This window comes from Culex pipiens, chromosome 3, assembly GCF_016801865.2.
Source record: "Culex pipiens pallens isolate TS chromosome 3, TS_CPP_V2, whole genome shotgun sequence".
Taxonomy (NCBI): Eukaryota; Metazoa; Arthropoda; class Insecta; order Diptera; family Culicidae; genus Culex; species Culex pipiens.
This window is the reverse complement of record NC_068939.1, coordinates 71,534,659-71,660,026: the sequence shown is the minus strand read 5'-3', so window position 1 is coordinate 71,660,026 and position 125,368 is coordinate 71,534,659. Positions and strand designations below refer to the sequence as shown.

At 36.9% G+C, this 125,368-nt stretch overlaps 4 protein-coding genes and 1 long non-coding RNA gene across 8 annotated transcripts in view; 3 read left to right on the top strand and 2 right to left on the bottom strand.

Moving 5' to 3' along the window:
* Positions 1-6,189: 6,189 nt before the first annotated feature.
* LOC120419514 (late histone H2B.L4-like) lies at positions 6,190-8,870 on the bottom strand. The gene has a single exon (XM_039582214.2). The coding sequence runs from the start codon at positions 8,867-8,869 to the stop codon at positions 8,477-8,479; it is 393 nt and encodes a 130-aa protein (XP_039438148.1). The 5' UTR covers position 8,870; the 3' UTR covers positions 6,190-8,476.
* Positions 8,871-9,045: 175 nt separating this feature from the next.
* Positions 9,046-10,302, top strand: LOC120419524 (histone H2A-like). Its single transcript, XM_052710215.1, has one exon. It carries the CDS (start codon positions 9,046-9,048, stop codon positions 9,454-9,456), a length of 411 nt encoding a protein of 136 aa, XP_052566175.1. The 3' UTR covers positions 9,457-10,302.
* Positions 10,303-14,579: 4,277 nt separating this feature from the next.
* On the top strand, positions 14,580-18,403 carry LOC128093476 (uncharacterized). The gene is made up of 3 exons (XR_008212517.1): positions 14,580-15,160; positions 15,220-17,876; positions 17,937-18,403. It is a non-coding gene; the product is annotated as an uncharacterized LOC128093476 (long non-coding RNA).
* A 2,301-nt stretch (positions 18,404-20,704) lies between these two features.
* Positions 20,705-118,688, bottom strand: LOC120419542 (tyrosine-protein kinase Abl). 3 transcript variants are annotated; one of them, XM_039582253.2, is made up of 8 exons: positions 117,539-118,688; positions 34,670-35,608; positions 26,985-27,571; positions 26,786-26,918; positions 26,595-26,715; positions 26,385-26,533; positions 21,921-24,564; positions 20,705-21,160 (listed from the first exon to the last, which is right to left on the bottom strand). In XM_039582253.2, the coding sequence occupies exons 1-8, from the start codon at positions 117,744-117,746 to the stop codon at positions 21,118-21,120; spliced, it is 4,824 nt and encodes a 1,607-aa protein (XP_039438187.1). In that variant the 5' UTR covers positions 117,747-118,688; the 3' UTR covers positions 20,705-21,117. The 3 variants fall into 3 exon arrangements, with proteins under 3 accessions (XP_039438187.1, XP_039438186.1, XP_039438188.1); XM_039582252.2 differs by having other exon boundaries at positions 34,670-35,611; positions 117,539-118,687; XM_039582254.2 differs by having other exon boundaries at positions 26,448-26,533; positions 34,670-35,611; positions 117,539-118,687.
* A 3,630-nt stretch (positions 118,689-122,318) lies between these two features.
* The window catches only part of LOC120419525 (endothelial differentiation-related factor 1 homolog), an 11,683-nt gene continuing 8,633 nt past the window's right edge, over positions 122,319-125,368 (top strand). For both annotated transcript variants that reach the window (XM_039582237.2, XM_039582236.2), the window contains exons 1-2: positions 122,319-122,712; positions 122,918-123,078. In XM_039582237.2, coding sequence (XP_039438171.1) covers positions 122,583-122,712; positions 122,918-123,078 — 291 coding nt within the window. In that variant the 5' untranslated portion in view covers positions 122,319-122,582. The remainder of the gene's footprint in view (positions 122,713-122,917; positions 123,079-125,368) is intronic.

Sequence of the window (125,368 nt, the reverse complement as noted above, 5' to 3'; positions counted from 1 at the left end):
ATCTGCAGGAAAGTAGCTTTTATTTTACTATTCAAAGTTCAATGTTTTTTTTTTTATTTTATTTGAATGTCCCCCCACAACACTTTTTTTTTATCGATTCTTTACTGTGTTTCGTTCCCTCAGTATTTCTTCTACGACATAAAGTTTCCATCATTACTAAATATTTTTTTAATGATGTAGAAATTCTCAATTATATAAATACATCGATTCAAAAATACAAAAAAAAAACAAAAAATTACAGATACGAATATACAATTAAACAAAAACACTAAACAATTATTAATTTAATATTCTCGATTGCAATAAAAAATATAAAAAACATAGATTAAAAAATCAACAAAAATAAAAAAAAAATTACAGAAGTTCAAAAATACAAAAATAAAAATTAGCAACATCATTTTTTTTTTACAGCATAAAAACAGGAAACCATTTGTTAAGAAATTTCAACTAAACTTAACTAAATTTTAATTGAACATAAACAAATAACCAAAATTTTGATAATTTAACTGATTAATGTTACTAAAAAATTAAGTAAATTTCTTTAACTTTTGCAATTTTGAGTAATTCTTACTATAATTTACGAAAATTAACAAACTGAAACTTTTTCAGGTAATGATTTTAAATTATTTTACTTAATTTAATCTAAAGTTGACATAATTGAATTAAATTTAAATAAATTTAACTAGAAATAACTAAATTCTAACAAATTAAAAATATTTTAATCAATTTAACTAAATCAGAATAAATTTAACTAAATTAAAAATCCATTTAACTAAATCTAAATCTAATTCAAGTAAATTTAAAGCAGCTCAACGAAATTTTGATAATTTTTAATAAATTTAATTATATCATATTTAATCGAACATTTAATGTTACTAAATTGAACCAGATTTAACTAAATTTAACTACATTTAACAAAATTTGAATAAAAGTAACTTAATTTAAATCAAATTAACTAAATGTTAACAAAATTAACCAGCGTTTAAATTTATTTTACAAATTTAAACATTATTTCACCAAATTAAACAAAATTTTCAAAATTCAACTGAATTTTACAAAATTTAAAATTTTGTTAAATTTTGATTAATTAATGTAATTTAAGTTAAATTCTGCAAAATTAAGTAAAAATTAGTTTGATTATGTTATATTAAGTTAAATTTAGGTAAATTAAGTGAAATTTAGTTGAAGTTAAAAAAAGTTAAACTAGGTTAAATGAAGTTAAGTTAATTTAAATTTAAAAAAAATAGTAAAATTAAGGTAAATTTAGTTAAATTTAGGTAAATAAAATTAAGTTAACTTATATTAAGTTAAATTAACTTAAATTTAGTTGAAATAAGTTTAATTAAGTAAAATTTAGTTAAATTTATGTAAATTAAGTTAAATTTAGTTTGAATTTGTTAAATTGAGTTAAATTTAAATAAACAAAGAAAAAAATTAGTAGAAACAAGTATATTAAGTTTAATTAGGTAAAATTTAGTAAAAATTTAAAAAAAATAAACTAGGTTCACGTAAGTTAAACTAGGTAAAAAGTAGTAAAATTTAGTAAACTAAAGCTAAATTCAGCTAAATATGTAAAATTTAGTTAAATTTAGAAAAAAACAAATAGGTGAAATCTACTAAATTTAGTTCAATTTAATTAAAATGGTTAAATTTAGTAAAATGTTGCTGAATTAAGAAAAATTTTGTTAAATTTAGTAAAATCTGCAAAACTTAGTTAAATTTAGTTATATAAAGTTAAATGAAGTTTAGTTTAGTGAAATTAAGTTAAATTTAATGAAATTAAATTAAATTTAGTGCAATTTGGCTAAAATAAGTTAAATTAGGTAAAATTAAGTTGAATTTAGTAAAATTAAGTTAAGTAAAGTTAAATTGGGCTAAACTTATCTAAATGAAGTAAAATGAAGTAAAATTATGTTAATTTTTTTTAATTTGATGTCAATGTAGCCAATTGATTCAAATTTAGTTATTTGTTTTAATTTAGTTAAATTTTTATTTAGTTTAGTTTATTTCAATTTAAGTTAACTTTTGTTAGAGTTAGTTAAATTTAGAAATTAATGATTAAAATTTTGCACAATTGATTTTATTTGAATGTAGTTAATTTTAGTAAAATATATGTGAAATTTTGTAGAAGTAAATTGATTTATGCTTAATAAGATTCAGTTTAATTGATCTAATATTAGCTTAATTTATTTAAAATTAGTTTATTTGATTTAAAATTAGTTTAAATGATTAAAACGTAGTTAAATTGATTCATATTTAGTCAAATTGATTTTAATTTATTTTGATTTCAATTTCTAGTGAAATGTCATTTAATTTTGCAAAACGTTTTTTTTTTATTTCGTTACAGTTATTTACACTAAGTTCAATTTAGTTACAATGAGTAAAATTTAGTTACAATGAGTCAAAAGTAAATAAATTCAGTTATTTTTTGTAAAATTTAGTTAAATTTCATAAAATTTATTAAAATTTAGTAAAATTTTACTAAAATTAACTAAATATTTTTATATTTTACAAATTTTACAAAATATAACTAAATTTAACTGAAATAAAAGCAATTGTAAACAAATTTAATCATTAATTTCTAAATTTAACTAACTCTAACTAAAGTAAACTATATTAAACAAAATTTATTTAACTTATTAAAAAAAATGAACTAAATCAAAACAAATAACGAAATTGACATCAATTTTACTTAATTTTACAAAATTTAACATTTTTTTCAAACTTGATATAAATTAAACTATTTGTTACTATTTTTTTACTAAATTTCAATAAATTTTACATAAATAAAATAAAATTGACAAAACTGAACATAATTTTACTTAATTTTACTCATTTTTACTCAAATAAAGATAAATTTTACTTAACTTTATTAAACTTTATTATACTTAATTTATAGTTAAATTCAACTAAAATAAATTTAAATTTTACTTAATTTCACTAAATTTTTATTTAATTTTACTAAATTCAACTTAATTTCACTACATTTAACTTAACTAAACGAAAATTTACTCAATATGACTAAATGTAACTTAATTTTACAGATTAAACAAAATTTCAACAATTTTCAATCAAATTTAACTAAATTTTGTGAAATTTGGCTTTTTAATTTTTCTAATTTAAAATAAATTTAACTTTATTTAGCTGGATTCAAGTAAATGTTACCGAAATAATTCATTCAACTTAATATAAACTAATTTAACTTAAATTAACGTAATTTAACTCAGTTTACCAAAATTTTACTAAATTTAGCAATATTTAACACAATTTTACTTTATTTATTTTTATTTAACTGTATATTACTATTTTTAAGCTTATTTAAGTTTATTTAACCTTATTTAACTCAATCTTACCTTAATTTAACATAATTTATTTGAATATATATTCATTTAACTAAATTCACTATATTTAACTATACTAAGCAAACCCAATTTAACTTTATTTAATTTAATTTGGTGATATTTAACTTAATTTATCTAAATTTAACTAAGTTTAACTGAATTTAACTTAATTTAAAGTCAATCTTAAAATCATATCTTAATTTAACTTAATTTAACTAAATTCACTTTATTCAACTTTACTTAGCAAACCCAATTTAACTTTATTTATTTTAATTTAGTGAAATTTAATTTAATTTATCCAAATTTAACTTAGTTTATCTGAATTTCACTAAATTTAAAGTCAACTGATTCTTACTAAATTGTAAGTCAACTGATTCTTACTAAATAGAACTAAATTTAACTGAAATACACTATATATTAATAAATTAAACTAAATGTAACTGATATTAACTAAGTTTAACTAAATTTTACTAGATTTCACTTAATTTAACTTAAATTTACTTGGTTTAACTTTATTTAACTAAATTTTGCTGAATTTAACTTATTGTAACTAAATTTAATTTAGTTTTATTTTATTTAACTAAATTTTACTGAATTCAACTGAATTGAACCAAATTTTACTAAATATAATAGAATTTATCTTAGTTTAACTGAATTAAACTTATTTTAACTGATCTTAACTCAAATCAATTTAATTTAATCTACCAAAATTTAACTGAACTGAACTATTGAACTAAATTTAACTTAATTTAGCTAAATTTCACTAAATACAAATTTTACTAAATTTTACTAAACTTAACAAAATTTTACTAGATTTACTAAATTTTACCAAATTTTACCAAATTTTACCAAATTTTACTAAATTTTACTATTTTTTTCTAAATTTAACTAAATTTTACTAAATTTTACTAATTTTAACTAAATTTAACTAAATTTTACTAAATTTAACTAAATTTAACTATATTTAACTAAATTTAACTAAATTTATCTAAAGTTTGCTAAATTTAACAAAATTTTAATAAATTTAACTTAATTTAAGTAAAGTCTGCTCAATTTTACTAAATTTTTCTAAATGTTACTAACTTTTACTAAACGTAACTAAATTTAACTTATATTTATTAAATTTTACTAGATTAACTAAATTTATCAAATTTTATCAATTTTTTCTAAATTTTGCTAAATTTTTCTAAATTTAACTAAATTTAACTAAATTTAACTAAATTTAACTATATTAAACTAAATTTAACTAAATTTATCTAAAGTTTGCTAAATTAAACTAAATTTAACAAAATTTTAATAAATTTAACTAAATTTAAGTAAAGTCTGCTCAATTTTACTAAATTTTAATAAATGTTACTAACTTTTACTAAACGTAACAAAATTTAACTTAATCTTACTTATATTTATTAAATTTTACTATTTTAACTAAATTTTACCAAATTTTACCAAATTTTACTAAATATTACTAAATTTTTCTACATTTAAATAAATTTTACTAAATTTTGCTAAATTCTACTAAATTTTACTAAATTTTACTTAATTTTACCAAATTTTACTAAATTTTTCATAATTTTACTAAATTTTACTAAATTTTACTAAATTTTACTAAATTTTACTAAATTTTACTGAATTTTACTGAATTTTACTAAATTTTACTGAATTTTACTTAATTTTACTAAACTTGACTAAATTGAACTAAATTTTAATAAATTTAACCTAATTTAACTTAATTTTACTAAATTTAACTAAACTAAACTAAATTTTACTAAACTTTACTAAATTTAACTAAATTTAACTAGATTTTATTAAATTTAACTTAATTTAACTAAATTTAACTAAATTTCACTAAATTAAACTAAATTTAACTAAATTTAACTACATTTAACTATATTTAACTAAATTTAACTAAATTTGTCTAAAGTTTGCTAAATTTAACTAAATTTAAAAAATAATAATAAATTTAACTAAATTTAAATAAAGTCTGCTAATTTTTAACTAAATTTTACTAAATGTTACTAACTTTTACTAAACGTAACTAAATTAAACTTAATTTAACTTATATTTATAAAATTTTACTAGATTAACTAAATTTTACCAAATTTTACTATTTTTTTCTAAATTTTACTATTTTTTTTCTAAATTTTACAAAATGTTTCTAAATCTTACTAAATTTTACTAAATTTTACTAAATTTTGCTAAATTTTACTAAATTTTGCTAAATTATGCTAAATTTTACTAAATTTTACTAAACTTTGCTAAATTTTGCTTAATTTTACTAAATTTTACTAAATTTTACTAAATTAAATTTTAATAAATTTTACTAAATTTTACGAAATTTTACTGAATTTTTCTAAATTGTACTAAATTTTAATAAATTTTACTAAATTTTACGTTACTTAACAAATTTTAAACGAAACAAAACTAAATTTTAATAAATGTATTTTTTTTCTAAATTTTACTAAATTTAACTTATTTTTACTTATATACGAATTCATCTGAATTTCTTCAACTTAATTTAACTTCATTTAACTTAAATTAACTTGATTTAACTTAATTTAAATTTATTTAACTTAATTAACTAAATTAATCTAAACTTGACATTTAACTCAATTATTCTAAATTAACCTTAATTTAACAAATTTTACCTATATTCAACTAAATTTTAATAATTACTACTAATTTAAAGTTATTTAAACTATTTTGGTTAGTTTAGTAGAATAATTTTATCAAATTCAGTTATTTAAACCAATAGGACCATTTTAAATTAAGTTGAACATATTAATTCAACTTTTATTTATATAGGCTAGTTTTAAATAGGTTAAGTGGCTTTTATTGTAATTTTAGAAACTCTTTGAATAAACATTTTAATCTGTTTTGTTTTTTTGTCACCCTAATTGTATTGATCACCCTAACCGCTCTAAACTGGATCCGGAAATACTAAAGAAGAAGAAGAAGCACCCCCCAAAATGCGCCCCGTTCCGCCATCGCTTTTTTGCCCGTTATCGTGGTCAAAATGTGCCCAGAAGCGTGCCACAGACGGGCGTAACAGCTCGGCCAAAATGCGTAACGCCCGCCTAAATGTTGCATTCTGGCACGCAATGGGCCACAACGAGGGGAAAAAGCGTGCTGAAAATCGGGCCCGCTTTTAGGCAAAACGTCCCCGCTTTCTGGCCGTTTTCCGCCCATTTTTCTATGTGGGTAGTAGGCGTCGACGGATCTGTCAATGCGTTCCCGCTTAAAAAGTTACGCGGAAGTTTTTTTTTAAAGTGGCCTCAAAAGGCTTTCGCTCTCGAAGTGGCACCGTGCAAATTCCGCGAGGTTTTTGAGGTGCTGTTCCGCGCGTTCGGTGGTGGTGACGTTGTGGCGATTCCGCGTTGCGCGTTTTGGTGGTGGTTGCTATTCGCCAAGTCGGAAGCAGTTCACGAGGTCGGTCGGGAGTGGCGACGCGGGTTTTTGTTAAAACTGTCCGCGTACCACGCGGAAAGACTATCCAAAGAACAATGATGCCACTTGAAGTTCTGCTGTTTCCTGCATCGACTGTTGACAGCTGAACTGCCACGAGTGAGCCCAGCGGTGTTGCTACGATGCCGTTGGTGAATAGGGTGATCCATTCGTTCCCAACAGCAATTTTCATTATCAGTACCAAAAACCATGAATTTTGATACCAATATTGCCCAAAATCATATGGTTCGGTAAATGTCCCCCCGGGGGAACCGGGGGGTGAGGCAACTCCGAAGAGTTGCGCAGTCCTCACCCCCACACGGTTGCTGTTCCGTCTGTCTCCCGGTTCTGCTCGGTCTCTCTCCCGCTGTAGCTCTGTCTCTCTCTCCCGCTGCAGTTATGTCTCTCTCCCGGTACGGCTCTGTCTCTCTCCCGGCACGGCTGTCTCTCTCCCGACACGGCTCTGTCTCTATCACGGTGCTGCTTTGGTCTATTATCGGTGCTGCTCTGGTCTCTCTGCTGCTGCTGCTGCTGGTGGTGTTGCCGGTCCGACGTCTGAGACGTGAGTGATGGTTTGAAAACTGGGGCAAATTAATTTATAGTTTCGCGGCCCCTCTACTTCCCCTCCTTTATCGCGCCCGACACCGATCGCGTTGCTCAGTTGATTTTCCCCTCAAAATAGGTACTTGACCTTCCCGTCCGTGCAAATTGCTGAATAAATTTCGAATCGAATGGTGCCAAAATCGTGCCATTTCGAATTGTCTGAGAGGAGATATAAGCGTTCAAAATCTTACAAGTTAACTTTTGGCCTGCGGCCCGGGTTTTTTGGAATGGCACCCCAGTACCTTCGAGAAAGACGTAGTTTACGTCAAAATTACTCATTTTAATTGCATGTTTTAAATGTTTTAACTATGTTTAGTCAAACTTATTTTGTAGTAAAACGATAGAGTAAGTCTTCCCCTTTCGATTGGTGGTTAAATCTTCTGGATTAATCGATAGGGAAAAAAGATATAAGCGTTGGAAATTTCGAAGCATCGGAAGAGGGCTTTGGTCTCGGAACACGGGTCAATCCGAGGATTGTACCCTTGAGTGAGTGTGGTTGGATGTCTGAGAGTGTGTGGGATCGAGTGTTTTTACTGTAGTTAGGTAGGATTTATTTATAATTTTAAAAGTCAGCAATCTTAAATTGCGCATTGTACACTATAAATACCAAAACTCCACCAGTTCATGTTGAACATTTTAACTTTAAAGTTAGAAAAGCAATTATGCTGAGTCTCTTAACATGTAAAAATCCCCGGACAAACCGACAAAATAAAAAAAATGTGATGTATTGAAAAAAAAAGAAGTATTTTCGCACGCGTGTAACGCTTTGAATCGAATTTCTGAACTGGCCCCCAGTATAGTAAGTAAAGACATAGTTCTATGTCAAAACAATACTCTTTAACTGACAGTCACGATGGAGTTCTAGAATAAGAAGGCCATGTTTTTGAAATGTTACGAGGGATTGGGTCCAAAAATATAAAATTTTGCGTTACGTGATAAAAGACGCTCCCTTATATTTCAGCTGACGAAATGTTTTTACAGGTCGAATCCCCCCAGACTTTTCAAGAAATAATAATTTGAGTTAACTCTTTCGTGAGATTTAGTGGCTCTTAAAAGGGCCGTTTGTTTAGATAAGTCGCAGCAACAGGTGTTTACTTCGAAGAGGTGTACTTGGTCACGGCCTTCGTCCCCTCGGACATGGCATGCTTGGCCAACTCTCCGGGCTCTGGGTTCACAATGAATGTCATGATGTTCATGGCTTTGGACGAGGTTCCCGTTTCCAGGTGTACTTGCTTCAAAACCTTGTACAAGAACGTTCCAAAGTGCTCCTTGCGGCGAGGTTTCCGCTTCTTCGGCTTGTCCGCTCCTCCTCTTACGATGGCCGAGGCGCTGCTCTTGCACCTTACCGATCTTTTTGTCCAGAAAGGCCGAGACGGCAGCAGACATTTCCACAACAAACTTGATCCGACGTGTCTTGCTTGGAGGTCCAACGAGAAATGATGCAAATTATGACAGAGGGCACTGGTTTTGTGCGCAAAGCGCATCAACGCATGCTCCGCCCCTTTTGATCGCTTTGCCGTTTCTACGACATTCGCCACCACGATCTCTTCTCTGCACGAAATGTCAAAGTATAAAAAAGACGTATTTCGTAAATAGCGCCCATTTCACGTTTGACAGTCAACGAAGTATCATATCTCTTCAACCAACCAACCAACCCAAGATGTCTGGACGCGGCACAGGAGGAAAGCTGAAGGTGAAGAAGCAGACGCGGTCGTCGCGAGCTGGGCTGCAGTTCCCCGTCGGACGGATCAACCGATACCTACGGAAAGGCAACTATGCCGATCGCATCAGTGCCGGTGCCCCGGTCTATCTGGCTGCCGTGCTGGAATATCTGACTGCAGAAGTTCTCGAGCTGGGTGGAAACGCTTCACGGGACAACAAGAAGACTCGGATCACCCCACGCCATCTGCAGCTGGCCATCCGGATTGACGAGGAGTTGAACCGGCTTATGCTCGGGGTCACGATTTCGAAGGGCGGCGTTTTGCCAAACATTCATGCCGTCCTGCTGCCGAAGAAAACCCAGGAAAAGCGGAACCAGGGGAATCATTGGCGAAAGCGAATTAAATTCTGACTGCGTCGTTAACAAACCAAACCGTCCTTTTCAGGACGAACAACATTTTCACGAAAGAGTTACTCTACAATCAGTTCCTTTTATATCAGCAAATTCCGTAGCCAATTTATCCCCTTGTGGCCAATTCGCAGCCCTGCCCTGCCCCAGTTGATAAATGCTTTTGCGCCCGTTCAAATTTTGCGAATTGCGAATGGAATTGCGTTTAAACTCGCGGAATTGCAACCACAGTGGCCACTTCGCCACCACCACAAAAAAACCCGCTTCACACTCCCGACCGACCTGGCGGAACTGCTTCCTTCGAAAAGCAACCACCACTAAAACGCGCAACGTGGAATTGCCACAACGTCACCACCACCGAACGCGCGGAACCGCACCTCAAAAACCTCGCGGAGAGCGAAAGCTTTTTGAGGCAACTTAAAAAAAAACTTCCGCGTAACTTTTTAAGCGGGAACGCATTGACAGATCCGCCGACGCCTACTAGATGCAGATGCAATTATCTGTACATCCAAAATTTGGTTTTCGAACCTACAGACATTGCGGTTGTTGCGACGCATCCTGGTGGCGAGTAGAAACATTACTACGGCATGCGTGAGCGTTTGTTTATTACGTAACTCATTTAACATTTCTAGAAACCAAGCATTAGAAGCAAATAGCAAGCGAGTACTTCACGCAGTAACAATGGCCTATCTACAATCACTTAGCTTAGAATAGTTAAGTAAAGTAAAACGGCCGTCATCTACAATCAACTTAGAAAATTTGCTGGGCTGATATACGTTGCTATGCAATTGTTGCAAAATATGGTAAAATAGCAATATTTGTCAAACGGCGGGTACTTTGTTTACAATTCGCCCACTCGAAAATATTTTTCTGATGTTGGTTAGTATGTGAACTAACTCCATGCGAAATTTGAGCAAGATTCTGTGTGGCCAAAATTTCTGAAAAATCGTCAAAGTTGGCAACTTTGCCAAAATATGGGAAAATAGCAATATTTGTCAAACGGCGGGTACTTTGTTTACAATTCGCCCACTCGAAAATATTTTTCTGATGTTGGTTAGTATGTGTACTAACTCCATGCGAAATTTGAGCAAGATTCTGTGTGGCCAAAAATTCTGAAAAATCGTCAAAGTTGGCAACTTTGCCAAAATATGGTAAAATAGCAATATTTGTCAAACGGCGGGTACTTTGTTTACAATTCGCCCACTCGAAAATATTTTTCTGATGTTGGTTAGTATGTGTACTAACCCCATGCAAAATTTGAGCAAGATTCTGTGTGGCCAAAAATTCTGAAAAATCGTCAAAGTTGGCAACTTTGCCAAAATATGGGAAAATAGTAATATTTGTCAAACGGCGGGTACTTTGTTTACAATTCGCCCACTCGAAAATATTTTTCTGATGTTGGTTAGTATGTGTACTAACTCCATGCGAAATTTGAGCAAGATTCTATGTGGCCAAAAATTCTGAAAAATCGTCAAAGTTGGCAATTTTGCCAAAATATGGGAAAATCGTAATATTTGTCAAACGGCTGGTACTTTGTTTACAATTCGCCCACTCGAAAATATTTTTCTGATGTTGGTTAGTATGTGTACTAACTCCATGCGAAATTTGAGCAAGATTCTGTGTGTCCAAAAATTCTGAAAAATCGTCAAAGTTGGCAACTTTGCCAAAATATGGTAAAATAGTAATATTTGTCAAACGCCGGGTACTTTGTTTACAATTCGCCCACTCGAAAATATTTTTCTGATGTTGGTTAGTATGTGTACTAACCCCATGCGAAATTTGAGCAAGATTCTGTGTGGCCAAAAATTCTGAAAAATCGTCAAAGTTGGCAACTTTGCCAAAATATGGGAAAATAGCAATATTTGTCAAACGCCGGGTACTTTGTTTACAATTCGCCCACTCGAAAATATTTTTCTGATGTTGGTTAGTATGTGTACAAACTCCATGCGAAATTTGAGCAAGATTCTGTGTGGCCAAAAATTCTGAAAAATCGTCAAAGTTGGCAACTTTGCCAAAATATGGGAAAATAGTAATATTTGTCAAACGCTGGGTACTTTGTTTAAAATTCGCCCACTCGAAAATATTTTTCTGATGTTGGTTAGTATGTGTACAAACTCCATGCGAAATTTGAGCAAGATTCTGTGTGGCCAAAAATTCTGAAAAATCGTCAAAGTTGGCAACTTTGCCAAAATATGGGAAAATAGTAATATTTGTCAAACGGCGGGTACTTTGTTTACAATTCGCCCACTCGAAAATATTTTTCTGATGTTGGTTAGTATGTGTACTAACCCCATGCAAAATTTGAGCAAGATTCTGTGTGGCCAAAAATTCTGAAAAATCGTCAAAGTTGGCAACTTTGCCAAAATATGGGAAAATAGTAATATTTGTCAAACGGCGGGTACTTTGTTTACAATTCGCCCACTCGAAAATATTTTTCTGATGTTGGTTAGTATGTGTACTAACCCCATGCAAAATTTGAGCAAGATTCTGTGTGGCCAAAAATTCTGAAAAATCGTCAAAGTTGGCAACTTTGCCAAAATATGGGAAAATAGTAATATTTGTCAAACGGCGGGTACTTTGTTTACAATTCGCCCACTCGAAAATATTTTTCTGATGTTGGTTAGTATGTGTACTAACTCCATGCGAAATTTGAGCAAGATTCTATGTGGCCAAAAATTCTGAAAAATCGTCAAAGTTGGCAATTTTGCCAAAATATGGGAAAATCGTAATATTTGTCAAACGGCTGGTACTTTGTTTACAATTCGCCCACTCGAAAATATTTTTCTGATGTTGGTTAGTATGTGTACTAACTCCATGCGAAATTTGAGCAAGATTCTGTGTGTCCAAAAATTCTGAAAAATCGTCAAAGTTGGCAACTTTGCCAAAATATGGTAAAATAGTAATATTTGTCAAACGCCGGGTACTTTGTTTACAATTCGCCCACTCGAAAATATTTTTCTGATGTTGGTTAGTATGTGTACTAACCCCATGCGAAATTTGAGCAAGATTCTGTGTGGCCAAAAATTCTGAAAAATCGTCAAAGTTGGCAACTTTGCCAAAATATGGGAAAATAGCAATATTTGTCAAACGCCGGGTACTTTGTTTACAATTCGCCCACTCGAAAATATTTTTCTGATGTTGGTTAGTATGTGTACAAACTCCATGCGAAATTTGAGCAAGATTCTGTGTGGCCAAAAATTCTGAAAAATCGTCAAAGTTGGCAACTTTGCCAAAATATGGGAAAATAGTAATATTTGTCAAACGCCGGGTACTTTGTTTACAATTCGCCCACTCGAAAATATTTTTCTGATGTTGGTTAGTATGTGTACAAACTCCATGCGAAATTTGAGCAAGATTCTGTGTGGCCAAAAATTCTGAAAAATCGTCAAAGTTGGCAACTTTGCCAAAATATGGGAAAATAGTAATATTTGTCAAACGGCGGGTACTTTGTTTACAATTCGCCCACTCGAAAATATTTTTCTGATGTTGGTTAGTATGTGTACTAACTCCATGCGAAATTTGAGCAAGATTCTGTGTGGCCAAAAATTCTGAAAAATCGTCAAAGTTGGCAACTTTGCCAAAATATGGGAAAATAGCAATATTTGTCAAACGGCGGGTACTTTGTTTACAATTCGCCCACTCGAAAATATTTTTCTGATGTTGGTTAGTATGTGAACTAACTCCATGCGATATTTGAGCAAGATTCTGTGTGGCCAAAAATTCTGAAAAATCGTCAAAGTTGGCAACTTTGCCAAAATATGGGAAAATAGTAATATATGTCAAACGGCGGGTACTTTGTTTACAATTCGCCCACTCGAAAATATTTTTCTGATGTTGGTTAGTATGTGTACTAACTCCATGCGAAATTTGAGCAAGATTCTGTGTGGCCAAAAATTCTGAAAAATCGTCAAAGTTGGCAACTTTGCCAAAATATGGGAAAATAGTAATATTTGTCAAACAACGGGTCCTTTGTTTACAATTCGCCCACTCGAAAATATTTTTCTGATGTTGGTTAGTATGTGTACTAACTCCATGCGAAATTTGAGCAAGATTCTGTGGCAACTTTGCCAAAATATGGTAAAATAGTTATATTTCTTAAACGCAGGTAGGTTATTTGTTTTCGAACCTTCCGGTCAAACTTAATTTTATCATTTTGCTTCGATGGATTGACGTTTTAATCAGATTTGAGCGTTTACATTGTCGCATGGGTTATTTCAGCACTTTGACCATCAATTACAGCTCATAAAAAGCGTTTTCAACTGAAGTCAAGTGATAAATAGCTCAATAGAAAGTGAGCAAGCAATTTTCTATCATGATTTATAAGTTGTTTAAATAGTACAAACAAGCAAATTGGATGGAATTAGGAGCAAGTACTTAATCTGCCAAACATAGGAGAATTTCCCTTAGCTTCTCAAATAATAACGAGTGATCATTTATTTTCTTTTAAAACGTAAAAGATACTGAATTTAATTCAAGGGATCGAAATTGCACAAATTGGGTCCTAAAATGTAGCTTAGATTGCTGATATTATTGTTTACAGCGATAAAGCTTATTTTTCTGAGTACAATGACCCTTTGTACGAGCACAAAGAGTTTAAAATGGATTTTTAAATCAATTTTGAAAAATTAACCTCGCGGTCCTTCTTGACAGAAAAGCTCCTACTTGACAGCTCGTTCCAAGGGGACCATAGTTGATCCATCGAAAAAATGTTGTCTTGTCAAAAAAAAATTTTGCATTAAAATGAAAAAAAGTGATCAGAAATGGTTTTAAATCGTGTTTTTTACCGTTGTACATAAAAATTGAGATAGGGCTTTAGTACCCAATTGTTCATTTATTTGCTTCCACTTGGATGGAAATTCTATATCCGTTAGTTCCGCTATTCACCACTAGGGTCAGTGGCGCTGGTGGCAGTTTAGAGAAAAACGGCGCATCCCCAAAACGGCGGAATTCAGCGCGGTCAGTAAACAATTACAATACAAACGTCGACTTCATCTTGGTCGACGAAATCGTCAATGTAGCTAAAAAGAATAACAGTCGGAAAAGCAAATTTTTGAAGTAAACGAAACGAACAATAACATTACAAATTTGAAGTGTGGACCGTTAAAACAAAATTAATTTTAGAGTTTTTTTTATTAGGTCGTATAAACATATGAAACACAAAAGCTTATAGGACCTTTAAAAAAAAAAAAAAAAAACTGGAATTTTATCGTTTTTGAAACGATGCAATTTTTTTTTCCAAACCTGAAATTGCTACACACAAAAAAAATTCACCCTAATGACAAAAGTAACTTACTTTAGAATTAAAAAGTTGTTAAAATTTGCTACATTAAAAGCTTTTTTCTTGTTTTGAAAATGAAAACTTTTACTGCTACAGTTTTTGAAAATCTCATTGCTCACTGATTTAAAAGTTTTCACTTTTAATTCGACTGTAAAATTTCTTTCATTTTGTCGTTCTCGTGTAACCGTGTTCGCCTAAGTCCAAAATGTAAACAAACGTTTTGGTGATTCCGGTGAGTGGAGGTCCACAACGACTAGCAAAACCGAACGCTGCCAGGACTTGGACGCGAAAACCTTCGAAAGTGGATGGTGCGGGCTCGGGTGCGGGTGCGGAACAAGGTTGGAAGATTAGGGGAAAGTTGGTTTTCAAAAGGATAAGGCTATGGCTGCAGCTTCCTGCAGGACTTGCAGCTGTTTCACGACTTAAATGGTTAAAAATGAAGCTTGGGTGTTTGGTGGCGTTTGAGATTTTTTTGTTTGTTTTTGTAGGAAGCCGTTTATGTGGTTGCCGAAGATCGGAGGTCGGGATGTGGATTTGCACCGGTTGTATTCGGTGGTGGTGGCCCGGGGTGGGTAGACGAGATTGACGTTGAAGCAGATTTACATCCGCTTTTTGAACAAGTACGAAAAAGTTAATTTTCACGGTGAGGAGAAGGATCCGACGGAAGAGAGAAACGACGAGTAGCGGCATAATCGGAGGTGGTCAGCGCAGATGTTGCACTCGGTGCCAGCGGTTTACGACCATCAGCAGCATTATGTGCCAGAAGTGATGACGGGACAGTGTGGGATGTCCCGAGGGTCCGCAGTAGCCTGTCCCATTTTGAGGTCATGTCGAGGAATTTCAGGTGCTCACTTCTTAAATGATAGATTATGATGTTAGGAACAATGTTTTCTTAGACAAGAAAAAATAATAAAATACTTTCTCGCACCCCCTAGTCGATTTACTGAAAAAAGTAACTTTTTTGAACAAATTTTCTAAAATCGCTTGGAATCAATACAAAAACTGTTTAGATCAGGTGTGTATTATCTTCAAACGATAGGTTTTTGTCTATAGATTAAGATGCACTATCAATATTGGACGAAAATTTAAGTTTTTGGACTCTCCCAGGCGGATTTGTGTCGAAAAAATCGTATTTTTTCGAAACTTTTTTCAGAAATGTTCATTTAATTTAGGGTAGCCTATTTTTCCCAGTGAAACCAATACGTGCAGCTTGTAGGAAATTTCATGGCGAACATTTTTCCCTCTGAGAAAATGCAATTTCGACACTCCAGAGCCGAGATATTTGAGTTTTAGTGAGGAAAAAAGTGCCAATTTTCAAAATTTCTCAGAATTCAGAAGCAAGGCCTACTAATTACACGATGTAGCAAGCATATGTCTCAAAGGTCAGGGTATGCTTTTTTATAGTAATTTTGGCCGCTGAATCCGAATCTGAAATCAAATTTCGTGCAAACAGTGATGTTTTGGAGCTACACCCTTTTGGAATGTTATTTGCGTGTTTAAGAGGCAGTTTTTGTAAATATTGCTCGGTTTGTTCTAGAGGTCGTATCGAGGTGCTCCGATTTGGATGAAACTGTCAGCGTTTGTTTGTCTATACATGAGATGAACTCATGCCAAATATGAGCCCTCTAAGACAAAGGGAAGTGGGGTAAAACGGGCATTGAAGATTGAGGTCCAAAAAACATAAAAAATCTTAAAATTGCTCGCATTTAAGTAAAACTTCATCAATTCCAACTATCTTAGATGCATTTGAATGGTCTTTTGAAGCACTTCAAAATGAGCCATAGACATCCAAGATTGGTTTAACTTTTTCTCATAGCTTTTGCAAATTACTGTTAAAAATTGTTTTTTTTTTAAACCTCAATATATTTTTGCAACAGCCTCCAACACCCATACTCTTTTAGTTCAAGTTAGGGAATTTCATGGACTATAAGCCTACGGTAATAACTTTTTTGGCCAATCGCAGTTTTTCTCATAGTTTTTCGATTTTTCTATAACAAACATTTTACAACGTTAGTTATTGTCCTGTAGGCATCCATAGTGGCACTTTTTAGTCTCACTTTTGTCATATTCGAAATCCTCGGAAAATTCAAACTTCAATGCCCGTTTTACCCCACTTCCCTTTGTCTTAGAGGGCTCATATTTGGCATGAGTTCATCTCATGTATAGACAAACAAACGCTGACAGTTTCATCCAAATCGGAGCACCTCGATACGACCTCTAGAACAAACCGAGCAATATTTACAAAAACTGCCTCTTAAACACGCAAATAACATTCCAAAAGGGTGTAGCTCCAAAACATCACTGTTTGCACGAAATTTGATTTCAGATTCGGATTCAGCGGCTAAAATTACCATAAAAAGCATACCCTGACCTTTGAGACATATGCTTGCTACATCGTGTAATTAGTAGGCCTTGCTTCTGAATTCTGAGAAATTTTGAAAATTGGCACTTTTTTCCTCACTAAAACTCAAATATCTCGGCTCTGGAGTGTCGAAATTGCATTTTCTCAGAGGGAAAAATGTTCGCCATGAAATTTCCTACAAGCTGCACGTATTGGTTTTACTGGGAAAAATAGGCTACCCTAAATTAAATGAACATTTCTGAAAAAAGTTTCGAAAAAATACGATTTTTTCGACACAAATCCGCCTGGAAGAGTCCAAAAACTTAAATTTTCGTCCAATATTGATAGTGCATCTTAATCTATAGACAAAAACCTATCGTTTGAAGATAATACACACCTGATCTAAACAGTTTTTGTATTGATTCCAAGCGATTTTAGAAAATTTGTTCAAAAAAGTTACTTTTTTCAGTAAATCGACTAGGGGGTGCGAGAAAGTATTTTATTATTTTTTCTTGTCTAAGAAAACATTGTTCCTAAAATCATAATCTATCATTTAAGAAGTGAGCACCTGAAATTCCTCGACATGACCTCAAAATGGGACAGGCTAGTCCGCAGTCCATTTCTCGTTGCGGGACGAGTATTACCTAAACATCCGGAAGAACAGTTTGCACTAGTTCTGGAAGAACCGTCTGTACGAAAGCCGCAGGTCCTGGAGCTGTCGTACTCAGATTATTTCCAGAGGTTGGAGCGAGATCCGACGAACCTGACCAAAAACATCTACCTGGAATACCGAAGAAGTTACAGGTGAGTATTGAGAATGTGTTGAGTGTCTAGCCAATTTCATTTACTTTAGAACTCTTTCAGCTTTCGGCCGGATGAACTTTGACGGCGAGTTGGCAATATCTGTATCATTCTCGAACTAGGACGAAGTGATCGTGAACTATCCGTTCATGCGCTTCACTTCCTAGCCGGAAAACGTCGACTTCCCTTCCCAAATCAACAACCAATGGCCAACTCCTCCAAGCCTGTCCTGATGATGGCCGGCAACGAGACCACCCTGTTCTCTACATCGCTGTCGCGCTCCAAAATAAAGGCCGCGATGTTGCTCCTCAACGAAACATCCATTCGTAACCTGCACAGCCTGGGGCCTTCGAACGTGACCGGTGGCGTACCGTAAGAATCGGTATAGCTTGGACGCGGAAGTTGGCCAACCATAAGCAGATCCATTAAATACAAAAAAATAATCGAAAACATACTGTTTTAATATTAAAATATTGAAATAAAATCCATCACATGTTTCGAAAATCATCACTGTAATGTTAAATGTTATTTATTCTTGCCTAAAAAGATTTTTTCTTACATTAAAAGTAAAAAACTTTTACCTATACAACGATTTTGTTCCAGAAATGCATGGTAGTATCAACAACTTTTTAACTTTTAAATGAAAAAGTTTGAACTTTCTACGAATATTCACCAACGCGAACTTTTAATCCAACGAACGATCTTTTTAAATTTAGAGTATTTTTTCTTTGTGTGTAGCAAATAATAAAATCGATTAACATTATTTTTTCGTTGTTTAACAAAATGCAGGGCTATGGAATCGAAGCCAGTGAAATCGGGTCTTTTTGAGGACCCGTAACATTGTGCTTTGTTTGCGAGTTTGGAAAACTGTCAAACACAAAAAGTGCGAGTTTGTTTGTTTGGCATAGTCTAACACCTGCTTTAGTTTAGACTTTTTACCAGGGCAAAGATAGGTAATTTAAAATGTTAACAAAAATGTAATAAGGCTTTCTAACCAAACATCTAATAACCCAATAAATGTAAACAGTAACTTTAAAAATTGCACGATTTAATTTTTGCTGCACGATATCAATTAGACTTTCAGTCAAGTCGGGTCACTTGAGTGCTATCTTAGGAAACGCTAAAAGGATTATTTCGGATTTCGGAAACTCTAAAAGTAATCGCACGTTGTTATTGTTTTCAGTATAGTTTTTATTAATATTTCACTGCACTGTTGCACGTTTTTTCACATTACAGCTGGTCTATTATTTCGTCGGCAACCTTACCTTTTGCTCTCGTTTTTTTCTTCTCTTCTCTTTCGTGTACAGAGTGTATGTGTGTGTGTAGTGTAGTGTAGTGTCAGTTATTATATGTTTTACTTTACTTGTATCAATGTGGGGGGGTTGTTTAATTTTATCGTTTATTTTCTTCTCTTTTTTTATATCACGCATTTTCACTTGGTTTTTTACGTTCCTTACTAGCTGATAATATGCTCACATACTTAGATAGTGTCACTACTACATCTATGCCAGTTTATTCAATGAGTAATAATATTCTCGCTTATTATCATTCATACTCGGACTCGGATGCGAATCGTAGTCACGTGTCCGTTCGATTTTTGTTTTGATTTATTCTTTTGCATTTTGTTTAATCATAATAATATCTTTACGTAAGCTTGCGTTTATGTACGAATGTATGAATGTTACGAAGATGGATGCTTATGAATGCTATTTTACCGGTTTTTCTAAAAATATATAGTAGACTCATAATCAATTTCGTTTGATTTTGCCATCATTTGATTATTTTGGTAAATTCCTAGAGAGACGTATTGTAAAGCCTAGGGATGTTGATTTCGCCGATTCTGATGGTTGGGCGTCGATTGATTGTGTGGATGTGTGTGTGTGCAACTTGCATAACGCATTGCATATATGTATCGCTTTTAGCAAACTGTTCATCCCGTGCCGGAAATTACTTTCCGTTTAGTTGTATGATCCTTGTCCATTACTACTGATAATATATAAATGTTTACGACTAGCATTTTACTGTGTTACCGTTTAGAGATAGATTTTAAATAATTTATGATTTACGCACGAATGAGTTGGATGCATTTTACTTGCGCACAACACGACACACCTTGATTTTTTTTATTCTCCCTTATAAACCTCTGTTCATTGCCATTTGAGAAGATATTTGCATATAATCTGAAGAAGGTACCTTACCGAATAACGAAAAGTCTCACGCAGGTTTCTTTTAGTGAAAGTAAGAAAAAGTCTTAAGCTCTTTGGCTTAAATGTAGCTTAGTCCGTGGCCTTTCAGTAGCAGCGATCCTTGAAACTGTCCGAAGCCAAGATAAAATTAAAATTGAATAGCTTTTAAAACAACCAATGACGGTAATTCAAATGTTATTAAAAGTTTCGAATTAAAAACATCGTTCCTTTAAAACGTCAGTCCTGATGTTATTACCTTCCTTGTCTGCATACCAACAGTTTAAAATCTATTATACCCATTAGTTAAAATCAATTAAAATTAGTCCACTTTATATTTGGCAATTTCATTGAGCGTTGGTTTCTATTGTTTTCATTCTTTTTTTACATTTATTTCCTCCTTCTTTTTTTTAGCGATGGGAATAGTCAAATAATGGCCTCGTTTCAGAATAGTCGATCCTTTCCAGTAAGCGAATTTGTTCCGCTCGGAGGAGATTTAGCATTAGCGGACCTCACGGAAGAACCAACCAAGAATGGTGTCAGACAGGATGATTTGCTTCACCTGTAATTTTCGGATGGCTTGACAAAGCAAAAGAATTTTGGTATGGCACATCATGCCGTGGACATTCTTGGTTGGTAGGTTGTTTGTTTGTTGAAGGAGACATCGGGGTAAATTTCGAGTATAAAATCGATTAGATAGCATGCATTCATAGGTAGTTTGGATTATAATACAATAGCTAGTTGTATAATTTTTTGTTGTTTAATACATATGTCGGCATCGGTTAGCAAGCCTGGAGGAGATGCGCGCTCTGTTACACATTGTGGAAACTCGATCAGCAGCAAAATAATACACAGTTCTTGCTTCAATCCTTCCACAAGTTCATGCTTCTAGCCAAGAAAACAACTAATACCTGTATTTCACTGATAATGATTGTAGGTTGTGGGTGTGTGTGGGTGTCTGTGTAAATATGTGTGTATATTTGTTTTTCATAGTTGTCGTCTCCGATGTGCGGCCAATCACTGTGCCCGTTCGAACGCACGCACGCACACGAATTCTCTCGTTAGCTAAACGTCAAAATGGGCAGCTGAGCGATTCTAGTGTCCCTGGTTGGTTGTTTTTTTATTTGATGAAATAAAGTTTTTTTTTTGAAAAGAAAGAAGTGTAGAAAAAAAGAAAATAAATTATAAAGCACTGGTTGCACTGGTGCGGTAATTTCAAGTGTCGATGTGGATCCAAAAACGTCCAAAATTGTGTGCAATCTATCGGTGTAATCTATGTTTAGCGTATTTCGAGTGAGATGTTTTACCCCATCTGTTTAAAAGCTTTAAGTTTGCGAAGAAAAACAAAACAAGCTTTGCTCAAAGTCTTTGTCGACTCATTTGCATAACTGTCGAGCAGATTGGTCGGGTGTTTTTTTTACTGGGTGACTCTGTTAAAACCCAGTGTGGAAAAAAAATCGAGGCAAAGTCGACTCAACTGACGGCAAGTTACCATGATATTTCTCACTGGGAAAATTTGTGAGCTGGCGATTCCCAGTAGGAAATCTGGCCGATCAAAAATCTACCAGTTTTGATGTAATGAAAGGTCGGCATTAAACTTGAAAAAACGCAGTTTAGCAATTTAGGAATATTTTCTTAGTTAGAATCTTGACATTTTTAATTAAATGTATAAGGAAAAATACTTAAAAATGTTTTTTTTTTTTTAATTTCAAGTAACTTTTACACAGAGAAGTTAAAACCTTCACTCAACAAAACCGAAATAAATAAACTCAAAACAAACAATAAAACAACGAAAGAAACCCATTCCCCAACGCCCCGGTTCTAAAACTGTTCCTCGAAATTAACCACGGTGACTTGAAATTACCTGTGCAGCGCGTTCGAAATTTGCTTCAGCGATTGACCGACTTCGAGCACGAGCTTTTCGTTGTCCTGGGCCGAGGTGTTCTTGCTGCTGGCGGCGGCCGACCGCAGCGAGCGGGACTGCGCGTCGACGCGGTTGACCAGCTCGCGGAAGTGGAACTTGGTGTGCGGGGGCAGGGCTTCGTTGTCCGCGAACGTGACGCAGCTCGACTGGAGCGAGTGGAGCCGTTCGCTGAGCTGGAGCCACTGGGAGGCGGAAACAGCGGAGCTGGCGGGAAGTTTGTGAAGGGATCCCTCGAGCAGGGTGACCAGTTCGAGGATTCCTTCGCGGCTCGCGGAAGAGGAGGAAGGGGCGGACGAGGAAGAGGCGGTGGATTTCTCCGAGAGTAGCGAACTGTTGCTGTCGTTGGACTTGGACGTGGTGGTGGTGGTTGGGGCGGGGGCTTGGGTTTGAGTTGGAGCTTGGATTTGGACTGGCGTGGCGTAGATTGACGAGAATTTGGAGGGTTTCAGCGGGACGGCGGGCTTTTTCGCTAGCTGCGGTGCCTGCTGCAGCTGTTCGTCGTGTTGGCTGGAATTGTTGCTATTCGTTGTAGGGTTGCTGCTCTCGGACGCCTCCTCGGAGTTGTTGTTCAGCTTGAGATTCGCGGCGCTCTTCACGCCCAGCTTGGGACTGAGCTGGGCGCCGCCCTGGTGATCGTTTGGGGATTCTTTGGCCTCCCACAGCTTTTTCAAGCTGCTGATGCTGCCGGTGCTTTTCCGCTTGTCCCCTTCGTCTCCAGTGCTGCCAGTGGACAGATTATCACCGCCGGTGCCACCACCAGCATTCGTATCCAGGACTTCGCGCTTCTTGTCCTCCTGGGTAAGTTCAATCTTGATTTCAGTCTTTTTCAGCTCGATAATCTTGTTGCTATCGATCGGGGCGACACTCGTAACGACTGGCTGCGCCGGCGAAGCCTTCTTCAGCTTCAACGAGTTCAACTCATTGTTTTCAAGCAGCAACTTGGCCGAAGAGTCCCCACCGCCGCCGTTCTTGCTCGTCCCGTTGCGCAGAATTTCGCTCTTCTTCGCCTTGGGTTCACCATCGCTCGAGTGATCACTCGACTGGTTGTTGTTCAGGATGTTGCTGTTATTGTTGTTGTTGCTCACACCGTTGTTCGTGTGGTGCTTGTTGTTGTTGTCCGAGCTGGAGTCGCTGCTTCCGCCGGCCATCGAAGCATCACCGTTTGCGGTCGATTCACTGCCGCTGCCACTCTCAACCTTGCGCAGTCGCGACTTGAAGTCGATGATGCTGTTTGCTTCCTCTTTCTTGGGAATCGGGTTGGGCATCCGCTTGGGCTCGACCTTCTTCAGCTGGGCCTTGAACGAAGCTGGCTGCTCGACGATGGCGGCAACCGGTTTGTTGACGCCCGGTTTGCGCAGTGAACTCACGTCCGACGACTTGTAGTGCTGCGCCACATCGCTCGGCGGAAGCGGCGGTGGAGGTTTCGGTAGATTCATGGTCTCCGCCAGTTCACTGACTAACTGTGAAGCGGGATCTACTACTTTATGATTGCTGCTGCTGTTCTCTATCGCTGACTTTGGCACGTTTGCTGCTTTCTGTTTAATTTCGACCGCCAGTTTCATCTCGAGCTTGTCCTTGAGGCTCGGCGGCGGCGGAATCGGTATCGACGACGACAAAGACGGTTCGATGCTACTGTGGACCATGGCGTCCGCCGGGCTGCCCAGCGAGCTGCACGAATCCGTGGACGGTTCTCGCCGGCGAAGGCTTACGCCGAAGCGCGAGCTGGCCTCCTCGACGCTCGGTTCCGTGTTGGACACGTCGTTAGACGGCTTCATTAGCTTCTCCATCGGCGGTTGCGGATGCCCCTCGAACTCCTCAGGCGGGGGTGGCAAATCGGCTGGCGGCGGTGGGAACTCCAGATCCGCCAGCGTAGGCGGCATAGACCGTTTCGGACTGTTGTTGCTGCCCACGGTGCCACCCCGGAACGACGAGAACGTCATCATCGAACCGTCCGTGGTGGTTCGGTGGCGTTGCAGTTTGGAAAGACTAGCGGTTGCTGAGTTGGCCATCGTAACTCCACTCGACGAGTTGCTACGAATCATCTGAGGTTGCTGCTGCTGCTGCTGAAGTGGTTGAGCTCCCTTCATAGCTGCACGCTGCGCAGCAAGCAGACTATTCGAAATGACGTTCGCCGCTGCCATCGGTGGTGGCGGATCCGGAGGGGTCGCCGTCTGACCACCCTGCGGCGCCGGACTTCCATCACTCTGCCTGAGCGACTCAAGATACGCACCAATCCGAGCACCCTTCGGCAGCGTCCCGTACCGGTTGATGGCCTTCTTCACGTTCTGAACCTCCAGCGCGCCGACAACGGCCGCTGCGGCCGCAACCGGCGGAATGCCCGTCGGAGGTGGCCCACTCGGAGCTCGGGGCGTCCCTTGCGGAAGGCGCTTGCTGCCGCGTGTTTCCAACCCCCGATTACCCATGATCGGGACGCGCTTGAAGGAACTTTGCTGGGAGGACGATTTCTGGAAGGTTCCGCCCGGTGGCTCCTGACTGTCGGTGTCCGTGTCCGGGGTGATTTCCGTTTGCTCGTTTTCCGAGTCGGTCGTGCGGTTGACCAGGTTGGCGAGATCGCGGGAGAAACCTTCGTGCGAGAAGAGAGTGTGAGTTAGGAAGTGATTTATTTTAGTTTGCATAGTTCAGAAGTTAGTCTTATGGATAATCTTAGTTTCGAGGTTAAGATTGTTAGCATTTGAGACCACAAAAAAACATTAATTTGGTGAAATATAAATTTAATAGGACAACTAAATCCATGTCGGTCATCAGTCGATCAAAACAATGTCGACAGTTTGTTAAGTGTTCGGCCGACATGAGGTTAATTGTTGACCAATGTCGGAACCTGTGAATTAAATTTTTACGTCGACTAGATTTGAACGTTAGAGTAACCTACAATTTTTATAGGGACAAGACCATGAAAACAATGCGGTCGAGTTTTCAAATGACGTAACGTTATAAAACCATTTTGTTGGACAGACATCTGGCTGCTCATAAGGCTGAAAAGTCAATGTTTGTCGAGCAAATATAATATTTGTTTCGGCGCGGTGCCTGTTTTAATTTGTTTTGCTGATTTAGAACAAAGTGGAAAACGTTTTAAAAATTTAGTAAACGTTACTTTGGTAAAATGAAAACACACCTCAGGGCTTTTGTTAATTTGATTTGGTTAACCGCGGTGGATTTTTTTGAAATAATTCCAAATGTCAAAAATCCACCAAAGCATCTACCACAGTGATCGCACAAAAAACTGTGGTAGAAATTTATCCACCGGTAGATGCTTTGGTGGATTTTTGACAGTTCGAATTATTTCAAGAAAATCCACCGCGGTTTACCAAATCAAATTAACAAAAGCCCTCTTGTCTTTCTTTGAAGTAGAAAGAATTATTTTTGATCAGCTTACAGAAGTCGACTTCTACGCCTTAAAATATCTACAACTTCGATCTTTCGATAACAAAATTCAGAATTATCGTAAGACAACAAATACCACAAAATGAGTTAAACAAACTGTTCTGAACTTTCAACTTTTGAAAATTTGATTTTTAAATTTTAAGTATTTTTTTTAAGATATCTTTTTCAAAGTTAGTATATTATGATTTTTCAATTTCTGATTTCTAAAATTAAATAATTTCAACTTTAAAGAATAAAAACATAAAGATAAGAAGTAAACAAAGGAATAAAAAGTGGACGCATTAAGAACTAAACAATTAAAGAATAATAGAATTACATAAAGAATTAAACTTTTAAGAATCTAAGGTTTTATAAATTTAAGAATTTAGCAGTCAAAAAAATAAGAATTAGGGAATTTACGAATTTAAAAATTCGAGAACATAGATCTAGGGTTTTTTTGTCAAAATGTATTTTCCCTAAAAGAGCACGCAGCTAGCAACATCTAAACGTAGAAATATGTACCCTCCCTGTAAAGGCTTATGAATTGATCTCAGTTGAAAGGTTCTCCAAATCTCTGAATTGCAAATGTAACATCCTGGAGCAGAACTGTTAAATTCTAATAAAAACACAATTGAATTGAATTGAAAAATTTGAGAATAAAAAAAATTAATAATTAAAAAAATTAAGAATTTAAGATTTTAAGAATTACAGAAATCCAAAAACCTAAGAATTGCAGAGTTCAAAAATTGAAGCGTTTAGGATGTTTTTTTGGGCACCGCACAAATCGCCAACTTGTATATTCAAAAATGCCGATTATTATTTTCAATAATAGTTTATGGTAAATTTGTTGGTTTAGTAAATACAAAGCGAATTATTTGCACTGGGACCGCAACAAGAAGCATTATTTTTTGCGTTAGTTGTTATTTAGTCTCCTCTGGAAGCCCCACAACAATTCCAAAAGCAGACACAAACACACACAAATCACACCAAACCAGAACAACTTCCTGTGCGTAACAACAATACCTCGAAACAGCTTATCGATAAGGAAACTACTGCAAGAGGTTGACTTAGTGATGGGGATAATACCGTTCGTGTTCTGCTGGTCACCGCAACCATCGCCCGGTTTGCCGTCCTCGTCCCGGTACGTCGAGTCCCGGCTCGATGACAGCAGGCTGAAATTGGGCGAGGAATCAGAAAAAAAGATTGATAACAACTTCACTCCTCGGTACCAACCTGGTCCGCTTGGGTGGGGCCGGAGCCTGTTTGCCTCGCTTGTTCGTGGTCCGCCGCATTTGCACGCCCGCCGTCGACGGTTTGTTGGAGAAGGTGCTCAACTTCGAGCTGGAACCGGTGTCTAAAAAAATAAGATCGAGTGAGTAAAGGGAGCGTTCAGCGTTGTTGAGGCAAGCGCCTGGGGGTCCTACCGGATATTGGCGTGATTGCCGGCTCATGCTGCACGGTGCCCATCTGCGGCTTCTTGACCATCTGGGGCGTGAGTTGAACCGGCTGGCCAACGCCCTGCAGCTGTTTCTCTACCGCCTCCGTGATGGACGATTCCTGTCAACAAAAAATCTATGCGGATAAGAAAAATTAGCACTTGGGAGACACCTTTCTCGCAATTACCTGAAACATGTGCTCTAGGTCGTGGTGTATGCTCTTGAAGGTCGGCCGGTCCTGGGCGTTCCACTGCCAGCACTTTCGCATCAGCTCGTACACTTCCGGCGGGCAGCCCGGCGGTCTCTCCATCCGATAGCCGGACTCGAGCCGGTGGAACACCTCGGTCAGATCGATCCCCGGGTACGGCGACATGCCGTACGTGGCAATCTCCCACAGCAGCACGCCGAACGCCCACACGTCCGACTTGGTGCTGAATTTGTTATAGGCTAAGCCCTCCGGGGCGGTCCACTTGATCGGGAACTTGGCGCCGGCGTGGGCCGTATAAGTGTCGTCTCGCATCAATCGGGCCAGCCCGAAGTCGGCCACCTTGACCAGGTTGTTGTCGCCGACGAGACAGTTTCGCGCCGCCAGATCGCGATGAATAAAGTTGCGGCTCTCCAGGTAGCTCATGCCGGACGCGATCTGGGTGGCCATGTACAGCAGCGCTACGGCGTCCAGCGTTTCTCGGCCGGCCGAGCGCAGGAAGTCGAGCAGGTTGCCGTGGCTCATGAACTCGGTGATGATGTAGAACGGGGGCTCGCGCGTGCACACACCTGGAAGGGGGAGAAAAAATACAGCTTGTTATAAACGGTGCAGTGCTCTTACTACAGGGTATCACAAATAAGGAACACAAATGAGCAAATTGCGATGGAAACTGTACAGCGAAGAACCGTGGCTGTGCCGCAAAAAAGCCTACCTCGCAGGCTCATTCAAAAAATGAGCTTTAAGGGATTCCATAAATCAGACAGAAATATTGTTATATCACAAAAATGTTTACAACTAATCGGAAGGGTTAACGGTTTAGAAAATCAATTTCTTGTAGGAGACGATATCGTTAACAGGCATTCCAGGTTTAAAGTGTTATATTTTTTACTAAAATACTATTTTTATAGATGTCCAGACTTCATGTTCAGTTTACTGTCGTTCTACGCATAATTGTCCCATGTTCAAAAAAGAGCAACTGAGAAAAACGCGATTGAAATGTTTCGACCGATTTATATGTTTCTACCCATAATTGTCCCAGTTTGCAGTTTATCACTCTGATTTGTGATCCTCTTGCTATTCAATAGGTAAACACGACATAATGCTTCGTAAAACTATTGATTCCGGGAAAGAAAATACTTGGTGGGACAATTATGCGTAGAAGTATAACGATGGGACAAACAGACTCGGTATTGTTTTGGATAAGTTTACGAACAAAGTACTAAATTTTATGGGTTTTTCAAAAAGTATACCTCTAACTAAACATAAAAATGCTAAAAGTCAGAATCGTCCAAAAATGACATGGGACAATTGTGCGTAGAACGGCAACTCGGAACACTTTTGTAGTAATTTGTCAATAGGATGAAAAATGCAACTTTTCACACGACCTTACTTTTGCAAGGACCTTTATTTGAACATTCTTTTGCTATTTCACTAGTAAAAGTAGTTCTTGTAAAACAAAAAACTGCACCTCAAGACTTATCTAACAAGAGAAAAACAAACATTGCCTTCAAATCGCCAGTTCCATGATTGTGGGATGTTAGTGTGTCTCCCACAATTCTGGAACACCTGAATTTAACTGATATTTTCTCAAAAAAAACATTCATAAAGCATTACTAAGAATGCGTTCTATTGGTTTCAGTGTGAAGTCATTAATTGGTTCAAAATATGTACTCCTGGAGAGAAAAAGGCTTGTTAGTGTTCCGAATTTGTGGATTTCAAGGGTCAATTTTTTTTAAAAGTTTTCACATGAAGGTAAAAGCGAATCATTATGTTCAATTATCAATTTTCTATGATTTTTTGAGCATCGGCCAATTTGTAAACTGTTCTGAATACCATTAATACCTTTGTCATGTTTTGACAGTCACTTTTTGAAATTTTCAGGAAAAGTAAGAAGCAACACAATGGAGTTCCAAATAGTAGTTTATGCAACAAGTTGCAAAAAGAGGATTTTTTCAGCACGAGTCGTACATTTATCTAACGAGGTTCACCGAGTTAGATAAATACGACGAGTGATGAAAAATCAAGTTTTGCAACGAGTTCCATCATACAACGATTTTTGCAATTCCGAAAAACACCATTTGGACAGAATTATAGGACAAATCTCGGATGAGTTTTCAAAAAGCCGTAAGTGCCATTGGTAAATGAAGCCCTTTTTGCATCGGTATTCAACCTTCTTACGAAAAACCAATTTCAAAAATGCTTGAGATTGTTCAAATACACGAAAAATTAAGGAAATTTTGTTTCCATTTGAAGAAAAACAAAAATTAGTATCGGAGGTCACGGTGGCTCTTACGGCTTTTTGAAAACTCATCCGAGAAATGTCCATGCATTGAGTCAATGAATCGTTCAAATCAAAAAAATGTTGAAAAGTATAACTATTCCTAACAAGTGCAGAAAAGTTCAACTTTTCAGCACCCATTTCAGTGCTGAAAAGTAGAACTTTTCAGCATTTATTTTGAAAAGTGTTGCTATTCGATTCTGTTATTTTTGGTACAGAAAAGTAGGCTATTTCGTCGTTCAAGAATGACAGGAAAAGTAAGTAGTTTCACGACGGAATTGCAAAAAGAGGATTTTCAGCACGAGTCGTACATTTATCTAACAAGGTTCACCGAGTTAGATAAATACGACGAGTGATGAAAAATCAAGTTTTGCAACGAGTTCCATACAACGTTTTTTTGCAATTCCGAAAAACACCCTTTGGACAGAATTATAGGACAAATGTCCATGCATTGAGTCAAGAATCGTTCAAATAAAAAAAAATGTTGAAAAGTATAACTATTCCTAACAAGTGCTGAAAAGTTCAACTTTTCAGCATCCATTTCAGTGCTGAAAAGTAGAACTTTTCAGCATTTGTTTTGAAAAGTGTTGCTATTCGATTCTGTTATTTTTGGTACAGAAAAGTAGGCTGTTTCGTCGTTCAAGAATGACAGGAAAAGTAAGTAGTTTAACGACGGAATTGCAAAAAAGTACTTTTCAGCATCCATTTGATATCGATTTTGTTTTGGAGTTGGACACAAATTTCACGAGGCAAGGAAATTATGAAAAAAAAAAGATATCTAAAATGTATTGATTTCTTTCATATTTTATCAAATTCATATTAGGATTTACTTTTTTGTTTAAAATGAACCGTTTTCATGTTATGTGCAAAATATTGAAAAAAATCTGCTAAAAGTGTTAAGCAACAGTTCAGAAAAATTGTAGCAGCCCCAAGAAATCGCTTCCTCACTTTTGATCTGTTTCTTGAAGCCATTCCTTGGGATGTGCGTACTGTGCCAAAAATAAGAACATGTTTGCCCAGTTTTTTCCATTAATCAGTTTTCAAAAAAGTGCGTAAATTTCTTGGAATTTTCTTTTATTACACTTTTGAAATTCGGACAAGTGTTGCGATTCAACACTCAAATTCGAAAAAAAAACCTGTGATGATTAGAATTAAGAAAAATGAATTTGAAATAATCCTTAATTTTAAATAGACGATATCTCGGCAATATGGCAACCATTCATTCGATTTTAATTTAGCTAAATTTAAAAATGAAACTGTTAAGGAATTTCTAATAAATTTAGTTAAATTTAAAAACTTGAATAAATATATTTTGGGTAGAATACATCCAACAAATGTCAAACTATGTATTGCTAAACTCGCGAATCAAATGCGAAAACTGCGATGGCAACCAGTCATCAAACTGACCTAACATTTGTTTAAAAAACTAACGTAATCCACCAGGGTGGCAGGGATGGGCCAAATGGTTACGCTGAGTGCTTTGTAAGCGGATGATTCTGGGTTCGATTCCCATCTGTTCCAACCTTCCATCGGAAGAGGATGTAAAGGTCGTCAGTTCGAGCCCACGGGTGGAAGGTTCCTTGTAGTAGAAAGAGGTTTGGGTGCTCTCCCCATTCAAGCCTTTGGACTCCAAGGTTCGAACAAACGACACAAAGACAGCAAATTTTTGATTGATACATTCAAGATTTAAATTATTTTCTAAATCAAACATAAAAAGTAAGTAGTAAATCTTTCCCAGTTCCTGAGGGGAACACTGTTCGGGAGTAGCCCTTCGACACCCTCAGGACTACATCCCTGGTTATTACCACTTCTTCGCTCGCTGACGGTCAGCTCGTCCACGGTTGGGACAAAGGACGGACTCGAGCACGGATGACCGTAGGAGGGAGCGAGGAGACTGATAAGGGCTGACATCGCGATCATCATCGTCGTATCATCGTGGTCATCGACGGAGATCGGGGGAGCGGACGTCTACTCCGATTCTCTCTGAGAGGATCGGAGTAGAGGTCATCGCACGACCCGTTTTCTCAGGTCACTTGGGTTCAAGATGACCCACTTAAATTACTTAACTCTAGTCAATCTCTGCCAGCCAGAGCGTCAAGGTAGACCAAGGGACGCGCACGGTGCGCGCTCCCTGGCAAGATTATTTCTAAGTCCTGTAAATATACGGTTATACGGAATAAATGTTCTTTTACTGTTCGGTGTTAATTTGTGTGGTGGTAAATTATTTATACGGTCGAATGAGGCCGGAAGGTCGTCAGGAGAACGGCCTGGAGAATTCACCCGGCGTTGGCCAAGGATTACCAGCGTAAGCCAGCCCATCTACAACCTCCCCCCCCCCCCATCCGGTGTTGGGACCTGCCGCCTGACCACCCCGCTATCGAAGGCATCTTGGTGGAAGGCGCGGTCTCCAACATTTTGGTCCTTCGAACCTGATGAGGGGACCACGGACCACGGAAGGACATCGGCGGATCGGCACAGGGTCGATCTTGCACGGCTTGGCTACGCTGACGGACGCCATTGCTCTCGCGATTACCTGGAGGTAACAATACGACCTCGCGGGACAATTGGATGTCGGCCATCGCGAACTCTCCAATTAATCGGTTTCGCGCCACAACGGCCTGGCAACTCAACTGGAGGATTGCGTGCATCTGGGGCCAACGGACTGGCCATCAATCAATGACCTCACGTCGTCACCTACCTCGGAACGGACAGACGGATGGAACACCCGACTAGATTGCTGCGGATACTAGCTGTCCAGGTAAATATACACGACCGCGTATATGTCTAGTCGAGGTTTTGGAACTGCATGCGCTAACACCACTTTTCTACGTTCTACACACCACGAACACCTCGGCCCCGGAGCGCCGATCAACCAACAAGGATCGTTTGGTTACGTCATCACGACGTCACACGCCTCATCGGACTGGCTACGTCATCGGCTTTACGTCATCAACCGCTGCCCACGGTCTGGCTCAACGCGGTCGGGAGGACGTACGGACTTCTACTACGAAGCGGACTACCAATACCAACAGCGCGCTGCAGTGGTCGCGGCGATCGCTAGCGTTCGGGAGTGATGCGGATCATCACTCAACCCAAGGGTCATCATCTGGGACCACAACTACCACCAAAGGGGACTACTACTACGCGTCGTGGCACGGCTACCACGGCAACCATGGCACTGCTGAACGGTTCGGCAGCTTTCGGGATCTGGACATCGCAGCAAAGAGGAAGCACATCTAACGTGTCGGTCAGGTTAGTGAAGAACGGTTATATGTCGGCCGAGGCTAGACATTGGATACCACACACCTTAATCAAATACATCCTCTTTGACTGACCACCACCACACACACAACCTACCACCACCACTGAGGGATCTATACACGAGCTTGGTGAGCTGACCAGCTCATCAGCTGTTTTTGACGTCACAGTCTGTGGCAGACTGGGATCTTCGGTTGCAACTTTTAATCAATCTACGGCATCGCTGTATGGAAGCAACGCTGAAGATCGGTCCAGGTAAAGCTGCAGTATATGTCTGCCGGAGTTTCTCATTGGGATACTACATCTGGTTTCACTCTCCTCCACAACACATCTCATATCCTGTTGGTACTGTTGGTACGTTCTTGTTACAATTCGTGTAGTTTACGATAATTCGCGTGTTTTATTTAATGCGGTGACCACGAAACCGTCACCCGGAAGCCCGGGGAGTCGTTCCCGCGGACTAATTGGACCTCTTCAACCAGTGTGTGTGTGCGCAGATGGATCTGCGCCCAATCTACCATCGGTCTATGTTGGGACCTACCAACGGAACCACGGACCACTTATCGAAGGCAATCAGGTCCCCAACAAACACCCTTGAAGAGTATCGGGGCCGGCATTTACAAAGCGGATTCAGTGGCAGTTTCATTCTCAACTTAATGTTAACATGTTAAGGTTAATGTTAACATTCCATAGGTCGCCTCCCTAAGGTGTCGTGATAAGGTCCAGTTTGTGACGATACACTACCTTCCCTTTACTAAGCAATCGATTCCAGAAGGGAAAAGATCACCAGTTGTGTTGGTCCGAGCCGGGATTTGAACTCCGATCTACCGCTTACGAGGCGGAAGCGTTACCACTGGGCTACGTGGCTCGGCTAAATCAAACATGGCCGACCCGAAAAGATACCTATCAGAGACTTAAAGCTGTTTTTTGACACCATTCCTTGGGAGGTGCGTACTGCGCCAAATATAAGAAAATGTAAAAATGGTGTCCAAATTTTTCCATCCCTGAATTTTCCGAAAAAGTATGAAAACTGCACTGCCGCTCTAATCTAGTCCGTCCCATATGTAAAAAGTGAGTGCTGAGATATCGCCTTGAGAAGCCCAAAAAATGTTCCACCATATTTTACATTTCTAATCAAAAATTTTAAAATATTTTGTTCATCAATTATCTAAATATTAGTTCAAAAAATATCCCAACCCTAAATTTGATTCAAAAAAATTAAAATTAGAAGGTTAATTTGGTAATTTTCCGTGAAGAGACCGACATGACTTGATTTGTTCATCAATAAAGGCAAGTCTGTTTTGTTATCAAGGTAGGCTTGAGCATTTACAACAGAAATTTACCTGTCAATGCTTGGTTTGTTTTGGTAGTTTTTCAAGTAATTTTAATTAAATGATCTAACATTTTGTTTGTTGCAGGTTAATTGAATTTGACGAATCATTCAAGAAAATGAATTAGCTATGAAAATGTAACCAGCAACGAGACAAGCAATTTCTTTTGCTTCAACTAATGGAGTGCATGTTTTAAGAATTGGGCCCGTGAAATTGAGTAATCCACAATCTATGAAAACGGAAGTGGAACCTATTCCAGAACCATGACAGAGGCTATTCATTCAAGAAGGAAAAGAACTGATTTTATGGAATACTAGGCACAGTGGTATATATTTTTTACCACGGTTGTCTCTTGCATGAGGCAAAAAGGCAGATTATGTTTTCGACTATGACGCTTCAGAATTCAAAATGTATCTTCAATATGAACAACTTAAGATGTTTTTGTTCTTTTTGTGTGTTTTAGGAGTTCTTAGAGACATAGTTTGTGTAATTTATATATTTCAACAATTATTTAACCGAGTTGTGAGACATTTGAATACAAAGAACTGACTTGCCTTTATTTTGCATATGGGACAGCACAAAAGTGATTTTTATTTTGAAATTCGTAGAACAAACATTACTTTTTTATTTAGTAGGTATAAAGTAGACGTAAAACAAGACTTTTGTTGGGTTTATCTCAAAATCAACCAAAATACATATGGGACGGACTAGATTAGAGCGGCAGTAGCAGACTAATCGAACTATTAATACCAATTAAAAACAACGATATTGAGCATTGATCAAAAAATTGCCAGACTCACCTATCAGCTGCACCAGGTTGGGATGCTTCATCTCCTTCATGATGGCGGCCTCCTCGAGGAAGTCCTTCAGTGCCATCGTGTCCTCCTTGAGCGTCTTCACTGCCACGGTGTTGCCGTACCGTTTCCACACCGCTTCGTACACCTCGCCGTACTGTCCGCCGCCCAGCTTGTGCTTCATCACGATGTCCGTCCGGCAGATCTCCCACTCGTCCGGCTCGGGACTCAGCGGGAAGACCGTGGGTTTGTTTTGCTTTGGCGCCGGGTAGAGCAGCGGCGTGATGAGACCGTGACCCTCGTGCAGGACGCTGTGGTGGTGGACGAGCTCGGCGAGCGTGTTGAATTTTGCCTCTGCCGTGACGTACACCTTGCCGTCCGAGTCTTCGGATATTCGGTAGTGGTAGACGCGTCCGTCGTACCGCAGGCTGATGCTGCGCTGGCCGGGTGAGCTTTCGCTTTCGCGCACCAGGAAGCTTCCGTTGATGCCCGAGCTGAGCAGGTATTCGGCGGCGTTGCGGGAGATGGGGCCGTGGTACCAGGAGTGCTTTTCGAGCGAGTTTAGCGGGGTGACGTAGTTCGAGGGGACCCAGCCGACGTGGCCCGAGTCGGAGTGGGCTTCGCACCATTCGCCGGACTTGTTGTAGGACAGTATCCGGACCTGTTCGCCCTTGCGCAGGCTGAGCTGGTTCTCGCCGCCGGCCTTGAAGTCGTATAGGGCTACGAAGAGCTGCGGGTCGTCCTCTTCGGGGCCCGGCGCTAGCAGGTTCTCCTTCGAGGTCCACCGGTGGGCGTTCTCGAAGCTTGACTGGGCCGTGTTGGAGCTGCCCTGGGAGTGCAGCGTCCCGGTGTGGTTCTCCGAGCCTTCCTGGCTGCTCAGCAGATCCGTTGGCAGGAGCGTGCCGGGCGGTGGGATGTGTGGCAGGGGCCGAGATTGCAGCAGTGCTTCTGTTTGCGAATTGGAAGAAGAAAGACACAAAGACGAATAATAAGATTAATTAGTAATTTGCATTATACGATGGGGGAGTTCGGAACGAGCTCTTCTCAATTGATGAGTGGATGATGCATTTGCGTCTGTGTTTGATCTCTTTTCCACTTGGAACTCGGCAAAGTGGATGGATAGCAGTAGCAGCAGCAGTATTATAAATTGATCCGAATGGCACCATTATAGCGATGTTGGTAATTGAATCGCAACCGCACCGAGCTCGCAACTCTAAAATGCCAAAATCAAAAGTGAACCAATTAGAAGATAGTGCAAATGCCAGCTCGCTTGGAAAAAGAAAAAAAAAATACGCTATATTTAACTTCACATTTAAACTATTTGGAAAGGGTGCGCGCTGTGCATTAAGACGATTTTTAATTGATGGACTGCAAAATATTATCTGCGCGCTTAAAGTGCACACAGAAGAAAAAAAAAAGCACGCGCAGAAGCATTGGAAGCAACCCCTCAAGCTTCTGCTTATTGTAAAAAGAGAGAGTCTGTAGAATTTTCAACAGCTTAACAATTAAGGCAAATTAACAGGAAAATTGCACCCAAACAATGCAACCGACGGCAAACGTAAAACACAACAAAAAAAAACATCAATAGACCAAGCAAAAAACGAACGAAACTTGCTCGGAAAAGAAGGGAAATGGAAAAAACGACACATGTGAAGCCGAATATGCAAAAGGCGCTTGGCAACTTCTGAATGGATGGAGCGAGGAGAGGCACTGTAAGGAAGAAGTTCACACAAAAAAAAGGTTTGGGAAAAATGCTTGCAATTTTCTCCATTCACTTAGGCTTCTTGCGACGTGAGCTTCGCGTGAGTGAGTTTCGCTCATTGTTGGAATTTGAATGCATCACTCAGGGGACACAGGGGGACAACGAAGGGAGGGGTGTGGGGGTGGCTGGGCGTTGTCTGTCTTCTTGTTTGATGATTTGTTTTTCTTATTGTTGGTGGTGAACAGAAACTTCAAAGTACCTTCTAAATTTTAGTATAGACTATCAGGGTTGTTACGGGAGAGTCGAAAAAAAAATCCGCGCCAAATCCGCGCCGACCTAAAATCCGAAACCGCGTGAAATCCACGCCATATAAAAGATATCGCGATTTTTTAATGAAGAAAAACTAATTCAGAAAGTATTTGATTAAAAAAACTCGTTTAATGTTTAAAGGCTCCAAAAGGATGAAAGCAATAAATCCATTTAAAAAAAATCCTCAAGAGGTCAAGGCAAGGGTCATGAAAAAAAAATCTTAAAAATAGAAAATACAATATTTAAAAACCTAAAAATTTAACTTCAAAAATATAACCTCAAAATTAAATCAAAATCTAAAATTATAATATGATAAAACTTAAAATTTCGAAAATCTAAATATTCAAAATCTAAGAATTTTTATACAGTTTCTAATCCAAAATCCTCGCTAAAATTTCACTCCGAAAGAAATTTAATTTCCGATATTTAAAATAATGTCTTCTCATAGTTACAAAATCTCTTACATAAAATAGGACTTCAAAAATTGAGGAATTCAAGAATTTAAGAATTTAAGAACTAAGAAATTAAAAACCAAAAACATTTAAGAATTTACGAATTTAAGAATTTAAGAATTTAAGAATTTAAGAATTTAAGAATTCAAGAATTTAAGAATTCAAGAATTTAAGAATTTAAGAATTTAAGAATTTAAGAATTTAAGAATTTAAGAATTTAAGAATATAAGAATTTAAGAATTTAAGAATTTAAGAATTTAAGAATTTAAGAATTTAAGAATTTAAGAATTTAAGAATTTAAGAATTTAAGAATTTAAGAATTTAAGAATTTAAGAATTTAAGAATTTAAGAATTTAAGAATTTAAGAATTTAAGAATTTAAGAATTTAAGAATTTAAGAATTTAAGAATTTAAGAATTTAAGAATTTATAAGCATGAGAATACTAAAATTATTTTAGATTTGAGATTTTTTTCTATATTGTTTTGAATTTGATATTTCTTAGTTTTTAAATTTTGAGTTTTTAATTTTGATTTTTTTAAATCTTCAAATTTTTGATTACCCAAATATTTGGTATTTTGAATTTCAGATTGCTATAATTTGGAATTTCGAAATTTCAAATTTTTAAATAACGATTTTAGAAATTTAGAAAAAAAATTAATATGTATTTTGATTTTTTTTTTTCTTATAATAAAAACTATCAAAATAATTTCTTTTTCGAATTTTTGAATTTCTGAAGCTTTGAATTTGGATTTTCGCCAAGAATGTTTAAATTTAGAAAAAAAATATTTCTACCGATTAAATTCCATTCAAAAATTCGAAAGTCGAGGCCAGCTTCTGTTACGTCCAATCAAGCTCATATTTGGCGCCCACCAGAACAAGCCCCAATAATAGTTTTTGTTACACATTCTAATATCTATATCTTCGGGAAAAATTTGTAATATTTGATTTACAAAATTAAAAATTGAATAAATCCAGTATAAAATTAAAAATAAATAAGGTTAAAAATCATTACTCAAAACTCAAAAGAAATAAAATATTCAGAGCCGGAGATGTTAAGAAATTACAAAAAAAAAACATATAAAAAATAATTTCGGCATAATCTTCATCTTCATTTTTCGACGTTTCGTACTAAGAAAATACAAACAAACATTTTCAGAAGAAAATTCAATTAATAAAAATTATGAAATTCTTGCACTCAAAGGAAAAAACAAATTTTCGTTATTCCTTATAATATTTTTCTCATAGCTTGAAAGTAATTCTATCTCTCTCAATTAATTTATAATAAATTATTTAAATTATTTACTTATCAAAATTGCCATCCGCGCCGTCCGTAATAACCCTGGACTATTGAAAATCAGCATAACTAGTTCAAAGCTATCAAAGCAAATTAAAGTGAAATAATATTTTGACGTATTTTTTAGTTGAACAATTTTTCTCTCCTTTCTCAATTCATAGAACAGCATATACCAGAATGAACCGCAATACATTTTTTTTTTCAAAATTTCTCCGTGGTTTTGATTTAGTGTGATAAGTTCATCGTAAATATTCTATGCAATTTCTAACTTTTTGCCATTTTTTTTATTGCAGAAAAAGTAGCTTTCTTATCACTTCGATTAAAACTTTTAGTTTTATAACTTTTTGGAACATTTTCGTCAAATCAAAATCATGTACACTTTTTCACTATAGCTCGTTAGAAGTCATTCACATTTTACTTTAACTCATTGCACAAATAAAAATGCACGCGTCGAGTTCATTGGCGCTGCAATTCCCCTTTTGCATAAGATTTGGACATCATTAATTAATTTGGCGTTCGCGTGAGCACATGGATGCACCACACAATGGTCAATTTGCATAACAATATTTATCATTTGTTTTCGTTGTACCCGAATGCTTCTTTTTCGCATCTCCCAGTTATTGTTTCACCCACTGTCGACGTTTCGCATTTCTGTATCAATCACTCAATTAATATTGATGACTGCAAGTCAAGCGTTTCTCTCTGTTTTTGGAGATGGGAGATTTCCGTTTCTGTTTCTGTTTTTTTTTATGTTAATTGACACTGGGCAAGGTTCGTTCCAGTGATTGCCACTAAACGGTCGTTTACGGACCAACTTTAGCCCTGGTCGCGCAATGTGTCATCGTTACTGCGGCGGCACCAAAAGTGCACTAGCTCATAATTACTCCGCAGCTATAGTTAGTCTGTATCTAGGACACAGCAGAAAAGTGTTAAGAATGAAGTTATAATCAGCTTTTTCACAGTGCAGCAAAGTAGTGAGCTGAAACTGAAAGCTAATCCTCTCTCTCTCCTGCTGAATGCAACCTGTAATGGTTTTAATGATATAGAAGTTGGCACCTGCCGCCAACGGAAGGTGGCTCGAGTAACACACGATAAAGTTGATATGATAATGAATTTGTGGGTACCCGTCATCGCACGGTAAAAGTTTCTCTACCACCAGTCATAATAGTTCGGACCGGAGTTGTGGGGCCGCCTCTCCGTTGACTCATTAACATATGGGGTAATTGGACTTTAAGTATCGCACATTTATTACGGCGCATCAACACACAGGTGATAAAAGGATGATTAACGATGTTGTGTAAACTTGACCGCATTGAGTTTGTTTAAATCAATTCTGGGCTCAACGTCTTCATTTGCTTCGCTTGGGTATAAAGTAAAAAGATTTGAAAGACTGGTAGTGCTCTACTTGTAATGGGACAAGGGAAATTCTCCATATATTTTTGGGGTGTGCAAACCCTGATTTTTTTCTTCCGTACATGCTTTTGCATGTGATTTCACAAAGATTTGTTTTACTGTGCATGTAATCAGAAGTACAATATCTGGATTTTTTTTCAAAACAGCCTAATAAACAATATATTTTTTGCTTTTGAGCAACTCTCTACGAAATCGGTCCATGTTTTTATTTTTTTTTTGTATTTTTTAATCCGACTGAAACTTTTTTTGTGCCTTCGGTATGCCCAAAGAAGCCATTTTGCATCATTTAGCAAATGCCCATACAAAAATGATGTATGAAAATTCAAAAATCTGTAGCTTTTGAAAGAATTTTTTGATTGATTTGGTGTCTTTGGCAAAGTTGTAAGGACTACACTGAAAAAATGATACACGGTATTTTTTTGTGATTTTTAATTTTACTTTTTGTAACTTAAGCTTGATTTGCCAAAAACAGAGTTCATAATTGGCAAAGGGAGCGCGTGCACTATGGGCCATCTCCATACAAACAGGCGGCCAAATTATTTATTTGCTTTTGAAATGTTTTTTCATACAAATTTGGGTAATTGTATGGTATTGGAATGATATACGTCGATTTTTATGACTTTTCATGTTTTTCAATAGTTGATTGTTTATAATAAATAGTCTTTTCATACATTTGCAAGTGCAACAGAATTGCGTATATATTGTATTGCAAGTTTATATTATTAAATTATGGATAAGCTAATACATCCCCACTTTAAGGACACAACCCCTCCCTCCTGTTTCTTTCTCCCCCCCTCCCTCTCCTCCCCTCCAACAAAATTTTGTTAAGCGTAATAAATTCATTTTAAGTCAAATATTTATTATTTACTGCTGTGTGTTTCTTTTTGTGAGTCCATGCCATATAACTTGAGACCCCCCCCCCCCCCCTACCCTAACAGAAAAAATAATTTTATTCAAAATATTAACTATGAAGTAAAACGATAAAAATAGAGTTTGTGACAGCTTCAGGATATGTTAAAGGTATTTTTTATGATGTTTTATACTAACCAACATAGAACTTAAATGTGAATCAGTTTCATGGATTGATCGCAGAAATTCATCATGCTAAATCAACATTTTGCTGAATACTTTTTCCGGTATCAAACTGAGATTCTCCAGTTTCGCTTGAGAAACTTCGGTACGAATACTTTATTTTGACTAAGGTACTCAATGTAGGCAACAGAAAATTCCAATAAAGTCATTTCGAACTTCTTGAAACCAGGTATTGATTTTTGAAGCGACGATGCCCGCGAAGTAGGTAGCAAAGCAAGTGAAATAAACGGGCGCATATGTAGATTGCAGCAAATTTTGATAAAACGTAAATGTTCAAAATGGCATATCTCCGAAAACGCAAAAAATCGCAGGCTGGAAATTTCAGCAATGTTAGATTATAATCCAATCTTTCAAGTGATCTTAGTTTCATGTTTAGATCGGTTAGCAAAAAAAGTACTCGATTAACAAACAAAAAAAAATGATTTGTCAAAAAATGCTCCAGTTATTCGATGAAAACTTCAGTTTTTGGTTTAGAAACTACATTTTATCTATTAATAGTTTCAAAGCTTATCTCATTACCTTTCCAACGATGTATATTTGTCCTAGTAAAACATTTAAAATGGTTGAGCTATGTTAAAATTAAACAATCAGCCTTTTTTACGAAAAACGCTAGTTTTTTACTCCATTTTTTGACTTTCAGCTTGCGTATCTCCGTAACGAATAAACTTAGAGCTTTGAAAATTTGGATTTTTCTAAGTTAGAATGTTTACTTTCGAGAAAAAAATACCAAAAAATATTTGGAGAAGGTAACTTTTTTGAAACTTGGCCACCCAATGTACCATAGTGGCGTGGTCGTAAAAAAATATTCGGAGTGAAAAGTGATTTTTGTTTCGCATTTTTGTCATGAATTGTGATATAGTTTCCGATAAAAACGATCCGAGTTCGTTAGGTTTATCGCGTAACAAAATTATTTTGATTCATCAAGAACGTCGTGTGGTGCGCGAGTCTTTTTTGTGTTGAAAAGACCTTCCCATAGCTCCGTAGCTCGGAGGGCTCAACGTCGGTTGTTTGTGTGTTAAGCCCTCTCCATAACATCGTAGCTCGAGAGGCAACGAAAATCAATACCTTATCTAGCTAACAGAAAGAAGATCGGAAGGCACTTGATGATTGAGTTCGTCGCGTCTATTCCGTAACAAATTCATGAACTAAATGATTATATAATTAAAAATTAGACTACGCTATCATTTAACACCTCATTCTATAAATAAGCACTATTTGGCTTTATCTTTCCACAGCCGGCTGTCTAAGATTAAACCATTTTAAAAGTTAACAGTCGATAAACGGGAAATGTCTCATCCGCAGCATCCGATTGTTTGCCTTGAGAATAAAATATAATACATTTCAACAAACACTACGATTTTGGCTCGCATCATCATCTTCTTTGATGAATCCTGACCAAACACCCTATCCTACTAACCAATTTTCAGGTTCCTGGCGCTTGTGGGGTGTAAGCACAGAGTAAATCAGCTGCCCTAGTAGCAACCTGCGCTAACTAACATTCCCGTCCCTTAAAATCGAGATCTACAAACTGACATGGCGGGCGCCGTTGGTGGCCAATGACTGTTACCTATTCGCAACTGATCTTGTTCTGGAAATCATGGTGTTTTATCTTTTCAGCGCATTCATACATGCTGTTGATAAGGGAAATACCACTTGATAGTCGAAACCTAAGATCAGTAGTGCTGAAAAGATATTACGGTTCTGTTCAGCAACGGAGAAGGACAACCATGGGTGGTCTCTCATGCTCATGCTTAAGCTTGATTTGCCAAAAACACTATTTTTATTTTTTTTTATTTTCTGAAATCTTTTAGAGGACATCAAATGTCAACTTTTCTGAAATTTCCATAATGGGCATTAAATCTTTGACCATGTTATGAATTTTTTAATCAATACTGATTTAAAAAAATCGAAACATTGGTCGCAAAAATTTTTCAGCTTCATTTTTCGATGTAAAATTGAATTTGGAATCAAAAGTACTATAGTGAAATTTTGATAAAGTGGACCGTTTTTATGTTATAGCCATTTTCAGGTAACTTTTTTGAAAATAATTGCAATTGTTCATTTTTTTTTAAAATTAGTGCTAATTTTTGCCCACTTTTGAAAAAAATATTTTTGAACGATGAGAAAATTCTCTGTATTTTGCTTTTTTAAACTTTGTTGATACAACCCTTAGTTGCTGTGATATTGCCATGCAAAAGTTAAAAAATAGGAAAATTTATGTTTTCTAAGTCTCACCTACACAACCCACCATTTTCTAATGTCGATATCTCAGCAACTAATGGTCCGATTCACAATATTAAAATATGAAACATTCGTGAAATTTTCCGATCTTTTCGAAAACATATTTTATTTTTTTAAATCAAGACTAAAATTTCAAAAGGGCGTAATATTGAATATTTGGCCCTTTGGAAAGGTTAGTCTTGATTTAAAACAATTGAAAATACTGTTTTCGAAAAGATCGGAAAATTTCACGAATGTTTCATAATTTAACATTAAAAATCGGAGCTTTAGTTGCTGAGATATCGACATTAGAAAATGGTGGGTTGTTTGAGTGAGACTTAAAAAACATCAATTTTCCTGTTTTCAAATCTTTGTATGGCAATATCTCAGCAACTAAGGGTCGTATCAACTAAGTTTCTAAAAAGCAAAAAATAGAGAATTTTCTCATCTTTTCAAAAATGTTTTTTTAAAGTGGGAAAAAATGGGCACTAATTCAAAAAAATGAAAAACCGTGAGTATTTTCAAAAAAGCTACCGAAAAATGTCTGCAACTTGAAAACGGGGCACTTTGTCAAAATTTCACTAAAGTACATCTTGATTTCGAATTGGATTTTACATCAAAAAATGCAGATGAAAAATGTATGCGGCCGATGCCATTTTGTGCAGCCCACAATGCCTCACCTTTTGGCCTTCACAGATCCCAAAAATACGATTTCAATCCCGAGATATTCAACGAAATCCGAAAAAACTCCGTGCATTTTTGTCACTTTTCATATGAAAGTAGTTTCAATCTTGTCGTGCTATCTTGTCACTCCCTGAAAATTGATGTAAGTGCGACAACTGGCCAAAGGGATTGCAGGTCAGAACGCGTTTGACGCACGTACGAGTTAGACTACCGTAAACATTTGTAATTATAACTCGGGACTCCAGCAACCAACTTCAACCAAACTTCGGGGCAACGCACATAATGGTCAGCCAAATAAAACGCGTTTGATTTTGTTTGTATTGCGTGCTTTCTTTTTTGTTTATTCAAGGTCAAACATTAAAACGCGTTTTTCTCGGAACGTCGAAATGGCGGGTGCGACAAGATAGCACGACGACGTCGATTGATTCAAAAAATCATAACTCGGTTAAAGATTTTTTGCCCATTCTGGAAATTTCTGAAAAGTTGGCATTTGATGTCCGCGGAAAATAAAAAAAAATAAAAATAGTGTTTTTATTCAAATCAAGTTTTAGTGTCAAAAAGTGAAATTAAAAATCATCAAACATTTTTTTACCATGTATCATTTTTTTTCAGTGTAGTCGTTACCCATACCTTCAACTTTGCCGAAGACACCAAATCGATCAAAAAATTCCTTCAAAAGATACAGATTTTTGAATTTTCATATATAATTTTTGTATGGGCATTTGCCAAATTTGTATGGAAAATTATATGGACAAATTTCTTATGCAAAATGTCTTCTTTGGGAATACTAAAAGCACCAAAAAAGTTTCAGCCGGATTAAAAAATACAAAAAAAAAACGAATGACGAATGAATCCCAGAAAATTGCTCTTTTTGGATGAATTAACGTGAAGATTTCCATCATTGCCATGATTTTTCGTTCAAAGATATAAATTTTGCGTCGCTTTCAATATTTTGAAAAAAATCCTTCAACAAGTTGTTTAGAATAGTGCCCTACACATGCTGATTCCTTTTGGTAACGATTATCCCATTCCTAGTAAAGTTATGGAAATCGTCATTAATCAATGATTGCCAACTAGGACGTCAATCACTGTGCCACAAAATTATATAAATTTTGAAGCACATTTGATTTTGATCAAAAATTCTTTCAGTGGCTTCAAGAAGGCAACAACCGGCACATGCTGATTCCTTTTGGTACTGAAATTCGTTAAATTGAATTTAATACAGAATATTTCATAGTGATGATCAGTTTTCTTCGAAAATGATCAACGGCTTCACCTTAATAAAATTTTGCTTATTGGACTTTAAAAAAACTCCAGATTTAAAATATTAAAACTACACGGATAGAAATCCTGTAAGCAGATCCGGTAACTCTGTGTTGTGAATTTGACAACATTGCAATCTGGATTTTTTTTTTTAAAGTTCCAATTAACCAAATTTTCAGTTTTTGCTTTTTGGGTGTTTTTTAATACCCCCGACTCAAGGCGGTTTCAAAAACACCCAAAAAGCAAAAACTGGAAATTTGGTTCACAGTAAAAATAATGTAAATTTGGAAGCTTTAATTTTGGAAGGTTGAAAATTACCTCTTTTATAATGTAATTTTGCCTCAATTTAGACTGAAAAAGTGGCATTACACCAGAAAAGTGGTAAAATTACACATTTCTAGAGGTAAAATTACACCTTTTTTCTGACATAAAAGATGTACTCCTTCCCAGATGTAATATTACCATGATTTTTTTTCTGTGTTTATTGGACCTTTAAAAAAAACTCCAGAAATGTTTCCAAAATCTTATACTTTTTATTCGACTTTAAAGAAACAATGTTTTCGATTTTGAAAACATTTGCAACGAAATCAAAAAAAATGTTGACGATTTTGACGATGTTGTCAAATTCAACAACACAGAGTTACCGGATTTGCTTACAGGATTTCTATCCGTGTAATAAAAACAGAACACAAATTTCAAGTAACGCTAATTAAAAGAAAGGGCAAGCTTTGGTGATGGTAAATTTAATTTACAAGCTATCACCACCAGCCATTTTACTAAATGCTTTCATTAACCCTCTACTGCCCACATTTTTTTCGAAAATTTTTATTTTTCCCTTGTTCAGGAGGTCATTTTGAGCAACTTTTGTTCTACGAAAAACTGTACTTCTCTTGTTTTATGTTTTTTTTGTTTTATTTTTAGTATTTTAATTTGCATTTTTCTTGTTTCGTTTATGTTTGTTTTCGGTAGTATTTGGCCTATTCTACCACCTCCTATCATTACATATTCAGGGTTGTTACGGGAGAGTCGAAAAAAAATCCGCGCCAAATCCGCGCCGACCTATAATCCGAAACCGCGCGAAATCCGTGACATATAGAAAAATATCGCGACCAACATTTAAGAAATTTTATTTTTTAATGAAGAAAAACTAATTCAGAAAGTATTTGATAAAAATCTCGTTTTATGTTTTATGAAAACAATAAATCCATTTAAAAAAATACTTCAAGAGACGGCCAAGGCAAGGGTCATGAAAAAAAATCTTCAAAAAAGAAAATACAATACTTGAAAACCTAAAATTTAACTTCAAAAATATAAGCTCAAACATAAATCAAAATCTAAAATTTTAATATGATAAAAAAATTATTTTCGAAAGCCAAAAAATTCAAAATCTAGGAATTTTTATACAGTTTTAAATCCAAAATCCTCGCTTAAATTTCACTCCGAAAGAAATTTAATTTCCGATAAATATTTAAAATGTTTTTTTTTTCTCATAATTTCAAAATCCTAACATAAAATATGACTTCAAAAATTGTGGCATTCAAGAATTTAAAAATTTAAGAATTGAAGAATTTAAGAATTTTGGAATTTCAGAATTGAAGAATTGAAGAATTTAAGAATTTAAGAATTTAAGAATTTAAGAATTTAAGAATTTAAGAATTTAAGAATTTAAGAATTTAAGAATTTAAGAATTTAAGAATTTAAGAATTTAAGAATTGAAGAATTTAAGAATTTAAGAATTTAAGAATTTAAGAATTTAAGAATTTAAGAATTTAAGAATTTAAGAATTTAAGAATTTAAGAATTTAAGAATTTAAGAATTTAGGAATTTAATAATTTAGGAATTTAAGAATTTTAAAATTTTAGAATTTAATAATTTAAAGGCTTAAGAATACTAAAATTATTTCAGATTTGAGAAATATTTTTTGTTTTTTTTTTCTATATTGTTTTGAATTTGATATTTTTTAGTTTTTAAACTATGACTTTTTTATTTTGATTTTTTCTAAATCTTCAAATTTTTGATTACTAAAGCTTTTGGTATTTTAAATTTCAGATTTCAAAAATTTTGAATTTAGAAATTTCAGATTTTTTAAATTACAATTTTAGAAATTTCGAAAATAAATTAGTAGGTACATATTTTGTTTTTTTTTTGTTAATAAAAACTATTAAAACAAAAAAAAAAGTTTCGAATTTTTTAATTTCTGAAGCTTTGAATTTGGAATGTTCGGATTTTTTTTATTTTCGCGAATGTTTAAATTTAGGAAAAAAATGTTTCTACCGATTAAGTTCCATCTAAAATTCGAAAGTGGAGGCCAGCTTCTGTTACGTCCTATCAAGCTCATATTTGGCGCCCACCAGAACAAGCTCCAATAATAGTTTTTGTTACACATTCTAATGTCTATATCTACGGGAAAAGTTTGTAATATTTGATTTACCACATTAAAAATTTAATAAATCCAGTATAAAATTAAAAATAAATAAGGTTAAAAATCATTACTCAAAACTCAAATGAAATTAAATATTCAGAGAAATGACAAGAAACATATAAAAAATAATTTCTACATAATCTTCATCTTCATTTTTCGACGTTTTGTACTAAAACAATACAAACACTGTTTTTCAGAAGAAAATTCAATTAATAAAAAATATGAAATTCATGCACCCAAAGGAAAAAACAAGTTTTCGTAATTCCTGATAATATTTTTCTTAATAACTTGAAAGTAATTCTTTTTCTCTCAATTAACTTATTTATCAAAATTGCCATCCGCGCGAAATCCGCGCCTGAGCAAAATTAGCCAGCAAATCCGCGCCAGATCCGCGCTATCCGCGCGAAACGCGCCATCCGCGCGATCCGCGCCGTCCGTAACAACCCTGCATATTGGCTATCTATTTTTTATGTTTTTACAATCACTTTTTCAATATTTTGCTTATTTTTCACATTTTCTGCTATAAAATGGCACCATTATCATTTAAGTTGTAAAAAATGCGTAGATGCATAGTCTGGGGCACTAGAAAAATTACTGCATACTCCTTTTTACTTAAAATTTAGGAAATGTTAGTAGAAAACACAGCCAAAGGTGACCCCTAAAAAAATTACATTTTTTAAAACAATGCTTTTTAAAGATCAAAAATTGGTTGAAAAATGGATTTTTGGCGATTTTTTAAATCGAAGCCCGTCCAAAGGCGGGGTTGGGTTGTAGAGGGTTAAAAAAAGAAATAAGAGTCCACTTTGTGGACATCCCCGTACGGTAGTGACAGGTTCCCTCGTCCCCGTCTTAAACCCTCCCTCCATCCACCGGAGTGAAATTGCAGACACACTGCAGAGTGCAATCATGCTGATGGCCTGCTGGCTGCTGGTGATGCATCTAATTATGCAGCCGGCGAATTACGCGAACGACGAACAGTATGCGCATCAACAGCAGCAGCAGGTCAATGCCGGAGTCACATTTAATCTTCTTGGCTGGACGGTTCCTGGGAGGGAAAATTAAAACATCAACCGAAATGTCGCTTCTGGTGAATTTTTATTCACCAGGCATGCACCGCCAACGGAGGACAAATTTGAATAAGATATTTCCTTTCATTTCATACGTCAATCATGGCCAAATCTGGTGAGCTCTTCGACGGAAGAAACTCTAGTCAAGAGTTGGTTGGATGCTGGCTGGCATCTGTTGCGTGGGTAAAAAGCATACACAATGGCCGCCACCAACTCCCAGAGCAATTTTTCATCCATCCATTCGTCCGCAGGTTGATGACTTTGGACGGAACGTGACGTACGACGACGACGACGACGGGGAAGGTACTGAACTCTCCGGCAAAGCGATATCTGTCAATGCCATTTGAGGAATGTGAAATTTTGCATAATTTTTCGCCGATGGCCACGGCCAGGACCACTTTGACAAATTGTCATCTCCATAACCGGTCCAATTCCGAAAGCAAATTCACAGCTGAGATGACTCAACCGGAGTCGTGCCGCGCGAAGACTTCCGTGTCTAATCTGTCAAATCTGCCATGCCGGATAGCGCGAGCGTGTGTGTGTGTATCGGTTGCGCACGACCTTGATTATCGGAAACAGGTTGCCACTACAAGGTGGAGGAGTGGAGTGGACGGCCGGGGGTAGGAACCTGTCGTGTGCAGACTGCTTCATCCTGCAGCAGTTCTTCGCATCCATAGTTACGTATAGCACACGAGAGAGAGCTTGACGCAAGGCAAACCCAACAAGCTGTTTTGGAACGGTTCCAGCCAAATCTAGGACTGCTTGTTCTGCCGATGTTGGTTTTTCGTGCATAACAGCAAACAGGAACCCATTTTTAAGTAGAATTTATGCTTCCTGGCTGGGAAAACCCGACCCGATAGGACCGACCGACCGTCCGGGTACATGGTGCTTTACAGTTTTTGCCTTCTGCTGGCTGCTGTTAGGAATTTTTCGACACTGACCTTGGTATTGATGCATCGTGCAGGCCGAAATCAATCAAATATGCATCCTACATTTTTTGCAATTGACAAGGAAGGAAAAGTTTCTGGTCAGAAATGGCAACGTAGCACGAGAGCAAAAATCTACTTAATTAGCCGATTTAGTGGCTTTTTATGTTTTTTTATTTGGTTCAAGTTTTGTGGGGTACAACTTCAAAAGGGCGTAATATTGAATGTTTGGCCCTTTTAAAATGTTTTTCTTGATTCAAGAAATTTCAAAATATTGTTTTCGAAAAGATCGGAAAATTTCACGAATGTTTCATGTTTCAACATTGAAAATCGGACCATTAGTTATACTGAGATATCGACATTAGAAAATTTTGGGTTGTTTGAAAACATCAATTTTAATGTTTCTTTTTCTTTAAGCAGGTGTATCTCAGCAACCAGAGGTCCAATCTTCAATGTCTCTTAGACAATTTCCTAGCAAATTTTCCGAACTTTAAAAAAGGTATTTTTAGAAATGGTCACTCATGGTCACTATTTTTAAAAATCAGGAAGACTGCAAATATTTCGTTAAAATCAAACTTTTCATCAAATTTAAATCAAATTTTTCAGTTTTCTTTTTTTTCAATCAAGATGGCGGTCAATCATATTCAATCAGAGCACGCGTTTAGCGCCATATTTATGCACTGCTATTTGGCTGCGATAAATGCTCTTTTAGGTGCTTATGGTTTTATGTGAGCTTTATGCATGCCTGATGGCACTTGACAGCTACAACACCCTTGGTTTTAACGAAGCATGCGATAAAACCGTTTGGCATGGCATTGTCATCTGGTTTGAAAGCCAGTCGGCTTTTATTTCCACCCGGTTTTATGTCCGAGGCATAAAACCCTGTTAGAACCTATTGATTAGCTCTTGCTTGTTGGTTGCGGTGAATGCCTAAATAAAACTATTAAGCAATCAAGATGTTACAATAAAACCTTAATAAAACTTGGTGGCTAGTTGGTTCAAAAATGTTACTTGGGTTTTGCTTAAGATTTCTTCAAAATGTTGGAAGGGGGATCAAGTTACCCCTAACATTTTGAAAATGCCGGTTTAATTTTTTTTAATACGCTTGGCATGCTTCGAAGAGTTCATCTGATGAAATACCAAACATAATTGAATGTTTAAGCTTTCAATTGATGCAAAAAGTTCAAAGTTTTGTGAGAAATTGACAGAATTATGGGCGATACCAAAAAGGGGATCAAGTCTCCCCACTCCCCCCTACAAATTATTTGGATAAGAAAAATATCTTTAACTTGTATTTTTACTTAACCTTTTTTCTACAAATTGACGATTTTCTAAAAAACTTTTTTTCTTTTAATCATAACTTTGCAAATACTTGAAGCAAAAGACTTTCTACAGGTTGCATTTTATAGAAAATTATCCAAGAAATTCAATAAAAATAAAATTTTAACCCTTAAATGCCCACTAATATTATATTTTAACGTTTTAAGGGGTTACATACATCTAATCTAATCTAATCTAATGAGCATGAGCATGAGCATGAGCATGGTTGACTGCCAATGAGCTGCTGCTCCGTTATTGACAGATCAGCTGAAGTTAAACAATGAATCAAAAATGATCAGTGGGAGCCAACCATCCGTTCACTGTTTAACCCCTGAAGACCCCGACTTTATTAGTCAATACCGGCGCCCTCCCAAGAAGCCTGCAGTTCAACAAAAGGGAGGAATGTTAGTCCGATAGTTGAAGTTGCAGACTCATCAAGCACATAGTTTTTCGCTATATACTTGTTGATACCGCTTGAGACCGTTGAATCCACAGCATCTCCTTCAAGCATCACGTGATTATTTTTTTTTGGGTTAGTAGGATAAGGTATTGGCTTTTCGATGCCTCCCGAGCTACGATGCTATGGGGAGGACTTTCATAACAAACCCGTCGGCGAGCCTTCCGAGCAACGATGCTATGGGAAGGTCTTTCTAATTAGCACACCAAAACACTCGCGTACAGGTATTTAAATACAGAATAAATGTAATTTTTCATCACGATTACCCAGACGACATTGATGATATAAAAAGAACTTTTTTACAGTCATTTACAGTAATACTTAAACTTATTTTAATGCAACAATTCACACGACGTCGTGCCTCCCGATCAACGATGATGTAGGAAGGACTTGAGCAAGCCAATCAGGATGAAACACGAAACAAAATTCTTTTCTTTTCACACACAATGCCACATAATTGACCGCGCGTCACCACCCAACTAATTGAACTGATTTTTTTCTGCTTGTGGGCAAGCCAACCAGGATGAAACACGAAATAAAATTCTTTTCTTTTCACACACAATGCCACATAATTGACCGCGCGTCACCACCCAACTAATTGAACTGATTTTTTTTCTGCTTGTGGGCAAGCCAACCAGGATGAAACACGAAATAAAATTCTTTTCTTTTCACACACAATGCCACATAATTGACCGCGCGTCACCACCCAACTAATTGAACTGATTTTTTTTTCTGCTTGTGGGCAAGCCAACCAGGATGAAACACGAAACAAAATTCTTTTCTTTTCACACACAATGCCACATAATTGACCGCGCGTCAGCACCCAACTAATTGAACTGATTTTTTTCTGCTTGTGGGCAAGCCAACCAGGATGAAACACGAAACAAAATTCTTTTCTTTTCACACACAATGCCACATAATTGACCGCGCGTCAGCACCCAACTAATTGAACTGATTTTTTTCTGCTTGTGGGCAAGCCAACCAGGATGAAACACGAAATAAAATTCTTTTCTTTTCACACACAATGCCACATAATTGACCGCGCGTCACCACCCAACTAATTGAACTGATTTTTTTTCTGCTTGTGGGCAAGCCAACCAGGATGAAACACGAAATAAAATTCTCTTCTTTTCACACACAATGCCACATAATTGACCGCGCGTCACCACCCAACTAATTGAACTGATTTTTTTTTCTGCTTGTGGGCAAGCCAACCAGGATGAAACACGAAACAAAATTCTTTTCTTTTCACACACAATGCCACATAATTGACCGCGCGTCACCACCCAACTAATTGAACTGATTTTCTTCTGCTTGTGGGCAAGCCAACCAGGATGAAACACGAAATAAAATTCTTTTCTTTTCACACACAATGCCACATAATTGACCGCGCGTCAGCACCCAACTAATTGAACTGATTTTTTTCTGCTTGTGGGCAAGCCAACCAGGATGAAACACGAAACAAAATTCTTTTCTTTTCACACACAATGCCACATAATTGACCGCGCGTCAGCACCCAACTAATTGAACTGATTTTTTTCTGCTTGTGGGCAAGCCAACCAGGATGAAACACGAAATAAAATTCTTTTCTTTTCACACACAATGCCACATAATTGACCGCGCGTCACCACCCAACTAATTGAACTGATTTTTTTTCTGCTTGTGGGCAAGCCAACCAGGATGAAACACGAAATAAAATTCTTTTCTTTTCACACACAATGCCACATAATTGACCGCGCGTCACCACCCAACTAATTGAACTGATTTTTTTTCTGCTTGTGGGCAAGCCAACCAGGATGAAACACGAAACAAAATTCTTTTCTTTTCACACACAATGCCACATAATTGACCGCGCGTCAGCACCCAACTAATTGAACTGATTTTTTTCTGCTTGTGGGCAAGCCAACCAGGATGAAACACGAAACAAAATTCTTTTCTTTTCACACACAATGCCACATAATTGACCGCGCGTCAGCACCCAACTAATTGAACTGATTTTTTTCTGCTTGTGGGCAAGCCAACCAGGATGAAACACGAAATAAAATTCTTTTCTTTTCACACACAATGCCACATAATTGACCGCGCGTCACCACCCAACTAATTGAACTGATTTTTTTCTGCTTGTGGGCAAGCCAACCAGGATGAAACACGAAATAAAATTCTTTTCTTTTCACACACAATGCCACATAATTGACCGCGCGTCACCACCCAACTAATTGAACTGATTTTTTTTTCTGCTTGTGGGCAAGCCAACCAGGATGAAACACGAAACAAAATTCTTTTCTTTTCACACACAATGCCACATAATTGACCGCGCGTCACCACCCAACTAATTGAACTGATTTTCTTCTGCTTGTGGGCAAGCCAACCAGGATGAAACACGAAATAAAATTCTCTTCTTTTCACACACAATGCCACATAATTGACCGCGCGTCACCACCCAACTAATTGAACTGATTTTTTTTCTGCTTGTGGGCAAGCCAACCAGGATGAAACACGAAATAAAATTCTTTTCTTTTCACACACAATGCCACATAATTGACCGCGCGTCACCACCCAACTAATTGAACTGGTTTTTTTTCTGCTTGTGGGCAAGCCAACCAGGATGAAACACGAAATAAAATTCTTTTCTTTTCACACACAATGCCACATAATTGACCGCGCGTCACCACCCAACTAATTGAACTGATTTTTTTCTGCTTGTGGGCAAGCCAACCAGGATGAAACACGAAATAAAATTCTTTTCTTTTCACACACAATGCCACATAATTGACCGCGCGTCACCACCCAACTAATTGAACTGATTTTCTTCTGCTTGTGGGCAAGCCAACCAGGATGAAACACGAAATAAAATTCTTTTCTTTTCACACACAATGCCACATAATTGACCGCGCGTCACCACCCAACTAATTGAACTGATTTTCTTCTGCTTGTGGGCAAGCCAACCAGGATGAAACACGAAATAAAATTCTCTTCTTTTCACACACAATGCCACATAATTGACCGCGCGTCACCACCCAACTAATTGAACTGATTTTTTTTCTGCTTGTGGGCAAGCCAACCAGGATGAAACACGAAATAAAATTCTTTTCTTTTCACACACAATGCCACATAATTGACCGCGCGTCACCACCCAACTAATTGAACTGGTTTTTTTTCTGCTTGTGGGCAAGCCAACCAGGATGAAACACGAAATAAAATTCTTTTCTTTTCACACACAATGCCACATAATTGACCGCGCGTCACCACCCAACTAATTGAACTGATTTTTTTCTGCTTGTGGGCAAGCCAACCAGGATGAAACACGAAATAAAATTCTTTTCTTTTCACACACAATGCCACATAATTGACCGCGCGTCACCACCCAACTAATTGAACTGATTTTCTTCTGCTTGTGGGCAAGCCAACCAGGATGAAACACGAAATAAAATTCTTTTCTTTTCACACACAATGCCACATAATTGACCGCGCGTCACCACCCAACTAATTGAACTGATTTTTTTCTGCTTGTGGGCAAGCCAACCAGGATGAAACACGAAATAAAATTCTTTTCTTTTCACACACAATGCCACATAATTGACCGCGCGTCACCACCCAACTAATTGAACTGATTTTTTTTCTGCTTGTGGGCAAGCCAACCAGGATGAAACACGAAATAAAATTCTTTTCTTTTCACACACAATGCCACATAATTGACCGCGCGTCACCACCCAACTAATTGAACTGATTTTTTTTTCTGCTTGTGGGCAAGCCAACCAGGATGAAACACGAAACAAAATTCTTTTCTTTTCACACACAATGCCACATAATTGACCGCGCGTCACCACCCAGCTAATTGAACTGATTTTTTTCTGCTTGTGGGCAAGCCAACCAGGATGAAACACGAAATAAAATTCTTTTCTTTTCACACACAATGCCACATAATTGACCGCGCGTCACCACCCAACTAATTGAACTGATTTTTTTTCTGCTTGTGGGCAAGCCAACCAGGATGAAACACGAAATAAAATTCTTTTCTTTTCACACACAATGCCACATAATTGACCGCGCGTCACCACCCAACTAATTGAACTGATTTTTTTTTTCTGCTTGTGGGCAAGCCAACCAGGATGAAACACGAAACAAAATTCTTTTCTTTTCACACACAATGCCACATAATTGACCGCGCGTCACCACCCAGCTAATTGAACTGATTTTTTTCTGCTTGTGGGCAAGCCAACCAGGATGAAACACGAAATAAAATTCTTTTCTTTTCACACACAATGCCACATAATTGACCGCGCGTCACCACCCAACTAATTGAACTGATTTTCTTCTGCTTGTGGGCAAGCCAACCAGGATGAAACACGAAATAAAATTCTTTTCTTTTCACACACAATGCCACATAATTGACCGCGCGTCACCACCCAACTAATTGAACTGATTTTTTTCTGCTTGTGGGCAAGCCAACCAGGATGAAACACGAAATAAAATTCTTTTCTTTTCACACACAATGCCACATAATTGACCGCGCGTCACCACCCAACTCCTAATCTAATCTAATCTAATCTAACACAAACGCAGCCAGTCCGATGAAAGCATGCTGGAAAGTCTTGTGATTAGATTACGCCCCAAGCACTTTTCTTGTCAATATTAATAATTGCAGTACATCGAGAACACCCGAAAATGTATTACAAAAATTAAAGCGGCCAGCCCTACTGCGTTGTGTTTACCGCAGAGAGGATTCTGAGAACGGATCACATTTCACAGAATCTACAGGGGAGGAAGGATGCGTGGACATACCGTACCAAACGCTCCGAATCAGTTAGGTGTGGTGTGTTAGTGTAAATTTGGCAGATAATTATATTTTTAGGGAGGAAGTGGAACTGGTTAAATGGGAATTGGGGAATGGGAAAGAAGGTGAGGGGAAGGAAGGTTATTTAATTTATAGTATAACAATATAGGGGAATATAATCATCTAGTAAATAATTATTGAAAGCTCTCACCAAGAAACAGCAAATCTTCAAAAGGCACAACCGGATGGTTTACCAACCGTCAGCTCCTAGGTTTTTCTCAAGAGACAAGCCGATAGAAATACGTTGAAGTGTTCCTTTTACTATGATCTTTCCTATGTTTATAGGATCCTTTTTAACCAAAAAAAATCTCTGGATATATAAGAAATGAAGTTTATGAAAGCGAATGCCTAAAAAACAGAAAACAATTATCACCATTTTTGTCAAAAATAATTGTTTAAAAAAAACGAAGGTAGCCATGAAAACAAAAACCGTTTGCTGGTCTTTGCAAATGTCAAACATTTAAATTTCAAATAATGAAAAGAAACCTTGATTTTTTCTCAAAATGGAATTCTCTCACCGGGATTTGGGTACACGGTTATTATCAACGACCGCAACGAAGATTTCCCAAGATTTTCTTGCCATTTGCGCGATTGTGGCTCCAACACAGCTTAGCGACGACTTTCCGTAAAAGCAGCAGATCAGCAACGTCACCTGGATCTGCCAAATCCACACAAGGAATCGAAACCCGGATATATCCACCATCTCCACCTTTTCCACTGCCACTCACAAGATCCTCCAGAACTAGCCGATAAGACTTTGATAGAAATCCTCAGAAGACGACAAAAAAACCGTTTTAAGGGGTTACATACATGTAGAAAATCACAAAATTTTATATTACAGAATATTTGATAAATCCACTCACAAGATGATTATTAATCACTCCTGAAAGTTTTATGAAGATATTTCATGATTAAACTGAGTAAGAGACGATTTAAGTTCAAAATTTTGCCATGCGCAAAGCGGGCTATCAAACTTTGTTGGCGTTTTTCTCTAAACCCCGAGTTGATTTGCGGGTGCCACGATATCTCGAGATGGGATGAACCAAATTGGCTGAAATTTAAGGTATATCCCGTGTGCATGACGAAGCCCAATTTTTATAATTAGCTTTTTTAAAAAATAAAAAATTAGAAACTAATGGTTTTTTATATGAAAAACAAAAAAATATTTTTATCTTTTTTTAAAGTAAACTTTTTGAAAATCGTGCTTCGTCATGCACACGGAGTCGGTTTAACGAGCCTTCACCAAAATTTTGAGCCGATTTGGTCTAGACAATGTTGAGATATCGTGGCACCCGTTTTTTGAAACTGCTCACTTGAAATTGCTATATCTCGGCAGCGATGCAACCAAATATCTTCAAATTTGTTTTGAAAGTAGGTGAAAATGTATATTTTAATGCCATGAAAAAAGAATTAAAAATAAGTTGATGTGTTAGCTTATACTAACCTCTGACTTTTTTGCCGATTTACAAGTATATAACCCCTTAAGTATTGAGATTCAATTTCGACCAGTTCCTTATATTTTTATTTGATTCATTTTGTCACCATCGTGTTCCCCGGACAATTTTACATAATAATCAATGTAGACCTCAAACTAAAATGAACTATTGGCGAGATACAGCGATTTTACTGAAAAAAGTATGATTTTGCGCATCATAATCAAAGCAAAACGATGTAAATGGGAAAGGTGGATTGGTAAACTAAGAGATCATCCTGACGTGACGTGACACATACTTTAAATAAAATGTGTACCAGCTTTATCTAAAATAATAAAAAAAAAATTTTTGCTAAGCTTATGTGACAAATTTCTCGTCAATCTTAGATACCCGATGGATTCACATATAATATTCTGTTCCCCTGATGGGAAGTTGGACGAGCTATCCAGTCCAGCTAACATATTTTTGAGAATGCAAATAAAATATTACATGAAAAATGGTTGTAAATTGATCGTCAATTGGTATATGAAAATGTTGAACTTCACTGTTGTAAAAGTTGTAAACTTAGACATTTTCAGAGATAAAATTACACATTTTTTTCTGAAATTAAAGATGTACCCCTTCCCAGATGTAATATTACCATGATTTTTTTTACTGTGTTGAGATCCCTTAAAAAAATTCCGTTTTTTTCTAGTCCAAGATATTTCAGTTTAACTGCATAGCCAATTGAATGTAGGTTTAACCTCAATAAATATTACAATTTTAATAGGTTCAAATACATCGAAAGTATTTTTTCCTAATGCAATGAGTATTTTACTGCCTTGTTTCTCCCAACATCATAAAGATAACATTATACTTTGTACTACCCAAATGGTTTCATTCATCATAACATTCGTTATCTCAGCACTTCGTCAAATTTCCCCCGAGGGGCCTTTGTTTACCTGTTAGTTGTAGTTACCATAAAAAAAAGAGAGACCCCAAAGCAAAGTGTCGTTTGTTCAGCATGCAGTGGGGTAGAGTCAGCTTTATGGATCTCCACCCAGTTAAGCCGAGGGGTCGCCACCGCCAGAGAGTCAGTCAAGTTTTGCGCTACGGTAACAAAAGAATGTGAAAATCGACCCGGTACTCTCTCAGAGGCCTCCCTGAGACGCAAATGCAAGCTCGTTCCAAATTACCGGTTGTGCAATAGCGACCCGCTGACTATGACAGTTTCGTTGATTACCAAATCATGACAGATCGTCCTTACCTGGAATGGGAGAGAACAAAAAAAGAAAAAAATACATTAGCCATTGTTCAACGCTGAACCGTTTGGGGGAGATATTAATGGTTTGTATTGGGGCAACAGAGGACAATCGCAGCTTCGCAATTTGGTTGACAATCGTTGAGGTAGGTGGAGAATTTCACACGCACTTGTTCATTGAACAAGATCTACCCCCGCAAAGTACTTTGTCGGCGCAACAACCATTCAAAGACATGGTAACGAGGTCTGTGAGATCAACAACTTTAGAGGGGAGATCGTTAGAGCGCAGACTGGACGTCGTACGCGCTTGTATAAACAAACAATTTGCGGGAAGGTAAATTGCACCTCAATTATTTGGATAAACAGGAGAGGAGTATAACGAGATGATGACGATTCCGCTGATGATGGTGATGATGGCGCGCGGACAGTATAACGTAACAGCTGATCTCCGCGTGGGAGAGAAATTGGGACGATGACTTTGTTTGGTCCATGTTGCCGAGTTAATTGCAAACGTGATTGGTGACGATCACAGCAGAATAAGCCATAATACCTATCGTGAAGAAGACATCGTTAAATACTCTTAGGAAAATTTAGTAAAATTTGAATACTGTTCTGTGGTTAATTCCGTTACTTTTACAATATCAATCTTAGTACCTATTATTAGAAGTTCCCTTTATACTAATTTACTGAACGTAAGCTACACAGAATAGCCCAAGTCGTTCTAAAAAGACGAGTCATTTAGATTCAGAGTAGAGTGGGCGACACTGATCGAAAGATGATCGCTATAGATATAGGCATAAGATCTCCCAGCCAAAGACCAGTGTAGATGATTCCGAGGGCCCAATGGCAACAGATCTTCAAGCTGGGGCTCCCGGGGTGGTGTAGATTAGGGAAACGATCGTGCCACTTTGCGCGATCGCTACAACTTTGTGTAGCGTTGAAACTGCCCAGCTGTTGTGGTTGTTGATGTTCCTCTCTCTCTCCCCGATCGTGGTAGTAGTAGTAGTGGTGGTCGACTCGAGCCGGGTTGTTTGTTTTGTGCGCCGTTAGTTGGAAGGAAGTGTTTTATTATGATGCCGTTTTTCATTCACGTTTAAATTACGACCTATGTAAATGTGTAAACAAAAACAGCAGCACCAGCTCTCTCAGTACTAGAGACGACGCGAAGGAAAGCGATAAAACTTTCTCGAGAAGTTGTGTTACGCTTGAATCGCGGCGTTTGAATTAGTGAAATTTGCCCTCGCAAAATTAAAGAAAAATCGGCAAACGTGCTCCGCTCTGTGCCAATTTGTCCAACATTGACGCGCTGGTCGACCCCTTAAGATCACACTGAATAATCACGTCCGTTCAGTTGTTGGTGCAACTGTCTTAACTTTTAAAAATCAGCTTAAAATTTCATGGATTCCGCCGTTGCGGAATGACCCCAAGCGAAGCAAAAACGTAAACAAAACGTTATCACAAATCTGATGTAATTTAACGATAATGTACAAGCAAGTGTGTGTGTGGCATTCCCTTGGGCACGCAAAATCATCAAACTGTGACTGCGCCAATCTGATAAAAGTGCGGAACAATCAAAACAAGTCGTGGTCATTGCGCAGCTCCGGCAACAAACTGACAGACTGGCTGACCGAACCTCAAGCTGGACGCAGTTTTGTTGCACCACACTTACTGACATGAGCTTTAATGATATGGTCAGAGCAAGGATTGAAATTGCGATTACGAAATATCATATGCTGAACGCATTATCGTCGTGCAGTTTACACTCGGATTTGAGCGGAAGTTTGCGTTTCTCAGCCGTTGTCATTCAGTTATTTCGATGAACAAATGTAAAATTTGATGTGAAATAAAAATGAAAACATTCTGCAAGAGAAGTTAAGACTACACTTAAGAACACAGTAAAAAATAAAGGTAAAATTTCATCTAAAAATGAGTACATCTTTTATGTCAGAAAAAAGCTTTAATTTTAACTCTAATAATGTGTAAATTTACATCTGGCAGACGCTAGGAAAAAATATATGTAATCCCAAAAAAATATCAAACCGGCGATAGTTATATCTAGCTTACTAAGTCCGCGCCTCATCCCTCACGGCCATCTCGCCGCTGTGAAAACTGGACTATCAAAGCCAATGTGTAGAATAATTGGATTTTAAATCCAGGGCAGACGCCACCGAGACTTTGAAAGTTAAACTTAGGCTTCTAGTATGGTAAAAAAAATAAAATTCTTGAAAAAAAACGCTCAAACATAAACAGTTATTGAGAATAAAAAAAACATTGAAATATTGTTTGAATGTTTTGAAATTTTTTATATTTCTATGTCAAACAAGAGCAGTGTAAGGGGAACAGCATCTAATTCCAGCGTGCCTCTGATGTTGCCATTTCAGCACTTTGACATTCGATTACAGTTCATTTAAAGCGTTTTCAACTGAAATCGAGTGATAAACAGCTCAATAAGAAGTGAGCAAGCAAGTTTTTATCAAAAGTAGTGCAAAATTAGTTGTTTAAATATGGAAAATCAGCAAATTGGATGGAGTTAGGAGCGAGTGCTTAACCTGCCCAACATACGAGAATTTCCCCTAGTATACCCAACATCCTGAAAAATGTTTTTCTTAAAAAAAAAAAACAACCAAAGAGCAATTCCAGCTCAAATCGGGAATTTTTCTGGTACTTTTGTACCCGACCGATTTCAACGAAACTTAGTACACATGTTATTCTAGGCCTATATAAGCCAGTTTTGTGTATATGGAGCCAATTGTACCCGCAAATAACATTTGAGAAGGGCGTACGTTATTTAAATATTTTTGTATTTTGTAATTAAAAATTACTGTATCTCGAAGCCGTTGCATCGTATCAAAAAGTGATCAAAGACAAACTTGTAGGAAATTGGACGAGCTTTCTGAAAAAAATACACGCCACTTCTATGAGATTTTTTGATTTTTATGCTTAAAAGTTAAATTTTAAGGTGATGTCACGATGTTTTTTCGTTCAAATTTTTTGAGGAAATAGCCTAAGATGTTACAAAAAGACTCACGAAAAATGCAAGATGGCATGTCTCTCCTAAAAAAAATACAAAAATCATTTACTAAAACTGTTTTTTTTGAAAAGTTGTCAAACGTCAAAATTTTTAAACCCCGATAATGGAAATCGGAAATAGAAATTCCTCAGACAATTTTACATAAAAGTCTCCATATTGACCATTGTCTTATATTTAATCCTTGTAAAGATACAGCGGATTTAAAAATAAAAATGTTGAAAAAATAGTTTTTTTTGTGCTTTTTGCCAATTTCTATATGACAGACTTGATTTTTCAGTCTCGTAAATATTTTTAATGTAAAGCTCGTCCAATCTATATATATAAAAAATTTCGATGGTTTTGTTCGAACGCGAATCAGTTCAATACGGAGCGTCGGATCGAGGTGCTATTTGTTGCGTTGGGTTCGTATAAGTCCAAGGAAGGTTCTTACGCCTAAAAGTTACAACTTTGGCCACTCTGAAACCGATTCCGGAGCATCGGCAAATTGTATGGAGAAAGTTACGCAAAATCATATTTTGATCACAGGAGGCTGAATAAGCAAAAAATCAAAAAAAAAAAAACGTCAACAAACGAAAAAAAGGCAGAACGAAGTTTGTCGGGTAAGGCTTGTTTTTTTATAAATTTGCCTTTAGAAGTCGAACTTTTTTTATCTGCATATTTAAAGTAATGGAAAAACTGAAAAAGGTATCACAACAAACGAATGGACGAATGGAAGAACTAAAAAAAATATTACGACAATCAAGAATGGGCTGTTTAAAAAAAAATAAAAATACTAGTAAGTATGACTTTTTTAAAGAAAGAAACCTTTTGTTCATTTTCGACCATTCGACTTTTTGGACTCTGACGTTTTGTCCATTCGACTTCCTTCGACCTTTATGTCACACATCCTTTTAGAAGTGCTAATTGTTGAATTAAAAAAAAATAGAGAAAACTGAGAAAGTTTCATAAAAACAATATTCGGTTGGTACACAAATATTGAAAATGACAGTTTCAAAGAGTCTATCGAGACAAACTTATGGGAAATAGATAAAGTACGTACTTCCTAAAACCGGGAATGTGCCTCGGTATTCCAGTAATTAAAAAAAATAATAATATTATTTTCTTCAATTGCAATTTTTGGATTGTTTGTAACCGAACCGCTCTAGTTCTACACAGAAAAAAAATGTGAATTTACTCGACACGGGAAAAATGAAAATCCGGGAAAAGTTGCACTGGACCCCCTGACGAAATATTTCGATTCCCTTCTTTCACGGTACACAGTAAAAAAAATGGTGATATTACATCTGTGTAATTTTATCTCTGAAAATGTACTTGTGTAACGTAACTTTTTCAGTCTGAACTGAGGTAAAATTACATCATAAAAGAGATAATATTCAACCTTCCAAAATTACACCTTCAAAGTTTTCAAAAAAAATTACTGTGTAGCAAATAACATATATAACGATTTTTTTAATAATTTTAAAATGCCCGAGGAAATACACCGAGCTTTTATCTCAAGAAAAAAAAATATGAGAACAGATTGCAAGCCGAATTCGATATATTTTCATATAGATTTGCTTGAGAATGATCTTTTGAATCAGATGCACTTTGCAAATTTCCAATTTGCATTCTATAGAATATCTTTAAATTGTTACAATACCCCGCGTGAGTCCCGTTTCCCATGGTCTTCAAATGGGCGGCACTTACCGTTGTTGTACTTGTACGCGCCACCTTGCTGACCTACCTAATTCACCACGAATTCACACGATGGTGGTCGGTCAGTGTATGAACACCAACCGGACCAAAGCCGGACCCCGGCTGTCCAAACATGGCGCCGCGCATCACATAATGGGTGCATAACGGGGTGAGTATTTTCTGACGGTTGTTTTTGTGGAACGATCGCTAGTTACGTTACACCGAATTTCGCACCACGCAGTGTGATTAATCGTCGGAAAATCAAAACAAAATTTGTGAATAAAACAAAACGACTCGGCTTCAAGATGGTGGGAAAGTTGGCGCTGGTGGTGGTGGTCAAGTGGCCCCCCAGCTATTTAGATGGTGCAAATTAATTTAATGTTGAAACGTCGTCTTCGCCGTCATCGCAGTATTATGAAACGTTGCAGCATACCACGTCCGTTGAGTCACAAGACCATGTGGCTTAAAGTTTTCGCACAGATTTAAGTGCGCCTTTTTGCGCTGTGTTCCAAAGCTAACGCGTGAAGACTTTGGGGCGGTCTCGTACAGGAAGTCAGAGGAAGAAGGCATTTTGTGCAAATCATATCGACTCTGGGGATCTCTCGTGGTTTCGGTTAGCTCACAGACATCGGAGCCAGGCTCCAAGCTGTTGATCCCCTCAAGTCAGAGGCCAGTAGCCGCAGCTCGTCGTAATTATAATAGCAGGCGATAATGAAAACCTCTCACGTACACATAATGATTTTCTCACGCAGACATCGAACCCTTTCTCACTGATCTGGGGCTATGCTTGGCTACCATGCCAAGTTGCGTTGCGTGTCTGTGTGTCTGTTCAATGTTTGCGGTAATTACCCGCCAAGTCGAGACTGATACCCTGACTCTTGGACCAACCCAACCAACCCATCCGTCTGGTCTGGTCTAGCTAACTCGCGCGCGTTCCTCTGCGATTATAAAATGTGCGCTCTTATATTTAAAACATACAGTGACGAGCAGCAGCGCGGCGGCGGTAATGAATGCAACAGACTCGAGGAGAAAATTTCACTTTCACTGCTGCGCGCTGATGATGATCTGTTCTCATCCGTACTTGAGCTTGGAGGTAAAGACTGCTTGAGATAAAAATTGAACAAATTTTCTCTTTTTTGAAATTTTGTGACAAGAAACACCAAAATTGGAATGGCAAGGTTAAAACCAGTCATGCAATTTGAACGGAACCCGTTCTGCGTTCGTTCTCTTTCTTCAAAATGAACTAAACCCACAGCGCAGGAGCCATTGTTTTTCGTTCCAAAAACAGAACTTCACTTTTTCGTGCCGTTCTCTTCAAAGTTTGGAACGCGTTCTGTGGACCGCCTGTAGCCAGAGGTTTCTCTATGGCAACTGTTTAACTTAAATAATCATTCAGTAGAACGATTTGTACAGAGCTTAGTTAGCTTGGTGGTAACATGCAAATACAGTATTCAAAGGAAGTGAGTTCGAATCTCAAGTATTTGAAATATTTTTTTTTTGTGTGGTTGGGTACAAACTTTTTGACGACGATTGAAATTATTTTTTATTCAACTCAAGAGAACCATAAACTGGGGTCAATCGGGACACATGGGGCGAATTGGGACAGCAGTTTTAACTATGTTGGAGCACAATATTTTCATTTTTCTGGTTGGTTTCGGTTAGAACAGACATCCAGGTTGGTTTCGGTTACAATATACATCCATTTCCAAATTAAAAGCTTTAAGTGCTCTAAAAACTGCTGTCCCTATTCAGACTGTAGTCCCGATTCGTCCCAGATAACGGAAACTCCAGCTGGGTGGCTAGGGAGACTAAATGAAACGGTTCAAAAGCAAAAAGCACCCCCAACTAAAATGGAGACGAAATCTTATTGCCACCGTGATTTAAAAAAAAAAAATCCATGCTTTTCAAATTCAGGAATAAAGAGATTCGAACTCACTACCTCTGATTACTAAACCTATTTGTTACCACTAAGCTAGCAGTACAGACATGTAAACGGATGATTCAAAGTCAATGAACTTTAGCTAGTCTACTGAGGTCTTATCAAAGGAAAATGTTGAAGTTCTGAACTAGGTTCTCGGTTCGTTTCAAAAAGGCCTACTGAACGAACGTTTCTTAGAGACGAGCGTTCGTTCTCAGAGCTGTTATTTTTCTGTTGCTTGGTGAACTTGAACGAACGGAGAACCCGTTCAAAAGCATGACTGGTTAAAACCTCAGAATCTGTAAAGTTCTAAGCTCGTTTTTCATTTTCAAAAAGTTACTGAAAAACATATTTTTTACACTAAAAATAAAATCAGTAGGGTATCCAACTGCAGTTTCAGCATAAATTTTGTCTGAAACCATTTTTTTTGCTAGATTAGCTAAAATTTTGCTGTTTTAGTCAAAATCCCATCTGAGGAATTTGAATAGTTTCTGGTACGTTTTGGCAAGATTTTTTCGTTTAAACATTGAGATACATTTTTTTTATTGGCTTTAACCGTAAATCGGCAAGCATTTAGTAGCAAATGGAGAAAAGTATAAGAAATTTTCCGACCTCTTTGTTTTTGAGATGAGAGGATGGTCATGACTTCTACTCGTCAAAAATTACATTTTTTTTGCGTACTAACAAGTGATTTTTTCACCTACCAAGTACTATCAATTGTTGGAAAATTGCTCTTGAGTTATTTTGAATTTCAAATTACTTCTCAAGTTTGTAAAAAAATATATACATTTTTTTTCATGATCTTCACGAAAAACATAAATTTCAATACAGTGCCTTTTAGGCAAATCGACTTTTCCCATTTTTTTTCAGCATGCACAAAAGCAACGGCAATTTTGAAATTGTTCATTTTTATGTGAAGACATAGGCCGGTTTCCAATCAACAATCTATAACAATGTTGTTGAAGAATGCGCAATTTTCAAACAAAAATTAAGGCATGTTTTAAACTGTGCACATTGGATGTAATTGCTATTGTTTCGGGTGCATTTTAAGAATATTTAATATTTGGGTAATCAAAGTATATTTTACCGCAAAAACTTAGGTTACTAGAAAAATAGATTAAATTGAAAACTAAGGTTTGTATTTTTCATAGGACTTTTTCTAAAAGAATTTAAAAAAAACAGCTATAAAAGTTCACAAAGATCCTTCAGCAGTACTGTACAGAATTTTACCATTCATTTAACTAATATTCTTAAAAAAAATAAACTTAAAAAGGTGCCGAAAAATGTTTGTTTTTATTAAAATGTTGAAGGTTTTTGAAAAAACTAATTTGATGACTGCCAGATTTTTTGAGGACTCAGTGAAGAGGTTCACATAATTCGAAAAATATTTGCAGCGGCAATATTATAATTAAAAAAAAAAAAAACGTTTTCAACGAAGAAATTAATTGGAGATCTGGCTAAATACATATTGTGAGTACATAAGAGGAGTTCTTACTTTTTGGAGGAAAACGAATTGTTTTATTTCAATTAGTTATGAAGATATCTGAAAGAACATTTAGAGTTCATAATTATTCAAGGTTGTAGAACCCTTTTCCTCTCAACCAGCGATGGAAGAATTATCATCAAAAGAATTCTCTTGACGCTCATCAAGAGAAATCAAAAGGGCTCTCCTCTCTCGCGCACGAAAGATCGGTAAAAGGAATCTGAAAAATCATCATCTCGATTTTTTTTAGATATACAATGTATGCCGACAAAACGAAATATACACAACGAGATTCGCAACAATGAGTTTCACAAAAAAAAATCTTCAACTGATTGATTTTCTTCGAGAAGTTCGGGTGCGATTTTCTTTTACGTGTTTCACTCTGCTATCTTTTGCGAGTGAAGATTGTTCGCAAGTGAAAAAGATTTTTGGAATTGTTGCATTAGAGCAATTCTCTACGAAACCGGCCGATTTCGACCATTTTTATTTTGTTGTATTTTTTAATTTGGCTCAAACTTTGTGGGGGCCTTCTCTATAACCAAAAAAGCTATTTTGTGTAATTGGTTCACCAATACTAGTCTCCATACAATTTTGGCAGCTCTCCATACAAAATTGATACGTAGATATTCAAAAAGCTGTAACTTTTGAGCGAATTGTATGATCAATTTGGTGTCTTCGGCAAAGTTGTATGAAAAAAATATGTAAATTTACACAGTACGTAATCACTATTTCTTTTGTAAACTTACTCAATGTAATGTTGAAATATGATGTGAAGGGTAAAAAGTCATGGAAATTACTCCAATGTAAATCTAAATCCAATGTATATCATGAATCTAATGGAAACGTTGAGCATGGAAACTCAAATCTGATGAATTTCTACCCGTGTTCGGCTTCCTGTAAATTCCTATTTAATGTAAATCATAAATCCAATGTATTTCTGCCAAACGTTGACTTCAAAACTACCCGAACTAAAAATAGTTATATTTGATTCTCTTTCTATCGCTCTCATATTTCGCTGGCCCACTGCCTGAGCCTCGACCTGAACAAGTTGATGCTTTAGTCGCTCGTTTATAAAATGGCAGCGGGTAGCAGCAGTAACACCGAACATCCTACCCGTCGTCCGTTCGATTCCAGTCCAGCGTTATTCCACTTGGCCGTCGAAAACAAGAAAGCGTCCCCTACTTGTGAAACAACTTTTTAAAACCCGAATTTACTTTTGCTGCCCGCATAAATCATTTTAAAATAGAACATAGGCCACACAGAGAAGTATGGTAAAAAAATCTGCCGCCGAGCTATACATTTTTGAAAAATAGTGATTTTTGTAAAAAGTCGAAATTCAAAAAAAAAAAATTTTACTAATTTTTTTATGTGAAATTGAATTTGCAATCGAAAACTATTCAACAGATTTTTTGATAAAGGGCTCCGGAAATATTTGCAGTTTTTCGATTTTTTAAAATAGTGCCATGAGTGACCATTTATAAAAATATATTTTTTTTGAAAAGTTCAGAAAATTTGCTATACAATTGTCTAAGAGACATTGATGATTGGACCTCTGGTTGCTGATATACAGCGGCTGAAAGTAAAAGAAACAGGAAAATTGATGTTTTCTAAGTCTCACCCAGACAACCCACCATTTTCTAATGTCGATATCTCAGCTACTAATGGTCCGATTTTCAATGTAAATGCATGAAACATTCGTGAAATTTTCCGATCTTTTTGAAAACAATATTTTGATATTTTTTTTGAAACAAGACTGACATTTCAAAAGAGCCAAACATGTAAGAACACTCCCTTTTTAAATGTAAGTCTTGTTTTAAAAAAATTAAAAATTTTGTTTTCAAAAAGATCGGAAAATTTCACGAATGTTTCATGTATTTACATTGAAAATCGGACCATTAGTTGCTGAGATATCGACATTTTACTTTCGAGACATTGATCAGAAAATTCGTTCAAAAGTTACAGCTTTTTGAATATTTACGTACCAGTTTTGTATGGACAGCTGCCAAAATTGTATGGAGACTTGTATGGGTGAACCAATGACACAAAATAGCTTCTTTGGTCATAGGAAGACCCCCACAAAGTTAAAGCCAAATAAAAAAATTACAAATAAAATCCATTTCCGGTTTTGGTAGAGAACTGCTCATTTACCTTAAATAAAACGATGTTAAAATAAGAGGTTTAAGCTCTTTATTGTATGGAGCTTGTATAGATAAAAACTAACGATGCAAAATGGCTTCTTTTTCACATAGGGAAAGCATGGACAAAGTTTCAAAGTAGAGAATTACTCCTGTCCAACTTTCGCCGGTCACAGTCTTTAGGTAGCGGTGTTTTTGCTCACCATTTACACGCCTTATTACGAAAGCCCCAACCCCCTTCTCTTGGGAGGGGAAAACTGGGCATATTTCCAAAGGTCATCCCGCACATGTGTGCTTTGCGAGGAGGGAGGCAAGGAGGGGGAGGGACTAAAGAGGCGACGCATGGCTGAGTTGCGTTAATTTTTATAACGTGACCGCGACCTCCAACGTTCTCGGGCCGCTGATGTGTTCCCTCGGCAAGTTGTGGTGGTTCCACTTGAAGTGCTTTTGGCACCGGCAGCAGACCCGCGCGGGGGGACCGTAACTGTTGATCTTGGTATCATCGTGGCTGGTGTGTATGGGAGGTACATGGGGGGAGGGGTAAAAATGTTAATGGCACGTTTGGCGAAAATTCATTAAAAAGAGCTTTGCTTAGGTCAAGGTTAGGTTTTTTGCTGATTATGGTTTGAACAAGGTTGACAAAAAATATGACGGCAAAGGGTCGTTAACATGACAAGTTATTAAGAGACTTGAGCTTCAAACTTGGTCTATAGTTACACAAGATTTAGATTATATCACGATTCTACAAAGAGGAAAGACAATCATCACCAACTTGTCTTCTAGTCTTATCTCCTGGTCAAAAAGTTCTCCCCTTCTCTGCATACCTTCTTCAATGTCAAACGGACTGTTAATTTTGTCTTTTTTGCCATCTCGCAAATATCTCTGAGAGGTTATCTCCCTCCCAAAAGGGGACGACTTTTTGGGGTGTGCGTCAGCGATTCCGGGAACAATTTCAACTTCCAGAGTTTAACTAGAGCAAAAGAGATTCGGACCGTCCGATAGTGGTGACAAAATGCCGCAAAACTTCCCCCCTCCAGCAGCTGCCGTACAAGATGGGGTCCCCGTTGATATGGGTCGTCGTGAAAGGCGACACGACCATCAACAGTTGCGGGAAAGTTGCCCTCGTGGAATCCGAGACGGACTTTTTTCCTACCTTCTCGCGACCGGCTGGGCATGTTTCAACCAAGCTCCAGTTATGGCAGGCCCGGGTTGTTGTTAGTTGTTTTATGGCTATCCGAGTTCCTGTTCATTGACTTTGTGGCTCGCTCGATGTGTGATTTGATTCGACGCAGCTTTGAAGTGGAGGAGGTGATAATTGCTGGCGGAAAAGTTTCGGTCCCGTCGTCGTTGACGTTGTGTGGCCAAAAATATACTTCGAATTAAGCAATAATCGGACAACCTTCCAATGGATCGATCGAGTCAGGGTTTTGGAGAAAATAAACGCAGGTGATTAGTATCTAATGAGAGTTGTATAAGGAGTTACGAGCACGCGTGCCCGCGGAGTTAACTTTCGGAATGGATTTCACGAATCAGTGATTTGTTGATACGGATTGGGACTACCGCCCTCTCGATAATTCCACTGAAGGTGCGTCATTAAATATGATCAAAACGCTTGTCACTCTTTTCTACTTTGCCGTTGTTGGATCTTGTATTCATTTCGTGTGGAATAGCGTTGATTTCATCAATTCTAAAATTATTACTTATGATCGGCTGAAAAAAAAAACAACTGCCAATACTGGTACACATCTATAACGAAACAAAACGAAGATGGCACCAAAGAATATCCCCTTTCAACAGCTCTCTCTCAATTCCGCGCTGTCAGAAGCAATTTATAGAAGAAAATTGATACGAATGAACTGAAACACGCACACCACCGCGAGAGCCCATATTCGACAACTGAACTGACAGACTAAAGTCAAACATTAGATCCAGTCAGACAGTGTGGACTAAAAATGAAATAAAAACGGATGTACACAATTGATTTGTAGAAGCCGGCGATGATAATGGTAGATTTTGGTGCTTTTTTTCGGGGTCAGGTTCTCTTCTTCGTTCGGATGCTACATATACTTTCTCATTATTGTGTGCTCTATTCTTCCCTTCCGTTCTGTCTGCGCTGTGGGATGTTATTTATTGTTGTTGCCGAGCCTCTAGATTCTTTAGTATTTGTGCTTGATTCTAACCAAACAAAAATGAAAAGCAGTTTAAAAAATTTTAAGCGATTTTTTATTTTGAAAATCTTTTCATATTCATGTCTAAAATTGTTTTTTTTTTCATAAAATTATTTTTATTAGGTCCTTTTCGGTACTGGGACCTGGTTAGGACCGAGTCGGCTTTTGTAATTACATTTGGCTTAATAATTACAGAGGATCTTGTGTGTAAATGTTAGTGGGAGGGGAGCCGATTACCCGCGGCCTACTCGGGGTTAGTAGGGAAGGGATTGATGTTAAAGACAAGGCGTGGGAAGGGAAGGGGGATTGTGTAGGGGTCTTGGTTCGCTCTGCTGGCCTTTACGTTTTGTCCTCAGCCGCAACTCGGTGTCCAGCTGCTGGGGCGTTCTTGCTTTGCTTCCGGTGCAATCCAGAAACGACGGCTTTGTGCGAAGGCGAGTTATACTAACAGAAGGAAAACTAACTGAAGGAAAACTAACTGGAAGAAAACTAAATGGATATTTTGGAATTTGAGAGGAACTGATAGATCGGATAGAGAACATCAAGGTCATGTTGAGATAACGCGTCTCGCATCGGGATTTCTGGTGGTCTTCCTCGGGCCCTGAGGGTATCTTTCAACTTAATTCTGTGAGCCTGGTGATCTGGACACGCCCATACGAGATGGTCGATGTCCTGATAACCCTGCCCACAGTCACAAAGGTTCGTATCACTCATGTTGATACGGTAAAGATGAGCCTTGGACGAGTAATGGTTCGACATAAGGCGGGACATCGTTCTGATGAATCCACGCGTCAAGTCCATTCCCTTGAACCAGGCTTTTCTTTGCACCTTAGGTCGTATGGAATACATCCAACGTCCCTTGGTGTCGCCGTCCCATTGTGTTTGCCAATCCAGAAGCGCACGCTGCCTCGGAAAACCGTAGCATTCTTGTAGGCTAATTGGCCTTTCAAAAATGTCTCCACTCTCAGCACCCTTCTTGGCGAGCAAGTCCGCTTTCTCATTACCCGGAATCGAGCAATGAGCGCGGACCCATACCACCGTGATGCTGAAGGACTGAACCGCCAGGTTGTTTAAAGTCTTGCGTATTTCCGTGAGGAAAAACGTAGACTCCCTGGTCGGCTTCAGAGACCGGATAGCCTCAACAGTGCTAAAGCTATCGGTGAAGATGAAGTAGTGGTCAGGTGGCATGGTCTCGATGATTCGCAGTGCGCAGTAAACCGCGGCTAACTCTGCGACATAAACCGAACTCGGGTCCTTCAGCTTAAAGAACAGCTGATAAGATTCATGATAAACACCGAAGCCCGTACAGCCGTCGAGCTTGGAGCCATCGGTGAAGAATCTGTTGTTTGGAGGAACATGGTTGTACTTTGATGCGAAGATCGACGGTACAACTCCCCCCAGAAGATGGTTTGGGATACCGCGAGTATCGGCTTTCATGGACGTGTCGAAGCCAATCAGGGTGCTGCTGGTTAACGGAGGCGTGCGCTGTACCGTTGTGCTCGGGCTCCGCTCCCACGATGACATAAAGTCATAATATAGAAGCATGCGCCGAGACTCAACGTGAAGGTTCAGCAACGTTTCAAAGTTGTCAATTACCAGTTTATTCCTGTAATCACACCGGATCAGGAACCGGTAAGACAGTTCGTAGTAACGAGTTCGCAGAGGTAACACTCCCGCCAAGACCTCGAGGGTCATGTTGTGAGTTGAGTGCATGCATCCCAAGACAATGCGAAGACTTCGGTACTGTATCCGCTGGAGAACCAACAAGCGTGATTTCGCAGCTGACTGGAAGCAGAAACTGCCATATTCCAGCACCGAGAGTATCGTTGTCTTGTACAGTCGAAGCAGGTCAGAAGGATGAGCACCCCACCGGTTGCCAGAGACGCTGCGCAGAAAATTAGTTCTTTGCAGGCACTTTTGCTTCAGGTAGTTAATGTGCTTCCCCCATGTTCCCTTTTGATCGAAGATGGTACCCATGTACATGAAGTGGTCCGACTGCTCGATAGTCTTTCCCGAGAGAGAAAGATTGAGCTGCGGCGGTTCATGCTTCCCCGTAAAAACGACCAGTTCCGTCTTCTCCGGAGAGAATTCAATACCCTTTCCAACTGCCCAATGGGCCAAGTTGTTCAGGGTATCTTGCAAGGGTTCTAGCAGATCGACTTCTTTCTTGGCAGCGATTGAAACCACTGCGTCATCTGCGTACTGTATAAGGGTGCAGTCTCCGGTCAAGCAATCATCGATATCGCTGACGTAGAAGTTCGAGGCGGTCGAGGATCATCTTCTCCAGCAACTTGCGTAGACACGACAGCAAGCTGATTGGACGATACGAGTTGTGGTCGGACGCCGGCTTACCGGGCTTTTGAATGGCAACCACCCGGACCTGTCGCCATTCGTGTGGAATTATGTTCTGCTCCACGAACGTGTTGAACAGTTTCAACAGACGCTGCTTGGCGACGTCCGGAAGATTCTTCAGCAAGCTGAACTTGATCTTGTCCGGACCAGGAGCAGTGTTGTTGCCCGTCAATAGTGCTATGGAGAGCTCTACCATCGAGAAGGGAGGATTAGAATCGCTCCCATCAACAACGTCGAATGATGGTTGTGTTGGCACCGAGTCCGGGCACACCTTCTTGGCGAAATCCAATATCCACTTGTCCGATTTTTCCACACTCTCGTTCGGAACGGAACCTCTACGCATGGCCCTCGCAACGCGCCACAGAGTGCTATGTCTAAAATTGCTATTAAATCACATGTTCTGCGTAGCATGAAACAAATATTTGGCTTATAATCAAAGAATGAAATACCTGAGCAAAAACAAAGTTTGATCCACGAAAACAAAAATTACGAAAGTCCATACATTTTTGGCAGGTTGCTCAAACGAAACCATAACAACGTTTTTACCTAGGTAATTTAAAACGTGGGTTTTCTAGAAAACCTAGATGTCTGGGTATCAAAAGATCGGAAGTGTTATGCCCTTTCCGATGCCATATAGGTTGACTTGTGAATCGTGGACAGGTTCGGATGCCGGCGGATTTTCCGACGACGTAATTCCGGGTTGGTACGAAATTCCAACGAAAAATCCATTCTATCGTTACAAAGACCCCCAAACGGTGTTATACCCACTCCAAAATGTTTATTTAGCAATTCTATGGTAATATATTGACATTTAGTTGAATTAAAAGTTTGCAAAATTAAGTTTAGATAAGTTTTATATAAAATTTCCAGAGTTATATAAACTTTTATACTAAGTAGTTAGTAAACTTTATATTCAATCCCAATTATTGGGAGACTGGATTTATGGTGATTTGTCAACAAATAACTTTATTTATGTTAATTTTTCGAAAGCTGTACAAACTTTTTTTGCACCTTTTTTGATTTTTGTAATAGTACTTGTTATATAACTTTTTATAGAAATCATTTTTTCATGAGCTTTTTGTAGCAAAATGTTTGGCATGAGTTTCTGAACAAAACGTTGTACTAGGTTTCTGTCAAATTTTAAATTGTTTACAAGTTTCATCACAAAATGTGCATAGTGCCCAAGGGGTGTAAATACTTTTTTTACATACTGTATATCTTGAAAATGGAGCCATATATAAAAAAAATTTAAAGTACTTTTCGATTCCAAATTCAATTTACATAAAATAATGAGGTAAATTTTTTTTGTATGTAATTTCGATTTTTTCCAAAAATCATGACTTGGTGGCAGAGATTTTGGCAATACTTTTCTTTGACTCAAAAGTTGCGGGTTTTTGTCCCCTAAAACATATAAAAAAAATCGAAAATAAAAAACAAATACGTATTATGGGAAATTGATTTTTTTGTGAAAAAAAGTTAATAAAAAAATCGGCATTTTTTCCTTGTATCTATTTTTTTCTGAATATTCCTCAACAATACCAACTACTTTGCCGAAGACACCAAACTGATTAGATTTTTTTTTCAAAAGTAACAGAATTTCGAATATTTACGTATGGACAGCTGCCAAAATTGTATGGAGACTTGTATGGGTGAACCAATGACACAAAATAGCTTCTTTGGTCATAGGAAAGGTCCCCATAAAGTTTGAGCCAAATAAAAAAAAAATGGTTAAAATCGGCCGATCTCGTAGAGAATTGCTTTTGGTTGTGTTGTTTGATTTGGTTGTTTTGAAAATTTTCTCTAGAAATATGAGCAATTCAATTATTGTTGCTTCTTTTTTTCTCAAGGATTTTTTTTTTATTTACCAACTTCATAAAAATATTGTTCCTCTTTTAAAATTGACCCAATTATCAGCACAAACTGCATTAAAAATTAAAAATGAAACATCAATGTTTTATATCAAACAAAAAAGTACCGTCAGTGGGGTGACTATGGGTCAAACAACGATACACCACTGGGACCATCCACAAACCACGTGGACATACTTTTTTGGAAATCTCAACCCCCACCCCCTCGTGGACAATTGTCCATACAAAAAAAACTTTTTTGTATGGAGCGTGGACAATCGCCATAACGATATGATAAAAACAAGTCATCCAACAGTGTTTCTTGTTCGAGGGAATCGTATTGTCATGCTACAATGTTTGAAGTTAAGATTTTCAAACATTTGGATAGTTTTCGAGCAATTCCAACAAAAATATTAGAAAAATGATTTTTCGAGAGGTCATTTTTAGCCAAAAACGTACCTCAAAGCTACCAAAATGACAGATTTGTTGTATGAACGAGATTTTTCAGCTAAGTCATCTTATGATGTCCCCTACACAACCATTTAAACAGAATTTAATTTCATTGAGAAGAACCTGAGAAATTATCAAATCCGTAAAAAATCACTTAGACCCAATCTTACCCCCTAGACCCAATGTCACCCCAACAATGACGGTGTTTAAAAAATATAGAGATAAAAAAAATTGTGTTTTAAATAAAAAAAAAACAAAAACATAGATACGAAGCTATTTTCAGCACAAAAAAAGTCGGCTAAAGGGGTAAATTTAACCCGTGTTACGCCTTAACGCAACGTCAAAATCGTGACAGACGGTTTCCCGGCGCGTGGTCCATTTGCATCCATCACAATCAGAACAAACAACAACAAGAAAACAAAACAATCCCCCTCGGAGTACGCCTCACGTCAGACGTCCTTTTTATATCGCTAATTCTAGGATGCACTTTCAGCCAGCAGCACTCTCGCCGTTCAATCTCTCACAGGATTCTTCACTCTCTCTCGCGTTCTCTTTCCCTCTCACGCGTTTTCTTCCGGCACGAGTCCAGCCTCAACATGGGAAAAGACACACTACCAAAGTCCATATAAGGATAAACTGGAAAACGCTCTCTGCTGCGCTGAATTGTTTTGGGGGAGGGAGGGGGAGGGAGCAAAACACAACCGGGAATGGATGAATGAAATTCAAACACCCCGAGGGTGAATGGGGAAGGAGAGGGGTTGAGTTGAAATAAAGTGCCGGCAAAGGCATCATCCCGTCGGCGGCGGCCGAAACAAAGAAACGCGCCACGCAACCCGAAATGCAAGAAGAGGAAAACATAAAAATCAATATTTAAGCATTAACGAACGATAAACTGGCCGTGCTGCGTTTTGGTGCTGTTGTTATGATTTCATTGGTGTTGGTGTGTCGTGGGAGGGAGGAACCTCAATCTAAGGGTTGTTGTCGCGGCATGGTGTCACCTTAGGATATTGATCGTAAAAAATATGTTTCTACCAATTATGTAGTACAAGTCTTAACAGTTAAAATATTTGCAATCAATTAATTTACGAAAAAAAAACGTTACTTAAACCACCTCAGTGATTGCTGCCTTCCTCCTAAAATTAATTGAAAAAACTTTCTGTTTGTATTCAATTGCGCTTGAATATGTGCAAACAAAATGCCATAAAATCATTACTTGTTTCTGCCATAAAAGCCATAACATGACAAAGGTAAGGCTAACGAGCTTAGTGCTGCCACCTTTTGGAATCTCGATAAATTATCTCAAAATGCACTGTGCTGAAAGATCAGGTATACATCCTCAGTCGGATCTTTTGCAATTTTCACTCTTTTTCGTATTCGTCAAAACACAGAAAAAGAAATGATGGTAATATTCATTAGGAAATGGTGACAGATTTTGTGACTAATGTCTAATATTACATCAGGAATTGGTGAATTTTCATCAGTTTCTGATAAATATTCATTCACATTTTTTGAGTAATATTACTCAAAAAATGAGAAATATTCAAACAAACAAATTTTCAACATTTCAAAATTCAACTTTTTTTTGCTGTGAAATTGTGTTGTATCAAAGTGCTAACAACTTTTAATAGCGTTCTTAAGTATTTTGGGCTCGTTAGAAAGGTCGTTGATGTGATAACCAATAGACCAACCATGTAGTGTGTTAACCAAAAGAATAACAGAAAAAAAGTTGAATTTTGGAATGTTGAAAATTTGGTAGGTTGAATATTACCTCTTTTTTTGAGTAATATTACATAAAAAATGTGTAAAAATCTGATAAATATTCATCATTTTCTGGGATAAAATTAATCTTTTTTTTTTGACACAAAATCTGTCACCATTTCCTGATGCATATCATGATTCCATAATTTTTTTTTCTGTGTGGCTCAAACTTAATCGGAACATCTTCAAAATTACTGCCGCATGAAGGGTCAAAAGGATTGGTTGGACCCGTACAAGCATAATCACTCACGGTGTCCTCAGGGAAAGAAAAGCTCCTTCCGACAGTAACCTCCAATAATTCCGAAAAAAAAATCTGGCGAAGCTGACGAAGTTATCCACATCCAGTCTCCGCTATTACAGCATACTGTACACTGCCCTGATGCTCACTGTCCAATCCCCGGCTTTAATTTCAACTACTATTACAAAAAAAATCAAATATGAGAAAAGGTCAATGCGGATGGATAGCAAATCAAGTTCAAAGATTGGTAGCAAGTGTAGAAAAAACAATGAAGCAAAATAAGAACAGACAATCATTCATAAGAAATAGTCAATGCAGATGAAGAGCAAGATGGGTGCAGCATCCCCTCACAAAGACTGGTAGAAAAAGAGCTGAACGTCAGAAAAAGTCAATGCGGATGGGGAGCAAAATTTACTCTCCCCTTACAAAGACATCAGAAATATTAAAAAGCCTTTATTTGATTTAAAATGCTTTAAAGCTGTGAAAGGTATCATTCCTGGTCGGGCATTTGGCGGCCATGTTTGTTTTAGAAAAACAGTCAAATTTTGATCCAGAATGTATCAATCAAAAAATGGGGTTCTTTGTGTTGTTTGTAGAAGAGCAATTCTCTGAGATTTCGGTCATTCGATTTTTTCTGTATTTTTTAATCCGGCTGAAACTTTTTTGGTGCCTTCGGTATGCCCAAAGAAGCCATTTTGCATCATTAGTTTGTCCATATAATTTTCCATACAAATTTGGCAGCTGTCCATACAAAAATGATATGTGAAAATTCAAAAATCTGTATCTTTTGAAGGAATTTTTTGATCGATTTGGTGTCTTCGGCAAAGTTGTAGGTATGGATATGGACTACACTGAAAAAAAATGGTACACGGTAAAAAAAAATTTGGTGATTTTTTATTTAACTTTTTGTCACTAAAACTTGATTTGCAAAAAAACACTATTTTTAATTTTTTTTATTTTTTGATATGTTTTAGAGGACATAAAATGCCAACTTTTCAGAAATTTCCAGAATGGGCAAAAAATCTTTGACCGAGTTATGATTTTTTGAATCAATACAGATTTTTTCAAAAAATCGAAATATTGGTCGCAAAAATTTTTCAACTTCATTTTTCGATGTAAAATCGAATTTGCAATCAAAAAGTACTTTAGTGATTTTTTGATAAAGTGCACCGTTTTCAAGTTATAACCAATTTTAGGTAACTTTTTTGAAAATAGTCGCAGCTTTTCATTTTTTTAAATTAGTGCCCATGTTTGTCCATCTTTGAAAAAAATATTTTTGAAAAGCTGAGAAAATTCTCTATATTTTGCTTTATTGAACTTTGTCGATACGACCCATAGTTGCTGAGATATTGCCATGCAAAGGTTAAAAAACAGGATTCTTCACTCTCTCTCGCGTTCTCTTTCCCTCTCACGCGTTTTCTTCCGGCACGAGTCCAGCCTCAACATGGGAAAAGACACACTACCAAAGTCCATATAAGGATAAACTGGAAAACGCTCTCTGCTGCGCTGAATTGTTTTGGGGGAGGGAGGGGGAGGGAGCAAAACACAACCGGGAATGGATGAATGAAATTCAAACACCCCGAGGGTGAATGGGGAAGGAGAGGGGTTGAGTTGAAATAAAGTGCCGGCAAAGGCGTAATATTGAATGTTTAGCCCGTTTGAAATGTTAGTCTTGATTTTAAATTTTTGAAAATATTTTTTTCGAAAAGATCGGAAAATTTCACGAATGTTTCATGTTTTAACATTGTAAATCGGACCTATAGTTGCTGAGATATCGACATTAGAAAATGGTGGGTTATTTGGGTGAGACTTAGAAAACATCAATTTTCCTGTTTTTTAACCTTTGCATGGCAATATCTCAGCAACTATGGGTCGTATCGACAAAGTTCAATAAAGCAAAATATAGAGAATTTTTTCAGCTTTTCAAAAATATTTTTTTCAAAGATGGGCAAACATGGGCACTAATTTAAAAAAATTAAAAACTGCGACTATTTTCAAAAAAGTTACCTAAAATTGGTTATAACTTGAAAACGGTGCACTTTATCAAAAAATCACTAAAGTATTTTTTGATTGCAAATTCGATTTTACATCGAAAAATGAAGTTGAAAATTTTTTGCGACTAATATTTCGTTTTTTTGAAAAAAATTGTATTGATTCAAAAAATCATAACTCAGTCAAAGATTTTTTGCCCATTCTGGAAATTTCTGAAAAGTTGGCATTTTATGTCCTCTAAAACATATCAAAAAATAAAAAAAATTAAAAATAGTGTTTTTTTGCAAATCAAGTTTTAGTGACAAAAAGTTAAATAAAAAATCACCAAATTTTTTTTTACCGTGTATCATTTTTTTTCAGTGTAGTCCATATCCATACCTACAACTTTGCCGAAGACACCAAATCGATCAAAAAATTCTTTCAAAAGATACAGATTTTTGAATTTTCACATATCATTTTTGTATGGACAGCTGCCAAATTTGTATGGAAAATTATATGGACAAACTAATGATGCAAAATGGCTTCTTTGGGCATACCAAAGGCACCAAAAAAGTTTCAGCTGGATAAAAAATACAAAAATTAAAATTAAAGAAAAAAGACCGATTCCGTAGAGAACTGCTCAGAAGTATTTTAAATATCGTGATTATTAATTTTTCATTTCAATTTATTATTTCTGGATCCTGAATTCAGAACCATCATTGACAGTCATTGCTCTAAGAGGGAATGACACCATCTACGACCGATCCGATGTCGCATGCAAAAGCATGTAATATTACATGAAATTTCATAACATAAATAAATTTTTTGACGTACTTTATGGATGAATCAATATGTCAGAAAAATGTGTATTTTTTTTTGTGGTAAAATTACACGATAAAAAAAAGGTAATAAATATTACGCATTGAAATTTTACTTCTTAAGAATTTACAAAAAAAAAATACTGTGTTTTCATCATTTTTTGTAATTGTCTACTCTACAAAAACTTTGTTCCGCCACCATGCCGAATCGAATTAGTCCGGCTGACTAGCGCTCTCTAACCCGACAAGGAAAGCGCACCCAACCAGCCAACCCAACCTAGCCCGGCGCTTTTCCGCGAGGGTAACATTTCATTTGTGTTTATGGTCAAACAATGTAGTCGAAGGGAAAATAACGGACTCGCTGACTGCGCTCCACCCCCGGGGATCGACTTTCTTTCTTTTAATTAAAAATTTCGCAAATTATAAATTACGGGTGTGTTTGCAGTGCAATTTTCCCGGAGTGGGAGGACTACGGCTGGAAAATTGATCTGTTTATGGCCGGGTAAACATTACCGGAGTTTTTACGGGAGGTTTACGGTGGTGCGTTTTCTTTGTTTTTATTTCCGTTCTGGAGGGGGACCTCTTTTATGTGTCATTCAGTTCAACGCATTTTGCACCGGTAATGAAAAGTCATACCGGCTTTTATTGAGACATTACGCGCGTGGGTGATGTTACGCGGTAATGTATGTAAAATTTCGCACATGTTCTCCCTCTTCGAGACTTGTTTAACGACCAAATTTGCCATCATGGGGCGCATGATTTGGTTAAAAAGTTTCGGAAAACTCATAAGCTGCCTCCCCGCAAGGGGCCACGTTGACCAAAATAACCCGCAAGTGTGGGTCACGTGCTTGTTCATTTCACCCGCTGCTGCTGAATTATTCATAAACTTTCGTCGGAAACTGTCGTCGTGGCGGCCTCCGGCGACTTCCCAAAACTGAGCAATCTTTCCGCCGTTTGTCGATGCTCCACTTAATGTGTATGCCACTGTTTTATAAGCAATTGTCAACGTCGTAACGTCAACGTCTGCCGCGGCTATATGAGCGACAATCTGACTCATTTGGGATTCGAAGCCAGAGGGGGCGATTCTTGGTTGGTGGATTATTATGTGACACGTGGGGTTTTCTTCAACTCCACAACAACAGACACACACACGTTAACCACTTTTGCAGGGCATCATTTTCCATTACTGGCTATGAATACGAAATCGATTTTTCTCTTTTCGCCGCAAATCCTGGAAGCCCAGGGTCGAGCTTATCTCGGATCTGCTGCCGAAAAATACGGATCACCTACACAGCTAAAAAAGTAGTAATCCAGCTACGTGTAAAAGGCCTGGGTGTAAAATAAATATTGCATTATTTTATGCAATTTTATGTAATTTTACACCCTGAAATATGTAGCCCATCAGTTTGGGAAACCTACTTGACTGAAATGTCAAGCCGATATATGCGTTTATCCTTTCAGATTTACATCGGTCTGATGGCCGAGTGGGCTAAGGCGCCAGTCCTTACTGTTGGTGCTGGGTTTGAATCCCGTCGGTTGCAACTTTTTTTTGTGTTTGTAAAAATTGTACATGCAGTGTTTATTTTGAAGAAGGTGATGTGCATGCTTTTGCATGCGATTTACTATCGGATTTTTTGCTGTGTAGCTGCTGCTGCGGCAGAGGTAATTGAGAATCGAAAGCAATTCGGAGGAAAAGGCCAAAGCTATTGAATCTCGGCGGTATTCCGAGGGGTTTGAGGTTAGATTCGAAATATAGGAAATATTTTGATTATGGTGTGCATCGTAGCGTAGGTAGCCGTACCGGTACCTATGCTGAAATAACGAGTTAATCTAAAAGAGGTAGATGGAGTTCGAAGATTTTTAGAAAAAAAAGGAGGAGAACCCCTTTACTTTGTAAAACGGCTTGCAAGCACCATTATTAAATGTCCGTGTAGTGCGTAATATATTTTTGAAAATTTGTAAGATGATGGTTGTAACGGAGAAGTTGAAAAAAATCCATGCCAAATCCGCGCCGCCCCAAATACCAATCCGCGCGAATTCCGTGCCTTATACACATTATATGTCAGACATCTCTCACATCTCTTTTTTCAGTCTAAGTTGAGGTAAAATTACATCAAAAAGAGGTAATATTCAACCTTCCAAAATTACACCATCCAAATTTACACAATTTTTCACTGTGTAAAGAAAAATAATTTCGCGACAAAAATACAGGAAAGTTTCATAATAATTTCTTTTTTTTATGAAAAAAAAGAAAGTATTCAAGAACAAAAGTTAAACTCGTTTTAAGAAAAAAATGGTTTAAATAGAGTTGTATTCAATAAATACAATTTTGAATCCGGAATCCTCATGAGGCCGAATCTCAGAACGCAGAATTTTGAAACGCCGAAAATTGTATGGACAAATTTATTTTGTGCTAATATGCAGTAAACCAGAGGAAAAAACCATAACAATAATTTTGGCAAAAAAAGAGATCCAAAATATACTTAAAACATTCAGAAATTTAATTAATCGAAATAAAATTTATTCAAAAATTTAAACAAATTAAAAATTTATAATTATTCATAAATCTAGAGATTCAATAACTAAAATACAGTTCGTACTCGATGATACTCACCAAAGAGTCACTCAGAAAAATCGAAACACGAAATTTGAATTATTTTCTTCTCAAAATGTCTCTAACCTAAAATATGACTAATAAGAAAATAATAAATGAAGATATAAAGAATTCAATATTTTTAAAATTAAAAGGTTTGAGATTTTAGGAATTTAACAGTTTAGCAATATGTATAACAATTGAACAATTTAGCAATTTAACAATTTAGCAATTTAGCAATTTAGCAATTTAGCAATTTAACAATTTAAAAATTGAAAAATTTAAAAATTTAACAATTAAGCAATTCAACAATTTAATAATTTAACAATTTAACAATTTAACAATTTAACAATTTAACAATTTAACAATTTAACAATTAAACAATTTAATAATTTAACAATTTAACAATTTAACAATTTAACAATTTAACAATTTAACAATTTAACAATTTAACGATTTAACAATTTAATAATTTAACAATTAAAACATTTGAAAAATTAAATTTTTGTTCTCTTAATTGTTATTTTTTTCTTGAATTTTTAAATTTTGACTTTTTAAATTCTAATCTAATCTAATCTAATCAGACCCTAGCGCAGCCAATCTTTCGAAGGGATCCTGGAGAGTGCCTTAGGTTAGATGACGCCTAGCACTCTTCTTGTCATTTATTAACACTTGTAGTGCGCCATTGCATTAGAATGCATTGAAACATCACAAGCGTTAAAGCGGCCAGGCCTACTGCGTAAAGCCGTATCGCAGAGATGACTCGTAATTGGGTTGAGTTTGAGCACAGAGTGTTCGAACAACAACACAATTCTGAATCGACAGGGGAGGAAGAAGCGTGGGGACACACCAACATACGCTCCGAGATTTTGGTTGTATTCGTTGGGAGCACCATGCTAAGAAGGTTTGGTACTCCGGGACCCTCTGGGATGGGACATTGTATTTCCACTAATGCCCTGGACACTATTTGCCGTGGTTATAGCGCCACAACTCGCTCTCTGTAACAGTAGTCCTAATTCCAGTCCAAGCTTACCAAGTCGTCATGGCCTAGTGGTTAGCATTTTTGCTTACCAATCCAAAGGACGGGGGATCGAACCCCGCCTCGAGCGACTTTGATTTTTCGTTCATATTCATCATTTCAAATTTATGTGTTCTTAACTTTCTCGTTGGGAGCAGATGGGAATCGAACCCAGAACCATTCGCTTACAAAGCGAACACCGTAACCAGTCAGCCACGGCCGCTCCCAAATTTTGACTTTTTAAATTCTTGAATTTAATAAAAAAAATAATTCCTATATTTTTGGAGTTTTCAATATTAGATTTTTATATTTTGTATTTAGAAATGTCGGACTTTTTAAATTTTAGAATCTGAGTTTTCAATTTTTGGATTTAAAAACCTATAAAACTCAAAAAAAGGTTTGGATTTTTTAATTTCAAGAGCAGAACAGAACAGATGTTAAAAAATTATTTGGATGTAGTAATAAATTTATTTAAGAAATCCTCAGAAATACATATTGAAAAACAAGCTCTTTATGAAAATTATTTCAACGTTTCTTATTAAGAAAATACAAACATTTTCGGAAAACAATTCAATTTTGTTGCAGTAACAACACTTCTAAGAAATCAAAATTTGTGCACTAATCGAAAAAAAAACTAATTATTCTAATTTCAAATAATATTTTTCTCTATAACTTGAAAGCATTGGATTTATTAAAATTATCTATAAATCCAGCAAAATCAATATAAATTTGAGTCATCGATCACCGAAGAAAAAACATGTTTACCGTCATCAGTGGTGACATTGGGTCTGGGGGTGAGAGTGGGTCATACAAAAATGTATGATGTAAATTTGTATAACCCAATCTCAACCCCTGGTCTAATGTCACCCCTGATGACGGTACATACAAATAAAAACTAGAGTGTTATTTAAAAAGGTCCTCAGTCCCGCTCGTGTGGATCAATCGGACGGCGCACTGGACTCACAATCCAGAGGTCACTGGTTCGAATCCCGCGGCGGGCGCTCTAAAATTCTTTGTGTTAAGATGGGTATTCGGCGCCGTCGCTCCTTGCCATACTTTCACACAATTAGGAGCCCTGGGCGGCGAAGTCCTTGTAGATAAAAAAAGGAAGACACTAGTGGTTGGTACTAGCAATGGTGGCCGACAGATATAAAGTCAACTTCGTCGTTTTCCTTAAAACATAGGAAATCTCAAAATTTGGAATTTTATTCTAGAGTAAAAAAAAGATGTAAATTTACCTTTAAAAATATGTAAATTTTCATTACTGGAGAGTCACGCTTTTCCCTGCATAGTCCCTTAAGATAACTACAACAGCGAATATCAGAGTTTGATTGTATCAATAAATTGAATCAAAAACTGAAATTTACTCCGTTTTTTTCTGTGTACTTCCTAAGCCCACAACAAATCACATTTGCTCGCACTCCATATGGACACTCACTTTAAAAGGGGGGTCGTCGCCTCTGGGGAGTACTCCGAGCTAGTACTGTTGAATAACTAATAGTTTTAATGCCACGAGCGTTCGTGCATGTGTGTTTACTTTCGAATGGGATATTGAAAATGTGGAGCAACCGTGAATCAAACTGATGGAACTATAAATAGCGCACTTGAACCGCGCCGGTTGTGCCGAGTTGGAAGTTGGCTCCCGCAACAAATGGAATCGTGTGTTATTTTTTAAATGCCGCGGCTGGTATAGATCGCACCACGTGATATATCAGGTGATAATGTAACGAAATTTATTTCCCCTCGACACGTTTTTCTTTTTCAGCGATCAACATTCCGATCGCTTGTTCCAACGAGAGTTTCATGCCCAATTTAAGGTCTAACTTGGGGGTTTGCGTTACTTTGGGTTGTGATTATGAGAATGTTTGTTTGGATGTGTTTCCGTTGAACTTTTGTTCGGAAAATGTGTGTGGTGTGCTTCCACTGGTTCCGATGAAACAATGGCCTCATAATGACCCTCGGCGACCGGCGCCGTACACGGGCGGGGAAAGCTCCTACAATTGTTGCATTATTTACAGTTTGTTGCATTGGAAAGCGCTGATGAGGATTTACTTATCCAAAAAGGGCTTCGGGTTGGATCATTGCGTAAGCTGGGTTGATGATATGTACTCAGAAGTTTTAAATTACTACATCAATTGTCAATCTGAGCAATCTGAATTAGGTGAAAATGGAGCCCTAACCTTAAATAATGTCGTGATATGCCAAAAATTGGTCCCACTACCCTACAAAGTGTAACATTCCCGTGACAATTATCGTGTTCTAATTCCAGCACGCGTCATCATCTCCACGCCGAAGCATCCTGAACGTGACATTTGATGCCGAAAGGTGCGACGCAGATACCACACGTGTTGTGCGGTAATTAGCTTTGATCCTGCTGTCGGTTAATGACGTATGCACCTCAAGCCACTAATGACTAGGGGTTTTTTTCCAGCTCACTACACTACTCCATAGTGATCCTGTGGCATAATGTAGGCATGCTCTCTCTCGGTTAGAGGAAGTAGAGTAATTCCCCCTTGTGCTTGACCTCGTTCTCCTCGAAAGGTCGTCCCGTTGTAGGTCTTCTCGTGCCAAAAGATACGACGAGATGACAGCTGTCAACTGGAGGGTGGCGGACGACGACGGGGAGGACGAAGCTATTATGTAGTGTACCTTCTCCATCATTGATGGCTTTGAAGCGCGTCCATTCTAGGGAGAGGACCATATTGCTAGCGAACTCTTCTTCCTGTGGCCGGCTGCTGCAATTACGGGATGGTTCTGTTCCGTGTGTGTGTTTGTGTACTTAAAGCCGATGAATGCATACACGAGGGTATAAGCACATTCTATGCGGTGGATAAACAGAGAGTGTGCAAACACAAATAAACAAACAGCTAATAAGAAGGATTCCGTACAATCTGAACTCGACCCCTTTAGATGGGTTGTATCCCCACAGATTTGAGGCTTGGATCGATATTTGGTTGAGGTATCAACAGCGCTCGATGTCGAATGAATCATCGTGAAGACCGATCAATTTACCTTTAACTGCTGAGGTTGGAACAATCTGAGTCCCAAGAAATACTTTGAACATTTCTACAACTCATTCAACCGACCAAACTGTTACAAGTTACGTGGCTCAAAACATGACTTCCTCAAATTGCTTGTTGTTTGTTCCGTTTATGTATTGTGTACCTTCACTAAAAAGGAAGTGTAAAATCAAACAACCATGCTGCTGCAGGCCTAAATGTCCGCTGCAGCGGAAGTAATATTTTCGAATGTCATCATGCGCCGACCGGGTAATTTTTATTTATGGATACACTTTCCCTCGAGGTTTCTTGGTGTTCGTCCAGTTAGGGATGTTAGCAGTAGTGTGCAGCAAGGATGACATTTTTTAATATTGGGTTTTGCTGTTTTGGCAGCTCGTGAGAGGTGATAATTCATCGTTAAGAGATATACTGATGCACTGGTGGACAGGTATTTCAGTAGGTGGCAGGTTGTTGATATAAATAGTTTAGATTTGAAGATGACTTTTTTCCACAAATGTCAGGGTTTATCTTATACTCATATTGCAATGTAAAAAATTTCGAAATAAAAACAAATCAAAAATGTTCCTATTAATCAAATTTATTTTTTTGGCATGCATCCTTCAAGATGTACACCATGTAGTTAATACCACGGACACATCCAAAGGAAAATGTGTCTAAATTGTGTCTAGACACCAATTACTACCTGCATTTCACTTCCATTACTTACATTAGACTCATTTGAAATGTTTGAATTCGTAGTAAATTTTAGTAAACAAGCAGCTCATCACACTCAACGTAAACTGTCACTAGAGCAAGTGTTAAAGACTGTTTGTTTTGTTTTCATCCACACGGTAAATACGGTTATATCACGTAGGGAAAAATATTGACAGATTTTGTGTCAGAAAAAATGTGTAATATTACCTCTTAAAGTGTGTAAATTTACATGTTGAATGTTTCAAAAACATAACCTCCGACAATGCAAAATGTTCGTATGGTTCTCCCTAACAAGTAGTGCCTAACAGCTAGTGTACTTTGTGCACCGTTTGTAAAGACGTTTGTAAGGGAGGCCGAAAAACGCGACTTCCGAAAGGTTAAGGTAGAGTTCATTCAATTCCACCATATCTTGAGAAAATGTTGGTAAACTATCCAAGAATAATAAAAATGGATATTTAGAAATTACTATAGGTATATCGTTTTTTGGCCCATAGTCGGATCTAGTTCCTTTTGTCGAATGTCGTTTCGCCGAATGGTACGTTTCGCCGAAAGTCATTTCGCCGATAAGACGCTTTGCCGAAAAATAAACTTTTTTGTATAATTTATGGTATTTCTTCGCTGCAGTGATATTTTTGGCACTCGCTCGTGCAATCTTGTAGACAGAGTGGCAAGATAATAATAAAACAATATGAAAAGTATAGTACTTTTTGCATTTGAAAGAATGCAAAAACTCACAGAAATAATTCAAATAATTGGCATTAATGCAAATTGCAAAAAAAAATGTCAGAAATTAACCCAAATTTCATGCTGAAAATGAAAACAATTGCTCAAGTTTTAAAGAATGCAAAATCTCATAGGAAATGTGTTTTTTTTTCGTTTGAAAAACGATCAAAAATAAAAAATCTAAACCTCACCTCACCCTAAACTTAAACCTCACAGAATTGATTCAAAATTATATGCTAAAATAAAGATCTGCTAATGTTTGAAAGGATGCAAAAACTCACGGAAATTAAATAGATAATATGCTCAAATAAAACAAAGAATGCAAAAACTAACAGAAAATAATTAAAATTATATGCAGAAAATTGAAAGAATTGCTCAAAAACTCAGAAATAATACAACAAATATGCTATAAAAATAGAAATAATGCTATAACTAATATAGAGAATGCAAAAACTCACAGAAATAATTCAAGTAATCTGCTTAAACATAACAAAAAAGCAAAAACTATCAGAAATAAACCAAAATTAAATGCTAACATTGAAATAATTGCTCAAGCTTTAAAGAATGCAAAGAAAACAATTTTTTTTTAAAGTAAAAAAGACTACACAAAAAATTACAGAAATTAATTCAAAATGATATGCTAAACATAAAGAACTGCTAATGTTTGTAAGATTGCAAAAACTTACAGAAATGATTTAAAATTGTATGCTAAAATTAAATAACTGACATGTTTGAAAGAATGCAAAAAATCACAGAAAATGTTATTTTTAAACTCGATTTTTTAAAAAAAATTTTATGTATGTAATAATCTGTAAACTTATGAAAGTAGCAAACAAAAAATTACCCAGGTTTTCAAAAATACAAAAACTCCCTAAAAGGTTTTAACATTATTATTTTTGGAAAATACCTTTAATACAATTTGTGTCCTTCCCAAGTAATATTTTAGGCTTTATTTTAGCTGTTACAGCCACTATAACACGTATCAGCCAAAACCAACATTAAAACCACTTAGTCGTAACAGACTCCCCAGAACCCCGATAAACCCTTCTTAAAACCAAAAAGGACCTCCGCAAAAGGTTGTCACGGCCTATTTATAAAACCTACATTTGACCCACATCAAGGCTTTACAACTGAATCCTAACAACAAGCCTTCATAAAACCTTTGTTAAAACCTAGTCAGGAGTTATGGAGAAATGGCATTTCAGACGTCTTCAAACGTCTTATGCCAAATAGGTTTTATTCTGGCAAAAAATGAGTTTTCGTCTTGCCAAATGATATTATGGAGATGGCTTGCAAAAATGGCGAAGATAAATAATAGATATTGGAGGTAATTAAAAACATAATTTGAGAGCTTATTTCTCGCAATTGGTGGCTCAAATTCAGCTGCGGTTGAAATTGTTTGATAAATGTAGGGGAGATAGAGCCAAAAAAATCAACTCGCTTCATCAAAAATAATTCTTTTTGTCATAATAGTTTCCAACGTAAAAAAATATTTTAATGCAATTCTTTGTAAAACATTTTCGAATTATTTTTTAACTTCTATCGCTATATTAAGTATATCAGAAATTCTGCATAAATGTGTGTTTTATCAAATTTATTACTTTTCTATTTTTTCAATAAAGATGGCGGTCAATCAAATTCATTCAGAACACGCGCCATATTTATGCATTGCTAATTGGCAGCATTAAATGCCTTTTAGGAGCTTATTGTTTTAAGTAAGCTTTTTACATGCCTAATGGCACTTGACCAGTGCTGAAAATTTCACGGGTCATGACGCGAAAATCGGCGACGCTGGCACGAATTTTTGAGATCCATTCAATGAACAGCAAACCCGTGACATAAACAAACCCGGCGCAGTCGTGAGTGCCCTAGCTTATTGAGCAGCTGAATGCGAGGCAGTAGTCGACCAACGCTCATTCGACGTTGCACGCACACACATAAAGAAACAAGTTTTTAAACAAAAAGTTCGTATTTATGCATGGATATGTAATTTTGAATATAAGTTATGGTTGTTTTAAGTGTTTTGCACAGTCTACAACCATTCAACTGTTTGAAAATAGTCAAAATAGTGTTTAATGAGGATTTTGCGAGTCAGTCATATGGCACGAATTGAGTGAGTGTAGCTCATTTTTTCACGTCTCTCATTCTCCAGCAGCCGACCGGCACGAGTCAGGCGGCAGTGGTTGAATAGACACAGTAAGCTTGCAGTCACATGCTAGCAGTGAACTGACATTTTGGTTTGCTTCATGTGTACGCTGGGTTGGAAACTTTTTGCAGGCCTGCACTTGACAGCTAAAACACCCTTGGTTTTAAAGAAGCATTCGATAAAACCGTTTGGCTTAACATTGCCGTAGGGTCTCTCAAAACTCTCATAAAACCTTGTTAGAACCTACTAAACTCAAAATACTACCATAAAATCTCAATAATACTAGGTGGTGGCTAGTTGGTTTAAAAATCTTAATTGGGTTTTTATATGGTTTTTTTTTACGACTTTTTGTCAATTCGGCGAAACGTCTCAAGCGGCGAAATGTCCCGCACCCATTCAACCAAGGGCGTAAAGTTAGTCTTAATCGATTTTTTGCAACAGAAAATGAAATAAAAATTTGAGAATTTATTTTTCCGTGTCTTCACTTGTTGACGGATCAATAAGGAGTACGTTCAAGTTGTTGAATTGTACCGGCAGCAATTCTTTTCCATGTTTTCTACACTTTCAACCAGCAACTTGAAAACTCTCCACAACAAGGACTCATTTGGCCCGTTGTTCTCTCACACAGAAGAAGGAATGAAGGATTAATAAACGAACTTCGGTTGGTCGTTAGCCCTGTTATGACCAAAGTCGGGGAGTGGAGTGGCACCGGAAATTAAACGTGAAGTTGTGTTGTTCCATTTGTTCTCAATGCGCGCCCTCCTCGATGATAAGTATATTTACAACCGGTTGTTCTTGATGGACTCTCATCGACGACGCGGCACGGATTATTATCAAAAAGTGAGTGTGAATGACTCTCGGAAAAAGCGAGGCTCGCGGCGAAGTGGAATGTTTACGTCGAAAGAATTGACGACCTCTTGTTCTTTCAAGTTCTCGAGCGATAAGATTGAGGTGAGAGATTTGACGCCATCGAACGTTACTTTCTCGGCAGGGAGATTCTCGTTATCTGAGGATGCTTTCCCTGCCTCAACGCGGTAATTCATTCCTTTTTAGTGCTCCGATAGGGAAGCTACACAACTTGCTCGCAACACCCAGAAATCGATTTTTCATGGCATATGGTCGAAAACGTGTGCCCCTAATCCCCGGGGCAAGTTTCGTTCGGACGACCGAAATCTGCACTCCAGCAGTATCTACGTCATTTCTTGGTATACATTTTGCAGTCAGGGTTGGGGTAGGAAAAGTGAAGCCAAAGTACTGCGCGCGCCCGTCGTGACCCCTGGCTTCGCTGCTGCTGGAGAAACCCTCCGCGAGGCCGGCAAAAATTTCGCCAAGTAGATATTGACAGCCGGTCAGGACATGTGCTCTGATGCGCACAGTCTATGCGACAAAAGGTGTATCGATGATGGGGTTCCTCTTTTGCAGGAATTCTGCGGGAGTTTGGAAATTAATCGATAATTTTGCCTTTTTGGTTCTTCTACACACAGTAAAAAAATCATGGTAATATTACATCTGGGAAGGGGTAGATCTTTTAAGTCAGACAAAATATGTAATTTTACCTATGAAAATATGTAATTTTACCACTTTTCTGCTGTAATATCACTTTAAAAGTCTAAATTGAGATAAAATTACATCATAAAAGAAGTAATATTCAACCTTCCAAATTTACAAAAAAAAAAAAAATACTTTGCAGAACTTTTCAATTTTGAGCAGAGACTTTGGAGAATAGAACTCGAATACTTCACGAAACCTCCTCCCGGACAAGTAATTTTCACAGAGAATTGCTGAACAAGAATTTAAACATCGCGTGGTCGGGTGCAGTGCATCGTGACTGACTCAGAGTGCTTTGCCATGCAGCAGCAGGTTCGTTCACGCTCGAAACCGGTCAACTCGATTGATTTTCCAACACAACCAGTGCAAAGGTTAAAACGGTAATCGCACACTCCTCTGAAGTCTGAGCATAACAGAAGGTGGTGTATGACTTGTTGTTAGATATGTCGGATCCATCGACACACCGTCAGTCAGGTTTTCGATAGATTTGCCCTTGGCATTGTGTTCCTGATCGTCTAATTTGTTTTCCAGCTTGTTCGACAAGACCGGAGCTCGTCGGGCACGGTCAATCACACTGAGGTAATTGGGTTTGAAATTTGTAGAAAGAACATTGTGTTCTTTTAGCTTGCTTGTTAGACATTTGTTTCTGGTTTCAAAGTTTTGGTAGATGATTTGAAAATTATAACACCAAGTGATATCAAGTTAGACCCTAATCTAATCTAATCGAAAACAATCGCGCAAGCCCAAAGAAAGCATCCTTTCTCGTCGCTTCATACCCTTAGTAACGTGATGGGAGCAAGGGCGTCTATGCGAAGTTTCCCTGAAAAGAATTGGTTTAAAAAGTCAAATTTCGCATTTTAAATTGAAAAAAAAGAATTTCTAAAATATTATCGGTGTGAAAAACTACGATAATTACATTAATATCGTCTTTTTGGCTTTTTTTTTAAATAAATTAAAAATGATTGGAGAGAATGTTGTCTGGTAAAAAAAAAAAAACTTAAAAAGGACAAAATCATTGTACTGCATCCTAAGAAAGACATCTATGTAGACTCTTTTTCAACCAAATAGACAACTCTGCGATCCATACCATATTGCAGTTGTTAGTCACACATCCAGCACCCAAACGTTCGCTGTTGGAGATGTCCATGAAACGAAGGTCGATCCGACACTCACCTAGAACGAAAAGCAAAGAGAAGGAGAAAATAACATTAATTAGTAATGATTGAAACGACAGAGGGGAAGGCTAACGCGCGCTACGAGAAATTTAATGTCGCCACAAAACGAAAACATCGCTCCAGCAGTATAACTTCTTCGCTGGAATCCAAAAATAGCCCCCGTCAATAAACGCACCCCGAAACTGCAAATTAATCAATAAACTTGCCGCGATCATCATGAATAACCAACCAGCGCACTGACGGTTTGCCCCAGAAATGAACTCGGTTGGAAACAAAGAAGAAGAAAACATAATCAGGTGTAATGAATCGGAACGGAGGCCACGCCAAAAAGGTGCCCCAAAAGAGCAACAATTCACCGATCAGAAGTTGGCCCTACATAGCACTATAGTGCTAGATGTACGGCCTCTCATGCAAAAAAAAAAAAAAACTCCCAGCAATGGCAATGGCAATCATAATAAAACACGAGAGTCGCGTGTGTGTGAGAGAGCGGAGAGCGTTTTGCCGATGTGACCTTGATCCATCTGGTGTTTGTGTCGATGTGATTGTAGCATGCATGATGGGTGTTGTTGTGGATTCTGACGAAGAGACCTCCGCGATGGTGCACTTGCCGGTGTGAGATTTTTTATGTTTGCTGGTTTTTAGCAGCTTCTGTGCAAAGTTTTGCGCACACTTGTATGGGAACGGAGAACCAACGGAACGTCACACATTGGGGTGTGGTGTGAGCGGCAGCAGCGTTTAGAAACGGATATTCCATGTATGGAAGTCGAATTCGAGTTGTGAGCCTATAAAACATGGGTAGTTAGGCGAGCGATAGATTACTTCTTATTGAACCTGTGAGACTTGGGATGGATGGAATGTAGAATTATAGTCTGGTTGAATATACTTAACAGAAAGCTACATAAAAATGCTAAAAATGCTCGAAGAGCCATGGCGACAAAAAAAAACAAAAAAAAACTTCATGCTGTAACATAATATGAAAAGAAGTGCAAGGATTTGAAAACTATAATTCAATGTATATCGAAATCAACGTGTTGATTCGATCTTTCATTCATAGTATCGGTTGAATGCCGAATTTTACACTTTACAAAAAAATGTTTGAAAAAAATCATTGCCCTTAACACTGTCTTTTACAGATGAAAAAAACTTTGATTTTCTTCAAAAATGCATATTTCCAACAAAATATTGTCAAACGTTAAATCTAAATGAGTTTAAGCTGCAATAAAGTTTCATAAATTTAGGAGTTATGAATTAGTCAATGTGAAATTATCGAAAATTAAAACATTCGGACCTTAAAAAGAAGTACAGAATTAGACCAAGTTCCAATGAAATTCAGTATCTATATATACAATATATCTCAAAATTAAGTCAGAAAATACGATTATGTCTCCAAAATAAAACCTTAACTTGAGCAGTTCTCACGAATTTCGTAAAAAAAAACTGTTTAATTTTCTGTCCATAGAAAATCCATTATTCAAAAATCTGTATCTTAATAAGGGATTTTCTGATCAATTTGGTGTCACACACACAAATACCCATTTTTGATTTTTCAATTTATTTTATCACAAAAACTCGATTTTGACAAGCTTTACACCCGTCGAACTTTCTATTTTTCATATGTTTTAGTGGACAAAAAGTGCCAAGTATTGGGCTACAACCTAATACAATAACAGGGTGGCTACTCAAATTCGAATTTTGAGTTCCCGACTTTTTCCGATATATTTTTCAAAGATTGCGATCGTCAAAAGGAGTTTATAAAAAGGAATATTGTCTACAAATGAAAATATCCTAATAAACAACTGGAAAATAAAAATCAAATTTCAATTTAAATTTTTTTTTTATTTATTTTTTTTTTAGTTTTTTTTTTTTTTTTTTTTTTTTGGGAGGGTGATCCAGCCGCACATCGTTGATGTTGAAACCTCTAAACTGGGCCCTCGTCCTGTCACGTCCGTCAGTAGTCTTGTCGTACACTACAACTAGAATCAGATCTGCCAATGAATTAGTACACTTCGACCAAATAAACACTGACGCTGTATGGATCTGACTCTAGAATAAATGCACAGTTGTGTGTTATTCATAAGTCCAACTTATTCAATTATTCATTTAAGTCCAAATATTCATTTGCTTACTACTTTGGATTGAAAATCTAAATTTTAATCTAAAATCCTCTAAACTTAATGTTCAAAAGTAAACGTTCCTTTAACTGTTGTAGTACTTCTTCTATCAAAAAAGTAGTATAAAGTAGGATAGAAATCGCGATTTGAAAAAGAAATGACCATTTACGTCAAAAGATCCGTAGTTCCTCGATTCGCAACAATGGTCGATACAACCATAATCCGAAAACAGTTAGTTCAACAGATCAACGAATTTTGTCCGATATCATTACATTATTGATTGATCGAGACTCTATGGACAATTTGACATTAAAGAATGCCTAGTATTCTACATCAATCAAAGTTTATTGACAGCATTACTCTAACTTAACAATTGCAACTAAATTTATCATCAAATAGATTTGGAAAGCATACAGATTGATTTTAAATGCTAATGCTAAGCAACAAATCAATTGTACTATCCTAAAGTCCCACCTAAATCCCACATTGTGATAGTGAAAAAGTCACAGAAGCAGCGGTGTCTTGTGTAATTGTGATATTTTCACTATCGGAGAACCTCCTAGTTCACGAAGACAGCTTAACGGTCAACGCTTAAGCCCTGGGGCTGCGACAAAGCGAGTTCTCGTAGCATGAGGTGGTGTCCATAGTGCTTATTAAAAAGGATGTATACCCAAATTTTAACTAATGCACTAGGATCAAATCATGCCCCTTGACTTTACAAGGCCCAGGGAAAAATCAAATTTCAATTTAAATTAAAACTATATCAAAATAAATTCGAAAAAAAAAATAAAACATAACAAACATCATCATCTAATGTTAAATCTCATAAAATTTCGAAAAAAAATTCATGACATTTCACAAGCATTAATTATAAAAACACACTTGAGACATAAATAAAGTTGTTAAAATGTTAAAAAGTAAATTCACTCGCTTTTTGAAATGTTTTTGTTCCTTGGCTTTGACTAATATAGAAAGGTGAGTGGAAAAACATTACTTAAATTTTATTTAGATTTTTAGAGTCTTTTCCTTATTATAATAAAAAATATCATAATATTGAATCGAAGCGCGTTTATGGCTGAAAGGCTCGTTAATTGAGACAACTAACTAAAAAATAGCTACAATAACATAACAAAACAATAATAATAAAATAAAATTAAAAAAAATGTTTACAATTCAAATATAAAAAAAAATCGTGTAAAAAGTTTTTTTTTTATTTGATGGCCGTTGCAAATATTTTTCAAAGTTTATGTCAACTGATGCGCGTTTGAACAAAACCGTCGAAATTTTTTATGTATATAGAAGATATATGTTTGCCGTCATAATCAGGATTTTTAATTACTCAAGTATAATAGTGAAAAGAACCCATAATTAAAATAAAGTGCTGTGATGAAATGTTTAAAGAAAAGTTTTATAAAATGTTCCAAATAAAAAAAAGGCTCTAGAAAATATTTTTCAATCAAGTACACATTGGATAGCCGAGTTTTCCAGACTTTTTGAAGCAAAATTACAAATTTCTGATTTTTCTTGACGTGCAAATATCGTTTTCCGACTTTTTTTTTCGACTATCCCAATTTACCGACTTGAGTGGCCACTCTGACTTAAGGTATGACGGATGTTTTGTTTTTCACCAAGCTATGAATATTGTTTGAATAGTAATTTTTATAAAGTGTCGAAAATCTCTCCGATAAAGCTTCGGATCGATTAGGTTATGTAAACTATTCATCCGATTTTTAAAGTTACATAGTGAAACTCGTGAGAAATTTTCTCAACCTTTTGAACAACATATTTTCAGATTTTTTAAATTATGACTTAGGTACAATTCAAAAATTCAATATTCTATGTAAGCCCTTTTGAAATGTATATGTATTGTAGAAGTTCCGGTAGAGAAAGTTTTACGTTTCACTGCTTCACATTAAAAATCGGATCAATAGTTTCGAAGATATCATCGGTTGAAAATACCCTAGTAACATTTTTAAACTTACAGGTTTTATCATGGTTCTCGAAACCCTCATACGGCCTAAATGGGCTTTTATGGCCTACTTAAAACCTAAAATGTTACTAGGGTAGAGCTTAACTGCTCTAAAGTGGTTTAGAATTTTTAAATCCAACATGGCGGCCAAAATGGCGGTGATGAAATATGATTTTTTTAATTTAATATGCAATCAACCACTCAAATTCAACTAAAATGGGGTTGCAGAAATCGAATTTGATGGCAATAGTAAGAAAATAAAAAATACAGATCTTTTTTTGTTCTTGGTTTGATTATCCGTAGTCCCATACAAACCTTCGGATAATCGAAATTCGAATGATCGAAACCTCGGATAATGAAGGCTTATAATAATCGAGTCTGGACTTAATCACAAAATGAAAAAAAATGACTTTATTTGATAAAAAGTTAATGGAAATTTTTCCATGCTCCTATTTTCCCGAATAGTCATAATTGAAATCCACAACTTTTCCGAAGACACCACATCGTTAAGAAAATCCTTTCTAAACTGCGGAAAACTAGAAAAAAAGATTGAGTTGGTGTGAACAATTTAATACATTGGTACTGATAGCATATGAAATTATCATTCCCAATAAAAAAAAAAAAGATTGTAAATTGATTTTATTCAGAGTGTTGTGTTCTAGTATCAATCCATGTTTTTAATTGTGAATTTTAAGATCATCAAATCGATGTTTCAATTAACGTAACGTGTTTGGATGACAGCCTCCATACGTGTTACATCAACCAAAAGAAACTCTGCACAGAAAAAAAAAACTATTCTCTCCTCAAAATTATCTAATCACCCTCCCCCCTTAAATAGCACTTCCCACATTCCAGAGAAAGTAAGCATCGCTCCCCCAAATTCGGTGTCTCTCTGTGTCCAAATGAAGTGTTTCTGCTGCTGTTACCCTGCGCCACATTCCTTGCCGTTATATGGTTATGATCCCCACAGCATGGCGGTGGCCACTTCACACAGTCGTTGGTCTCGGTTTGTTTGGTGCGGAGCCGGCCCAAGCAAACAAACACGATGTTCTTCCGTCCCACACGACGCGCGGATGCTCTAACGCTGGTTGGGTGGTGTGGAATTGCAGTAACGTCATTCAGTGGTATCTCGTTGGCGGTGTGGCCTGTTGTCACAATGGAATTACCATACTAACGAAGTCAATTTATCAAAAGAATTCTTGAGAACATAAGGTAGCTCACTCCCAGCATCCTTTTTTTCAGTGGTCAGCCCCACTGCGTGAAGTTAACCGCCAAGATGATTCGTTGGAACAGCTCAACAAGCGTTAACACGTGAGCAACTCTCTACGAAATCGGCCGATTTCGACCATTTTTATTTTTTTTATTTTTTGATTTGGCTCAAACTTTGTGGGGGCCTTCCCTATGACCAAATAAGCTTTTTTGCGTCATTATTTCACCCATACAAGTCCCCATACAATTTTGGCAGCTGTCCATACAAAAATGGTATGTAAATATTCAAACAGCTGTAACTTTTGAGTGAATTTTCTGATCAATTTGGTGTCTTGGGCAAAGTTGTAGGTATTGATGAGGACTTTTGAGAAAAAATAGGTACACGGAAATTTTTTTTGCTGATTTTTTAATCAACTTTTATTTCACTAAAACTCAATTTCCCAAAATAGGTATTTTTTTGATTTTCGAGATTTTTTGATATGTTTTAGGGGACAAAAATCCGCAACTTTTGAGCCATAGAGAAACATGGTCAAAAAATGAAAAAATTTCAAAATATTTTTTTGGAAAAGATCGGAAAATTTCACGAATGTTTCAATGTTGCTGAGATATCGTCATTAGAAAATGGTGAGTTGTTTTGGTGAGATTCAGAAAACTTCAATTATCGTGTTTCTTTTTCTTAAAGCGACTCTATCTCAGCAACCCGAGGTCCAATCTTCAATGTCTCTTAGACAATTTTATAGCAAATTTATTTTTAGAAATGGCAAAATATTTTTAGAAATGGTCACTCATGGTCACTATTTTTAAAAATCGAAAAACTGCAAATATCTCGCTAAAATCAAACTTTTGGTGGCTATATCTTGAAAACGGAGCCCTTTATCAAAAAATCTGTAAAGTACTTTTCGATTGCAAATTCAATTTTGCATTAAAAAATAATGTCAAACTTGTTTTTGCATGAAACTTCGATTTTTTCCAAAAATCACAATTTTTTCAAAAATTCATAACTCGGCGGCAGATTTTTTGACCATGTTTCTCTATGGCTCAAAAGTTGCGGATTTTTGTCCCCTAAAACATATCAAAAAATCTCGAAAATCAAAAAATACATATTTTGGGAAATTGAGTTTTAGTGAAAAAAAAGTTGATTAAAAAATCTGCAAATTTCTTTTTCGTGTACCTATTTTTTTCTCAAAAGTCCTCAACAATACCCACAACTTTGCCGAAGACACCAAATTGATCAGAAAATTCACTCAAAAGTTACAGCTATTTGAATATGTACGTACCATTGTTGTATGGATAGCTGCCAAAATTGTATGGAGACTTGTATGGGTGAACCAATGACACAAAACAGCTTATTTGGTCATAGGGAAGGCCCCCACAAAGTTTGAGCCAAATAAAAAAATACAAATAAAATCCATTTCCGGTTTTGGTAATTGCTCACGTGATTTGTTTACTTTTTTTTTGTTTATTGGATAAGGATGAGACAAGCTCGTACAACCGCGACGCTCAGAGGTCAGGTTGACCTCCTCCACCTCCCCACGCAGTGTGCACAGCAGTTAGTGTCCGCGGTGGCTGAGAACGACCGGACATTAGAGGTCGTTTCATTGTCTCTCTCTCTCGCAAACAAAATTCCCCAGCGGAGTAGCTACAGTTAAGGTGCGTCCCCAAGTCTCCAAGAATTGCCCGGTCTTGCGTGAGAGGAAGGAATTTTAATGAATTTGGAGGGAAGAAATTAGCATTATCTCACACAGTATCTCTTGGGGTCCAGAGCGGACTATGCGTGATGTTTGTGATTCTGGGAATCCCAGAACAACACGACAATAATAGTGCGAGGCGAGCATAGAGTGAGCACTTTTATGTCCGGACGGCAATGCTTGTCGTCGGCGACGGTAGGGTTAGGCCGATGTTGTGTTTGTTTGTTGATGGAATTAATTAGGAAGGTCATAACGTGGCCATGGGACGGGTAAAATAAGCAAACATCAACGGCACTGGCAGCTGCTTTGAGTAGGTAGAGGGCGACATTCCTTATGAAAACGGAATCGACGTAACACCTTATAATGTGGCCCTCTTAAACCTTGCGGTTTCGTCTACGGTTCCACAGGCGTGTATCGTTCTTTTTGCGACAAGACTCCGCCTCCCGGGTCTCCTAAGTGTGAAGGTATGGGCACGGGGAGAGGGCACCGAATACCTATATTTTACACTTAGAATTTTTTGCGTCCGCCTCGGGATTCGAACCGGCGACCTCTGGATTGTGAGTCCAGTGCGCGGTCCGATTGATCCACAAAGGCAGACCATTCCTTATAGCTGCGTACATGACTAATCGAGAAAGTAAGCTAGTCAGATGAAATTCTTGGATTTACATAATAACCCTAGTGTATGTTTCCGTATTGAGGACCACATGCGCTTGCTTGGCAAGGTCTGGAACTCTTTGATGACTGTTAGTGAAGGATTATGATTTTCCAAGAATGTTTATATTAGTCAATATCGGCTGAGCATCTTCAAAGAGATATCTTCTATTCACAAATTCTTTGAACTTACCCTATATTGAATGCGTGCGGATTAAAGCTTCTTTGAAGTTGCATAATCTCCAAGACGGTCAAGTTCAATCCAACTCTTCCCGTAATCTCCCTTCCCACTGCATTCTTGCGGCCGTAAATCAACTCAATAGATTCCGCCAAGATCACCTCGAGTTGGTCACACTTGTGCAAAATTACCCTCGCGGGCGCGGGCGCAGTCAAATCATTTCTATGTCTTAAACGAAGTGATTTATAACCTCACATTAAGTCCGGGCGTGAAAGTCGCCGCGGCCACCAGCTGGCAGCAACGTGTGCGTGCTTATGTCAACTGTCTTCAAACAACAACAACAACCATTTGTACACCGTTTCGGGTTTCACCGTGGTCGTTTGTTCCTTTTGACAGCGGCGGCGCAAAACTGCAATGTCGCGAGTTTTCGCTGAAAGAGAGTCATGTGCTGCCATCAATGAATGGGTTAAGACGGGACAGCTCAATGACGGGAGCCGTGCAAGAAGGGTTTCAGAAGCGGGTTGTACATTTCGCGTGACTAATCATGGCGCCATTGAGCGGAGGAGACGAGAAATAATGTCATGGGAATGGAGTTTGCTGGGGAAGTTTTGCTCAAGAAGCGATTTTGGTTCGATAAATTATAGAGTTCTTAAAAATCATCACTTGTGAAACGCATAGCTACTCAAGCTGAAACAAGTTTCACAGGGTGTCCTGTTCTACCTACGTTCTGACAAGGCGGGCGCCGTTAATGTCCACGATGGTCACCTGTGTGTCTACATTCAGGTTCCGTCATCAGGGGTGACATTAAGTGTGGCGTTGAGATTGGAGCCGTGTTGTTAAGCATGCAATTTTGGTGGATTTTTTGGAAACATTTCATCGCACAAATTTGATGGCACATGTCAAGCTGACGTTTGGCAAAGAAACAATACAACTTCACGGAGAGACTGTGCCCAGAAATTTTTACAATCAAAATTGTTGATTTTACTTTCCGAAATTTTAACAAAAACGTAACCTGTTTGTTGAAAATGCTAGAGGCGAAAAGCTAACAGATTTCCCGAACTCGAATGAACGTGCTCGACTGTTAGCTTTGAATAAAATTAACAATTGGTTAAATATTTAAAAAATGAACTTGGTTTTGTTTACGTCTGTCATTTGAAGTCAGGATTCGAACAAGAGCGGTCGATTTGTTGAGTTTGTGTTGTAAATTGTGGAGTGAGCGGATGTGAAAGGTGAAAATCACACTATTTGGCTAATGCTGGAGTGGCATATCGAAGTGAACACTGTTGCAACTGTGGAGGTGCAATTTGTGAGTAAGTTTGTTGATGATTTCTTTGCAGGTGATTAATTATGAAGAGCAAGACGAGGACATTCGTCATGAGGACCTCTGATGCGAGGGGACTTCATGACAATGTTTGAAGGAAAGGGAAGGGCAGTGGAAGGAAGAGGCGGGCGAACTCTTGCACGAAAATACTTGCACGGGCAAATTTAACAAAATGTTGGTTAATCTAAGTAAGTATGGGTTTATTTTTAACAACAATTTATCTATTGTGATTTTAATTAGAAAACTTAACCATCAAAAAAATGTGTTTATGCGTTTTAACAGTAATTTAATAACTTCATGCAAAAAAAAGCAAATTAGTGCAAAAAAAATTAATTTTTTTATATTCGCATTTAAAAAACACCCAGCATTAATTTGTGAGGCATTATTATAAAATTAACTGCAAATTCAATAAAAATATTGCTAACCACAGCTAATTATTGACTACATGTACGAATATTTTTCTGTATTCAAGTAAGAAATTAGTTAAAAATATTGCTTGAAATTCGGCCCAACCTGTATCGTTAGATAATAAAAGAAAATATATATCGACACTAACATAAACTATATCTAATTAAGAAATGTTTTGTTATAAACCACTAATAATTTGCTGCCTGCAAAAATATTACTGTTGATACAACGAAAAATATTGTTGAAAAATAGTTGAAAAATATGGCCCAGCCAGTTTTTCACAGAATATTCCACAATATTTTAGCTGAAAACAACAAATTTTAATTTAATTTTCTGAAAAAAATATTCTAGCAGTCGACTGCTAGAATTTTTTTTAGCCATTTAACCAAAAAAAATGGCAATTCCAACTATTTTTTTAGTTACTTTTAGTTACTGGTGGTCAGCAATTTCGAGTTAACAAAATCAACAATCGATTGTTGAAAAAAAGCTGTGTAAAAAATTAACCCATACTAAGTTAAATTAACCAAGAATTTCTCAGATTTGCCCCGGCCGGTCTCCCCGTGTTGAGTCATACAAAAATGCTCAAATTTATATGAGCAATTCTGTGAGATTTCCATCATTCGATTTTTTTGTATTTTTTAATCCGGCAGAAACTTGTGCTTTCGGTATGCCCAAAGAAGCCATTTTGCATCATTAGTTTGTCTATATAATTTTCCATACAAATTTGGCAGCTGTCCATGCAATGAAAATGAAAATTCAAAAATCTGTAACTTTTGAAGGAATTTTTCGATCGATTCAGTGTCTTCGGCAAAGTTGTTTGTATTGATAAGGACTACACTGACAAAAATGATACACGGTAAAAAAAATGGTGATTTTTAATTTCACCTTTTGTCACTAAAACTTGATTTGCAAAAAAAAACACTAGTTGGATCTTTAAAAAAAAAAAAATGTTATAGAGGACATCAAATGCCAACTTTTCAGATCTTTCCAGATTTAGTAAAATAAATCTTTGACCGAGTTATAAATTTTTGAATCAATACCGATTTATTCAAAAAATCGAAATATTAGTTGCAAAAATTTTTCAACTTCATGTTTCGATGTAAAATCAAATTTGCAATCAAAAAGTACTTTAATGAAAAGACGTAATATTAAATGTTTGGCCCTTTTGAAATGTTATTCTTGATTTAAAAATAGTGTTTTCGTAAAGATCGACTTCTTTAGGCATACGGCTTCTTTAGAATTTTTCATAAAGATCGGCTTCTTTAGGCACACCAAAAGCACCAAAAAAGTTTCAGCTGGATAAAAAAATAAAAAATAGAAAATATTCGAAAATCTGTACCTTTTGAAGGAATTTACTGATCGGTTTGGTGACTCCGGAAAAATTTTACAGGTATTGAGGACTATTCATAAAAAAATTGCAGGCGAAAATGTTTTTTTTTTTCGATTTTTTAATTAGAAAACGAAGTTGACTTTATAGCTGTCGGCCACCATTGCTAGTACCAACCACTAGTGTCTTCCTTTTTATCTACAAGGACTTCGCCGCCCTGGGCTCCTTAGTGTATGAAAGTATGGCAGGGAGCGACGGCGCCGAATACCCATATTTACACAAAGAATTTTAGAGCGCCCGCCGCGGGATTCGAACCAGCGACCTCTGGATTGTGAGTCAAGAGTCCATCGGACCATTGATCCACACGGGCGAGATTTTTTTATTAGGCCGTTGCAAATATTTTTCAAAATTGGTCTTGTTTAAAAATGTTATGATTTTTTATGAAATTAGGGGGCACGTCCCCCCCATCCTAAAGGTGTCCTCGTGGTTTATGGATGGCCCCTATACCAAATTTGCATATTGTTCCATTTTCAACGAGATCTTTCAAAAATGTTCAATTTTTTTTATGTAACTTCCAAGTTTTGTCAATCCACAACAATCATGCGGACTATGAGGAAGAACATCGATACAACCTGCGTAGGTCAACGCTGTTTGAACAGTGATACGGGACGGTCAGCTGCCGCCACATCGCACCCAGCACCGAAGTCTGTGTGTTGAAGAGCAACATTACGCGGAGTTGGAAAGTTTATTCACACCGCTCCGAATTTCAGGGGAAAAATGGTTCATGACTTGGGGAAGACGACGTCGAGCGACGACGACGTCGGTGATGAAAACGACCAAAGATATATGGCCTCTCTTTAGTTAATTGTTTACACGTTGTTGTTTCTCGTGGAATGTTCCCCACTTTTCCTCGAGGAGATTTTCTTCAATTTGAAAATGAGTCCGGACGGTCAGTATAGCTCGTAGATTTACTGATTTTCACGGATCGTTGCGACACACGGAGTGGCCATCAGTAGCGGGTGACAAGGGTTCGCAGAGTTCAGGTATTTACTTTGTATACAACACACTCCGGGTAAAGTGCCGTGAGAAGTGGAGCTCTCCGAAACGTGCCACTAGTGACGTGACTTCAGAAGCACGTTCTGTGTTACTTCGGGGGGAGAAAAATGAGGGGCTTTATGTTTCCAAAACGGTGCTCTCTTATCTCCGGTATGGGATTCGTTTGAACACCTTTCGAGGCATCTTCGTGACATATGTTGGAATTTGTAGAACGTGGAGCAAAACTCCACAAATACAATAAATTTCTCAGTGAATTTGCAACATTCGATAACCATGAACAAGGTAAACAACGTGTCAAATGTATCAAGTTCACTCACACCAACCACAAGTAGATTAGATCATACGACCAATCTATAAGCAGCGATGTATGGAACGTGATATCAACACCAACTCACACTACTACTGAAAGTCATTTAGTAGTGGGATCAACGCTCAAGTCACGAGGGCGAGCGCCACGATGGTTTGCCATTTTTCCCCTTTTAAATTCTTCGATAATTTAGCTCCCGCAGCACTTGGACGACTGCTGCAGCTGTTCAAGAAAGAGACGTTCAAGAAAGAGACGTTGCTTCGCCAAGCAGAAAGGGGAAATCGATTTGTTACAACTCAATAAGAAGTATCACTCTGTCCCATTGGAAGTCGGGAAGGCTTTCTTTGTTATTGTGTTTCTGGTTCGTCAACTAATCGGCGTTTCAATATCTTTTGAAAGAGTTGATAACTTGATTAAATAATGCTCACGTTTAGACGAAGCATAACTTATGCAACTTTCTAACCCGTTACAAAACGGGTATTATTTGCAACACCTCATCGCCGTAACCGATTCTTCCGGATTTGCGCTCAACACCTGTCTCATCGTCACGGCCTTTTTGAGAGCTTGTGGTATAGGTATTGACGCAAAGTTGAACAATTCCACAAGCTTGAAAGAAAGTTCAGTCTATCCGACTTCAAAAATCAAGCAACGTCGAAAATTCTGCAAAAGTCAGAACTGCCAGTTAATAGGAGTTGTAGACTAGAGTAACTTTGACTTACTTTGGGTTCTGATGAAACCGGTTCATTGAATCGAAAAAAATAGTCCTTCGCATAGCAATGCACCTCGGAAGGCACGTCGTCAGATTCTTTTTTGCGCAATAACTCCGAGATACTATAAATCTGCGTAATAATATAATAGTAAAGTCACGGTACCCTTCTGCGTAGGAAGAGCGTCAAGTTGTACTCGACGCCGTACTTCTGACAAAACACACGTAAGTACGTACTCCAGCACCACCACCACCATCCCGTCTGGAATTGTTGAATGCTGAACGGTGATGAATATCACGACGATGATGGATCCAACAGTGGAATCGTACACGTATAATTGCGTTTCTAGGATTCTTGTCTCCAGGACACCTCCGTCCGTCAGACAAGCTCCCCCTCAACCCTTAGCCATCCCATGGAGTTCCGCGAGACACAAAGACCTTCCTTCGCGAATCCTTTCCGAGCAGGACGGCAAACAAAGGGGGAAAAACAAACGCACACCACACAGCAACGCGGAGTTTTCGTTGGAGTACGGACGCCGCCGCCGGTAGTGGTCCGTACTGCGCAGAAGCGGAATCCGGAAGTTGTTGCCTGGCGGCTCCGCATACACAGAAGGAAGTCCGCTTTAGATCTCCTGTGGGTATTGGTGAAACGGGTTGATGGACGTGAATCCGTGTTCATCCGAACGGTGGTGCAAGGTGAAGGCAACGACCGGGGTTGTTACAAGGACCGGGACAGGACGTGCGGGAGTGCGAAGTTATCCCCGAGGCGAACCGCACACTCTGGTAAAGATTTGCTGTTTGGTGGTGGCACGCGACGAACACATGTAGACAGCGAGCTTTACTTACACGGCTATGAACAACTAGGAAGTTTGAAGTTTGTTTCTTCGGAATTCCGAAAGTTGTAATGCGATCCACCCGGGGTGCATCAGGAACCGGCGAAAGTTTGATGTTATTGGATCAGGAAGCCGTGGTTCGCGGTGAAGGTTTCCTATCCAATCGAATGTCCGGAATGATGGAAAGTATTTATGTTTGAAGGTGTAATCGTTATCGTACGTACAACATCGCCGGGGCATGCGATAGTTTTCCTCCGCGCAGTTTTGCTTTCAAAGGTATGTTTGCGGTTTGCTGAACGCGTGCAGAACATCTGAGTGGTTTTTTTTTTCTCTTAGTGGTATGTTTATTGATAGGGCAGTTAGTGAGTTTGATATGTTAATTAAGGTTGTAAGTGGTTGATCAATTGTAGCAGAACTAGCAATCTTTCCTCATCGACTAATGAAGATGCGGCAAAAAAAATAGCATTTATCAAATCAAGTTGAGGAAAGTTTCACACTGATATAAAAATCTTTCTAAATTTCTGGAAAAATAATCTTGAAAGGTTGAGTTGTGACCTACATGCTCAGTAATATAGATAGAAATAATGGCAAAAAGAAGCGTTTGGTACGGTATGTCCACGCATCCTTCCACCCGTATAGTAATTTTGGTCCCTGATCACGAATCCGAGGCCCATTTTTGGAAATCTGTCGACGGAGGGGCAATGCGACCCCTTTCATTTTTGAACATTCGCAAAAAGACGGGTTTTCCAATAATTTGCATGATTTGGAAATTTGGCGTCAAAAGGACTTTTATGTAAAATTGGACGCCCGATTTGATGGCATTCTCAAAATTCTGAATAAGGGTAGTTTTTTCCTGTCATTCTTGAACGACGAAATAACCTACTTTTCTGTACCAAAAATAACATAATCGAATAGCAACACTTTTCAAAATAAATTCTGAAAAATTTACTTTTCAGCACTAAAATGGGTGCTGAAAAGTTCAAACAACACTTTTCAACATTTTTTTTAAATTTAAACAATTAATTGACAAAATACATGAAAATTTTACTCAAAATTTCACTCGATGGGTGTTTTTCGGAATTGCAAAAAATGTTGTATGGAACTCGTTGCAAAACTTGATTTTTTCAGCACACGTCGTATTTATCCAACTCGGTGAACCTCGTTGGATAAATGTACGACTCGTGCTGAAAAAGTCCTCTTTTTGCAACTTGTTGCATAAACTACTGTTACACTAGTTCAGTTTTTTTTTGCAATCATTAGTTTTTAAAAAAGTAAGATTAAACAAAAATTAAAAATTAGCGAAAAAAAAAACTTTTTGCGATACTAAACCTCGCAAATTTTATAAAATCAAAAGATGTTTAAATCAACCCAAACATGCCAAAAATGACTTTAAACGCAGGGGTATGCATTGTAAATCAATTTCAGAGGATTGCATGATGATTGTTGAAATTTTTAAGTTTTTGAAAAAATATTTGTTTTGCCCCCTGATTTTTTGGGCCAACTTTGAAGGGGGGGTGGGGGGTGGGTGACAAAAACTTTGAATAAATTTGTACCGACTTATTCTACCTGAATATCTTTAAAAGGGTTCAACTCAAGAAAAAAAAGTGTAAGTAATTTTCAATTGCAAATTTCATGTTACATCAAAATATGATCTTCCAAATTGTTTTTTTTTTATATTTAACCTAAAAATGTACTAAAATTTACAAATTTTTCAGCTTTAAGAGGATTTAAGAGGCATCCAGCGGTCTGATCAACAATGCCAAAATAGGGAATAGGATTTTTTTCAGCTTTTCGAAAATGTTTTTTGCATTAGTGATTTTTCTTCGACTTTTATTTAAATTGCATAAAACTTATAATTTCACAATAATATGCTTATAACTTGAAAAAAGTGTCAGGTAATTTTCAATTGCAAATTTAATGTTTTTTTTTCAAAAATCTTTTTTTTTTCAAAAAAAATATATCAAAAAGAATTGAAAATTCAGAAATACTTAATTTGGTATTTTTTTTTAATAAAAAGCTAAATAAAAAATCTAGAAATCGTAAGACGGGAATTTTTCAGTAAAAAAATAATTTTAAGTGACTATATCTTGAAATCTTTTACTTTTTGATTGCAAATTTGATTTTACATAAAAAAATAAATAAAGATAAACATAAATATTATAACTCGGTGGCAATTTTCCATAACTTCTGTTTGGCTTGAAAGTTGCGGTTTTTTGTCCCCTTAAACATATAAAAGAATAATAGTACGGATTTTGGTCCTCATCAATGCTTTGCCGAAGACACCAAATCGATAAGAAAAATCTTTCAAAAGATACAGATTTTTGAATATTGACCTACCAATTTTGTATAGGCAGCTGCCAAATTTGTATCGGGCCTTGTATGAGTGAACCATCGACACAAAATAGCTTCCTTGGTTAAACAATATAAATAAAATCCATTTCAGGTTCAGAGAAGGTTTTTTTGGGATTTTTTTTTGTACTAAACGATTCTTATAAGGTGGTTGGTGCCTTCCTCACATTAATATACTTTTGATAGGGTTGTCAAATCTTAAATGTTTTGGGCTCGTTGGAAATGTCTTTCAATTATCTTTATTAAAAATGTATAGCATGACGGGGTCTCTTACAAAAACCACCCTTTTCAGAATCTTCCGGTCTTTAAACCAAATGGTTTTTAGCATAACTTTTGAAGTACTTAACTAAACATTATAATTTTCAATAGCGACTTGGAATGACCAAGACGGATCGAATGAGTCCAAAACGGACCAAATCGGTTTTGCCAGTGCCGAGATAATCGAGTGAAAATTTTTTGATCAACATCCCACCACACACATTTTCTCAGATTTTGATTCTGAGTCGATATGTATACGTGAAGGTGGGTCTAGTGTGTGTGTGGTTCAATCCAATACCCGCTAACCGGTAGCGAAATTATGGGAAAGTACAATTTGTATCAGACTTTGTATATGCCGAATGCTGATACAACTTATCTCAGTCCCGGGTATTAGGTGGTGACAGCCCTCGCGCTGCTTCCAACGACCCATTTCAGAATGACAGAGCTCCTTGCGGTCCAATTCCGAGGTCGCTGGGCATTGTTCGGCCCCGCCTAAACATAGAAGCAAGCACCTGAAGGAAACTCGATCTATATTTAGACTTCCAATCCCCTCAGGCAAAATCAGATAGCATGTTTCAACACTACGGATCATTTCACTGCTAGAGTGTAAACCTTCTGATGGTCGACTGCTTAGCGTCCCAGACCACCAATCCTAAGGTGTGAGTTCGAATCCCACCTGATTCATTTTCGTTTTTGTTCATATTCAAAGTTCAAATTCCTGATTCTAAATTTCAATGGTACCGACCGGGATTTGATCCCTGAACCTTCTGCTTGTGAGGCAGAAGCCGTAACCATTAAGCCACGGAGCCGGTGTATACGTGAAGGTGGGTCTAGGAGGTCAAATTAAGAAGTTCGTTTTTCGAGTGATTTTGTATCCTTCCCTCATTGAGATGAGGAAGGCAAAAAAATTCTGAGATGTTCATCGATTTTTCAGATTTTTGCCAACAATTTGATTTGTATTATAATAGTTACATTAATTTTTTTTTTCAGAAATTGGTTAGGTTTTGCCAATCAACCTTCAAGAACCCTTTTTCTCAAAACAGAACAAAAAAAAGAAACGTCTTCATCAAGAGTTTTATTTTTCGTTTTTCGTCTACCAGCCGGTGGACGCCACATCATGACTGACAAAGCTGTCACCAAAGGGGGAACCCCTATTATTTTCAAACTCTCTCCATATTTTTTTTGATTATACATTGTTCCCGACTTTTGGAAGTATCTTTTGTCGTCTAGTGATGCCTGCCGACTACCCTGTAGCTAGTTTTTACTGTCCTCACGTGTCTTTCCAGCACTTCTCAACAACTCTCTTGAAGAAAGTATTTTATTTTTAGCAAATTGGGAAGGAAGCTCACCCCGAAACCATTCGAGCATGTCTCGGTTTCGTTTCGTCGTCATAGTAAAAATAGCAAAAATGCTGGTGAGCATTAGTGCAGAGATTATACGCGGCCACGAGGCGATGATGACTGACTAGTGTGAGGATAATTCAGTCGCACGATAATCAATCAAATTTTATGTGCTTTCTAATTACCACAGTCGATGAGGAATGGGTGGCATTTTTTTTTCGGTTGGGCGTCGTTTATAATTAAGAATTTATTAGAAAGGATTTATTTTCGGTAGCACGTTGTTAAATACACCTAGTTATGCTGTTTATAGCTATATCAAAAAAGCTGTAAAAATATTTTCACTTCAACCCAGATGAGCGTCAATTTTACGACTTCTCGTTTAAAATACACCTAAATTACGTACGTATTACTGCTGCTGCATCACAAGCAATGCATTATTTGTAAAAAGGGGCGAACGAACAAAACAAAGAAAAATATGTTTCTATTTTTCCGGGGAAAATCCCCGTTTTTGTCGTCACTCCCCCACCCAAAAATTCTCGAAAAAGTGCATAAAAGGCATTTGCAATCGATAATTGTGTACTCCGCGCCACAGCATCCAGCAGAGCGTTTCCATGTGTATATGTGAGAGTTTTGTCCTAGCAGCAACTTCAACACGTTTTACTTGTATTGGTTTTGCTATTTGCTCGTAGGAGTAACAGTTGTTGTTGTTGTTGTTACTGCTGTGAGTAAACGCAACGCAACCCGAGCAGACGGAAATAACGTGGGAATAACATTTTTCGATATTTGAAAATACTAGGCCAATAACATTTTATGTTATTTATAACAAGTTTTGTTATTCGCCGTTATGATTTTTTTGTTATTGGATTGTTATTGTAATAACAGACTAATAACATTTTAAGTTATTCTTCGAACAAATCTTTGTTATTATTTTTTGTTATTTTAACAACTAATCCGATCAACCCAATAACAGTTGGAGTTTTTCTTCCATAACCAAAAATGTTATTCCAAAGTTGTTTTGGCTTTCAACCAATATCAGACCAATAACAAATTTTGTTATGATAACATAAACTGTTATTAAACCCTTATGCAAAAATGGATTTTGCAAGAAAACTCCATAACATTTTCTGTTATTTTAACAGTTTTTGTTATTGAAATGGCATAAATTTTGTTATTACCGTCTGCCCGGGAACACACCAAGTACCTTTGGTACGATGATGCACCACACAGATGTGAATGAAAAAGTTTTGCCCATGCGAGGAACGACCGGCGTACAATCAGTCATGGTCGGGTCCTGTTCGGAGCATGCACAGACATGACTCGGCGTGAGGACTGAGAGGCTGAGGGTGGAGAGAACTACCAAACTTCAACTTTTCATCGATCGAAGGATGACTGAGAGTGGGAGTTGGTGTCATTCAATCTGGTATGAGTTCCGATAAGTTGGTTGAGCTCTGTTGTACATCATAAAGTTTGGTAAGATTCAGTAACAAACTTTCAAAAAGGGCGATACCTGCCGTTTCGAGAAAATCAACATTACAAATTTCGTATCTTTAATAAATTCTTTTTCCACAAAAATGGATAAAAATTTAAAAAATCAAAGTTTTATAGAAAATAGCATTAATTTCTTCATACATAACAATTCAAATTATGTCTGGTATTTTTGCTATTAAAAATGGAGAAAAATAAATTACCATCTTTTGAAAAAAAAAAATCTTTTGAAAAACGTGCCTCAATTTTCGCTCTCTAGGATTCGCCACTCTCCCAACCAAAACAAAGGTAACTCCCGTCAGGTTACGGCACAAAACAGAAATAAACAAAGGTTTCGCCCATTTTTTTTTGTGTATATTTTCAAATATTTAAGGATAAAAGTGCTTTAAAAAACTGTTTAATTATTGTGAAACGTTATGATCAGTGATAAGACGCCTGATCAGTAATACATTTGCGATTTCAGTGCTGAAACTTTGGTCTAGAGCAGTGGTCCTCATCCAGCTGAACCTCGCGGCCCATTTTAAAAAATTCCACAGTATTGAGGGCCACACGGGAAACACTTATAAAAACTATTAAAACTTTACTTTTGCACAACTTTGATTTCCAATTTTAAAATTTTAACAAAATATGCTTCCGCATCAATCCCATCTCATAAATTTCCGTCTAATTAAATTAGCTATGCAAAAAAAAATCATTCAATTCGATACTTTTATTTTTTTTTATTTTAAGTTATGTTAACAAAAATTTAAGATTTTTGGAAAGTAATCTCTTTTTAGATAGAAACATTTAGCTTTTCTTCAAATATTTTTTTAACTAATTTGAATGAATTTTGAAACAAACATTGTCAGAATAAAATCTTATAAAGCACACCATTTTTCAATTCGATTTAAAATTACAGCATAGTTTTTTTTTTGTTGCTAAACAATGAAAACGATGTTGTTCTTCGATAAATCAGCGTTTATTTGAAAAAAAAAAAAACAAATATTTGTTTTTAAATGTTAAATGTTTGCAATAGTTAGAAGTACAAAATGATCATAACATAAACAATTAAAAAAATAATAGAAATTAGAAAATATATTAAATATTTCAACAATAAAAAAGAATATTCAATATTTAAAATACAACTGAAAAATATTTTCAATTAGATTCTTGATTTTATTTTCACCAATCATTTCATTATTTTTAATCAAAGATAAGAATACAGAAACAAAAGAAAAATTCATGTGAATTTTTTTTCACATAATTTTTGCCTTCCTCACCTTACTGAGGAAAGGCTATAAAATCACTCGAAAAATGAACTTATTAATTTGACCTCGTAGACCCACCTTCACGTATACATATCGACTCAGAATCATGTTCTGAGCAAATGACTGTGTGGATGTGTGTAATGTCACTCGATTATCTCCGGACTGAATGAACGGATTTGACCGTATAGGTCTCCTTCGATCCGTCTTCGGGTCCCATAGGTCTCTATTCAAAATCAGCAAGTTTAGTTAAGTACTTTAAAAGTTATGCTAAAAAACGATTTTGGCGTATGTCCGGAAGATTGTAAAAAGGGTGGTTTTTGTAAGAAAACCTATCATGTTATACATTTTCAGAAAGGTATTAAAAATATCTATCCAATGAGCTCAAAACATTGAAGATCTGACAACCCTATCAAAAGTTATTAGCACTTAAGTGTCATTTATACACTTTTTGGAGGCCGAATCTCAGATATTTCAATGAAAATGATGTCCGGGTTCATCATGCGATCTGTCGTTGGTTAGATAATTGAAATACCTTTCAAATGAGCCTGAAACATTGAAGATCTGACAACCCTTTCAAAAGTTATTAGCACTTAAGTGTTATTTATACACTTTTTGGAGACTGGATTTCAGATATTGTGTTAGAAATATTGTCTGAATCTTCCATGCGAACTATCGTTGGATAGGTTTTTATCAGACCTTGCCGATGATACAGAAATATTGAAGGTCTGCGATCCCTTTCAAAAGAAATGAGTATTAAAGTTGATTTGTTAAACATGTTAAGGGGGAATGTTGCTATTTGTACTGAATGTATTGATTTTATGAATGTGAGGAAGGCACCAACCACCTAAAGGTGGATTAAGTAACGTTTTTTCGTATATTTAAGTTTTATGTATACTATTGGTTCAAAATGAATATCTAATTCATTCATTGTAAACCCGATATTATTTCTATGGAATTTTAGGACAAGAAAGTACAAAAAAATGCATCAATTTGAACATGAGGATGAATTCTTTGGACGACTTGGGATCACCCGGCAAAATTTCAGAACCAGAAATTTTCCTATTAAAATTTTAAGCAATTTTTGATTACATTTTAATGAAATAACATTTTTAATTGACTGTCAAATGGATCCCGATATTTATGCTATTATATTTGTTTTAAATTCGATTTAATTGTGTTCTATTTTTAAAGACAATTTGCATTTAAAAACAATTTACACAAGTTAGTAACGTTTCTGAGTGTAAATATTTATTTTGAAGCGAAATTTATATAAATATATATCAAAACAAAATAATCCTAACTTGTTTCCTAGACAATATTAATTATGTTTTAGATTTTTTTATGAATCTAATTTGTATCTTCTGCTTGATAGATAGTTTTGATTCTAGATAAATACAATTGATTCGAGATATTTTTCTTTGTATTTTTCTCTAAATTCGCCATTCATCAGATTATGTTTAATTTGTTTTATTTCTTTTATAATTTTTGTTTTAAAGGAAATAATGTCTTAAAAATGAAGTACTGTCGTGATTTCAATAAAAAAATTACATTCAGTGCTTTTAACTTTGACCATCGTTTTATCATACTTTCTCTTAACCTATGGTGCTCATATTTGGCCATGATTTGAATTTAATTTTTAAAATTGTCAGGCAGATCCGAAGGGGTCCACAGAACTAACCTGATTCTGAGAACTTTTGAATATTTTTTATGATATAGAGGACATTCCAAGCTAATGTTTTCAAATAAATAGAAGTTACTTTTTAATACAGATAGAATCTATGTTTTAACAAAGAACATGAGAGTTTTTTATTATATTAACTTTATTTAATTTGTTATACTATTAACGTATTATAAACCATCATTGAAAATGTGATAACGCTTATTTAAGACTGCTCATAGAGTTATCTACGTGCGCATGTATTGCGTGTACGTACACGAAAAAGATTGAGGTTAAATTTTGTACCAGCCAGCAAAACAAATGGCGTGCTAGTGTGCGTGAGAGCGGGCTTAGATAACTCTATACCCTTCAAAATATTTTAGGTATTAAAATTAAATTCTGGTTTCATACTTTTAAAATATTTTTTTAAATTTTTTATCATTTATCTTTATAAAAGCAAACCTATTCATCATTTAGTCAACTTGATACGAGGAATCCTAAATGGGTCGGATTTAACAAGTTGAAGTCCAGCCCGCGGGCCACACAGAAGACCTTGGTAGGCTTTATGCAAAACTGATGAAACTCAGTTTGTTTACATCTGAAGGTATCGCTCTTTCGAAAAGTTGTTACTGAAAACTGAACTTAAAACGTTCTGAGAAACCCAAACAGAGTCAACCCTTTGATCTGTGGATTCGAAAATAAAATTTTGGGACGATGATTGCAAAAATCTAGAGCTTTTTTTTGAATAGGTCCTATAAACATATGAAACACAATATTGGACCTTTTAAAAAAAAATCAAGAAATGTCGATTGCATGGAATTTTATAAAATTTTGTGATTATGATGGGTTAAAAAAATCAACGCGTTTTTTATAAGTTTAAAATGCACATGGAACAAATTTATTATTGTGGGCAGAAAAGTTGTTCAAAAATACAATCTAAATTAGAGAGCATTGAAAAAAAATCGGCAGCTAAACTTTGTAGGAAATTCTATGAAAAATAAATGTATTTGTTATAAATTTTATAACATCATCAGGTTAGTCTTATCTGGGCACAGCTTCTGAATCTTCAATACCTTTTTTTTCTTTTTCATAGATGTTTTAGATATCATTCTGAAAATAAATAATGGGATGTAAAATCTTCCGAATATAACACAATATAAATTTTATGAAATAACTTATAAGGAAATATTTCCTCAAAATAGCGTTTTCAATAAGACCCAAACCGATAAGGCTTACAAAAGCTTGATTGGCGCCAATAAGGAACATAAACGAGTAGGAATGTATTGATTAACAACGCATTGGAATTTCTTTTATTTAATAATTTTGTATAAGATTCAAATAGGATCGAATGAGACCAAACACGGTAAATCATCGTTTAGCCCGAATTGGAAGCGGTATGAAAATTTAATTTCACGCTGAAATTGGTCTAGTTTTAAACTTTGAGTCCTTATGAATAAGTAAAGGATTAACAAATAAGTTGTGATCGAGTGATTTTTCACCTTTTCTCTCACAGAAAGGGAACAAATACCATTATTTCAAGAATTCAGGTTAGGACCAACTTTTAAAGAATCATTCATTATCCATAGCACTTGATCTACCGGACCAAGTTTATAGTCTTCTTTGCGTAAAATTAAACAAATAATTCAAATTGTTCAAACAAAATAAAAAAAGTTGCAAAATTCCCGCACAACTTTGTTATCTGATGATCCAGTAACCATTTATAACGTTTGAATGCATCTTTTCAGTTTTTTAATTGACTGTAACCTGCCAGCGCCAACCAGATAATCTTATCTATCTCCTTATCACCAATTCAACGATCATACCATATTGAAAACATTGGTTACCAATTATCACTCTCCGTCTGATAAAAACGAAAACAACAACTCACCACTATGCTCCGTGAAGATGTTCGACCCGAGGATGCGCGAATCCTTCGGCACGCGCGGTTTATTCCTGCTGGACCGAATCGAGCTGCCGGCTCCGAGCGCCGAGGCCGTCCCTCCTCCGCCTCCTCCGCTCAGCCCACCGATACTTCCTCCCGTTCCGATGGTTCCTGCTCCGGCGCCCGAGCGTTCCTTCACCTGCTGGGCTCCCATTTCACGGTCGTTCGTGTCCCTGGTCAACGCCGGAAGTGACCGGTCAGCATGCCCGCCCCCGGCGCGGGTTGTTCCGCCCGACGATCACCGCTCTCCTCTCTCTCTTGGTGCGATTCCGGATCTCTCGACTCTCGGTCGTCTCCGCAGACGTAGACGTTCTCTTCTCCGCTTTGGGGTTCAATGGTTGTGGCCACCGGCGGCCATGTTTCCCCGGCAAGGCCGTCACAAATTTTTCACTGCCAGCGCAAATCTCTCTTGCTCAGGTTCTGGCCCCCAAAACGCCAGCACTTTCTTCCTACAGGGTGCTTGCTGTACGCCACAATCTTCACTTCCTTTAATTAAATTTAGAAACTTTTTTTTTCCTTCCTTCTTCTTGGCTTCTCCCTTTGACTTTTGGGTGCGGAACACACACGTACACAGACACAAACGCACCGATACACAAACACACACAGACACGGCTAAAACATGAAATTCTTCGTTTTCTTGTTTCCTCCACCTCCCTCCTTCAAGACCAGCAACTCTCGGCACTCTTGGACCAGTATCAAACACCCAATCTTCAGAGCTTCTAGTGCCACCCCCCTTCTTCACGAAAAACTCCACACAGCCTTCTTCGACCGCAACCGTGGAAGGTCCCGGAAACGCCGGAACAAACCTGGCCAGACGCCAGCCAACAAAAAATCACTTCCCCCAACTCCTCCCGGTATCAAGAACCAGATTTTTCACCGTCGCGCGACAAAAAACAACCGATCCGGAACTCCCACTCCCCGAAGCACTCCGCTAGTGTCCCCGTACAAACCCCGACGGAACCGTTCCGGATTGGGAATGTGGGGGGAATAGAAAAAAGTTACACCGAAAAAAAAACTACTTTCAAACTCTTCACGGAATCGAATCGACGGGCGACGACGTCCTCTCGGCTGGCGTTCGGTTTGCAGACTCAAGCAAGAATCTGCTTCTTTCTTTTGGAATCGCTGACAAGGTTTGTGTGGGGGAGATCGAGGTTGGGTGGAATTTTGTTTTCGCCACTAGGTTCAGGTGTGGGCGATTTTGACAGGTTTGACAGATGAAGGAGCAGTGGGGTGTGATCGGGACTGAATAAGTCACAGATTTGAAGACGTAACACTCAGAATAGATCACGCAGTAAAATGTTTTGTAGCATCAAGCTAAGTATGCAGATCGGAAGGAACGCGGTCAAGAAATGTTGCGTGTTCTTTTCGTGAACCCCCCCCCCCCCCAACAGGAAATGTTGACAGTTCGGTATGAGCGCGTTTGACGGTGTGCGCGCTTGAGGTTCTTTGAGGGGAAAATAAAAAATATTGAAAATATTCAAAAGTTAAAATTAAATAGATTACAAATTTGTATTCAAAAACTTTTAACAACAATTGTTATTTATAAACAAAATTAAGAAATCAATAAGTTCTTAAATTCTTAAATTCTTAAATTCATAAATTCTTAAATTCATAAATTCTTAAATTCGTAAATTCTTAAATTCTTTAATTCTTAAATTCTTAAATTCTTAAATTCTTAAATTCTTAAATTCTTAAATTCTTAAATTCTTAAATTCTTAAATTCTTAAATTCTTAAATTCTTAAATTCTTAAATTCTTAAATTCTTAAATTCTTAAATTCTTAAATTCTTAAATTCTTAAATTCTTAAATTCTTAAATTCTTAAATTCTTAAATTCTTAAATTCTTAAATTCTTAAATTCTTAAATTCTTAAATTCTTAAATTCTTAAATTCTTAAATTCTTAAATGCTTAAATTCTTAAATTCTTAAATTCTTAAATTCTTAAATTCTTAAATTCTTAAATTCCTAAATTCTTAAATTCTTAAATTCTTAAATTCTTAAATTCTTAAATTCTTAAATTCTTAAATTCTTAAATTCTTAAATTCTTAAATTCTTAAATTCTTAAATTCTTAAATTCTTAAATTCTTAAATTCTTAAATTCTTAAATTCTTAAATTCTTAAATTCTTAAATTCTTAAATTCTTAAATTCTTAAATTCTTAAATTCTTAAATTCTTAAATTCTTAAATTCTTAAATTCTTAAATTCTTAAATTCTTAAATTCTTAAATTCTTAAATTCTTAAATTCTTAAATTCTTAAATTCTTAAATTCTTAAATTCTTAAATTCTTAAATTCTTAAATTCTTAAATTCTTAAATTCTTAAATTCTTAAATTCTTAAATTCTTAAATTCTTAAATTCTTAAATTCTTAAATTCTTAAATTCTTAAATTCTTAAATTCTTAAATTCTTAAATTCTTAAATTCTTAAATTCTTAAATTCTTAAATTCTTAAATTCTTAAATTCTTAAATTCTTAAATTCTTAAATTCTTAAATTCTTAAATTCTTAAATTCTTAAATTCTTAAATTCTTAAATTCTTAAATTCTTAAATTCTTAAATTCTTAAATTCTTAAATTCTTAGATTCTTAAATTCTTTAATTCCTAAATTCTTAAATTCGATGCCAACATTTCAAAAAGCATCATGTACACACCATCCTTTTTGAGAAAAACGTATTTGAATGTTGAGCATCCATTTTCAATTCCCATTTTAATATAAAAACAAAATAAGATGTTCTAATGATAACAAACGATGAAAAACGTTGCTTTTATTGATACTTGATCATCCAAATTTAATAAATTATTAATTAAGTAATTTTATTTGAGAAAAACAAACATAACTTCTTTTGAAATCACCAACGTCTATACACTCAAACCCCGATGGTTTGACACCAACTGTTGTCAAACGAACGGGGTCACTTTTTAGTTTGACACCCCTTTTACACGGAGCTCACACACACTACTGAACGTTTGTTTTGATAGTGTACGTGAGCACCGTGTAAAAAGTGACAGTTCGTCACTTTTTAGTTTGACTTTGACCAACCAACGGGGTACAAACTAAAAAAGGGTCAAACAAAAAAGTGACCAACCACCGGGGGTTGAGTGTATCACCCTGCTGTCATTGAGGGAGACGCTATGTTATGATTCGTTTTTCTTCGCCGAATGTACATGGCGCTTTTTTCATGATGCTTTTTTTTCGTCACGAGGTTCATGTAGTCTTTTGTTTGACAGGTTGACAGGGCTTTAAACACAGGGACGGCTGATGGCAGAGATTTTGTTTATGTTACTTTATTTAAAATCATGATTAAACAGACTTTACTGAAGTAACTTTTGCTCAGTTTTGGTGGAGATGTAGCTTATTAGGAGTACTTTCAGAATATGCAATAACCCAGAAAGTGTCAAAATGTACATGATGCCTTTTGAAATGTTACCGTCGAATTGTACCATGCATCCTCAAAACTGCATGGTAGCAAAATCATCTTCTCCTCATTGGAGGGTTAAAATTACCATGCGCCCCTCGACATATATGTACTATAGTAACATTGACTACGTAAATCATTAAATTCAAGCGTGTTCTCAATTTACCCCTACAACATGGTACAAATGCGTAATTCGGTATTAATTTAAAAAAAATACCATGGATGGTCTTTCTATGTATAATTCAGAAATTCGACAATTTAAGAATTTGAAATTTAAAAAATCAAAATGGACAAAAAAATATTTTCTATGTTTAAAATTTCGAAAATTCTTCAACATAAAAATAAAATAAAATATTAAGAAATTTCTAAAATCAGAAATGCTTTTCAAAAATATGAGTTCTCAAAAATTTAAAACTTACAAAAATCAAAAACATAAAAATTGATTTGAAATTATTTAACACGGTTCGTAGTAAATTATCAAAAGTTCTTGCAGAAAGTTTCACTCCAAAATTTTTATTATTCCAAAAATTTGGGTCTCTCACTTTTTAACCTAAAATATGACCGAGAATTTGACTCCAAAAATGCTCCAAAGTCCTCTGATTTCAGAAAAAATGTTTTTTCCCATACAAATTCCCATTGAAAATTTAATCGCTTTATTGCGCAAAGTGAGGACTAAACCAATCGTTCCCAACACGCAGAAAAATAAGGCATATTTGAATCAACAAAACGTTTTGTTGATTTGAAAATCATGATTTTTGTTGAATCAACGCTAAACGTCGAAGCAGCTTTTTCAAAACTACAAAAGACTTTTGTGGAATCGAGAAAATCAAGGTTTGTTTCAACGCAATTTTTTCGTTGATTATCTCCAACAAAATTTTTGTTGATTCAAACCTCGTACAGGCTGATTCTACAAAACATTTTTCTGCGTGCAAACTTTGGGGAGTTGTTTAGGACCACAAAAGGAACTGAAAAATTGCTGTGCTCGCTAAATTTGGACAACTTTATTTTTTTTCCATACAACCACATTACACCCTAGTAGACCAGTCTTTTCGAATTCTATAAAACAGCACTCTGCACATCTATCCATCTGTGACTTGCATGAGATGACAGCTTGCAGTTCAGCCCCATCCACACATCGTTCGTGATACAATTTGACAGTTCTAAACGTCAACTTTCGTGTTCCCTTCTCGCTTTCTCCCCCGACACAACCCGGCGGACGGAAAGAGCCAACCCGTGCTCCCGAGCCGCTCTCGTCTTCATATTATTGCCAAATACGACTCATGCTTGTTTTTGGAATTTTTGTCCCCTCTTCGAGACAGGCAACGACGGAGCAGCAGCAGCAGAGTTGGCCAGTTTTTCACCGAGTGCGTTTCTAGAACAGTCGAATCTCGCAAATTTCTCCCGTGTGGCGTGCGACAGGAGAAAAAAATAGTGCAGTCTTTTTTTTTGTGTGCGAGAAAAGAGAACTTAGTTTTGGTTCCAGTGCAAGTTTGCGCGTGAACTAAATCCGGAATTCGTGCGACGTCACTTAAATTTTCGTTGTCGGAAAAAGAAAGCAGCAGCAGCAGCAAACCTCCAAAATGTCCGAAAGCGACTGGGATACCGTGACCGTGCTCCGCAAGAAGGCCCCAAAGGCAAGCACTTTGAAGACTGAAACGGCCGTGAATCTGGCCCGCCGCCAGGGAATCCCTGTGGAGACCAGCCAAAAATGTAAGAAAGTCCGGGTCGGGAGACCGCAATCAATTTCACCACGAGGTTGGGGCTCTCTGCTCTGACTCAGGAGCCATAATAATTTGCCCCCCCGTTGGAGCAGTGACTCTTGCGTCAGATTTCGCCATGTTACTGAAAATAATATTTTTTTAACATGGTGGAGGAGACCGGTTCGATTGATTAAATGATGATTCTTGCGTTACAGTTAATGCCGGCACCAACAAGCAGCATGCGGCACCGAAGAACACCGCCAAGTTGGACCGGGAAACGGACGAGCTGAAGCATCGGACCGTGTCGCACGACGTGGCCAAGCTGATCATGCAGGGCCGCCAGTCGAAGGGGCTCTCCCAGAAGGATCTGGCCACGGTGAGTACTGCGTATCTGAACGAACCCTGCCGTTTTCAAATTGCAAATCAAACCTTCCACAGCTTACTTGTGTAACTAGATTTTTTGCAATTCCGTCGTGAAACTACTTACTTTTCCTGTCATTCTTGAACGACGAAATAGCCTACTTTTCTGTACCAAAAATAACAGAATCGAATAGCAACACTTTTCAAAATAAATGCTGAAAAGTTCTACTTTTCAGCACTGAAATGGGTGCTGAAAAGTTGAACTTTTCAGCACTTGTTTCGAAAAGTAACACTTCAACATTTTTTTGATTCAAACGATTTATTGACAAAATACATGAAAATTCGACTTAAAATTTCACTCAATGGGTGTTTTTTGAAATTGCAAAAAATGTTGTATGGAACTCGTTGCAAAACTTGATTTTTTCAGCACTCGTCGTATTTTTCCAACTCGGTGAACCTCGTTGGATAAATGTACGACTCGTGCTGAAAAAATCCTTTTTTTGCAACTTGTTGCATAAACTACTATTTTTATGCTATTATTTTTCATAATAATTGAAAATAACACATTTTTAAGACCAACTTTGGTCGTGTTTTGACATTCCATCAATTTTTAGTTTTAAAAAATGTTAAGACCAGTACTATAAGTTAATGCAATTTCTTGTGACCTGCTCAATCAAAAACACACAAAAAGGTCAAAAAACATAAATACCAACAATTGATTATTACCTACTTGAGGAAAATAAGAAGAAAAAAAGGTCAAAGTATTATGCCACAGAAATAACCAGAATGGCAGTACAGTTTTAAGTGTGGACATTGGGATGTAAATCTCAGTTTTGCCGAATAAACTGGAAACTTTGAAGAGATTTACGGAATAAGTTCCTGGATGGGTGATGAAATGAATGAAATGAAATTACATGTTCGGGTGTTCTCGAATGTACTGAAATTCTTAATATTGACAAGGGGAGTAATCCCAAGTTGACAAGATCCTTTCAACTCACCCAAAACGTTTGTGGACGAGTGTTGGACGAGCTTAAACCCCGCAACTTCAAATTTATAGCAATGCAGGGCATGTACTGGAAGGGCGCGAAGTCGAAAACAATCTGGCGACCGGCTTCACAGTGTTGGACAAAACGCAGAGTCGTGTGATAGATTGGGAAAGTCGTTTCTTCAATCATCACATCTTCAACGTACATTGTCCACACGAGGAATCATCCGAGGCCGAAAAGGAAGCAGCCGCAACCAGTGAGAATGTGGCACGATATAGACAAGCGCTAAAACAGCAGAAAACGGCCTTCACGCTAAAGTAACACCAGCTGGAGAATCGTGATCGCGCCGAAATGGAGTAGCTGTTCTGGCAGATCGAAACGCGAAAGTTCTACGAGAAGATTAACCGGTCCCGCACTTGGATAGGGCAACTCAGTTGGCGATTTGGAAGATCTGGGTGAGGCAAAAACTACCAGATGAGTGGACGTCGCAGCTTCAAAAAGGACGATAAGCTGGATTGCTGCTACTACCATGGCATCGTAGCCTACAAAATCGCATCAAAGGTGGACAAGTTGGCAGCTTATCCAATGCGCTGTGTTGTGTCTGCTCTTGTTGGTGAGAACAAACATGAACAAAAAATAAAAAAATATCCAAGTTCCAATCCAAGAAAAAAAAGTTTAATAATATACAAATTTAAAAATTCAAAAGTGCAAAAATTCAACATGTTAAAAATTTAAAAATGTAAAAACTCAAAATTTCAGAATTTAAAATCTTCAATCTCCCAAAAATTAATAGAGCAAATCTGGACCTTTCTTGGTTAGGCCCTATATAGTCAAGGCTAAAAACCCAAAAATAGCATGTCTAACGGCAAATCGTGTAACAGGCCAGGTTTTGATGGATCTAGGCTAAATCGACCCTGCTGAGTCCGAATATCGCGGTCACGAAGCCGGATTCCTCAAGGGAAGCGAGATATTCAAGATGGCGACCAATATGGCGGCTATATAAAGAAGTCAACAATATCACAGTATGAAGGTTGTCGACGTGTCGATTTTAACTAATTTGGGGTCGCTGAACCCGAATATGACCATGAAAATCGGTCACGGCGACCCAGGAGCGTGTAACCCAAGATGGCGTCCAATATGGCGAATAGTGAATCTTCAAGTATTTTTAAACAACATGTAACAGGCTTGTGACCGATCAAATTTAACTAATTTTGGGTCGCTGAACCCGAATATGACCATGAAAATCGGTCACGGAGACCCAGGAGCTTGTAATCCAAGATGGCGTCCAATATGGCGAAGAGAAAATCTTCAAGTATTTTT

What these genes read in the sequence shown, in the direction of transcription:
- LOC120419514 (XM_039582214.2), bottom strand. Translation starts at nt 8,869, where the DNA reads ATGCGCTTTGCGCACAAAACCAGTGCCCTCTGTCATAATTTGCATCAT.
- LOC120419542 (XM_039582252.2), bottom strand. Translation starts at nt 117,746, where the DNA reads ATGGGAGCCCAGCAGGTGAAGGAACGCTCGGGCGCCGGAGCAGGAACC. An exon ending in GCCCCACCCAAGCGGACCAG is followed by an intron (nt 26,534 to 26,594) that starts GTTGGTACCGAG and finishes GCCCAATTTCAG; the next exon opens with CCTGCTGTCATCGAGCCGGG. An exon ending in TATCGATAAGCTGTTTCGAG is followed by an intron (nt 24,565 to 26,384) that starts GTATTGTTGTTA and finishes TCTCGCACGAAG; the next exon opens with GTTTCTCCCGCGATCTCGCC.
- LOC120419524 (XM_052710215.1), top strand. Translation starts at nt 9,046, where the DNA reads ATGTCTGGACGCGGCACAGGAGGAAAGCTGAAGGTGAAGAAGCAGACG.